We start from the raw sequence: 126,755 nt of genomic DNA on the forward strand, positions 1-126,755 counted from the left end.
CTTCTTCTTTTGTTCTGACAGGGTATTATTGGCCTGTTAAGTTATTAAAAGCAATAGTTAATTATTAAAAGCAAAAATTAACTAATTAATAGGTACCAAGTTACTAATTAACTAATTAATTGTTAATAAGTTACTAAGTGGGGGGGGCCTAATAGCTGTGGGGAAATGCTTGACTATCAAGCAAGAGGTTGCCAGTTCGAATCCCCGCTGGTACACCTCTATCGGGCAGCAGCGATAGAGGAAGATGCTGAAAAGCGTCATTTCATACTGTGCGGGAGAAGGCAATGGTCAACCCCTCCTGTATTCTACCAAAGACAGCCACGGGGCTCTGTGTGTACCAGGAGTCGACACTGACTCAACAACGTTACTAAGTGAGGGCAGAAGGAGGTTCCCAGTCCAACGTTTTGCCTTGCCTAGGCAGGGAACTGATAGGGAGAATCATCAGGTGGGTGATTGACCAACCAATGGATTATGCAAAAGCCAGATTAGTGTTTAAACAACATGTGTATGGTGTGGAATGGCAAACAGATCAAAATCAAGTACCTGGAAATGTTGTTTTGGGAAATCAAGTTACAAATTCGATTTGTAATTTGATTTGGAGGAAGAGCAGGATATGAATGTAAAAATTAAAAATTAAGGTGCCAAGCACCTTAATATAGCTGTGCCAAAAGATTGTAAGCCCAAATGTCCTAAGTGTTCTCATTACTTCACTGCAAATGCCACCCATCCGTAATGGGCTTCACCTATTAACGAGAGCACCAGGACCAAGGGCAGGGCTGGCGTTGTGCCCATCTGCCAGATTGCCCACCAGAGGCAATTCGCGAAAACTGCGAAGAGAATGGGTGAAAAATATTCAGTGCTTTATTTCATCTCGGCAGCAGGAATCCAATGGAAATAGACATCTGGCAGTACAAAAGTCTCACATACTTTCTCACACACACACACACACACACACCCGACAAGAGTAGCACAGATTGGCACAGTGCACACACGGACAGGAGCTGCCTTCCAGGGTGGCGGGTGGCGCTCGGTCAGCTGAGAAATGCCCCCCGGGAGAGGCGGACTGAAGAAGACACCCCGCAGCTCCCTGCCACTGGCCCCGGCCCCAGCCCTCTGATCCTGGGCGGCTGCTCCACACCGGTGGGCCGGACACAGGGCCGCTGCCCAGCAGGCCTCCCCCTTCCTGGGGAGTCCCCTGGAGCTCTGCCCGCCTCCCCTGCAGCCGAGAGCCCTGCTTGGGCCCAGCTCTCCGCCCAGCAGGCCTGCCTCTGGATTCTGCCCACCAGGCCTTGGGGACTCGGAGGGAGACCAACCCGGCCCACGAGGAGGCCTCCCTTGCTAGCCCGAAGACCGGGTGGGCCTCAGGCCGTGCAGGGGAGGGGAGCGGACACTCACCCCACACTTCCCACCCCCCCCGCCGAGAGAAAGGCTTGTGCTCCTTCCTTTCAGGGCCAGGGCCAGGGCCAGGGTGGGCGGGCCAGGGAAGCCCGTGGGCTTGGGCATGAACGGCCAGGGACTTGCTGCTGCCCCTCCTCCCTCCACTCCAGCCCCCCCCCAAGTCCCCCCCCCACCGGAGCTGAGCTCTAGAGGGTCAACTCAGAGGCTGCCTTCAGAACGCCCTCGTCCAGCCCAGCAAGCCTGCCGGCCTTCTCCACTGTCCGCCCTCCGCCCCCACCCCCAAGAATCCCGGAAACGGGGGCGGGGGGCCCTCAACGTCTCCAAGCAAGGAGCGCCAGCAGAGGGAAGCCCCTCCCTGAGGTCACCGGGAAGCCGCAGGAGCACCAAACCGGCCCAGACGCCGTTTCAGCTGCCAGCAGAGAAGCCCCCACCTGAGGGAGCCTCAGTGCAGATGCCGGGGGGGGGGGGCGGCAGAGGGGCAGTCCCGATTCAGGAGGGCACTCCCCTCCCCCCCCCGCCTTTGGCTCCTCTCGCATTCTGGCCCAACTGTCAAGCGCAGAGCAGGCTGCTTGGCTGGTGGGGGGATCCCACCGGAGGAGCCCCCTGCATGGGCTGCAGCTGCCCAGGGCGAGGAAGAGACCCCCTCCGCACCAGGCAGGGCTGATCCGGGACACTTGCTCGCCCTCACTGCGTAGGCCCCAGTGCAGAGGAGCCACGGGAAGCCTGGTCCCCTAAGCCCACCTTGTCAGCAAGGAGGACGATCCCGCCATCCTGACCCACACGCACGCAGTTGAGAAGCAGCATCCCGTGGGGCTTCTCCGCCCAAAGACCCAAGAGTCCCATTTGTCTGGAGAGAAGCCAGCCCTGTGCAGCCAGCTCCCCTGTGGCGGGCAGTCCCAAAGGCCTCCAGCGCCTGGCTGCTTCTCATCCGCCCTCCGCAGGCTTCCTTTGGCAGAGGCTCCAGGGCTGGCCGGAAAGATCAGCATCTCGCAGCAGGCTGGAGACCTTCCCAGGGAACCCGGAGGGGCTTCTCTCTCAGGGGGAGGTTGGCTGGCTGGCCGGCCAGGCCCCGGGGGGGGCTAGAAGCGCTTGTCCTCCGGGGGAGAGCTGACCACCAGCTCCTTGTTGCCAAAGTCCCACCAGGCCGTCATGTGGAAGGCCATGTTGGAGAAGACCACCAGGTACTCCAGGAAGGCAAAGGCCGTGTAAACTAGGAAGGGGAGAAACAAAACACCCCTACTTAAGAGACGTGAAAGCACGGCCAGGGACATGGGGAAGGCGCAGCTGGGCAGGGGGTCGGGACCCTGCCTCACAGGGCCCCACATTTTGTAGCCTGAAGACACAAGGAAAGCTCCCATCACGTGCAGGTCTGGGCCGGCTTTGCATCGCTCTGGTCTGGCCCCGGCAGCTGCTCAGCTCCACGTCTGGATTGGGAGGTCTCAGGAGGCCAGGGCTTCTCACACAGTTGGACTGCAACTCCCAGCACCCTCAGCCTCAATGGCCTTTGACCCCTGTGGCTGGGGCTGATGGGAATTGTAGTCCAGAGGCCTCTGGGACCCAAGCGTGAGAACCCCTGTGGCAGGCCCTGCCTGTCCCTTTTCAAGCCTCTTTCTTCAGCCTCCAGAGCGATGAACTTTCCTTTTTCTCAGCTAGAATGGAAATGTGATGGCAATGGGGGAACTCTACAGCCAATCCTGGGATTACAGAAGCATGGGAAATGGACAGCCCCAAGCACAGCGGACTATCAGCACCTTCCGGGGACACGGCAAGGTGTGGGGGCTGACGCTCCAGATGCGGTTCCCTGCTCTGAGCATGGCTGTCCCCGACTTCGTGACCTATGCAACCCCTCCAAATCCCACACCTCTGACATTCCGCCAAGCACTGCCTGTGCGCCTTCACTAGAAACCCGGCATTATTTTTAGAAAGGAAGGAAGCCAACCAGGCGGATTCTGTGTGAGGAACATGGCTTCCGTGTTCAGCTGGAGACCCGACTGACGTGCACCAGACTCTCTTGCAGGCCCCGCCAGCCGCCTGAGCGCCAGACCTAGCGCCTGAGAGAAGGTCTCGGTGGGGCCCCAGCACCCGGGGAGGGGGGGGGGCGATCTGGCCTAACGCTGCTGCCATGCCCAGGGCAACCCAGGCAGAGCCGAGTGTGCAGCCCCCTGGCCCCACCAGCCTGCTGCCAGGGATGGGGGTGCGGATCCCTGCAGACCTGGGCCCTGCGGCTCCCTCCCCCCCACCCCGCCCCCACCTCCTCAGCAGCTGCGCCGGCCACACAACACTCCGCAGAATCTCCGTCTGGGCCGCCTCTTTTCCAAAACCACGTTTCCGGCCCTTTGGGCTGTGGGGATGAGCTTGAACATGGTGCTGGCGGCGCTTGGGGTGACCCCTGGGCCCCCCTCATGGGCTGAGGGATGCTGGACTCATTACCCACAAGGAGGGAGACCTGCACATTCGTGCAGTGTTCCCATCTGAGTGCCTCCTGGGCCGAGATGGCACACCGCCGGGATTCATGTTCCCTCCGCCAGACAACCGGAAGCCTGCGAGAGCCATGCTCCTCCGGCCGGCAGCCTTCAGAGGGCTCCGCAGAGCTGGGTTCCCCCCTGCAGGGCGACCCTGGCTGGCAGCAACCAGAGGGACTCTCAGGGCAGATCCCCCCAGCAGGACTGGCCAAGGAGAGAGAGGGCCTCCCCCGCCAGGGCCTCTGCGGCACCACTGGGGCCTTTCCCCACCACAAGCCACGCCCAGAGCGGCAGGAGAGCCCTCTGCCCGTAGAACACGCCCAGGAGGCTCACAGCTCCTCCCTCCCGCCGCGCCAAGAAGGCGCGGGAAACACCCACATGGGAAACCAAGGAGTGGGCATGTAGTCGCTGGCCTCACACGGTCACTGTCGTCATTATTTGTATACATCCACCCCCACAAAAAGAGGGACCACGGAGAAGCCGAGGGGGGAGCCCAGGCCGCCTTACCTCCTGGCTCACAGTACCAGTTGTGGCGGAAGTAGAAGCCCACGGCCACCGAGAACACCAAGAGGTTGAAGAGGAAGAGCCAGAACTTCCACTTGTAGGACCGGCGCTCCTGCAAGACAAAAACGACGCGCTTGGAAGCACAACGGCCGGGGGCTGGCGGCTCTCTGCCCCCACCGCACTCCCGCCTGGGCTGGCCACGCCGCCCCCCTACAGATCCCACCGAGGCAGAGAGCCCAGGAGGTGCCCAGCAGGGCCGCTTTTCCTGCCCAAGAACACTTATGTAGAAGGAAGCTGTCTTCAACCAAAGCAGAAGCAAGCTGCAAGAAATCCGAGGGGGAAATACTTCCTATCTGTTACTGGCCTAGGTGAAGCAAATGAGAGACGTCAGCAAACATTACAGTGAAATAATCGGACATCAACGGAGAGCAAAATATGCTTGACTGCCAGTTTAAAATTAAAAGATGAGGTCTGATTAACATTGGGAAGTATAAGACTTCTTGTGGAGGAATTATTTTATTTTATTTTTTGTCTAAGCCCCTTTTAAAGCCATCCAAGCTGGTGACCACATCCCAAGGCAAACAATTCCATAGATTAATTATGCGCTGTGTGAAAGAAGACTTCCTTACTCAGCTGTTTTAAGACTATAAGGTTGCTCTGAGCTCCAGGGTGCTTTCCAGATGGCACGCGATCACAGTGTCGCAAGGGGTCCCTGAAGTGTGCTACCATATTGCCTGTGTTTTGACATCGCAGCCCCTGCATTGTAAGGGAGGTGCCATTCATATTTCCGATGCCTTCTTTCGGATTTTGTCTTTGCTACAACGCTGCAAGTCCATTGCAAAAAAATAGCTGTATTTGTCCGTTGTAGGAGGCATGCCCATTTACAATGGATCTCTAATGCAGTTTTAATTCGGCGCCAGAAAATTGCACCTCTTTTTGTGGTGTAAGGCTCGCAATCTGGAAAGCGCCCAGGAGAGGTGATACAAAGGTAAGGCAAAGTGTGCCATCAAGTCACTTTCAACACCTGGCGCCCACAGAGCCCTGTGGTTTTCTTTTGGTAGAATACAGGAGGGGTTGACCATGGCCTCCTCCCGCGCAGTTTGAGATGATGCCTTTCAGCATCTTCCTATATCGCTGCTGCTGCTATATCGCTGCTATAGTACCAGCCGGGATTTGAACTGGCAACCTTCTGCTTGTTAGTCAAGCATTTCCCCGCTGTGCCACTTAAGGTGACGATGCAATGGTACATCAACATAAAATTCCAGGAACAATCAGAAGACAGATTACCAGAGATGATGATCCCTAGAGTTTTATTAATCATGGGCCACCACACACACACACCCCTGATGTGAATTTAGCCCTTTTCTGGCCTCTGCTCAACACATTTTGAAAACACAAGGAAACAAAACGTCAGCAGCAGCTCCAAGGGACTGAAGAGTGAAAAGATAAGGCCACCTGGCTCAAAACCGTCCCCCAACCAGCCACTGAGGGATCCCCTCAAGAAGAAAAAGAGAAGGTACTGTACCTCAGGACTTACTGTGTGCTTCTTAGTCATTCGCCACAAGATGCAGGTCAACAACATGTGACTGAGGGCTGAAACAATGAAGAGGATGAACGCATTCTCATGGATCACTGCCGCAGACAGAGAGAAGAAAGAAAAGGTGGCGGCAATAAGTCGAGGCCAGAGATTTGTCAAGAACAAGTCATGCCAGGTTAACCTTATCCCCTTTTGATCAAGTTCCTAGTTTAGTAGATCATGGGGACGTCGTATTTGTCAAAGTCTGACTTGATAGCCTCGTTGACATGATGGTAACATGCCGGCTAGTGGATCCTACTCTTTGGTGCATTCACAGCTAGTTGAACAACTGCATCCAAAAAGTGCCAGTTAAGGTCTCCACGTCCCCCTGGAAGGAGGCATCGGATGGAGTGCCACAAGGAGGCTCTGTGCTGGGCCCTGGGCCGTTTTGTCCGGTCTCCCACTTGGCTGCAGCCGCTCCCTGCTCCCTGCCAGGCTCAGCAAGCGAGCCCAAGCCCACAGATACAAGCCACAGAGGGAAGCGGATGCAGCAGCAAGGACTGAGAAGGCATGCAACATGGCCAGGAGGCAAGGGACCAAGGGAGAGGCGCAGCCAGGCACCAGATGTGGGGAGGCCGGAACACTATTTAAGCACAAGTGTACCGAGGAGGAGGCGGCTAGCCAGAGCGCCTGCGGTCCCCAGGGAGGGAGCAGGCACCAGGGCATGAGGCAAGGACCAGGGTGAGGTAAACAGCTTCCGCTCTGAGGCACTTGGGGGCTGGATCCTCTCAGAGTCCTGGGCCCGGGCCTGCCCTTCATCCTTAATTTGGAAGAGGGGGGAGCAGGGAGGGGCTGCTTGTCAGATATACTGATGGCACAAAGCTGGAGGGGACAACACACTGAAAGACAGCATGACGATGTAGTCTGATCTCAGCCAATTTGAAGCCCAAGTCAAAACCAATGCAATGAAGTTCAGTTGCTCTAGGTCAGAAAAATCAATGCACGGGCATAGGCGATCTGGAGCAGTACCTGGGAAAGGGACCTAGGTGTGGTACATCTGGTGGTCACCTCCAGACTTGACTTCTGCAATGCACTCTATGTGGGGCTGCCTCTGTACGAAGGCTGGAAACTGCAATTGGTACAGAATGTGACGGCCAGGTTGGTCTCCGGGTCATCTAGGGGAGACCATATTACTCCTATACTAAAAGAGCTACACTGGCTACCAATAAGTTTCCAGGCAAAATACAAGGTGCTGATTATAACCGATGAAGCCCTAAACGGCTTGGGGCCTGGGTATTTAAGAGACCGTCTACTTCACTATGAGCCCCACAGCCCATTGAGATCATCCAGAGAGGTCTGTCTGCAGTTGCTACTGGCTCGTCTGACGGCTACTCAGGGATGGGCCTTCTCTGTTGCCACCCCAAGACTCTGGAATGCACCCCCTGCTGGAATAAGAACATAGGAAGGAACATAGGAAACTGCCCTATACTAAGTCAAACCATAGGTCCACCTAGCTCAGTATTGTCTACACAGGCTGGCAGCCTCCTCATCTCCGACAGCTTTTAAAAAATCTCAAAGGTGCATTTATTCACCCAAGCTTTCTAAGCAGAATTGTAGCTTTAAATTGTTTTCATGTTTTAATTTGTTTTAGGTTGTTGTAAACTGCCCCGAGACAAGAGACCCAAGTTTGGGGCAGTGCACAAATATAAAATATAATAAATAAGCTGGCCATGAGCCAGCACATCATCCACCTGCTAAGGAAGTCAGAGGGCCTTCATAGAAGCAGAGTGTCCAGCTCACGCGAACTCATCATCCCACTCTGTGCTGCCCTGGCCAGACCTCACGTGGCGGACCACGCCCAGTTCGGGGCCTTGCATTTTAAGCAGGAGGCTGACAAGTGGGGAGGGAATCAAAGGAGAGCAACGAAGATGGTGAGGAGTCCGGAAACCAAGTCCTGGGGAGAATGGCTGTGTTACTCGGTGCCAAAGATCTCTTTCTGTCTGACCAATCTGCCACCCTCAGAGAGACGAGGCCCAGGCCTGAAAGGACCTCGCCCCTGACACTATGCCAGAGCAGCATCAGGTCCGGGGACCTGGGTGACCGTTCATGCTCAGATTGCCTGTGTGTTCATTTTTGCCTTCGATTCAGGGACAGATGCTGCTTATACAGTAGGAACCCGTGCAGAGCTATCCCTGAAGAATGGCATGTTCCAGGAATACATTTATTTGCCCCTCTAACTTTTTTGCTGAGTGGCACTTTTCTGTTGGACAAGGGGTCATGTGGTGACTCTCTGCCACTCCCTGGAACGGAACAATGCAATTCAATTCGATCAAAGATCAGCACAGCACAAGAGAACAATGCAAGCGATGATCTTTATTACTATTACTGCATTGCTTCATAAGTAGTTTTGGCCCGGGGTGGGGGTGGGGGAGATCAGACCCCAAGCAAGGCCTAGAAGGGCATTTCCGCAGTGGGGCATTTCAGCAAGTCCCCCACCACCCACCACTTTCTTGTCTTTCTTTGTTATGTCTTAAACTTCTAATGCCTCCAAATTATTTCTCCATTTATTGGGAACCAGCTTCTAAGCTGACGCCCATGGGTGCTTCAATGTGCATCACAGGAACATAGAAGCTGCCATTTACTGAGTCAGACCCTGGGTCCATCTAGCTCAGTATTGTCTTCACAAACTGGCAGCAGCTTCTCCAAGGTTGCAGGCAGGAATCTCTCTCAGCCCTCTCTTGGAGATGCTGCCCGGGCGGGAACTGGGAACCTTCTGCTCTTCCTAGAGCGGCTCCATCCCCTAAGGGGGAATATCTTAGTGTTCACTATTCTAGTCTCCCATTCATATGCAACCAGGGCAGACCCTGCTTAGCTAAGGGGACAAGCCATGCTTGCTGCTCCCACCAGACCATCTTCCCCTCCTGTCGCCTCATGTTCTTCTTGTAGGCACTGTTTTCAAGACTCTTTTATACATGCTCTCAATGCTTTCTCTGAATTAAGTGTCTGCTTGTTTTTAAACAAGGTGGCGACTCTTGGCTAAGTAAACAACACAGCAGTTTCTTTGCTGGCTTTTAAGGTAATCCTCATTTCCACTGAAATGTCAGAGCTTTATTAGTAGAGGGCAGGAGTTAATGTAGGGAGGCAAATGGGTAGCAATCACATAGAAACACTATATTAGCCTCTATCTGTCTATATAATTAATTCCTGTAGAGGGGATGCGTGGGGATGTAGCAAGCTCCGCCCCTGCTGCAGGCACAACCAATGGCGGGCCCAGAGGGGGTGACACGTGCAAGGGTGGGAGGGAAGAACATGTGCCAGGAGGCGGTTGGGGCGGCAGGCAAATCCCTGCTGGGCTGAGGAGGAGGATGGCGAGGCAGAGGGAGGTGGCAGCGGGACGGCCTGGCCCTGGCCCCCTGGGGTGAGGTGGCGGGGGGGGCGGCTGGGCCCTACTAGAGGCGCAGAGGACCTGCATCCGATAGTTTATCATTATTACCAGCTGGCAAGTATTGCTCAGTACTGTCATTCAAGCATATCAAGAATTCATCTCTCCACTATTCAGGCACGATCTATTCTAGGGGTTTCATCTGCCATATGAAGATGTGCTTACGATGTCCTGCTTTCTTTCCTGAATTGCTCTGTTAGCTCTGAAAGTTCATTCAGGTTGCTCCCCTTTCAGTTTCAGTTACGTCTCTCTTATCCCATAACTCACGGCTTGTGAATGGTATCTACTGCTTCAGTAAGGTGCTCCCCTTTCGTTTCAGCTGAATCTCTGCGTGCCTGATGCATGAGTCTGTGTGCACTCCTTTCTGTTCAAGCAACTAGTCCCCACTTTTCATCCACTGCAGCAATTAAAGGACCGGATTTACAGGTTGAAGGAGCTGGGGATGTTTAGCCTGGAGAAGAGGAGACTGAGGGGAGACAGGAATGCCGCCTCCAATTCTCTGAAGAGGAGGAGGAGGAGGAGTGGATTCGCTCTTAGGCAGGACTAGGACCTAAGAGTTGAACTCACATGGAAGCAGATGGGGACTCGCCATTCGGAGAGCGTTCCTAACTGTGAGAGCAATGAGACTGTGGTGGGCTCTCCTTTAATAGTTTTCAAACAGAGGCTGCCTGGCCCCTTGTCAGGGATGCTGAAGCAGGAAAGGATGGACTAGAAGACCTCTTAAGGTCCCTTCCAACGCTATGATTTTATGAGGCAATCTGAATGCCAAACAAGCAAATGGCAACTGTGGTCAAGGATCTGACTGGTCAGAGGGGCAATAAACTCCATGCACCAAACCCCACATCAATGCAATGGCTGAGTTCCTTCATGTGAATGCGTCGAGATGAAGGCTGCAAATATCCACAGGCAAGTTCTCCTGCTCAAACCTCAAAGAAAGCAAAGGGAGCTGAGCAAGAGAAGCAGAGGAGTTCAGCAGCGCTCTCACTCAGTGGGGTAGGAGCCAGGGAAAACCAGGAGGAAGCTAGAAGAGCCTAGGAAAGAGATGACCAGAGAGCAGGGCCAAGGACTCTAACAGGAGAGCTGTGCTGCCTTCTGAACTGCTCCTAAAGCAGCAATAACCCCCACCTCCCAAAGAGCAGGAGGGCAGACGGCCCATCAGCAAGCAGCAGTACGGATGTGCATGAAACACGATTCAAGCTCCGAATCGCGGCACATTCCCTTAATAGGGAGGAGATCAGGTCCATCCTGGGAAATGCCCCACCAGCACGCAATCGTAGCTGGGGGGAGTGCCGCTGAACTTCCTGTAGTGGCAAGCAGGGGAGGAGCAGGAATGGACCTGCTCTCCTCCTTGTTAAAGATGAGGGGATCGTGCTGCGATTTGGAGCTCGAATCGTGCACATCCGTGTCATGCAGTATCAGAGGCTGTCAAAAGAGAAACTTACGGTAGTTTTCAGAGGAGGAGACGTAGGTGAGCAGCAGAAGGGCGACATTCTCCAGCAGGTTGAATGTGAAGGCCGCGTTGCACAGCTGGAGGTATCTGGGGTGTGTGCAGTGGCAGCTACGATAGTGGCTCCGGTAGACAAATGCTACCAGGAAGCGGGGGGCTGAGTGCACCCCAATGCAGAAACGCCACATGTAGCGCTCAGGAGTCTCCCCGCCAATGGCAGCACTGATGGAGGGGAGGTAGTTGGGGACCTGCCAGGGAAAACAAGAGCTCACTGGCGGTGTCCTCCACGATGGGGGAAGCCAGCCTTGGGGGACTGACCCCTGATGCAGGCACCTTCTTATGAGCTGTGCTTGCCAAGGGAACTTCTGTAGCTTGGCTCCTCAATCCCTTTGGCCTTCTGGTGCCCCAAAGGCCCTCCCACACAATGACCCGCTTGCCGGGAGGACAAGAGACCAACCAGGAGTCCACCTCAGGCAGAAGTTAAACAGCTGCTTCCTGTTCACTGCTGCTTTTTCACCCCCGGTGGACTGAACTTTACTAGTTCAGTCTTATTTATTAAGCATTCAGTATTTACTAACTTAATTACAGTACTGATATTCCGGTCAAGCGTTGCACCTGCTTAGCCACCCACTCCAAAGCTCCGAGGCAGGAGAATCCCTCCTCCAGGCCAACAAACACACGGAAAGACGACTGACGACTTACGCCACAGTGGGTAGCCGTGCTTTCATGGAAGTGGAAGAACAAGGACCAGATCACGCAGAAGAGGAACCCAAAGAGTGGGCAGCACACTGTCCCAACTGCCAGGGTGGTGAAACGGAGCCGGAAGAGAGTCCCGTCCCGGTCCAAAGGCATCGGCACCTGAAACATGCTGTGGAACCTGCAAGTGGCAAAAGACCGCACGTTGCTTTTAGGACGAACACTGGCCACCCAAGTTGGCTGTACATCGTGTGGGTTGGCTGGCTTCCTGTGACATCATGGACTCGCTTCCTTTCCAGAACAGTTTTCCAAAAGACGATTGTGTGTGTATAAAAAAGCATAAGGAAAGGTAATCAAGCAATGCTCAGTAGAAGTTGCTAAGCTTACCTGCTGCTCTTTTAACATTAAAAAGGATGGCAGCTTTCCTAAAAGATGGAAAGGTGGGACAAAAAGACAATAGATTCAAGCAGCATTTGTTGGTATATCTGTCATCAGCTTTTCAGTGAGGCTAGTCCTCAGTCAAGCACTTGCCTTCAGTTCCATGCAAGACAAAACTAGTTCCTTCGCCAATTAGGTCCTGCCAGGTGGACTATCCGTAAAAATATATGTCATAACTAGGCAGGTCAGAACAAGCAGCAGCTGGCAAAAACTCTCCTCTGCAGAAGACGTTAGCTCCACCTGCCATACAGGCTTTCAAAACACCTGCAGGCAGGACGGCAGCCTGGCCTCCCTCCGCCTCAGGCCTCTCTGACTCACAAGTGGCAGCGCCTCACAACAGCTTGGCCTGCTCCAGTGGGGCTCAGTCCGTGCATTTACTAGCCCTCCTCCAAGGGCAGCAAGAAGCTCTGAGGCCCCCGTAGGCAAGAACGGTGACTGGGGGTGGGGGGCGCGAGAAGGGCTCTCAGTGGATGTGGGGAGGAGTGTTTCCACAGCCAAGGCTGCATCACAGCAGCAGCAGCAGCACTAAAAATCATGGCACAAGGTGTGTTGCATGCCAGCCACCGTAACCCACATACACACTGGGAAGAAACTGTGACAAAACTGCCGGGCCAAGCAAACCCCCAAATCGTGGGCTTCAACACTGGATGTGAAGCCTACAATCCCATGCACCTTTACTCGAGAGTAAGTCCCTTTGCATTTTGTGGGCCTGGCTTCAGAGTCCAAGTGCTTAAGACTGTGTCACCAAGGCGAGCAGCCGGGCGCTTGGGACTGTGCCAGCAAGCTGCATGAGCTTCTCTTTCCCGCCCTCCCCCCAAGTACCCCCACACATTCTTGTCTGCCTCAGGGCACAGGCTTCTGCTCTCCCAGCCACCCTGCAGCCCCACTGCACTGCCCCAGTTCCGCCCCCTCCAGTCCTGACACTTCCCTGCTGCACCCTCACCCACCTGCTCTGAGTCCACTTCAAGCAGAGCATCTGTGCGTGTGCATCGTTTAAGCTTACTCTGGGGGCAGGACAGCCCAGTGAGAGGGGGGAAAACTATGCAAAACTAGGGTGTGGCCACACTTGGAGTACTGCGTACAATTCTGGTCACCACATCTAAAAAAGGACATTGTAGAACTTGAGAAGGTGCAGAAGAGGGCAACCCAGAGGATCAGGGGCCTAGAGCACCTTTCTTACGAGGCAAGACTACAACACCTGAGGCTTTTTAGTTAAGGAAAAAAGACAACTGCGGGGAGACATGAGGGAGGTCTATAAAATCATGCATGGGGTGGAGAAAGTGGATGGAGAGAAATTCTTCTCCCTCTCACATAACACTAGAACCAGGGGTCATCCCATGAAATGGATTGCCAGGAAATCTAGGACCAACAAATGGAAGTACTTTTTCACACAACGCAGAATCCACTTGTGGAATTCTCTGCCATGAGATGTGGGGACAGTGAACAACCTGGATGGCTTTAAGAGGGGTTTGGAGAACTTCATGGAGGAGAGGTCTATCAATGGCTACTAGTCAGAGGGCTATAGGCCACCTCCAGCCTCAGAGGCAGGAGGCCTCTGAGTACTATTTGCAGGGGAGTAACGGCCGGAGGGAGGGCATGCTTCTTTCAAATCCTGCCTGTAGGCTTCCAGCGGCATCTGGTGGGCCATGGTGCAAAACGGAATGCTGGCCTAGATGGGCCTCCTTGGGCCTGATCCAGCAGGGCTCTTCTTGTTGAAGGAAGGCCTCTGGGTCCCTCCCCAGCTCCTATTCATAGCAGAACACAGAGCCTGGGTCCATATCTCAGGGGTTCTCAGCCTTGGCCTCCTAGCTATTGTCCAGCCTTTGTGGCTGGGGATCATGGGAGTTGTGGTCCAGCAACCTCTGGAGACCCAAGTTGGGAAGCCCCTGTTCCAAACAGCCTGACACACCCCGGGAATCACCCGACATGCCTTCAGCCCCTGTGGTGGGGGGAGATGATGGGCCTTGTAGTCCAGCCACATGCCTGGGCGCCCGGGGGTGCAGCACCCCCTTCCCTTCCTAGCGCTGCTGCAAGGGAGGGGCACGCCTGCTTCCCCTTCATGCCAGGGTACTCTGGGCACTGGAGGAGGCTGGGCGGGCGAGCGAGCGAGTGGGGGTCTCTTGGCTGCCCCCCACCCCCTCCTCCGCTCCCAGGCTCGCCCTTGTGGGGCAATCAATGGGCGCGGGGGGGGGGCACGGAAGGAGCTGAGCTGGGGGGGAAGGGGGCTCGGCAATGGGGGGGCCAGCCAGGCTCTGCTGCACACGTGACTTTTGGGGAGGGGGAGGCCGCCTCCTCGGCTTCCAAAGGCTTCGGGGGAGACGAGGGGGGTGCCCGTGGGATGGGAGATCATCGGGGGGGGGTGCGCTTCGCTCACCTCCCCCCCCAGCCCCATCATGGATGGGGCACACTTCCAGAGGGCTGCCTGGGAAGAAGAAGAAGAAGAGGCGCCCCAGCCCTCGCCCCGCTCCCTTCTGGGGGGGGGGGGTGTCCCAGCAGTCGCCCCCCCCTTGGGCTGCCCGTGTGGGTTGGCGGGGGGGGGGCACCAGGGCTGCGACCCAGCGCCCACCCACCCCCACCTCGCCCTACCTGCAGCGCCCTCCTCCCTCCAGCCCGGCGCCGCCTCCCTTCTGCTCTCCAGGCCGGCCGGGGGGCTGCTGGTGGGGCTCGTCCTCCTCCTGCCCCGCCGCCGCTTCCCTCCTCCCTCCGCAGCTTCGCCCAGGCAGGCAGCAGCAGCAGGAGGAGGAGGAGGGAGGAGGAGGAGGAGGCGCCTCCTCCGCGAGAGGAGAGGCGGGAGGGGAGGGGGAGGGGGAAGCGGGGCTGGCGCGGTGGTGGTGGCGGCGGTGGCAGCGGCGCCCCGAGCCCCCCTCCCCCCTCTTGCCCTCCTGGCTCGTGGCCTTTGCTCGCCCCCCTCGCCCCTGGAGGCTGGCCGGCCTCTTCAGTCCTCCTCCTCCTCCTCCTCCGGCGCAGGGGCCCCCCCGCCGCGGCCCGCCCTCCCCTTCCAGGCCAGCCAGGGGCTGCACGCGCCCGCTCCGCTTTCCGGCATGCAGCTGGGGACCCTGGAAGGGGGCTGCGCCCAAGGCAGAGGGAGGGGCCCGGCCGCCGCCGCCGCCGCTGCTGCTGCAGGAGGATCATCAGGCCCAGGAGCAGGCCTGCCCCCCCCCCCCCCGGTGGCTCTCCGCCTGGCCGCGGAGGAGGAAGGCCCGGGAGGAGCCCGCAGAGGGAGGGACGCGCGCAGGAGCAGGAGAGGGGCGCCCTGCGCCTCCGCCGGGGACTCACTCGTTGTTGGGAGAAGGAAGGAGGCCCTCCAGAGCTTGTAAGCTGCGCCGCCCAAAGCCTGCAGCCTCCACAGCAGCTGCTGCTGCACTTGCGGGGATGCCTGGAGTCAGAGGGGCACCTGGGTGGTTTTCAGCCCGCTCCTAAAGGCCTTGGGGATGCACCCCCCCGCTGCAAGTTAAGCCTCACCTCCCTATTCTTATCCCACCTATTTCTTCCTCCCCCCCCCCACCACTCCAAAGCACCCTGCACAGGTCATAAGCATGCCCAGGACAGACTAAAGAGGATTTGGGGGCCCGGAGGGGGGGTCTGGAGGAGGCCCTGGACGTTGGCCCCCAAGTCCAGGGGTAAGAGCACCAGGGCATGGATGCTTACTAAGCACCCCCTTCGGTGCACCCATGAATGAGGACAAGAAAAGACAGGGGCCAACTCAAGACATCTTTCGTGTCTCTTTCATGTTTACAGTACTAACTAAATAAATAAATAGCTTTTACCATACAACACAGGACCGGAAGAACAATCAAGGTAAAGTTGTGCCATTGAGTCAGTGTCAACTCCTGGTGACCACCACAGAGCCCTGTGGTTGTCTTTGGTAGAATACAGGAGGGGTTTCCCATGGCCTCCTCCCGTGCAGTGTCTTTTAGCACCTTCCTATCTCGCTGCTGCCTGATATAGGTGTTTCCCATATTCTAGGAAGCATACCAGCTGGGATTCAAACCAGCAACTTCTTGCTCCCTAGGCAAGTCATTTCCCTGCTGCGCCATTAGGTGACTTTATATCACTGTAAAATGAAATAAGGGACCGGGTCTCACGATCAGTGAGACCCGGTTTGGGGCAGTGAGTGGGGAGGGAGCCCTGGGTGGCCAGATTGGCCGCCCACATGATTGCCAGCTCTATGGCGGAGCCGGTGGAGGCTGGGGGGAGTGGGGGCCAATTTGCCCCTGCAAGCTCCAGCATGCCCTGTGCAAGTGGCTTTTCGCGGCTACTCATGATCCAATAGCTTGGGTTTGCAGAGTGCTCGCTCTGCAAACCCGGGCTAAGGAGCGGGCTACTTGAGCGGGTTAACCACTCAAGAACCACCGGGCTTGCAGCCAAGGCTAGCCCAATTTTCTTCAATCGTGTGAATAGCCTCAAGATGTTTCAAGAAACAGGATTAATCCATGCACCCAAAAATTTTGGGTCAAAATTGGGGCAGGAAAACAAAAAGAAAGATGATGATAGTAAGAAAATGTGGAGAGACGGTAGGAACTGGGTACATTCAAATAACTAGATATGAACGCAACTCTTGATGGCTAGGGGAGGCGTTGGCAAGCCTAGAGGTTTGCCACTGGAGAAGGAAGGGTGGGGGAGACATTCTTGCTGGGCACTGGAGAGACATTTTTCTTGCTCTGCAGTGCCAAACTAGCCCTCTGCAAGTGGTGTAGACGAGAGCCGCAGAAGTGGCGAAGCCTTTTCAGCTCCAGGCAGAGAGTACACGGTGTCAGGGCTAGTGCAGGGCAGAAGCAGAGAGGTGAGCAGGCTCTTCAAGGCCCTGGAAGCTTGAAGGAGCCCTCACTTAGCCCAGGCAATGGGGACCTAGAATATAGTGTGACTACATGTGTGGTCACCATGGGGATATTTGTTTGGATCCTGTTGTTACCTCTTCGGGCAGACCATTCTAATAGGCCCCTCCCCTAAAATTAAAATTTAATTTTAAAGTGAAGCTTCTTGACTGCCTTCCTGCCTGGCATGGTAAAGGGTGGCACCAAAGCCACTATTTGGTTCTGAGAAGCAGTTGCCTGAGGAGAGCTCATATTTGTGAGGCCTTGTAGAAGTGAACATATCCCAAATGTGCACTGCTCACAAATTCTACCTTACAGATTCTTTGCATGTGCAAAGGCAGATTCTTGCATGTGTTGCTATAGCACTGATAGCAACTGAATATAGGACTAGATGGCATGATCCAGTCGGCTGTTCTGTTTTCTCAAAAGTAGTAAAACAGAATGAATAGGGTAAGATATAAACTACATATTGGTTCTGCATATAAGTGGTTGCTCAGTATGTGGATCCCATGTCAGTTTTAGAGTTCAAGTTCATGTTACCAGTAAAATGAGTGGAGAAGATGAAAAGCACCTTTCGCACTGAAAACACTACACAACTTCGTGTTTGAGTGATCTACATTCAAGCAGTGTCTCTTGATGTCTTTAGGACTATTTTATTAAAAACCAGCATTCTATGTGTACAGTCACTTACAATAAAAGGTTACAGCCAAATACTAGTTATAACAGTTGACAGGTTACCAGTTTACAGCTAAAGATATAAACAATATTTTGTATACAGCAGGGGTGTAGTGGGGGGTGGAGGGATACAGAGACGGAGCGCTGGTACTTTTCGGCTTCTCCGGCTGTTGGGGTGGGCATGGCCATGGGGGCTGTCCCGGAGAGCACCTTCTGCACTTCTCAATTGGCAACCATATCACGAGTATGCAGACTTTACCCCCGAGACAAGGCATGCACACACATACACACACCCAGCATTGACTGATTAAGTGTCATCAAGTTGGCATCGACTCTTAGCGACCACAGAGATAGATTATCTCCAGAATGATGTCTTCAACTTGGCCTTGAAGGTCTCTCAGTGGTGCATTCATGGCTGTCGCCATTGAGTCCATCCACCTTGCTGCTGGTCGTCCTCTTCTCTTTCCTTCAAAATTTCCCAGCATTATGGACTTCTCAAGGAGCTGGGTCTTGTGTCCAGCATAATGTGTCCAAAGTATGATCATTTGAGCCTGGTCATTTGTGCCTTGAGTGAAAATTCTGGATTGCTTTGTTCTAGGATCCATCTGTTTGTTTTCCTGGCTGTCCATGGTATCCTCCAAAGTCTTCTCCAGCACCACAACAGCATAGAATGAGTTAATTTTGCAAGCAGAAAAGAATAGACCCCAAATGTCCCATCAGAATCTTCAGGGAATGGGAGGTGGAAGCAAACTTTCCTCCCATCACTTAGACTTGCCCCTGAGGGCAGCTGCTGTGGCCCACTACTGCCAACACACTTCAGGGGGCTCAGATGGAGTCCTGCCTGGGGTCCTGTGGTGACACAGGTTGTGGTTCTTTGCCTGAGGACCCTGGGCTTCTGCTTTTCTTTGATGGCTGTCCAGGATTTCTATCCCGATTTTCAGTTTTTCTACTCCCAGGGAGTAGAAAAACATTATTAAGCAATAATGAAGAGTTGAAGCAGCCCCTAATAAATATTAAAACAGCAGAGATAATAAAACATGAGTCTAGCAACTGCAGAATGAACCAACTCTAGCTATATTGTAAATGGAATATTTATTATTTGTTGTTTTAATAGTGAACAATAATAATAATAATACAAACATTTATATACTGTTATTTGCTGCCCTTCAGTATCTATATTTTCAGGGCAACTTAAGACTAGAAGAAGAAGAAGAAAAGCTGTGGAATACACCACTGAGAGGAATACTTCATTGGGTTTTTATTGTTATATTTACTTCACTGTCAGAGGCCATCTCACTCAGGTTTTTTTTAAAATGAAATTAAATTAAGTTAAATTAAATTGCCACGCCTGAAGAAATTTTCTCTGCAACTCAAAAGCACGCACACAACTTTTTGTTATTTTGGCTCAGCGCAATACAGGCTCCTAACTGGAGGATCAGCCAGCTACTTCTAGAGAGCCAGAGTGGTGTAGTGGTTAGAGTGCCGGACTAAGCCCGGGGAGACCTGAGTTCAAATCCCCATTCAGCCATGATACTAGCTGGGTGACTCTGGGCAAGTCACTTCTCTCTCAGCCTAGCCTACTTCACAGGGTTGTTGTGATAGAGAAACTCAAGTATGTAGTACACCGTGCTGGGCTCCTTGGAGGAAGAGCGGGATAGAAATGTAAAAATAATACTAATAGGCCTTGCGTATTTCCTCGGAAGTAAATCCCATTGCTTTCAGTGGGACTGGCACCCAAGCACCCGCGGGATCGCGGCCTCTTCACTTTTAACCCCCAACCCAGAGGTGTTGGTTTTGCCACACCACTGGCGGTTGCCATACAAACGAAGCGCTTCCGGTGGATTTCCCGGTGCCCCGGATGTTGCGTTTTCCGGAGAAGGTCGAAGAGCGCGCCCTCCCGCGACCACACCCAGCAACAAGCCCTATATGCGCTCCTACCAATCACAAACCGAGAAGCGTTGACCTTTGTGCCTGACGTCAGAGGACGGGTGGCTGCGCGGACAGGAAGACCGCCTAGTTGGGGGCTGCGGACCAATAAAGCCCCCGAGAGTGCAGCAGGCAGCCAATGAGAGCCCTTGAGCGCCCTGACGCGTGGATGAGCGCCCGTGCGTGCCTGCGTCGAGTGTGCGTACGTGCGTGTGTGTGTATGACGCACTTTCCCTCCTCTCTCCGTTCCGACCTCTCGCGCGAGGCGACGAAGAAGGAGGCTGAGGCTGAGGCGGGCCTGGTGGAGTCGCGGCCGCTCTCGCCGCCGGCTTCCTCTGGTTGCGGGCGCGAGCGAGAGGGTGGTGGGGCCCGGTCCCCCCTCTCCTCCCCGCCAAGCCGTCGAGGCTCCGGGGCGGGCGGGCGGGCGGCCCTCCCTCGCCTGAAGGCCTCGGCTGGACTCGGAGGTGGGTGAGGCGTGGGCGGGGCTCCCGGGGGCTCATGGGAGGGGGAGGGGGAGAGGAGGGGTGCCGGAGCCCTTCCTTTCCGCCGCCGGGGCAGCGCCGACTGCTCGCTGGCGTGGCGCGAAATCTCATCGCTCTGCAAGAAGAAGAAGAAGTAGTACTCCGTCGCGCCTCAGGGGCTGTGTTCCTCGTCACGGGCCCCCCGAGGAGGTTGACCACAGTTCCCATCACCCCCTGCTGCAGTGGCCCTTGGCCATAGGGGCACGTGGAGACCCCTGGGACGGGGAATGCTGCCCCAGGGGCGCTGGGGCAGAGTCCTCGGCTCGCTCTTGCGTGCAGCACCCATCACAGGGGCGCCAGCCTGAGCTTGGATGGATTACCCTTCCCATCACCCGCAGCTGCAGTAAATTGCTACTGGGGTGTGTGTGTGTCTGTGTGAGAGAGAGAGATGAAAGTGGTAGCCGAGCAACAACGGGGGAGCCTCAGGGTGGCCAGTCGTGGCCTTGTGCTTTGTTGTAGGGTGGGTCTGTGGAGCAACTTCGCGGAGAGGGCATAAGGGAGAGTGGAAATCTAGGGCAGCCACGACAAGCGTGGTGGGGGGCGTGGAGAGAAGGAGGAGAGAGTGGCTGGCTGAGGGCATGTACTGTTTCTGCTCTTGTTTGGGGCACCTGCTCCATCTAGGTAAAAGGGTTGTTGCCTTTGTGCCAAGGCAATTGAAATGGTTTTAAACAGTACCAAAACAAACCATGAAGTAGCCTTTGGCAAGGTGGGGGAAGGGGCTGCCCCAAGAGTTCTCTCAGGAGAGGCTTCATTTTGCAGAGCAGCTGGTCTTGTATTCCGAACCTTGGAGGTTCCACTCTTCCATTGCCAGGGCTTTGGAGTAAGGGCCAAGGTTGCCCCCAGAGTACGTGAGGGCTGGTCATCCTCACTTCCAAAACTTGCTGAGTTCACTTAGAACAAATATGATTAGTATTTATGAGAGATTTAGGAGACTTTTGGAGAGAGAGCATAGATCAGTGGCAGAGCAGGTGCTTTGCACGCAGAAGGTTCTTGGTGCAATCCTTAGTATATACATCTTGTAGGGCTGAACCCACCACCACCACTACCCCAGATTGTGGTGTGCTGCTGCCATTCAGAATAGATAGCACTTTGGTAGATGGAGCAGTGTTCTTACTTGATACAAGACAGCTTTATCTAGAGAGGGAGTAAAGAATGTGGCAGTGTTCGGTCTTCAGAAATGCACACAAGGTGCTGGATGCAATATAGACACATTTGACCATTCAAGGGCCTTTAGTTCTGGGAGTTTGGCATGCACATACTAGTGAACTGAGAGGAGCATTGGGCTTGATTCTTGATTTTGAGTGGTGCATTAGATTCTAGTGGAGACCATCACATGTGGTAGATGTTTTATTTTTAGAGAAGAGGTGCTGCATGCCGGTTGGTTCTTTGGAACTGTGGAGTTCTCCTTGGTGGAAGCCTCTAAAAGGCTAGCAGACATTCCTTGGAGAACTGTAAGGACCCAAAAGAGAGAGGTGAGCCAGGTGACCTTTTCCTGTCACTTTATTCTGTTCTATGATCCTATAATTTTCTTGTGACCGAGGAAAGTGAGGATATGAATAGTTGTAGCCGTGCTGCTTTGAATATTGTGCTTGTGTACATTTAGAAGTAAAATACAGGGTGGGAAGCAACTGCATATTTCTGGAAGGTTGGTGTTATATACAGTATATCAGTGCATTTTCTGGAAGGGCAGAGACTACAAAACAATCATCAGTTGTGGTGTTGGGCATCTGGATAGTGGTGGAGGCTATGTGGAATGGTGTGATGGTGGGGATGGGAATACAGTAGGGATTTTGAAAACATGGAGAAAACTGTATTTAGGCTCAACTTCCCAGTGTGTGCCTTCCAAAATAGCACTGGAATGCAGCAGAGCTTTGTGCTCTTTAATTTGTGTGTTCTCATGGCTGCCCTGGGCAGAAATGGTTATATAACAAGGAGAACTAGCGCTTAATCTAGTCTGGCTCAAGAGGGCACTTTTTAAAATTTGAGCAATGTGCAGTTGCTGATTTGAATCTTCTAAACATTTTTCTGTGGCTAAGAGCTATTGACTCTTACCTGGTAACAAATGTGACAGGTAGACCTTATCTAGATATGTGGTGGCTGTGCCTGCCCAACTAGCTTTTGTTGCTTCTAGCCAAGCTTTGCTAGCAACAGTGAGTGAGCCAGCGTGGTGCAGTGGTTAGAGTGCTGGACTAGGACCAGGGAGACCTGAGTTCGAATCTCCATTCAGCCATGATGCTAGCTGGGTGACTCTGGGCCAGTCACTTCTCTCTCAGCCTAACCTACTTCACAGGGTTGTTGTGAGGAGAAACTCAAGTATGTAGTACACTGCTCTGGGCTCCTTGGAGGAAGAACGGGATATAAATGTAATAAATAAATAATGTACAAAGCAGCTGCACAGAATGGTATGGGCAGGATTTCTGATGGAGAGTTGTGAGCTCCTTTGGGAGAGGGAATAATTGTTTGGTTTATCTTGCTTTGAGAACTTGTTTTGTAGAAAAGTGGTATATAAATATAGCTAATATCATGTTTTTTGATTAACTGGTTTAGCAGTAGCCCATGTGGAAAGGGTCTCAGGGCCACAGTTAATTACAAGTGGGATGTGAGTCAGCAGCACACATTGTGCTGCAAAAAAAAAAAAAGGCTAATGTGAGTTCAGGCTGTATTGATAGAACCATAGATTCTAAGTCATGAGAAGTAATCATTCCACTTCATGCCACAATAATCAGACTTCATCTGGAGTCCTGGGCTCTGCTGCGCTTGAAGAAGAATGTAGACTAATTGGACTGGGTTCAGAGGAGGGCAGTGAGATCTTGTTTTCCAGATGCCTGTGAGGAAAAGGTGAAGGAACTGTGTATGCTTAGCCTGCAGAAGAGGAAACTGAGCGGGGATATGATAGCAATCTGCAAATACCTAAAATGCCGTTGCGTAGAAGAGGGCAAAGACTTGGACTGGATTTAAAGAACAACTTGGGAGGAGAGCTGGTCTTGGGGTAGCAAGCGTGCATTGTCCCCTTTACTAAGCAGAGCCCACCCTAGTTTGCATTTGAATGGGTTATTACTGTGTGAGCACTGTAAGATATTCCCTTTAGGGGATGGGGCCGCTCTGGGAAGATGAAGGTTCAAAGTTCCCTCCCTGGTAGCATCTCCAGGATAGGTCTGGGAGAGACTCCTGCCTACAACCTTGGAGAAGTTGTTGCCAGTCTGGGTAGAAAATACTGAGCTAGATGGAGCAATGGTCTTGGTAGAAGGCAGCTTCCTAGGTTCCTGTGTAACTGGATTTAATAGATTTAAGTTACAGGAGGACAGATTTTGAACAAATATTCAGAGCTGTTTGAAAATGGGTCTGATTTACCTGGTGGGGGTTGTGGGCTCTCCTTCTCAGGTGGCCATTAAGTAGAGGCTGCATAGCCATTTGTTGAGAATGTTCTAGTTCTGGGTATCCTGCATTAAAAAAACCAACATTAATTTGGATATACCATGTCATAGGGTAATGGGAATCCCGAGGGGGTGAATGTGGACTTTGTGGAGTAGCCTGGAACAAGAGAAAGGTGAGCGTTTGACTAAGTAGCATTTAGACCTTGTTAGACTTCTATATAAGATCTAGGAATGAAAACTGAGCTACTATAGTAATTTATTTTTATTGGTCTCTAAATGTCTCATGGAATCAAAGTGTTAATCTGTCTGTCATAGGAGATCAGGGAAGAACTTATAGGGCTTTCTGTGGGGAGGAAACTCAGAGCATTTCTTGCCTCTGGAGCCAGTACAGAAAAAGTCCTTCTCCTGGTAGAAGACAGCTGTGCTTCTCTAAAAGCTGATCCTCACAGTAGAGCTGAAGGGCGGGGGGCGGGCTTGTGTAGCAGAAGGTGAGGCGCTGACTACTTTGAGTTAGCAAAGTCACTTACACATGGTACTAGTATAGCTAATTATTTTAAATGGTTCATTGAAATGGCTGCTCTTCAGATGAGTAGCTGTGAGAGGTGGCATCTGCTCAGCTGCTCCTCCATCCATCCTCTGTCCATTTGTGCCAGTGTGATGCTGCAGCCTGATTTTCACACCTCCCTCAGCCCTCTCATGCCAGGACTGACAGCTGCCTCAGTGCCCAGCAGTGACTTGCCACACAAGGAAGTTCTGCAGCACTGTGCCAGACCATGCTCCTGTGAGTCTGTCCTCTAGCCTTGGGTGAGGAAACACAGCCAGACTCTTGATGTGAGTCCATGCACTGTCTTTCGCTCGGAGTGGAGATAAAGTCTGTTAAAAGTCTGTTGAACTGTACTGTGTTTTGGTGGGGGGGGAGGTGATTGTGTGCTGTGTTGGCTGCCAGTCTTGGCAGGTGCACTCTTTTGACCCACCAGAAAAGACCCTGTGCAGCATTGCCCAGCAGGAGTCAGAAAATGGAGGCTGGGGTGAGGCAGCCTGACTATGCAGGCTTCCTTGTCAGGCTGTTCTGAGGATGAAGAACCGTGAATCTAGAAATAGATACTGGTAGCTGAGGAGGCGGCTTATCAGTAAGGACATGCAGCATTTGACTCAAGAGTCTGCTGCTCTGCAAGTGATGTTCACGCTAGAAGTTACAGAAGAGACCCTAAGGTGAGATAAGAGCTTAGGGCATGATCTAGGAAAGGATTGCCCAGCATTCCTTTCTGGATTGCATAGAGAAGCCAAACACTTTTCTCATTATTTTAAAAGTATTTATCCAAACGACAAGGCTGATCCTTACCTTGATACTTGGGAAAGGAACAGTCAGTGGCACGTTACTTAAAAGAATGGTGAAGCAATGGGAAGGCAGTGAACAAAGAGGCATTTATTCTCTGTGGGGTAAGTGCTGCAAATTGGGCGGGGGGGGGGAACCACCTTGTTACTGATCTCAATGCCTGCCTACGTATATGTGGCATTTGTGTGCAACAACAGTGTTTCCTTTCCTAGAGATATGCTCCTCAGGGATCGGAGCTTGGCCACAGCTTCCCATGAAGCACATACTCGGTAGCAAAGCCAGATTTGGTGCTAAATAAAATGAATCACAGAAATACAATCTCAGTGTTTGGGTCTAGTTTTCACTGAGGTGGTATACCTGTGTTTGGCTGTATCACTTCAGATTGCTGGGAAAGGCCACATGTTCTCTGTACAAGCCAATTGCTGCCACACAGAAGACTAGATGTTTATCTCCCTGATGCCTGGTTTTTTTAATATGCTGGGGATTTCTTTTATATGCAGGAAAACTTAACATTGGGAGCTCCACCTGCCCCACAGTCTGAGGCAGCACAGTCCAGGCACAGATTTACCCACCTCTGTGAGACTCGGCCTTGTAGATGGAATTCTGGGCAACAGATGCTGGGGAAGAACAGGAGCTGGCTGTATTCAGCATCCCTGAGCAGCCGGGGGCATTTGTCTGGCCACCCTCAGAGGTGGACAGTCGTTAGTTGATAATGCTAACTTGCATGCTTTCTTTTATGTTTTTTCAGTACTGGCTGGCTAGTCCTCTCTTTTAGAGCTTAGGAACTGCCATGGGACCTGGTGTTAACAGGAAGGGTTGTTTTTAAAAAAATGAATTGAATAGAAATACATACCATCTTGCAGCATAAACTGGTGTGTGATGCTATGGTTCCACACAGTTTAGTCCAGCCTATACAACATAAAGCCTGAGGGCCAAACCAGGCCCGTGGAGACTGTTTTGCTGCCCCACAGGTAGGGATATTCTGCAGCAACATCATCTCAGAAAGGCAGACAGTTACTTTTGGGTCATGGGAGCATAGGAAGCTGTCGTACGCCGAGTCAGATGCTTGGTCCATCTAGTTCAATATTGTCTACACAGACTGGCAGCTCCAAGGTTGCAGACAGGAGATGCTGCCAGGGAGGGAACTTGGAACTTTCTGCATGCAAGCGCTCTTCCCAGAGTTTCCCCATCCACTTATGGGAAAATCTTTCAATGCTTACACATGTATTTATTTATTATTATTATTTTATTTATTCAGTTCCTATACCGCCCTTCAAAAAATGGCTCAGGGTGGTTTACACAGAGAGATAATGAATGAATGAATAAATAAATAAATAAATAAGATGGATCCCTGTCCCCAAAGGGCTCACAATCTAAAAAGAAACATAAGATAGACACCAGCAACAGTCACTGGAGGTACTATGCTGGGGGTGGATAGGGCCAGTTACTCTCCCCCTGCTAAATAAAGAAAATCACCACATTAATAGGTGCTTCTTTGGCAAGTTAGCATGTAATCTCTCATTGAAATGCAAACCAGGGCAGACCCTGCTTAGCATAGGGGGAAATTCATGCTTGCTGTCACAAGACCAGCTCTTCTCCAAGGGGGACACCCTCTGTTCTTTCCGAAACTGCCCTACAGCACCATCCTATGCACATTTACTTGGAAATGTTCCTGCAGTGAGGCTTACTCCCAACTAAACATGTCTAGGAGAGCAGCCTGAAAGCAGCAGCAATTTAGGGAGAGGACTTGGCATTTGTTTGGGGCTGGCATGCACTCCAGGGGCCCCACTGACTGAGCAGGGGCAGGACCTATTTCCTGACTATTAGCCTTCGTTAAATTTGTGAGTCTCTTGATGAGGTGAAAAGATCCGCAAGTAACTAACTGCTTTCATTACTGTTTTTAATAATTTTTAATGAAACAGTGCACTGGAAATGGCCCTCGGCCCCTGCACATGGCCAGTTCTAGCCCAGCGGGACAAGGGAGTTGTGCACCCCTGGCTTAGTTGATCTCTTAGATTGGAGACAGTGGTGGGTTGAATGGACTTGCGAGGCATTTCCTCAAGGAAGAGAACTTGTAGGATTGCTGTGCCTATGACATGCCCTCTCTTCAGATCTCATGTCCGTTTGTTGTCCAGTTTCCTGTTTTGATTGGATCATATACCACCACAGGAGCATCAGTCTGTGGCCAAGTTTATTTTGGAGTGCAGCTCAGGTCAGCAGCTCAAACTGGCTTAGTTGCATAACACTTCTCAAGCTTTTATAAATTGGGGTTAGACTCCTGAGTGAAGAATTCAGGTCCCTTCTTGCAGCACTTTCTTCATAAAGTATTTCTAAAGTGTCCAACATCTTGAAGAGTTTTCGGTATAGACATCGACTAGGCTGTTGTTCCAGCACTGGGGAAGCATCTTGCAGAACTCCATGGCTCACTGTGAATCAGAGATGTGGGGTTAAGAAGAATGTAGAATTGAAAAATTTTCTGGAAGTCTTCCCATGCAGTTTTTTCCTCATTTGCATTAAAATTCCTCCAGACTGCTATACAAACTTTGCTGATACCCTAAGTAGATAGTGGTCTTATTTGGCGTGATGTTGGATCTATATACTGTTTTTCATTTTCTTTTTAGAATCCCATCATATTAACTTCCCAAGCTGTACCTCAAGTAGTGGTGTGCATGGAACCGCACCTCCGCGGTCCGGCACTGGGGAGGGATGCTCTTTAAGGTTGGGGGAGAGTGTACTTACCCCTCGCGCCACTTTCCCCCCTCCAGCGCTCCTGGTTTTCAACACATTTGGGGAGGCAGGGTACCTCCCTGCCTCCCCTTCCCCTGTTCCTCGGCAAAAAGCTTCAAAAGTCTGTGTGTGTGCATGCCGCGCATCACGTCCGTGCATTGTGTGCATGTCTGACATATGCACGCACACGACACACGGATGTGACGCACACGCAGTCAGGCTTTTGAAGCTTTTTGCCGGGGGAAGGGGCGGCAGGGAGGTACCCTGTCTCCCCAAATGCGTTAAAAACCAGGAGCGCTGGAGGGGGAAAACCGGCGGGAGGGGTAAGTGCACCCTCCCTCGCCCTTAAAGGTCCACACACACACACACCAGCGTTGAAACACCAAACTGGCCCCAGGTCCAGACCGGTCCAGAGGCACTTAGAATGGGTTCCGGACCAGTCCGTGCACATCCCTAACCTCAAGTAACCAAGTAGTTGAACTGAACTATTTGGGGGGCAGGGGGAGAATCAATAAAGCACTTAATGTGCTTTAAATGTTGTATTGAAACAAATTCAAAGCTTTATGTAGAAAGCAATTTTATTGGAAATAAAACATATTTGTCCTCTCCCACACACCACCTAGGATAACCACTGAAAAACATTAAATTCAACTTTGAAGTTGTCAGGCATGCATGATATTACATGGGTATCCATTCATTGCTACTAATGATGTAGCATTACTAATAATGAATGATGTTACTAAGGTAATAATGAAGTAATGACATTTTAGAAATGGAAGCATTTCCCATAGAAACCGGAAATATGGGGGAAACATTTTGAATTTTCCATTTTGGGAATTTTCCCACAGAAAATTTTAAACTTCACATCTCTTCTGTAAAGCAAGGAACAAGGTTTTTCCTATATATTTCAAGACTGATTGCTACTCATGTGGGTCTCAAACTAGTGCTAGTACAAACTGTGGGCATCTGTCAGCTGTGGGCAAGGGAAGCAGCAAAGGTTCAGTGGCATCTTAGTGAAATATTAATCAAATGCCAGGCAGCTGTCTGTCTTTGGCAGTTTGTTTAATGAGTTCATTAACAACAAAGCTCTGATTCTTTAGCCTCAGTTCATCCTCTGGCAGTGTCTCATCCTTTCTCCTCCTTGGAGCCATTCAGATGCTGTTCAGGCCAGTGACCTTGGCTGTCCTTCTCTTCCCGTTTCTTGTTTTTGAAGAAGAAAAATAGGTTACCTTGTGAATCTGGCACTTCCTTAATACGTAAAAGCACCATGAAATGGTCACAATTCTGAAATATGTATGTTGTCATTTCCCTTATTTCTGTTTTGTTTTGCACAATTATATGGGCAGCAAAGAAAAACCGGCGGACTCGCAAACTCCTATACAAAGAATTGCATAGGTTATGTTATGCTTGCTTGACTTGTATCAGGTTGCCTTGGCAACCACCAGACAGAGAACTTCAGTTGATCTAATACTTGCATTACCTAGATACTGGTGGTCGTAGATGTGTGGAGAGTTTCTAATCCTACTGTAGGTCACAGATGTGTCAAAATGATGTGTTTCTGGCAGGCATTCAAAAGTTCTTGATCAGTGTAAACTTTCTACTCTCTTAGCCCCATTTATTTACGGCCATTGCAAAACCTGATTCTGCCAGAGATTCAGATTTGGCATTCTAGCTTTCTGTGATGGATATCTGAAGATAGATATCTGTAGGGCTTTCTCCCATGCAGCAACCTCGTGGATATTTCTCAAAACTGGATTAGACTAAGACTTTTATTTTCTCTGTTTAGGGTTTGAGAACCTAAAACCACCGCAAAATGTTTAACAAATCATTTGGCACGCCTTTTGGAGGCACCACAGGCGGCTTTGGGACAACTTCAACTTTTGGGCAGAGTAAGTACAATTTTTCTAATTGGGGAGAAGCTTGTGAATGATCTGTCAGTTTGGGCTTCAGTACTCTTCTTGTAAATGTTCATCTTGAAAATATAGACTGTCCTGAGTCTTGGTGTTGTTGGCCTAAAGATTCACTGGTTTGTCTGTCTGAGTGGCTTGGATTAGTCGCAAGGATGGCAGATGTTTGCAGTCCTGATGGTAGTGGCTTGCAGAACCTTGTGCTGCTCAGGATGTGTTCCACTTGCATGAAGATGGCTTAACATCCTGCATGTCAGCTGAGGCTGTAACATAGTGCATGGCCAACTCTTGCTAAGCAGTTTCAGGCCTCCGGTATGCTCAGGCCAAACAGTGTCATTGCTCAACTCCTCTTACTCCTTTGCAGATGCTGGCTTTGGGACTACAAGTGGAGGAGCATTTGGAACGTCTGCATTTGGATCAAATAACAACACAGGGGGCCTCTTTGGGAGTACGCAGGCCAAGCCAGGTACAGGTATTGTAGTTGCCTCTCCTTCCTTGACTAGCACTCTTTGACTGTGGTGCACTTTCTGGTGTTTAATCTGGCTGGGTATTTCTTTTTTTCAGGAGGCTTGTTTGGTGCAAGCACCTTTAGCCAGCCAGCCACGTCCTCCACGAGCACCGGCTTTGGGTTTGGAACATCAACAGGAACTTCTAGTGGCTTGTTTGGAACAGCGAGCACCGGCGGAGGTCTCTTCTCATCCCAGAACAATGCTTTTGCACAGAATAAACCTGCAGGGTTTGGCAGTGAGTATAGTCTCCTTTGGTTTGGAAAATACCATTGGAATAGTTCTTTGCATAAGACCGTTGCCTGGGTCTTGATGCTGAGCCAAATACTGCCATCTTGAGTATGGCATCTTTTCCTTTTCTGTTGACTTGGGGATGGATTCCAGGAGATGGTGGTTCAGACTGTCTGATTTCTGTCATGAGGGTGTTTCTCAGCAGAAGAATAGGAAGCGTTTTAGGAGCAGCTGTGGCTTTATTACTTTCCTAGGAGTATCTCTGTCCTGCTGACCTGCTCTTCCAAGGATCTCTTGTCTCCTGGTTTTTTCATTTTAAGTGTGTGGTCTGCTTAAGACTGTTATGTGTTGACAGAAGCAAATTAAACGGACTAGGAATCAAGGGTGCTGCTTCCCCATTGTTCAAGGATGACTAGATTGACTGGAACTGTAGCCCTTTCTTTAGGAAATGGGACATGTGATATCTACTAACTTGTTCTTGCCGCAGCAATATACTTAGAGTGGCCCACTGAGTCTGTTTTCACTTGTCTGACATTCTAAAGGCTTAAGGTAATCTGGGAAGTGGTATGTACATTGGTGGTACCAAGTTAGTAATTGAATAAGCTGGTATCTGAGACATAGATTTTTGCAGAAGCTGCCAGTACTTTGAAAGAATGAAGGTGCAAGCTGATTCCTCCTGGCCTACATCAACTTTGATTGATTGATTGAATTTATATACTGCCTAGTATAACAATCTCTAGGCGGTTTACAGAATTAAAACATACAACGCATTTAAAATTCATAAAAAGATAAAAATTATAGATAAAAACACATTAAAATTTTAAAATGCAACGTCAGTTGAAGGCCTGGGAAAACAGGTGCGTCTTCAGGGTCCTCCTAAAAGCAAACAGAGAAGGAGATGCTCTTATTTCAGTAGGGAGCACGTTCCAAAGCTCTGGGACAGCCACAGAAAAGGCCTGGTCCCAAGTTGCCACCAAATGCATTTGCGGCACCCATAGTCGGACCTCTCCAGATGGCCTTAATAGGTGACCGGGTTCACAACAGAGAAGGTGCTCTCTTAAATACCCTGAACCTAAGCCATTATGGGCCTTATAGGTAATAACTAGCCATTTGTATTTCATTCGGAAACCCGTCGGCAGCCAGTGCAGTTCTTTTAGAATTGGTGTTATATAGTCCCTTCGGGTAAACCCAGAGACCAGTTTGGCTGCTGCATTCTGTACCAGTTGTAGTTTCCAAACTACGTACAAAGGCAGCCCCACGTAGAGTGCATTACAGTAGTCAAGCCTAGAGGTCACCAGCATATGTACTACTGTTTTAAGGTCACTAATCTCCAAGAATGGATGTATCTGGCGTATTAGCCAAAGCTGATAAAAAGCACTCCTGGCCACAGCCTCAACCTGAGAGACCATGGAGAGTTTGGGATCCAGAAGCACTCCCAGGCTACAAACCTAGTCTTTTAGGGGGAGTGTAACCCCATCCGGAACTAGACAACTTTCAGATCAGTTTTCTCTCAGATGTGCATTGTGCTCCAAGATGGGGCCCAAACATTTGAGGGGTAGGGGAGTGTGTACACAATACCTGGACTTAGAGTGTGGGGTGGGGGCATATTTCAGGTCTACTGAGCCTAGAGAAATGATCATCCTTGGGCACTGCTCTAAGGTGTACTCTGCCCAGAGGCTCTAGCTTTAGGCGTGTTGAAATATCTTTAAGAAAACAATAGTTGGCATGAGTAGTGTGATCTATCTAAGGCTATCCTGAAACGTTGCCTCTGTCCTTTAAATATGTTGAATCTTTGACTCACGAGTGAGATACATCATGCCCTTGGGAGATGCATCCAGTTCACTCTGTGTCAACAGAACAGGGAGTTTCAGCAGGGGGAGGGAAAAGCAGGTTTCAGAAAGTAGGAGGATGTTAATAATGGATGGGGAGGCAGCCTGTCTTCGTACTTTTTGAGGTACAAAGATAAATTTAAAAAATGGCAAAGGTTCTTGTTACAGGGGATAGCACTAGAGCAAATGAGGTAGGGGTTCAAGGAAGATGTGCAGGCTAATGGAAATATATTGGTGTCCCTCTTTGCAAAGCCTTCACTGTAGATCTGTTAATGGAAAATGCTACGGCTCCCAGGGTGATTCCCATCATTGGACTTGAACAGGTAATAGGACATACTCATGGGTGCCAGAAAATATGTCAGGGTAACACCTCTCCTGCAGTCATTTCACTGGCTGCCTATTCGCTTCTGAGTTCAATTTAAGGTCCTGGTTTTGACCTTCAAAGCCTTGCAGAGTTTGGTGCCTGTCTACCTACAGACCCGCCTCTCCCATCCAGTTACATCCCGTCCAGTCGGATAATCTCAGATGGCCCTTTTGTTGGTCCCTGATTTCCGAGTGGTTCGGGGCACTAGGACCCTTGAAAGGGCCTTCTCGGTTGCTGCCCCACTTCTCTGGAACTCACTTCTCTGGAACTCTCTTCCACTTCAGATTCGTTTAGCCCCTTCCTTACTGATTTTTAAATCTCTATTGAAGACTTTTCTTTTTCACCAGGCTTTTGCCCTGTAGTTTACCTATTTGTTTTTTTTCTTTTTTGTTAGTTACTTTAGTTTTTTATTTAGAATCTAATTTTAATGTTGTCTTGCTTTGCATGTTTTTGTACACTGCCAAGAGTCTTCGGAGTGGGTGATATATTGAATGTTTCAAATAAATAATAGGAGCCTGAGCCACTTGCTGAAACTTTCTGCTTCCATTTGAGTTCTTACTCGGTTTTTTCTTTTTACAGACTTTGGGACAAGTACTAGCAGCGGTGGCCTGTTTGGGACCACCAACACCACCTCCAACCCATTTGGGGGGACTTCTGGATCCCTTTTTGGAACGGCTAGCTTTACCACCGTTCCGACTGGCACTACCATTAAATTCAACGTAAGTCCAATTTACTTCTAAAGACTAACTCCAGTCCTTATGCTGGACTGTGTTGTTCTTTAGTTTGGTGTTGCTGGACCTCTGATTCCAGGTGCAGGTACTTGGGGTGCACCTTTCAGTAAAAGGGTTTGAACAGAGCATGAGGGCAGGGGTTAGCCCCAAATGTCCATCGTTATTTTTATTGCAGCGTGTTAGCTTATCTGAATTATGACCTCTAATATGTCACAGCTTTGCCATAAGTAATGTTGCGTAAAGTCTCACGGTTGAAGGCAGATTGACAAGCGCAGACTAAATTTGTGTTTGAAAATGGTGAAAGAGAGCCTGAGCTCCTCTTACATGTGCAAGATCAAACAGTACTGAATTCAGATTCATTTTGTTGCTGCTTCGGCTTATGCTGCAAATGAAGAAAGGCTGAGGAGTGTGAAAATACTTGGTGGCTCTTGCTGTTCCACTTCTGACCATTCATAATGCTCTGTTAATTTAGGTCTAGAGGTGTATATGCAGGTAAACGAAACAGCAGAGTGGCGATTCCAGTTGTGAATAATGCAGACACAACCAACATTAGGGCCAACTTCTGTATGAGGAGAGGAGAGCTGGTCTAGAGGAGAGGAGAGCTGGTCTTGTGGTAGCAAGCATGACTCGTCCCCATAGCTAAGCAGGGTCTGCCCTGGTTGCATCTGAATGGGAGACTTGATGTGTGAGCACTGCAAGATATTCCCCTCAGGGGATGGAGCCGCTCTGGGAAGAGCAGAAGGTTTCAAGTTCCCTTCCTGGCAGCTTCTCCAAGATAGGGCTGGGAGAGATTCCTGCCTGCAACCTTGGAGAAGCCGCTGCCAGTCTGTGAAGACAATACTGAGCTACATAGACCAATGGTCTGACTTAGTGTATGGCAGTTTTCTATGTTCCTATGTTTAAGTGCAAAACAAAAGCACAAGGCATTTCTTGAGGGAACTCTTTTTTAGTGCGGAGGCCTTTTTAAGGAGATGATAGAATCCCTGCTCTTGAGAGTTCTGTAGCAGTTGATGGAGTAAAGATGTGGTGACAGTGAGAGTGACTTTGTGCCCTTCTGGGTGACTTTCCTGCTCAAGCACATTTTAAAGCAAACAGAGCAGCAGTGGGCACAGACCCAGAAAATGAGGGCTACCTTCCAGAGGGAGAAGGTCCCTCACAGCACAGCGAGCTTCGAGCAAGAGCCAAGGCAGGCCGTGGGCAAGAGCAGTAGCTGGCTTAGGACCAAGAAAGTGGGAAGATGTCTGTGTCTGCTGCAGATCAAGGCGAGCAAAGCTCTGCTGTTTGTGGGGAAGGTGGGATATGAGGGCAAAAGCATTCAGAGGCTTGTTCTAGGCATGCAGCAGACGAGTGGCTGGTGAGCTTCATAGCTGGACAGGAGTGTGAGAGCCTGGATATCTTTTGTCCAAGCCCAGTATGCTAGACACTGCATTAGGTCAGCTTTTCTGAAAATGCTTCTTGGCCCACTGAGCAATGGTTTGGGCACTCACAGGAGTGTTGCTGCTCTGTCCATTGAGGACTTTCAGCATCTGGGAAGCGGGAGTCAATCTACAGTAATCCTGACTGTCTCATTTTCTCTTTGCAGCCACCAACTGGCACAGACACTATGGTTAAATCTGGTGTCAGTACAAACATCAGCACGAAACATCAGTGTATTACTGCTATGAAAGAATATGAAAGTAAATCGCTGGAGGTCAGTCAGTCAAACGTCTGTCTGTAGTTGCTTGTTGTCCCTGCTTGTTGCCATTCACCAGCCCAGAATCCCAGGGCTCTCCTTTCCATCCATGCGGAGGTTGGCTTTTTTCAGAAGGAGAACTTGGCCGGCCTAGGAGGCACCTCTCATTTTGTAAGATTTGCCCAAAACTGGTTTTGCTCAGAAAGTCTGGAGAATGCTTCAGAGGTTTTACTGGAGCTAAAAGGAATGAGTCCCTTTGAGTAGGGACGGATGGGGAAAGCTGCTAAACTCGAAAATCAGATTAGAAATGCTTTCAGTGAGATACTGCAGAGGGCTCCCTGCATTGGAAAGAGGTGGAATGGAGGCGAGGCGCAAGGCTGTGTGTCTGTGCACGTAGACCCTTCCACATACAGCAGTCTTGGGCCACACAGTGGGTGGCTGTGTCACGTCCTGGTTGTCGGAGGGAAGGCGGTGGTGCCGAGATCTCTGGGACCCTGCTGATGTCTGCTCTGGGAAAGGGGCTCACTGTGGTGTTCTTGCTCTGTGAGAGCAGTGCTGAGCATCCAGGCAACTAGCTGCCTCCAAAAGCTTGTAATCCTTCCTTCTTATCTGTCTGTGTATCTGTCTATTTGACACATTTGTATACCACCTCAAATGCAAGTCTCGGGGGTGGGGGGTTACTACAAAACAATAAATACAATGAATAAAAAGGTTAAAACATTACAACAGCCTTAAAATTTAAAATGTTAAAACTATTAAAAACACAATTAAAACAATATCTAATTAAAAGCTTGGGTGAACAAATGCGTCTTGACTGCCTTTTAAAAAGTTGTAAGAGATGGGGAGGCTCTTATTTCAGCAGGGAGCGCATTCCAAGACCTTGGGGCAGCAACAGAGAAGGCCCGTCCCCAAGTAGCCACCAGATGAGCCAGAGGCAACTGCAGACGGACCTCTCCAGCTGATCTCAATGGGCGGTGGGGTTCATAGCGAAGAAGACGTTCTCTTAAATACCCAGAGCCCAGGCTGTTTAGGGCTTTATAGGTTATAACCCAAACCTTGTACTTTGTCCAGAAACGTATCGGCAGCCAGTGTAGCTCTTTTAAGATAGGAGTGATCTGGTCTCTCTGAGATGACCCAGAGACCAGCCTGGCTGCTGAATTCCTGACCAACTGCAGTTTCCGAACGACGTACAAAGGCAGCCCCACACAGGGCGCACTGCAGGGCTGTGGCTAAGAGGAAAAGTGGGTACCAAGTGCTGCACCCTGCGGCATCACAGTGACTGAGAACTGTTTCTTGTTCAGGAACTTCGTTTGGAAGACTATCAAGCAAACAGGAAAGGTCCCTCCAACCCTGTAGGAGCAGGAGCCACTCCCGGGCTCTTTGGATCGTCCACGGCTACGTCCAGTGCAGCCACGGGCCTCTTTGGATCGTCCACCACCAACACTGGTTTTTCATATGGACAGAATAAAACCGGCTTTGGAACTAGTAAGGGAGAGAGTGAGAGAGTGTGTGTTGAGGGGGCAGGGGGGGCGGCAGGAAGGTGGATGACGTGTGACGGTGCTCTTAACCATATCCACATGTTTAGTTGCTGGCTGCCTGATCTGTAAAATGCCCTCAAAACCTTTACACGCTTGAAAAATCCCATCCAGGCAGAGCAGCCTCCTTACCCGGCAAATGGGATACTTGCTGCAGATTCCAAGTCTTTGAAGGGTGCTGGGCAAATGGGACTGATTCTTGGAGCAGGAAGAGAGGAGCACCTGGGAGAGTCTGGGTGATGAGGAAGGGTTGTAGCTTAATGGCAGAGCATCTGTGGGCCAATCTCTGGTCGCATTTCCACGTTGGATTAAGAAAGTCTCCTACTGGAAGCCCCGAGGAGCTGCTGCCAGCCAGAGCAGACAGTACTACGCTAGTTGGACCCATGGTCTGACTCTAGAAAGCAGCAGTATCTATTCTTCCTAAGATGGTGTGAATCCCAGAAAGTAGTAAGACATCACACAGAATGATTTTACAAGAACATTGTTTGATTCTTTGCAGCTATAAAGTACTTTAGCTTGATACTCTGTTCCAGGAGATTCCCACTGTCTTCTGTCTCCAGATGTTGAACATTTGTGGACCCAGCGGCCTTTGGCCACTTTGACTGGGATGGGAGTTGTTGTGATTGTGGTTGTTTATTATTTATTCGATTTCTATACCACCCTTCCAAAAATGGCTCAGGGAAATACACAGAGAAATAATAAATAAATAAGATAGCTCCCTGTCCCCAAAGGGCTCACAGTTTAAAACGAAACATAAGACAGACACTAGCAACAGTCACTGGAAGTTCTGAGTTGGGGATGGATAGGGCCAGTTATTCTCCCCCTGCTAAATAAAGAGAATCATCACGTTTAAAAGGTGCCTCTTTGCCCAGGTAGCAGGTCCAACATCTGAGGACCCCAGGCTGGGAACTACTGCTTTATGCAGTTAGTCGGCATTATTCACTACTGATGGAATGGACCCTCTCTCACAGTCAGCTGCTTGAAGGTTTCCTGTGCCCACTCCCCTTTGCTGGCTCTCGTGCCTGGAACCCCTCTCCCTTCAAATCCACCCTTTTCAGCAGCGCCTTGGCCTCCTCCTTCGGTCCTCGTCTCCACTCAAAGCAGAGCCCAAGTACAACACAGAACTGCGTCTGCTCACCCTGGTCTTGTGCCCAATCCCCGCTCCCCCTTGTCTCTCCCACCATTGGCATTTAGCTCCTTGGGGTACAGTGCTTTTTCTTGAAGCCCTGTAATGGCCCTGTACATTAGTGGCATGATGTAAAGTAGTAAGCATTTGCTTCATCTCTCTGTGTTCCAGGTACAACAGGTTTTGGAACAGGAACTGGGGGCCTCTTTGGCCAGGCTCAGCCAACCACCAGCCTCTTCAACAAGCCGTTTGGCCAGGCCACCACTGCGCAGAACACGGGCTTTTCGTTTGGGAATACCAACACCCTTGGGCAGCCCAACACAAACACCATGGTACGTACTTATTTGCTACTTTTATTCGCATGCTGTTTTTAATGAAACATTCTGAAAATGGTTTACATAGAAAAAGAATAAGAAGCTGGTTCCTCCCCCCCCCCCCCCCCGCGGGCTCACCAGTTAAACAGTAAAAACCACAAAACACCAAAAAACAACCACCACTAAAAAGACGAACAGAAGCAGGAGAGCTGAGAAACCTGGTAGCCCCTAAGAAATAAAAGGTATTTAGTTTTTTAAAAGCAACCACAGATGTCAGAGCGAGCAATCCAGGGCCAGGGGCAACAACAGAGAAGGCCTTGCCCTATGTGCACAACAATCTAGCTTCTCTCAACATCAGCACATGGAGCAAAGGCCCCTCTGATGACCTTGTTGGGCAGACAGCCCCTCAGGTACCCAGGACCCAAACCTGGTAACGTATCTTCCTTGAATGTCCCCATATATTTGTAGGGTTTATTTGGAGCAACACAGCCCTCACAGACTGGAGGCCTTTTTGGGACAGCTGCCAATACGAACACTGCGACAGCATTTGGAACTGGGACGGGCCTCTTTGGACAAGCCAACACAGGATTTGGTGTTGGGGGCTCGGTATGTCATTTGGGATTAATGGTGTCTTAAGGATGTGAAAATTGCTTGGTAATCTTAGATTATCACACACTTGAAAGCTTATCTTGCTGGTGGTAATTGTAATACTACTTGTGGTTCGGAATGTCCAAGAGTTTGCTTTTGGATACCCCTTGGAAGGTTTTGCTTAAAAACAAAACAAACAAAGCCTAGCACATCTGTAAGTTGATAGGTGTCCACAATCCCTAGTGGGATTCAGATGTAACTATGAGCCCCAGCTTTTGTAGGCATTCATGTCAAGATTTAAACTCCTGCTCTTGAGCTGCTGTGTATCAGAACAGTTGCAGCAGGATCTGGGCAGATTCTTAAGGAGCTGAAATGTGTACCTTCAGATATCAATCAGCGAGTAACTGATTCAAGTACTTGGCTGTGTTCTGGGTGCTCTGATCAGTGTGTGACATTAATAGCAAATGTACAAGCTGTTAGTGAGTTGGGCTGTCAATATATTTCTCAGTAAACACACCAGTAAAACCCACACTTCGGATCCAAATTCACTACTGGGAAGGAGGCCTCATAGAGACTGCAGCTTCCCCCATAGTTTTTGCTGCAGAAATGACCTTTTCTCCGTTTCATTAGTATGATCCCCAATAAAGTTGAGTGTTTAAAAACTTGGTAACTGTTCTTGGCAGTGAAAAGGATTTGCAAGCTGCCAAAACGACAAATGCAGTTTTAGGTTGCATTGATAGAGCCATAGCTTCCAAATCAAGAGAAGTGAAAAGTAATACTTACACTTTATGCCATCCTTCTCAGACCTTCTCTGGAGTACTGTTTAGTTTTTGGTGCTGCACTTCCAAATTAGAATGGGCTCAACAGAAGGCAGCAAAGATAGTCAAGTAGCTGGAAAACAAGCCCGGTGACAAAAGAGTTGAAGGCACTGTGTGGTTCGCCTGGAGAAGGGAAGACAAGGGGGACGTGATAGCCCTTCTAAAATACCTGTGGGGCTGCCACGTAAGAGGGTGGAGTCTTGCTCTTTGCTTCTCCAGGGGACAAGATTAGATTTAATGGGCTTAACTGAAAGGATGGCAGATTTTGGTTGAACACTGGGAGAAGCTTTTCACCATTGCAAGCAGTTCAGCAACTAAGCCAGTTACCCAGGAGGTGGTGGAAGTGTGCTTTTTCTCTCTTGCTGGGATGCTCTAGGTCTGGTTTCCTGCATCACGTGGGGGCTGGGCTCAATGGCCTCTGGGGACCCTGCTAGTACTGCGATTCTGTGACACATCTAAGGTGTCTTCTCCTGGAGGCCAGAATGGCTCTGGGAGGTAATAGGAAAGGGTAGGACTCATGTATGCCCTTCACTGCCATATCTGGTTTTCCTGTGCCATGGCGATAAACATCTGTACTGTAGGAGACATATACATAAAATGTGTTTAAGATGTTGGTCTGCCCTTTCCAGAATTAATTGGCTGCTGAGAAAAATGCACAGCTTCCATTCATGGCTATGTGCATGTAATGTTCCAACATTTAAAAGTGTCTCTTCCTCTCTGCTTTTCAGTCTCTGTTTAGCAACAAGCCTGCTGGATTTGGAACCACAACCACCAGTGCACCTTCATTTGGGACAAATACAACTGGCCTTTTCGGTATTGAACCAAACTGTTTTGATTTTGGCACATTTTTAAAGGCATTTAAATCATCAGCATTACTCTGAATATATCACATAGCAGGGTATAGGCTAGATTACGGTAAAGGTTTGTTGATCTTAATGCCGTCAGGTAAACCATGCTACCTAGGGGCATCTGTGGAGGAGTTTTGTAAAGGAATCTCTCGCCCTGCCTGGCATGACGACAAATGGGCAAGCACCAGCATGCTCAGAAGCTGCACCCTGCCGATGATGGCACTGTTTGCAGAGACACATGCGGCAGCTATGGAGAGCGGGAGGGGAGTTTCTGAGCATGTCTGTTCAGGGGCAGCTCTTCAGAGCATGATCTCAGGGATGCTTTATAGCATTCTCCTCATAAAGAGGCTTGGTAGTCTCCCCATTCTGTGGCCTTTTTGTGCTGTTTAAAGACATTCTGTTGAGTAAAGCCTTTTGGTGTTTATCAGTGAAACTGACTTTCTCCTTTGAGTGAGTGGGTGTCTCCTTCCACTTGCTTCAAAGTTGTTGTTGCTTCAGGTTGTGCAAATGGCTGTGTGCCCCCTGCAGTGGGAGCAGCCTTCCCTGGCTCCAGGCCTGCCACCTTCAAGGCAACAGGTGAACATCACTTGTTACCCACATACTATCATGGTGCTGTTTTGTTTGTGATACTTGCTCCTGGTCAGAGATCTGAGCATGTTTTAGGAAGAGTTTGCAATTCAATTCCCACAGACCTGCCTGGGTTCTTCCTCTTAATGAACAGAGGTTCCTGCCTATGTTTCTTAACATTTTTCACAAGGGGCCTCCCTCAGCACAAGACTGAAGAAGCCTCCTGAAAGGCCCAAGTTGGTCTTTCAAAGTTGGTCTTTGAAAGTAGGCAACCATCCATAGCCCCTGAGAGCTAGAAGGCAGCTGAAACAGTGAAAGGTTCTTCGCTTTCCTTTTCCACCAGAGGACTTCTGCAGCTTCTCTTCCTTGCTAACAGAAGAGGAATTAGTGCATTTGTGGACAGCTGCCCATGTCATCTTAGAGAGGCCTGCTTCCCATTTGGGGGGCCCCATGTCTAGTCAATGGAAGAATTGTTTGTTAAATTCTCTTCTGTAGTGGCAGCAAACTCTGTTTTCAAGAAAACAGCTTTTCATAATTTAAAAAAGGCTCCGCAGAATATATTTGGCTGGAAACAGTAGATCATGCCACCGATGGCAAACTGATCATGTGCAGTACTTGTGTGCCTGAATGTCCATGTCAAGGAGCCCACTCATGGGTCTTCCCTTATAGGCTTTGGTGGAAACACTACTGGGAATAGCCTGTTTGGAAACAAGCCTGCAGCTGGGGCTCTGGGAACTGGACTTGGTACAGGATTTGGAACAGGTAAAGAGAGAGTCTTGAAACTGTTCCCTCATGATGGGCTCTTGGCCGGGATTTGGGGTTTGCCAAGCATCACAAGCCTATAGTGTATGGGGAGTTTATCAAGACTCTGTCCTCTACTATTCCCCCCCCCCCTTCCTAGATGATCCTTCCCACCCCACCACCAGTGTTCCCTCTAACAGGGATTCCCAGAGTTTGTGGAATATAACTCCCATAATGCCCAAAGGCGATTGCAGCTGAGGATACTGGGAGTTGTAGTGAGCACCATCTGGGAATCCCTGTGAGAGCAATAGTGCCCCCCACCCCCACAAATCAACTCCCTCCTCTCCAGCTGGCTTTTCCACCTTAGCTCTTCTACCTCAAATCCTACTTCCTTTTCCCTTTACCAGTCTTACTGCAGTTTTCTTTTAAATCTAAATTCTGTTCCATAAAAACAAAAAGTCTAGTTTGCCTTCATATTTAGCTATGTGTGATTTATTCCACTTGGGGAAATGGGACTCCCATGCTGTGAACTTCTTGTCACTGAGCACCCAAGAGGCTGTCAGCTGACACTCCAGCAAACTCCCGGCTTGTTGTAGGGAAGGGCCCAGTATGTTGTAACTAGCAGAGTGCTTCTTCTCCCCCTCCCCGCCCCATATCGACCCTTCTTTATGTATGAAATGCTGGCAGTGGGGTTTGTGGCTGAGGGAACGGCCAGCCGTCCTGATGTTTAGCGGTGAAATGTGCTCCTGGGCTGAATTCTGGAACACTGCTCCTCTTGCAAACAAGAACGGGCAAGGGTGAGCGAAGGGAGGTTTCTCTGGAGCATTCAGCATCTCTCCCCCTGAACTGTCTTGAGAGAGAACATGAATTCATTTGTTTCTCTGATTGCTCATGGCTACTTGCCACAAACTGATCTGTGTTTCTCTCTTTCTCTTCTTCTTGTAGCCCTTAATGCAGGGCAGACGTCCTTATTTGGAAGCACCCAGCCTAAACTTGGGGGTGCACTGGGGACAGGAGCATTTGGTGCCCCTGGATTTAATACCTCAACAGCCACCCTAGGCTTTGGAGCTCCCCAGCCTGCTGTGGGTAAGTGCGCAATTTACGGAAACAGAATCCTCTGAATTTCAAGGGAAACGAACCTTCCTGTTGGCAAGGAGGTTCACACGATCACGCCAGCTCACTTTGACTCCTCGCAGAGTGTGGGGCAAGGAAGCTCCAGGGTTCAGTGCCTGTCATGGCAGCCGGTTTAGAACGGTCATTGGGGGACCATGCTGGTCTGATCTTATACAAGGCCGTAATTTAAATAAGGAAGGGGAGTAGTCCTAATTAGCTGTCTGGTGGAATGGCCTTAGAGGGAGCTTCTGGTTTAACTTTAGAAAAGCATGAGGGCAACTGTAATGCCTCAGTGGCTCTGGGCTTGGTCAGGTAGATCCAGGTGCAAGGAACTGTGTGTGTGGCACACATCTTGTGACTCCCAGGCATTAAACTAAGCAGGCTTCCTTGCGTCGTCTTAGGAAGGCCAAGCTAGAGCATCTGCAGCTACCCTTGTGACGGGGTTTTGTCATGGGGTTGACTTCCCCACTTTGTTATAACTTGGCAGGGTAGAGAGTCTGATTTCACCTGAATATGTCAGAGCTGCTCTTCGTGCCTCATGAACTCTCTCACAGGATAGGAGGTGGCTCTGAGCTGTCCTAGTAAAGGGGAATTGAATGGGGAGGGAAATGGGTGCCGGTTGGTGGTGCCATTAGGGCAGTGTAGGTAGGAGCAGCATCCTGATTGGTGTTGGGAGAATTTGAGGGCAAAGGAGACCTGCTGTTGTTTCTGGTGCGTGTCTATGAAAGCAGAAAGGTGCTTCAAATAATTGACGTAATAATGGGCTTTGTGATCTCATTATATCCCCAAGTTTAGTATAACTTGCTCAAATAAATATACCCTGGGCCTCCATGCCCAGACCCCTGTTCACCTTCTTGGGGGATATTGGCTTGACTCTTCTTTTGCTTGCATGCAGCTCTGACGGACCCCACTGCTTCGGCAGCCCAGCAAGCCATTCTTCAGCAGCACCTCAATAGCCTGACTTATTCGCCCTTCGGGGATTCCCCTCTCTTCAGAAACCCCATGTCTGACCCAAAGAAGAAAGAGGAGGTGAGGACCAGCATGCTTTGAGTTTGTGCAAAAAGATTGCTTGTTGTCAGTAGGGAGCATTTCAAGAGGAAACTTTGGAGGGATGAAATACTTCGCCAGCTTTCTGGAAATGAAGGCATCCCTTTCTCTGAGAACCAAAGCTTCTGTTTTGGCTGGGAGCCTACCTTGTCCTAAGTAAGGTAGCCAAGGAGAACCTACTTGGTGGTAATGTAAAAAGGGTGCCTTTTTATAAGAACAGCCCTGCTGGATCAGGCCCAAGGCCCATCTAGTCCAACTTCCTGTTTCGCACAGTGGCCCACCAGATGCCACTGGAAGCCTACAGCAGGAGTTGGGGCGTGCCCTCTCTCCTGCTGTTAATCCCCTGCAACTTTCTTTGGAGCCTGGCTGGAGGCTATCCTGAATGTCTGTCTCCCTCCCTCCCACCCTGTCTTACTTAGTGTTCTACTGCAGAGAGGGTTGACAGCTGAGAGATCACCCGTCTTTTTCATATTGATCATCTGTAGGGCACTTTGGCATGTTTAAAGCACTTCATTTGCATCATCTTGGAACTCTTACAAAACTCCTGCAAAGTAGTACTGTCCTCACATTGCTGATGAGACTGAAGCTGAGAGAGCAGCTTGCCTATGGCCACTTTCTGAGTTCATGCTCTGTAGCCAAGTTGGACATGGCTCTCAGATGGTGGATGCAGGGCATGCAAAGAGAGAGCTGTTCTTAGTTGCTGTGTGGGCTGATTCAGGGCTGCTGCTTCTAAGAGGTTCTGTGGCCTCAAGGCCCCCAAGTAGTCATGCTGGCATTGCTGGTCTCCCTGGCTTCGCCTCTTTCAGTGTGGTTGACTTGGGGAGCTCTTTGCTGTCACATCCTTTGTGTGGAGCTGGCTTTAATACCAGTTTTGCAACCTGTTCTGTAAAAGCCAGACCACATGGAAGCATTAGGATGCACAGATGCTCCTGAATGTTGCTGAAGCCCTGATGGTGTATACCCAATAAAAATGTCACTGCACCCCTACATGTCTAGCATTTGGAAAGCTGAAAACATCTAAGATTCTGAGATCTCATGGAGCAGTGTGGGAATTTCAGTGGGATTTGGACCTTATCCTCTTCTTGTTTCTTGGCAGCAGTCAACTGAGTTCATGGTTCCAGTACCATAGGACACATTGTGTTCATGGTTCTGATGGCTGCTGCTGAAGCTGTGAGGGAGACCCCAAACCAGGGGTGCACAACCCAAATAACTCAGTGGGCCAGAACCATCCATGACTTAGTGTGTGGGGGCCAAGGTCAATGTTCAGCACATTAATGATTACATTAACATTAATTCTTAACTATAAAGGAAAGCATTGAAAATACTAATGAGCTGAATTATTGGTTACCCACAGCACGAGAGAAGAGGAGGCTGCTAGCAACCCTCCTTCCTGGGAGGAGAGCTGGTCTTGTGGTAGCAAGCATGACTTGTCTCCATAGCTATAGTATTGCTGTGAAGACAATACTGAGCTAGATAGACCAATGGTCTGACTCAGTATATGGCAGCTTCCTATGCTTCCTATGTTCCTGCTTTCGTGCACTTTCAAAGTTTGCAAAGGTTAATTTGGAAGGGGTCTCACCACCACCAGGGCCACAGGGTAAAATAGCATTTTGCACCTCACCTCGGTCACCACAAAACTTTGGACCACCCCTGGGGCCAGGAAAAAAGTCCCTGCGACCAGATCTGGCCCCCGGGTCTCATGTTGTGCAGGCCTGCCAAAAACCAATGGAGTGCTCAGCTGACATTGTGCTCATGGATCCCTGACATGCGACAGGAGAGCAATGAAGACCAGTCCTTAATCTGGTGGGATAAATGTCTCAGGTTTCCGCTTGTGTTTCTCTGATTTCAGAGACTGAAGCCCACCAATCCAGCAGCTCAGAAGGCATTGACCACGCCCACTCACTACAAGCTGACTCCTCGCCCTGCAACTAGAGTACGGCCCAAGGCTTTGCAGACCACAGGATCCTCAAAATCCCACCTCTTTGACGGCCTGGATGACGACGAGCCAGCCCTGTCCAACGGGGCGTTCATGCCCAAGTTAGTTTTCAGTCATTCCTCTCTCTGTGTGTGGCAGGGGATGAGCTGGGCTGGGCAAATATGCGGGTGTGAAAAACCGTGAAATATGTCACTCCAATGATCTTAGCCTACATTCCTTTTTGGTTTTAATGTAGAACAGTGACAAAAGCTTATTACTGCATTTGTGATTAGTTTTGGTGCCAACACACTTCAGTCAGCTTGGAGATTCCTTGTCCTAAAGGGTTCCATCAGTCTCTCGGGAGGCTTGTTGCATTTACATGCATCTGGAAAAGAACTGTGTAATGTACAGTGGTGAATAGTGCTGAAGCCATCACCTTTTCCAGACCTGGGATCCACCTTGAGCTCCATCCTGCAACATGGAACCCGCTTCTAGCTTGGACTGTAGATGCCTATCCTCTCTCTTTCTCTTTCCATCCCCCCCCCTTACAATTAATTGTCTCTGTGTGTGTTTATATATAATATAGATAGCTTACACATATGCGTCTCCACACACACACACAGCAAACTTACATTGGTTTTGTACCAGGTTAATGGTCCTGACTTCTCCCAGAGAATCCTGGGAATTGTAACTTGGTAGGGTGCTGAGAAGCCTATTGGAAATTCTGACTGCACTCCCCTCCTTGAAAGAACTGCAATTTTCAGGGTTTCATGGGAATCTGTCCAAGTCTGTTGTGAAGATGCGCCACCTCTCCCTCACTCCCCGCTTCTCTCAAAAAATTAAATTACAAAAGAAGTGTGGGTGGGGGGAGGGGGACACCTGGGGTGACCCTTGTTGGGTGAGGCTGCTACCTCACTGAAGGGCCAGCAAGTCAGAGCTGAATTGCTGAAGCTGTTCTGACTGCACCCAGGTGGCCCTGGGGCCTTAGTGTAAGGTCTTCGCTTGCCTTGGTCTCTTTCAGGAGGAGCATTAAGAAGCTAGTTCTGAAGAACCTCAACAGCAGCAATCTGTTCTCACCTCTCAGTGGCGAAGCTGATGACCTTGCTTCTCCATCAGAGTATCCAGAGAATGGAGAACGGTAGGTTGACCTGTGTCCAGAAAAAGCAGGCTCTTTGTTGGTGTCAGAGGTAGAGCCTAACTAGCCTTAAAGGAGCCACTCCAGTCCAGTTGCTGAACTTCACGAATATTCAGATCTCCTCAGTCAGAGCTGTGAAACCGGAAATGTGCCACACTTCATGTGGTGTGGAGCATGTGCAGGAGCAGGGAAGATAAGAGCCCTCCCCCCCGCCACACCCCATGTTTGTAAGTGGAGTACTTACCGTGGAAAGCAGGCCACTGTAAGGGTCTTGCCTTCTGTAACAGACACCTTGCTGGCAGCTGCTGGGCATCCGCCTCGAGCTGCTTCAGAGGATAAAATAAACAGGGCGGGGCTTCTGGGTGGGGGTGAGCTCTTTTGCAGCACATTGGTCCTGGCTGCCTGGAGGGAAATGTGCACTCGCTTCCTGGAGCCTGCCCTCAAATTCCCCACTGTGGTCAGGTTGAATCGTAGCTTTTGTGGGTTGACATCCTTTGCACAAAAAGGCAACCAAGGTTTCCTCAATTCTGCAACTTTTATAAACTATGCAGATTTGGCAAGTGTGCATACTTATTCTGTTTCTTCGCACTACAGGGAGGGAGGAACAAGGGACCCTGTGGGGCAGTGCTGCCTCTGTCCCTGGGAATGCTGCACAACCCCCACCCTGCCTGCTAAGATCTATCCTGTTGCCCAAGCACTTTCAGATCTATCTTTAGCAGCCTGAAGGGCCAGAGAAAAATACTTTTGATTATGGGGAGAAATAGGGTTGGCCCTGATTTCCACCCCTGCAGCTCTTCCGTACAGCATACAGAGAGGAGGGGTGTGTGTAAAAAAATATCCCTCCTGCATTGCATTGGTGAGGTGCGAACAAGCAGCTTCTTGGTCACATCACCCCACACACGAGCAGTCAGCATTAGAGGGTGCTTGTGTTCTAGAATGCCGAGGGTGTCTGCTACCACCATGGCTTTAGAGTTTTATTGCTGCCATCAGATAGACTTTTGGGCTTTTTCTGGCTGGGTCTACAGCCTACCAGACCTCTGTCTCCCCACCCCATGTCCCAACCTTTAGAGTGGTAAAGGTTTTAGGCATGGGGTGGAGAAAACAGAGAGAAACTACTATTTTAAAAAATAATAAACAAATTTTACTTTTAGAATTTACAAGAGGGAAAAGAATTTCCTTCTATCCACTTTCTGCATGGAGTGGAGAAAGTGGATAGAGAGAAATCCTTCTCCCTCTCGCATAACACTAGAACCAGGGGTCATCCCATGAAACTGATTGCTGGGAAATTTAAGACCAGCAAACAGAAGTATTTTTTCACACAACGCATAATCCACTTGTGGTATTCTCTGTCACAAGATGTGGTGACTGCCAACCACCTGGATGGCTTTAAGAGGGGTTTGGATAACTTCATGGAGGAGAGGTCTATCAATGGCTACTAGTTGGAGGGCTACAGGCCACCTCCAGTCTCAAAAGGCAGGATGCCTCTGGGTACCAGTTGCAGGGGAGTAACAGCAGGAGAGAGGACATGCCCTGAACTCCTGCTGTAGGCTTCCAGTGGCATCTGGTGGTCCACTATGTGAAACAGGATGCTAGACTAGATTGGCCTTGGGCCTGATCCAGCAGGGCTGTTCTTATGTTCTTAAAACAGTTCAGTTTTAATCAACAGTTTCATTGTAAAGTTCATTTCACTTCATTTTTCAAAAACATAACCAATAAAATCAAACCAGTACATTTCATCGCCCTCAAAAATGAAACTACTGAACAGAAGCCATTAACTTTTGGCCCCTGCCTAGCTTTTTTGATATAGCGAATTGCAAGGCAATTTACAGTATAAAATCCTACTTACAAAAAGAAAAAGGTTTAGGCCTCATTCCTCCGCAGAGGGCAATGGCTAGAGGGGCAGGAAGTTACTCCGCTAGGCTTAGAGCTCCTCTGTCTTATGCCCTTGGGAGGGAGGTTGCATCTCCAGACTGTTCCCTCTGCACTCCATGTGAGGTTCTTTGTGTTCCCCCAAGTTGTGTAAACCTAATTCATAGTCTGACTTGCAGCTTTTCCAGCTCACAAGAGTTGCCTGTTGCCCAGAAACCAAACTTCAGACTTCCCCATGTCGACCTAAGTTAATATTTAAAATAATAAATATTTTTTAAATTTTTAAATTGTTGTAATGTGTGTGTTCCCCCTCCCCCAATTTTTTTCTTAACGAATGTTTTACTTTGTTTTTATTCTGTCGTAAACCGCTCAGAGACATAAGTTTTGGGCGGTATAAAAATGTTTTAATAAATAAATAAGTGGTTTGGGATGTAAATTCCTCCCAAATGTCCTGGTGCTGTGTGTGCCAAAGAGCTGCTTTCTGGGAGCTCTCTTGACTGCTGATGAAACCCTTCTGAGTAGCTCCATGGTGTGACTTCTCTCCCTCAGCTTCAACTTCCTCTCCAGGTCGGTTGAGGAGAACCACAGACAGGACGGGGAGCAGGAGGAAGAAGACACCAGTCATCACGAAGTGACCGGCTTCTTTAGCAACCCCATTGCCAAGCAGACCCCAGAGAAAGCCATGCACAAGCACCACAACCATGTCGACAACACTATCATGGCCTTGAACGTGCGCCCTCCCCTGCGAAATGGGCTGGAAGGCAGCAGTGAGGAGGCCTCCTTCCACGAGGAATCCCTGCAGGATGACCATGAGGAGGAGACAGAGAGCATTCATCACATCCATCCAGCAGGTCAGGCATCTGTTCTTCCAGAAGGACTTTTCTGTCCCTGGTAACGTGGCTGGGTACAGACTTGAAAAGCTCAGAATGCATCCAGAGTGCGCACTGGATGCATGCACACACATGCATCCAGAGTGAGGCCTTCCTGATTCAACCAGAGCGGAAGCTAAAATTAATTGAGCGGACATCAAAAACCTTGTGAGCGCATGCACATGTGTATGCCTTAGAGGGAACACTGCTTATGGCTCTTTGGAAGCTGCCATATGCCGAGTCAGATCCTTGGTCTGTCTAGCTCAGCATTGTCTACACAGATTGAAGTGTCTTCTCCAAGATTACAGGCAGGAGTGTCCCAGCCCTACCTGGAGATGCTGCCATGGAGGGAATCTAGGCTCTTCTGCATGCAGACATTGTTTCACTGAGCGTTGGCCCTATCCCTGACGGGCTCACATGTAGTGGCCCATCCAAATGCAAACCAAGGCATCCCCTGATTAGCAAAGGGGACAACTCATGCTTGCTGCCACAAGCCCAGCTCTGCTCCCCAGGACTAGCAGAGCCTAGAACCTTCAAATTCTGCAGTACCTCATGTTGATTTGTGTCCTGGAATTCTGCCAGACTGGATTGGGCAGTTGTAGATGTCTGTGGTATTCCCTCCAAAGTATTATTGATTGTTGTTGTAGTAAATTGCCTTCCAGCCTCCTACCAGATCTGTTACCTTCAAGGCACTTGATCTTGCCCTTTCACGTGCTTTAGCATGCATGTGGAGATCGTGAAGGAAGTGTCCCAGGGTTCTCTGTCTTGTTCATTTGCCCTGGAACTGAATCTCTGCTGCTGTTACTGGAGTTGCTGAAAGGATGGTCTTCAACCAGGCTCTGGTTCTTTCAGGAATTGTTTCGACACGAGTGGGCTATTACACCATCCCATCCATGGAGGAGTTGGCCAGAATGACGACTGACAGAGGGGAGTGCTTGGTGACAGACTTCACCATCGGCCGTAAAGGTGAGCATTTGCACAAAGCTGCTGCACCTTCCCTGTGCAGCTCCTCCAAAGGTTTCTTCCTCCTCGAATGCAAAGGCATTGCCTGGCTTGCAGGAGCTGGATTTTGGCCCGTGGAACCTGTTCACAGCCCTGGGCATGTTCTTTTGTGCATTGTGCAGCACTCTGGAGGTGCTGGCTCCATTCCTGTGCCAGTTCTTGGTCACAGATATGCGTTTGGGCAACAAGAGTTGGCGCAAGTGGCCCGGCTTTCCTGTGTGTGCCACTCGCACATCCCTGTCCTGCCCTCCACACCACCTTCTCTTCTGTCTTCTACTTCCTACGCCTCCTTGTCAAGTGAGGAAGGCAGTCTGAAGAGAGTTCACTTCTCTGCTTCCAAAGCAGAAGGCGCAGAACTTGGTCGTCTTCTGAGATCAAGAGGCAAGGGATGGCCCCCTCCCACAGATCATTCCTGTCTCGAGCAGGAGAGCAGGGCTCTTAGCCTGCACAACTTAGGCTGCACAACTGAAGCTTTCATCTTCTTTACCTAGGCCCTTTATAATTGTGGTGCAGGCAAGCAGTGGTGCTCTTTGGACCAGACCACTGGTCTGAAGTCCGGTCCTTCGCCAGTGGAGGGAGGGGGCCTCCCGGTGTCCCCCGTGGTGGTGCCCTGCTGTGCTGCCACAACTGGCCATATGCACCATGGGGCCTCTGCCAGTCTTCCCTGGCCTCTCTTCCACACAGGAGGCCGCCATGTGCGTGGCAGGGCTTCCACCAGCCTTCCCTGACCAACCTCTCTTCCACACGGGAGGAGGGGAAGCGCCATTTGCGGGGCAAGACCCGCTGCAGTGAGGCCTCTCCTGACCTCTTTTCTGGGGGGGGGGGCACCATGTGTGCAGCAAGACTCGCAGTGGTGGTGCCTCCACCAGCCTTCCCTGATCTCTCTTCCGGGCAGGGCAGGGGCATGTGAGATGTCCCACCGTGGTGGTGAGGTGTGCACTGCACCACTGCAGCCAGTGGGCGGGCATACGGCCTGCCCAATCTTCTCTCTCCAAACCGGGACTTCTCCTGGCCCCAGATCCTAGGCAGCACGCAGTGGGGAAACAACAAGCAGCAGGCTGACCCCCTATGCAGCAGGGAGCAGGCAGGGAAGAGAGAGAAGAGGAAAGGAAGGCAAAGGAGCTCACCCAGTGAGCAGACAGGCTGAGCTGCCTCAGTTGCCCCATGCTCCTTAGGAAGGGCCTGCCGCTGGCAGTCCCCTTCCTCCTGCTGGCCTTGGCTGGAACACAGGCCGAAGCCAGGTGGGGGTGGGTGGGTGGGCTGCCCAAGCGACAGGGGTTCCCCTTCGGTCCTCCTGTTTCACTCCTTCCTCTCTTTCTGTGTTGTTTTCTCATGGCTGCAGCGCCAGCCAGCCCGCCCCCTTCCTCCCAAATGCACTTTCCTTCTCAAAGGCATTGGGAGTCAGAGTGTGAGTTTGACAAGGTGGGGATGTCAGCCTCAGGCAAAGTGTCTCTCTGTGGCTTGGGGCATGGTGGGAGAGTGAGCTGAAGGGGCTACGGGAAACTCCCCCTCAGCCTGACCTCCCAGCTTTTCACTCCCATAGCCTTTGATCCTTGGAGAGGAGGAAGTGTGTGCCTTTGGAGAAATGCAGGCAGCCACCTGAATTGGGGGCTAGCTAAAGTTTGTCTGTCAATTAATTGATAATCCTCTGCAATTAACTGGTGATGCCCACCTGTTGCTGCTTCTTCTGGAGTTAGTTGGCATGGCAAAGTTCCAGCAGCAGAAGCAGAATATGCAGTGGGGTTGGAGGAAGGGATTGGAGGGGTCGCAGCAGCTGCTGGTGCTGGAAGAGCAAACGGGATGGTTCTGGTCAGTTCTGCTTTAGCATCAGCCTTGGGTAGAAAAGAGACTGATGGGACCAAAAGCCCTCTTTCAGCTGCCTGGGTTGGGTTTGGCGTTTTTTCTTTGGAGGGGCATGGAGTTCCTGTGGTCATACTGTGTATGGATTTCCCAACCAGTCTCCTTCCCTCTGGGTAAATGTGCAGCAAAATGGCAAATCCGATTTAATTGAAGCAAATGCAGTGTGATGCACACTGCGGGGGAACATCTTCAATTCGCAAATACCCTGCTGAGACACACACTGGTGCTGCACTATTTTTGAGTAAGGAGAAGTGGTCACGGGGGGGGCAGTGTAGACGCAATTGGTCCCTAAAGGTGGTTCCAGTGTGAGTTCTCTCTCCTCTCAAGAGGAGAAGCGGAGGGAGAGAGCACAATACGCTGAGTGGCACAGGGCATGTGGAGTGTCTGTTGCTATACGCTGGATCCACAGATTGAGAAAGGGGAGGCTTGTTGTGGCCACCTGCCCTTTTTCTTAGCTTGGCTAAGAATGTGTTGTCATGATACATTAACTTGTTAGTGTGAGGAATGGATGACTGACTGGGTGGTAAAATGTGGGTCTTTTGTAGCATTGTAGCTGTTATACTGTAGAATGCTTTCCCACCCAGCCCCCAAGTTGCATTAAAAGGCAAAAAAACTCCCAGGGTCTCTGCCTTTCCCCCTGGCCCCAAAATTGCTTATTTTTTTACATCTTTACATTCTTGCAAATTCAGTTGCTTAAATATTGGATCCTTTAGAGACAGAGAGGGGAGCGAGTAAAGAAATATGTGGGATGGGAATGTGTTAAGGTGCATGCATGTTTGTTTTATACAGTATTACATTCTTGTGAGTTCAGTTGCTGTTTGTGCCCTCAAGAACTCACCTTTAGATTCACGTGTTAAAAATACTGTGTGTGTCATGGGGTGTGTGTGTGTGTGTGTGTGTGTGTGTGTGTGTGTGTGTGTGTGTGTGTGTGTGTAGAGAGAGGATGAGGTTCAATTTATGGGGGAGCGGGGTCGGCCTCCAAAAGTCCAGGCTCCAAAATTACCTAGGTGCACCACTGCAGGTGAGGTGTCCCAAAGAACCTCTTCAGTATTTCAAGGAGTTTTACTTGATTGCCATAGAAGCTGAAGCCTCCTGGCTTTTCCAGAGACCATTTTTGTTGTCTTTAGATGCAGACCCACCCAGAGTGTTGTGCTCCTCAGCCTACCAACCCTCTGAAATGTGATCTTCACTTATAACGAGGAGCCAAAGCACCGATGACCAAACTATGCACAGTATGCACACATCTCTGAGGAATCAGGGTGGGGAGATGAAATTCCCAAAGCCCCACTGGAAATCTGTTGAGCCACATGCAGAACCTCATTGGCATGGATTTACAGACACAAGTCTGGCTCATGCATTCAATAGAGCCTGTCCAGTTGCCTCTGGGAGCACACACAGCTGCTGCCTCCCCTCATGCTTGTGCTGCAGTTAAGCCCTAACCCTAACCCTTTCTCCCTGCTTGTTGCCACCTAGTGACCCAGATCTGGGGGTGCTCTTTCTAACTCACACACATGCCGCATGGGCCCTCCACACAGCACTTGCTGTAGCAGAAGCATTCCAGGCTAGGCTGATGCTGTGATGGCTGCCTTTTTGTCTCTCTAGGCTACGGCTCCATCTTCTTTGAAGGCGAAGTAAACCTGACTAACTTGAATCTGGATGAGATTGTGCACATCCGCAGGAAAGAAGTGATCGTCTACCCAGATGATGAACTGAAGCCACCCATTGGGGAAGGTTTGAACAGGTAATGCCAACTCTGACTGGAATGTTGGCTCATTTCCTGTGACCAGCAGGTAGGCACAACTGCTGTAAGTTCATCTGGAGGGGTCTATGTGTTTCAAGCTCCAGGCATTTGTGTTCTTAACAGGAGAGCTGAAGTTACTTTGGATGGAGTTTGGCCCACTGATAAAACCTCCCGTGGTTTGATAAAAAGCCCAGAACGGCTGGCAGAAATGAACTATGAAGGAAGGCTGGAGGCGGTGTCTCGGAAGCAAGGTGCCCAATTCAAGGAGTACCGCCCTGAAACGGGTTCGTGGATATTCAAGGTAACTAACACCAGCTTATTATCGTGAATAAATGAAACCAGCCTCTGTGCTGAAGCCCTGATCCCCTTCTTCATGATTGGTGGGGTCTTAAAGCACGCTCTGTCTAGATGGCATTAGTCTTTAGAAAACATAGAACATCTTTATTACTGGTTTTGCAAACTGCCATATCTTAACTGTTCTAGAGGCGCAGAAGAGAGCAACCCAGGTGATCAGGGGCCTGGAGCCCCTTCCTTATGAGGCAAGGCTCACAGCCTCTTGGGCTTTTTAGTTTGGAAAAGAGGCAACTACAGGGGAGACATGATAGAAGTGAATAAAATTATGCATGGAGTGCACAGAGTAATTCTCAAATGTGGACATGCACATGTTGGCCTACAACTCCCATCATCCTCAGCCACAATGGCCAAAGGCCAACAACGTCTGGGGACCCAAGTTTGAGAAGCCCTGCTCTAGATAAGTCTTTGGAACCTTTCTTCTGTGCAGGCAGCCAGAGTGGAACTTGCTAGGCAGAGTTTTGTGTTGACTGTTGCAAGCTTCTTTCTCCTAAACTGGTTTGAACCATCTCTGTCTTCTCTCCCTGGCCAGGTGGCTCATTTCTCAAAATATGGCTTGCAAGATTCTGACGAGGAAGAGGAGGAGCATTCATCAAAAGTAGATGCAAAGAAGTTAAAAACTGCTCAGGCACCCCCGCTGGGCCAGTCAGTGTCCCAACAAGTAGCTCTGAGTGGGAAACCAGCACTGCCCTCCAAGGTAGGCAAAAACTGGAGCCCTTTATGAAAGTAAAGGTTGAAATAAGTGGTTCCACAGCTGGGATTGTTGCCAGATCTGACCAGCTTAAGTGCAGTGTGTGTGTGTGTGTGTGTGTATGTATACTCGTACTCGCCTGCTTCCTGCCCCATGTAATTGTTCAAGCCATTTCCCACGGCTTCATGTCTGCCACCATTCAGCATTCACAACATGTCCTCTGAAGACATCTGTGTTAGTAGAAAGGGTTGTGTATCTTACCAACTTGAAGCGAAGTAAATGGGCCATTTAATCTAATTGGGTGTGCATTTAAGAAATCCCAAAGGTCCTCTTGCAAGGTCTTTCCTCTCCCAATGATATCCCGGCAAGAATAACCCCCCTGCCCCCAAGCCTGGTGGCAACTTGGGATCAAGCCACCTCTGTCGCTGCTCCTGGGCTCTGAAATGCACTCCCTGTGGATATCATCATTTTATTTATTTCTCTGGGTGGTTTACAACAAAGCAAAACCAGAAAAAGTTTAAAGATTAGTTAAAACAAAATAACAGGAAAAGTTAAAATATTACCAGAGTTAAAAAAATTCAAAACAACATTTTAAAACAGTGTTAAAATTTAAAACAATATTTAATTAAAAGCCTGGGTTGGCAGGTGCATTTTAAAGACTTTTAAAAAGCTGTCAGAGATGGGGAAGCTCTTATTTCAGCAGGGAGCGCGTTCCAAAATCTTGGGGTGGCAACAGAGAAGGCCCGTCCCTGAGTAGCCACCAGACAAGCCGGTGGCAACTGCAGACGGACCTGTCCTAATGATCACAATGGGCCATGGGGTTCATGATGTAGACATTCCCTTAAATGCACAGGGCCCAAGCTATTTAGGGCTTTATAGGTTATAACCAGCACCTTGTATTTTGCCCAGAAATTTATCAGCAGCCAATGTAGCTCTTTCAATACGGGAGTAACATGGTCTTTCCGAGATGACCCAGAGACTAACCTGGCAGCCACATTCTCAACCAATTGTAGTTTCCGGACTACACACAAGGGCAGCCTCACAGAGAGCGCATTACAGTAATCCAGTCTGGAGGTTACTAGCATATCTATCACTGTTCTGAGGTTATTTCAAGAAATGGATGCAGCTGGCGTATCAGCCGAAGCTGATAAAAGGCACCTCTGGCCACTGCCTCAACCTGGGACACCAGGGAGAGACCTGGATCCAGAAGCACCCCCAGACTGTGTACCTGTTGCTTCCAGGGAAGCAAGTGTAGCCCTCATCCAGAATTGGCAGATCAAACTTCTCTCCCAAGTTTCGACCCTGCACGATGAGTACCTCCGTCTTATCTGGATTCAGTCTCAGTTTGTTATCCATATTAGAGGCTTAAGAGTTTTAGCAGCCTTTAAAAGAACCGTAAAACATATTTTTTTTAGTCTGGCCTTTAGTGATTTAGTGAAATGATTTTAAACTGGTTTTAATTTTGTTTTAATGTGTGTATTTTATCTGTTTTTTGGTATTTGTGAACCGCCTCAAACCATCTGGGTGAGACGGTATAAAAATCTCTTCAGTCAAGAACTATATTGCTGCTCCTTATCACGTGCTGGCCAGCAAGTCCTCTGTCATGAGTCGTTATGGTCACTGTGCAACAAGTCTTTAGATCAGCAGAGGAAGCTTCAGCAGGAAACGGTCCTGTTCCTTGAGCCCTGAAGTGTCTCCACCCAGATGCTCTTTCTCTTGCCATTGCCTTTAGCAAAACCCAGGGAGTGGCCGCTTTCCTTGTGCAATAGATGTTGCATTCCATTTACGTTGTCAAAATTGCATCCCTCCAGATTTCCAAAATTTGCCTTGCTTGCCTGAAGTGTTGCTTTGAACTGCAGTTCAGTGGAGAGAGACATTCTGATGGTTTTGCAACTTTATTTATTTGATTGATTGATTGATTGATTGATTGATTGATTGATTTCTATACCGCCCTTCCAAAAATGGCTCATGGTGGTTCACACAGAGAAATAACAAATAAGATAAACACTATGTCAGCCTTTGCTCAGTCCTACACGCTTGTCAGCTTCTAACTTTGGGACGTTAGGCTGAATCCCAAAGTGGCGTGAGAGGCCTGGGCTCTGTGGATCTCTCTTAATTACACACCAACTCATTTGCTCTCTGCTCTGGGTATCTTTACTGCCTCCCTCTCTTGGTGTCTGCAGAGCCCAGATGTTGAACAGCTGGGGAAGGTGGCGGAGTTTGACAGTGACATGGCAGACATCACCCAGGACATCGCTCAGGATTCTGCAGTGGAAGAGAGCCTTGCAGAAGAGCAGGAGCCTGTGCCAGCGTCCACTCACATTGCATCCTCTCTGGACATCAACCCTCACACACTGCAGGTGAATCCCTCTCAGGTTCTGCTTTTGGAACTGGTTGGCTCCTTTTTGCGCTTGCCTGCCAATGCCCAGCATCTAGGCAAGCTCCTTTCACTTTGTACTCCTTGCTTTCTGAAACATGCTCTGCTTCAGCATATTGGGGGTTCCTTTTCAGGACCCCTTGGGATTTTATTCAGGAAAAAGAGAATGATATGAGTAGAAGCCACTTATTCTTGGTCATCTTGCTGCTGCTCTTGCAAGGTATATCGGAAGTGGCACACACTACAGTGAACATGTGCTATTTCCTTTATACTTGATGGGGTTGAGTTTGTGTTGGGGAATCTAAACCAAAGTATAGTCTCAGCAGTTAACTTCTGCTAACTAGCATGTCCAGGCCTTCCAGCATGTTGACTACTGGTTTCAATTGCTGTCTTTTTTGGTCTTCTGCTGGTGTTGTTTAAGCTTGTAATGTTCCTGCTGGATTTGTGTTTTCTAATGCCTGATTTAAGTGGTGGCTGTATATTATTCTAATTCTTGTTAGCTGTTCTGAGAACTTTCTGGCCGAAGAGTAGTGTAAAGATTGTGAAAATAAGTTACCACTGCTTTTCACATAACTGCTTCTTGATACTCCTTCTGGCAAGTCCTCCTGCAGTCCAAGAGATTGAAAAGCAGCCACTAGAGGGATGCTATGCTGGGGCTGGATAGAGATAGTTCTCAGTTGCTGCAATCAAGGCATCTCGATGGGTTATCCCTGTCACGTGCTCCTGGGCAGGACTATGCTAAATAGCTAAATAGAAGCCTTTAGAGCCCGACAGGGATGACCCTGCCCAATTCTTACAGTCCTGCGTTGCTCCTGGCAGGTCCTCTCTCTTTCTCTTCATTCTTGTACGTTTCTAAAACCTCTTTCAACCCATTTCTTCCTGTGCCTTTTTCTCAATTAGCAGGAATCACTTATTGTCCTGCTGTTCAGGAGCCCGCAAGGTGCAGTGTAGGACCAGTAGAGACCTGGGAGAGCACCTTCCTTATCAAGCAAGGCTACAACGCCCGGGGCTTTTTAGTTTAGAGAAAAGACAACTGAGGGGGAACAAGATAGAGGTCTATAAAATCATGCATGGTGGTGTGGAGAAAGTTGATTGAGACATTTTTCTCCCTCTCTCATAACACTAGAACCAGGGGTCATCCCATGAAATTGATTGCCAAGAAATTTAGGGCGGACAAAAGGAAGTATTTCTTCACACAACATATAATCAACCTATGGAATTCTCTACCACAAGATGTGGTGACAGCCACCAGCCTGCGTGGCTTTAAGAGGGGTTTAGATAAATTCATGGAGGAGAGGTCTATCAGTGGCTACTAGTCGGAGGGCTATAGGCCACATCCAGCCTCAGAGGCAAGATGCCCCTGCATTCCAGTTGCAGGCGAGCAACTGCAGGAGAGAGGGCATAACTTCAGCTCTAGCTTGTGCGCTTCCCAGAGGCATCTAGTGGGCCACTGTATGAAGCAGGATGCTGGACTAGATAGGCCTTGGGCCTGATCCAGTAGGGATGTTCTTAGAATCCCCAATCAGCCATGAAACTCAGTGGGTGACTCTGGGCCAGTCACTTCTCTGTCAGCCTAACCTGCTTCACAGGCTGATTGTGAGGATAAGCATAACAACACACACCACTCTGGGCTCCTTGGAGAAAGAGAAGGATATAAATGTAAAATAAATAAACTTGCTCTGTCCTTGTTTCCAGATAATGAAGGCTTCATTGCTTGTGGATGAAGAAGATCTGGACTTCATCCTAGATCACCGATTTGGCAAGCAGTTGCCACTGGTGGATACTTCCCAAGAAATTTGCTCTCCAAGACTGCCAATTGCTGCCTCAACACAGGAGAGGAAAAGCCGTCCCTCAGGTATGGTAAGAACCCTGGTGTTGGTGCCAAAGTCTAGATGGGAGCTGTGCTGAGGACAGATGTTTCTAGGACTCGGTCTGATGTCAGCACAGCACTGCACCAGAATCACGGCCCTGTTTCTCTTGGCTTGTTGGACCTCTTTGGCCTTGTCTGTTTTATAGGCTCTGGCTTTTCTAAGCTTCTGGAAAACAGTAGAAGGTCAGACATAGCTACTACATTAACAATATAATTGTTAGTATCTTGTATTTATATATGTGCCTATTAAAATTCTGATAAGAAATTATCATACTTTTATCCACATAAATACTTGAAAATTTCCAACGAAAGCTTTTTAATACATACAAGATTCCATAAAAGCGTAATACATAAAATAATAAACATCTTAAAAGTCTTGGTGTAAAAACTTTCAATGGCTAGTAAATAATAAATGTGGATCGTGATCCGTTGCATACATAAGGAATAGGGCTCTGAGCCTGTGCAAGGACCTCGCGGACAGATGGACTTGCTCCTTGAGCCACCTCCAACTGCCCTGCACCTGCTTCATGCTTCCGTTATTTTCAGCAGTTGGGGCATGCCTTGTTCAGTTTCTATTAGACTGTCTATACATCTACACCGTGTATTGTTAGCTTGACATGCAATACAACTAGTGTTGTTATTTGAATAAAAGTGATTGTTTATATCATAGTTCTATAGCCTACGTGTATAACCAAATGAAGTATTGATGTTGATAAGGGGAATTGCTCCCACTTCAAGGATTGTCAGCTAACCTAATAGAATGATTTACTTCTGGTTAAATAACTCTGTGTGTGTGTTTTTGAAAGAATGCATGAGTGAGCAAAATACATACCAGCCCCGAAGACAGAACAAATGTTGGGAAGAAATGCAGATGACCCCAAGAAGGACCAGAGAAGACCGGAATGAAATGCTGAAGGCAGCAGGAAAAGGAGTTGCTTGGCAGACAAGGACTAAGGTCGATCCTGGGATCAGACGGATGTAAACACAGAACATCAAACAGCTTCAAAGGACAGGCAACCCTTTTTAAAGCCAGGCATCTACAGATGCTTCCCCGGAGAAGCATTGAAGATCGTGGGGCCCACAGCTTCTTCCAACACCCCATTTTAAAGACTGATCACCTTTTAAATGGGGCTGGTGAGTATGTATGTGTGTATGTGTGTTTGAGTGAATGGACTATAGTTTAGCTGATGTTTAGGATGTAACAATAAACTGATGAACTAAATCCAGCTGGTGTCCAGGATCTGTTTTCTTTTGGGGACTTGTACTAGCCTCTCCGAAGCAATACTCCTAATTACAGGTGACCCCCTTAAATATTGGTCACAAGCTCCTCGGTGAATTAAAAAAATTGTTGGATATCTCGGTAAACAACTACTGAAAGGACTTGGATAAAGTTTAATAGTTTACGATCTTGGACTGCTTTACGGATAAGGACATTGCTTGGCGATTTAAACAAAAGCATAAAAACGTGTGTTTTCCCCCGGACTTGTCCAGTGGATACACAGCTCGGATTTGCTGACTAAAGACCAAAGGACTGTTTAACGACTATTCTACAGCTCAACAGACAGTATTTTTACAATGGCGTCTAAACCTCTTGCTAAAACAACTTCCAAATGCTACACGGAGTGCCAGGCGAAGCTACGACAACGGATAGCCATGATGCCTTCTTACTTTGCTTGGGGGAGCAACATAACCTGACAACCTGCAAGATATGCTGCTCCTTCTCAAAACAAACCCTTAAAAATCGTGTGTTGTGGCTACGCGCAGCTATATTTGATGAAGCACTACTACCACCGAGACCTTCGTACCCATCAACGTCGAGGTCGGTGTCGAGCACGGGAACGTGCATGGAACGTTCTTCAGTGGATCCTGCAATGTTGCAGTCAAAAGCCACCAAGGAGCAGGAATTCAAGCGTCTGAAAGTGGTAGAAAAGAAACACCACCGGTGCAAGAAACATAGACGCCTTTCATTAATGGATGAGGAGGGGGAAGACCCGCCTCCTAGGAAAAGGATTAAGAAAATGTGCTCTAGAAGCAGCACACCCTCTCTGACAGGTTTACAATCAGAGATTGAAGAGTGGGATTCCTCGGTACCGACTTGGGCATCAACTAGGACACCGTCGGCACCGACGATTACAACATCAACTAAGACAGCTTTGGCATTGACGGCTTCGGCACCGATCACTGCATCGACCAAGTCTCCTTTGGCATCAACGGCTACAGGATCAACATTGAAGGAAGTACTCCCCTCGGTATCGACAGCACTAGAGAGACAGAAGCCCATGGAGTTGACACCAGCTCAGATGCCTATTCAATTGCCGACAGCAACACTGCAGAGGGCTTACCAGCCAGAGGACTATATGGACTTTGGAGAGGGAGCAACTGGTGAAGAAGAGGTCACTTTAGACCCTAAAACGACAATGTCGCTATTTGTGATATTGGAGTCCGCTGACAGCACTCCATCGGGCTCAACATTTCAGGGATTCTCAAGGTCGAGCGTGATACAGAAGATGTAGCACTTTCGATACCAAAAACTCTTATCAGTGTCACCTACAACCTTCGGCATCGAACTCAATACGGTTAATGCCTACTATAACCAACCCAATAAGACTGATGTCTCTGTTGGGACAGTTGACTGATAGAGTGAGTGTGTCCAGACCATTGTCTTTGTTTGCATGACCAGCTGCTGCCTATACCCCTTGGAAGTCACTGTTGGAATATACAGGGCTTGGCTTGCACCAGTGCATTATTATTTATTATTTATTTATTCGATTTCTATACCGCCCTTCCAAAAATGGCTCAGGGCGGTTTACACAGAGAAATAATAAATAAATAAAATGGTTCCCTGTCCCCAAAGGGCTTGCAATCTAAAAGAAACATAAGATAGACACCAGCAACAGTCACTGGAGGTACTGTGCTGGGGGTGGATAGGGCCAGTTACTCTCCCCCTGCTAAATAAAGAGAATCACCATGTTAAATGGTGCCTCTTTGCCAAGTTAGCAAGGAATCTAGTCATATTACGTATAGTTGTGGCTTCAGACACACTTTGACTGCAGTTTACCCTGAAGATTATGCCAAATACAAGATCTGGAAGGTTCAGCAGGAGGCGTTACAAACTGTGTAGCAAGCGGCTTTGCTGGTGCTGCCGCCACCACCAAAGGAACCTGAAAGAATAGTCACAATGGCGTCTATGATGAGTCAAACTCAAATCCCGCCTTCGCAGCCAGAGGTGCCGGTGAGGCCTATACAACAAAAGGTACCAGTGAGACCCAGGAAAGTAACAAAGAAAAAGTCACTTCCAGATTTACCCGTGGAACCTGATGTTGAGGGGGACGCTGATCAATCCACCACCTACTCATCTGAAAGGGATGACAAAGGCACTATTGAGCCTGATCCTCCAGCAGAAGTACTACCTAAGACTTCTGTATCACCATCAGAAGAATTAAAGGCCTATCACACACAAATAAGAGAAATGGCTGAGGTCTTGGGGTTGGAATTGAAACAGCTTGAAGTGGATCTTAAGGATCCAGTCTATAATATGATGGCTAAAGCAAAGGTAGTGCACCCGGTGGCGCTTCCCATGCTGCCTGCAATTACAAAAGCAGCTCAGTTGGCCTGGGAAGTACTACAGACATCTACACCGACATCAAGGAAATTGGAAGGGTTGTACAGAATACAGGATAAGACAACACTTACCTGATGAGGCATCCTATACCAAACTCCTTGGTTGCTGAATGCGCTTTGTCTAAGGGTGGTCAGCGTCACACTACTCCTGAAAAAGGACGGAAAACTGATGTTTTAGGTCGTAAGATATATGCCATTTCCAGTTTGGCTATTAAAATAGCTAACTACTACGCATATTTGGCAAGATACAAGCATCATTTGTGGGACGTACTCCAAGACTCATCGTCAATGACACCGGAAGAGTTCCAAGATAAATTTGCACATACGTATGAAAAAACAACTGCTGTGACAAGACAGCTACTCAGTACGTTTACACATTTGGTGGAGATGGAATCACAGAGCGATGACCACAGCGGTAACCTTGTGCCATCATGCTTGGTTAAGATACACGAACTTGCACCAGGAAATTTTTTGCCTTTTGAAGTCTCTTCAAAATAGAGTAAGAGCATTAATAGAGTAGAGCATTTGCCTTATGATGGAAAAGAACTCTTTGCTGAGTCCACAGACACAACAATGGAGACTTGGAAGAGATCTAAGTACACTGCGAAGTCATTCATGGCTTCTATGAGTGCTACAGGGCCATCATCCTGTAATCGCTCTTTTGATAGACAACAACACTTGCCCACATACAGACAGGATAGAAGAAACTTCTATCTCTAAAGGCAGTACAAGCCTTTTCAACGAAATAAGCCCTTTGGACAACGACGGGACAAGGGACAAGACTCTAAACAGAGCAGAGAGCAGAGCAAGCAGACTCTTTGATGGCCAGATCCATCCACTGCAAACACAACTGGTAACACAAGCATCATCACCCAAGGCACACAACATCTGCCTTGCAATTGTCAGCAAATCCATCAAGCTGGCAAGTCATGCGCAAGTATGGCACAATATAACATCAGACCAGTGGGTTTTAAAGATTATAAGGTCTGGTTACGCAATAGAGTTCAAAGCTTTGCCTCAGTTTCAGGGGATGAAGTTTACCAGACCAACCCCAGTGCTGTTGTAGAAATACAAGTGTTACTAGAGAAATAGGCAGTTGTGCGAGTGCAGTGAGTGTACAGGATGTCGGGGTTTACTCCCGGTATTTCCAAATCCCCAAGAAGGATGGGGGTATAAGAGCCATTATGGACCTGAGAGAACTCAATCAGTTTGTAGAGACTCGCAAATTCAGAATGATTTTTCTTACAAGGAATTTTGCATCTTTTGGCCAGGGGAGAATGGGCAGCGACGCTGGACTTGAAGGACGCATATTTCCATGTGGGAATACGCGAAACACATTACAAGTATCTGAGTTCACAGAAAGTGATACAGCGTACCAATATGTGGTTTTGCCATTCGGTTTGTCCACAGCTCCACAAGTGTTTACAAAGGTCATGGCAGTGGTGGTGGCATAATTAAGAACGGAGGGAGTCTTGATCTTCGCCTCTTTAGATGACTGGCTCATGGTCAGAAACGACAAAGAAAGGTTACTTTCGCAAATCCTGTTTCTTCTACATCTCTTGGAAGGCTTGGGCATCATGGTGAACTGGAAGAAGTCAAACCTAACACCAGAAAGACAAATAAGCTACATAGGGGCGGAGCTAGATATGCAAGCAAAGAGAGCTTACTTGTCTCAAGACAGGTATCAGCAGATCAAGAACCTGATAAACCTGTTCACCAAGGTGCCTCGTCAACCTGCAAAGGTTATTCAGAGGCTGATGGGATTGATGGCATCCTGCAGCTCCACCATGTGCAACACCCACCTGCAAATAAGAACATTGCAGATGTGGTATCTGCGGAACTTTCGTCTCAACCAAGACAGTCAGCGAAAGATTCTCTCTCTGCCAAGAATGGTGCTAGTAGTGCTGAACTGGTGGATAGTGAGCACCCATTTACAGTCTGGGATGCCTTTCGAGCCCCAGACCCCCACACTCTGGGTGATGCCTCCCTCTGGGGATGGGGTGCGCATTGCGGATACCATCAAGTACAAGGCCAGTGGACAAGGCAGCAAAAGAAAAGGCATATAAACTGCCTCAAACTGCTGGCGGTGTTTGTGGCATTAAAGGCCTTCAGACCACTCTTACAAGGATATGTAGTACAAGTTCATTTGGACAATACAACAGCAATTGCTTATTTTTACAAGCAGGGAGGAACAGTGTCCCTCTCCCTCTGCTTGCTGAGCCAGCAGTTGTGGAACTGGTATGTAAATCAGGACATATTCCCAACTGTGATACACATAAAAGGAGAGAACAATGTGCAGGTGGATGAACTCAGTCGAACGCTTCTAAAGAACCAGTACTACAAGTGGGAATTGAACGGGACCTATTTGAAGGAGGTATTCGACAAGTGGGGCTGGCCAACGATAGACTTGTTTGCAACTGCTGCAGACAAAAGGTGTCGGATACTGCCCATGTGCAGGGCAAGGCAAGAACTCGTTGGACGATGCGTTCCAAACTCTTTGGACCAGGGGCCAATTTTATCTATTCCTGCTATTATTTTATCTATTCCACTGATAACGCGAGTCATATCTCAGATGCTCAGGGATGCCACGAAGGGAATACTGCTGACACCTTGGTGGCCCAGGCAGCTGTAGTTTGCTCCCTTGCTGAGACTCAAGCAAAAGATACCACAGGTTTCCAAATCGCCCGGATTTGCTAAGCCAAAATGATGGGATGATCCAACACCCACAAATAGAGGCATTAGTTAACAGCATGGTGAATCGGTTATTAGACAAGGTTCTGCTAAATAATAGAAGGCGCACTACGAGGCGCAACAATAGTAGCAAGTGGAAGAGATTCAAGCTAAACGGCAGGGTTTCTTCCCGAGAAAGGCTACGGTTAGGCAAATCCTCCTTTATATGACAACGCTTCTTTTATATGATGGCAGGCTTGGCAAACACATCTCTCAAGGTCCATTTGGCAGCTATATTGTCGGAGCACAAGGGATTGGATGGCTCAATGGTTTTTTCCCATCCAGTCTGTAAAAAAATTCCTGAAGCGTTTAAACAACTTGTACCCACCTATAGAAGAACCAATACAGCAATGGGATTTATCTTTGGTGCTGAAGACCCTAACAGAACAGCCTTTTACGCCATTGGTTGAGGTGAGGCCACATTGCGTATACTGACTTTGAAAACAGTATTTTTAGTGGTGACTACAACAGCCCGTAGGGTGACTGAACTAACAGCTCTATGAGTGGATCACCCTTATACTCAGTTTTTTCCTCAAAGTACTGATGCGACTGGGCCCACGCTTCCGGCCAAAGATATTAACAGAATTCCACATAAACAAAGATATAGTATTACCAACCTTCTTCCAAAATCCGGAATCACCGTTGGAAAAGGCCATGCACTCCTTGGATGTGCAGCGTTCGCTGCTGTATTACCTGGATGCAACAAAAGGCATACATAGGACAAATAAAATTTTTATGTTGTGTAAGAGGAGGTCCAAGGGAAAGCCAGTCTCAAAGCACAGGCTATCCCAATGGATTGTTAAGGTGATTAAGCTGGCGTACAAGACTAAAGGAAAGGAGGCTCCTATGGTCTTTAGAGCACATTCCACGAGGGTGTATGCGTCTTCGGCTGCGAATCTAGCAGGGATATCAATGGCAGAAATCTGCAAGGCAGCAACAGGTCTTCACACCAGCCATTCATAAAATATTATGGCATTGATTTGCGTCTGACAAGAGAGGCTACTTTTGAGAGGAGTGTTCTTAAGCAAGTTCTACCTTGATGTCTCGTTAACTGGACCCACCACCAGTACAAGAGCTGGCTAATCACCCATTCCTTATGAATGCAAAAGATCATGATCCAGATAACCAGGTTGCTCACCTGTAACATATTATCTGGAGGTGATCCGTTGTATTCATAAAACCCACCCGGACCTCCCCACTACGTTAATGAAAAAAGAAGAAGAAAAGAGAATATGTAGATCGTCAACGTCTGGTGGTCTGCAAGAAACTGAACAAGGCACGCCCCAACTTCCAAAAATAATGGAAGCACGAAACACATGCAGGGCAGTTGGACCGGTGCTTTTTAATTTATTCATAAATGATCTAGAAGCAGGGGTAAGTAGCGAGGTGGGCAGATTTGCAGATGATACCAAACTCTTTCGGATAGTGAAATCCAAAACTGATTGTGAGGAGCTCCAAAAGGATCTCTACAAACTGGGGGAGTGGGCGACAAACTGGCAAATGCGGTTCAGTGTTGCCAAGTGTCAAGTGATGCACATTGGGACGAAAAAACCCAACTTCAAGTATATGCTGATGGGATCTGAGCTGTCAGTGACTGACCAGGAGAGGGATCTTGGGGTCGTGGTGGACAGCTCGTTGAAAGTGTCAACTCAATGTGCGGCAGCTGTGAAAAAGGCCAATTCCATGCTATGGATCATTAGGAGGGGGGTTGAAAATAAAACGGCTAATATTATAATGCCCTTATACAAAACTATGGTGTGACCACACCTGGAGTACTGCGTACAATTCTGGTCACCACATCTTAAAAAGGACATTGTAGAACTAGAAAAGGTGAAGAAGAGGGCAACCAAGATGATCAGGGGCCTAGAGCACCTTTCTTATGAGGCAAGACTACAACACCTGGGGCTATTTAGTTTAGAAAAAAGACTGCGGGGAGACATGATAGACGTCTATAAAATCATGCATGGAGTGGAGAAAGTGGGGAGAGAGAAATTCTTCTCCCTCTCACACAACACTAGAACCAGGGATCATCCCATGAAATTGATTGCCAGGAAATCTAGGACCAACAAATGGAAGTACTTTTTCACACAACACATAATCCACTTGTGGAATTCTCTGCCACAAGGTGTGGTGACATCCAACAACCTGGATGGCTTTAAGAAGGGTTTAGATAACTTCATGGAGGAGAGGTCTATCAACGGCTACTAGTCAGAAGGCTATAGGCCACCTCCAGCCTCAAAGGCAGGATGCCACCAGTTGCAGGGGAGATACAGCAGGAGAGAGGGCATGCCCTTCCCTCTTGCCTGTGGGCTCCCCGGAGGCATCTGGTGGGCCACTGTGTGAAACAGGGTACTGGACTAGATGGGCCTCCTTGGGCCTGATCCAGCAGGGCTGTTCTTAAGTTCTTATGAGGAGCTAGTCAATCTGTCCGTGATGTCCCTGTGCAGGCACAGAACTTAAGTAAAAGTGCACAAACTTACCCTTCTAGCCCATGGAGGTTTTCATCATTTTTGAAAGTGTATATTTGTGGCCCACTTCCACATGAAACCACTTGCAGTGTATAAGTCTTAATGAGTGAGCCCACTATACACTGACAAGTGGCTCCATGATTTATTTAACTCTTATAATAAAAGTTTAATATTTTATAGAAGACACATGTAGACCGCCTATTTCTTTTTAAACACACACATATATAAATACAAGATACTAAGAACTCTATTGCTAACGTAATAGCTATTCCTGATCTTGCATAGTTCTACTTTGGATCAGTCTTATTCCCAGTTTGTTAAGGTATTCCATGGAAGCTTCTGCCTTAACAATTAATTTCTGAGGTGCCACCAGATTTTGTTGTGTGTGTTGCAACAGACAAATACAGCTGCTCTTCTGTAATCAGATTTAAATTTGAAACTTAGCAACTAGTTTCTTGCCAATCAAATTCTCCTGACAGTGTGACTCATTCCTTAAGTATGCACATGGGTGCTTTCTGCCACTAGCTGCTTTTATATGGAGATAAGCCCCATTTGAACATAACTGAAATGGCTCAGAAAGGCTGTGCTTTAAGATGAGACGGTGGTGGTGGTGGTGGTGGTGTTCAGTCAGCTGCTATTTCTAGACCAAATAGTTAGTGTGCTTTGAGAAATCATCTAGGCTGCCACAGACCACTACAGCCTATTCTGCCTCTGTCCTCTCAGTTGATAAAAACTCTAACCCTAACGAAGGCCTTTCCTTCCTCTCTCTCCCCCTTAGTTGGTGGGCTGCTGCGGCCGAGAGTCTCTAGTGGGTCTTTCCTCCTCCCTGCTGCTTCTCTCCAGGACCTCCGCAGCCCAAGGACTTCCTTGCAAGGTGGTGCTCCTTCTGCGCCTTCATGGTCTGCACGTTCCCCGCTGGCTTCTGTTTTCACAGTGCCCAGTTCAGCGCCTGACGTTCCACTGAAGACAGTGGGTATCCGCAGGCATCCTGGGCTGGTGCCTTTGGAAAAATCAGTCACCTATGGGAAAGGAAGGCTTCTGATGGATATGGCTCTCTTCATGGGGCGCTCCACCCGTGTTGGCTGGGGAGCCAACTGGATTCTTGTCCACAGCGGAGAGCAACTGAGCAGTGGGTTGAGTGATCCAGAAGATCTCTGCAATACGTCCATGGAGTATGGATTCTTGCCAGCACCCGTTGCTCCTAAACAGTGAGTCGAGAGTTCTCTGAACCGCTCTTCCTTGGAAAGGAATCTTTTCTCCAGGCTGTTTAGTGTTCCATTGGTTGATGGGCTGGGAGCTTGACTGGAGGAGGATGGTCTGTTGTACAGCTGATAGACCGGAGGGCTCTTGCAGCAGAAGCAGGATTAAATCCTCACTGGTGTTAGGAGGGTGGGAAGGAACAGGTGCCATTCCTGCTTAAGAACATAACATAAAAACAGCCCAGGTGGATCAGGCCCAAATCCTATCTAGTCCAGCATCCTGTTGCACACAGTGGCCCACCAGATGCCTCTGGAAAGCAACAGGCATGTCCTCTCTTGCTGTTGCTCCCCTGTAACTATTTAGAGGCATCTTGCCTCTGAGCCTGGAGGTGGCCTATAGCCACCAGACTAGTAGCCATTGATAGACCTGTCCTCCATGAATTGGTCCAAGCCCATCTTAAAGCCATCCAAGCTGGTGGCCATCACCACATCCCATGGCGGAAAATCCCGTAGATTAATCATGTGCTGTGTGGAAAAGTACTTCCTTTTGTTGGTCCTAAATTTCCTGGCCATTAGTTTCATAGGATGACCCCTGGCTCTAGTGTTGTGAGAGAGGGAGAAACATTTCTCTGTCCACTCTCTCTCTGCTTGATGCATAATTTTATATACCTCTATCATGTCTCCCTATAGCTGCCTCTTTTCCAAACAAAAAAGCTTATGGTCCACTGAGCACTCAGTCTGTCTCATTTGGAGGAACACCTTCTTAAAGATAGAGTGCCCCTCTTCCTTCCTGGCCGTTGACGGTGCCCTGTTTGAGCACACTTATTTACTGCAAACATTTTATCTCCACCTTTTTCTTGATGGGTCTACACGAAGTCCTCTCTTTCAATGGGGCTCTCCTCTCTCCAGCCTAAAAAGACCCAAGTAGCTCCTTGTTCCTCATAGGACTTGGTCTCCTGATCCCCACCATCTTCGTAGTTCTCTCTGGAATCCATGTAATCTTTTAAAAGAATTAAACCCCAATAATAAAAATGCAGTGCATTATGAAACATCTGCCAGTAGCCAAGGCAAGAATCGTCAATTCTCCAACTCAGGGAGCTCCCTTGGCGTAAAACCTAGGGAGTGATTGCCATGTGGCAGGAGCCTTTGGGTACATGTCAGAAGGAGCCGTTGTTTAGGCCCTGGATCTGGGTGGCTCTGCCACCTTTTATCCATAGAATCATGCATGAAATTTATTGCCAGCTTTGGAAAACATGTCCAGGCAATTGTCTCTATGTGGGGCTCGGTTTCCATCCAGAAGCAGACAGGAAAGGTGTTCCCCCAGGTGTTGTTGACTGGCATTCCCAGATGCACTGGCCTTTGGCTGGGGATTCTGGGAGTTGTAGTCAACCACATCTGGGAATCCCTGTTAGAGGGAACTGTGGATAGGAGTTCCAAATAGCAAGCGGGGAGATCTTGCCCTTGTCCCCCACTTCTCCTGTTGGCAGGGCAGCTGCTCATCTCCCATGTTTTGTGCCCCTAATGTCTGCACAGGCTCTCAGAGTCTCCCTTCAAGGTTCATGTAGAGAAGCTCAGCCTGGAAGGAAAGGCCAGTGGGAATCAGGACTCCTACCTCATTCCACTGGAGATCAAGTTGAAGCACAGCACTGTCCACATGGACGAACCCTGCCCTCTCATCACCCCCAACCCTGGGGTTGCTGCCATCCACGAATATGCCGGCTGGGCCACAGAGGTCTCGGGAGACCGAGAAGAAGAGAGAGGTGAGCATCAACTTTGCTTAAAGGGGCAGGGGACCATCTTGTGGGTATTACTAGTACTGACTTCCAGTCTGGTCTCCTGCCAGTGAGAAAAAGGATGCTCTCTTCTTGATGGCGTCTTGTATGTGAGCTTCCTGTGTCAGTGGTCAAAGTGTGTTGGGTGGGTTGGCACTGCTGTTTGTGGCCCTTAGGACCTCCTGCCTAAAGATAGGTCTCCAAAGACATCGGGGGCTGCTTTTCAGAAGCTTCATTAAAAGCCTCAAAACGGCAACATGTGAGCGAGGAACTGGGATTCTGAAATCTAACCTGCTGCAACAAATCTTGACCCTTGTGACTGCCGGGTGACTTAGTGGACTGAATGAGACCTTCTTGGGTGCATTTCTATATTCTTGGCTCCCGCTTATGAAGCGAGTAGTTTGCCACCCTAATTCTCAGCCTCTCAGGATCTTGTGTTTTGTGCTAGAGGAGTGTTGAATTCAGAACAGCAAATTGAAGTTTTAGGATGGTTCCCCCCTCCCTTTAAAATATTGATGGCCTTCTCCTCCAGCACACTGCTGCTCAGGGTGGCTTACAGTAAAAGGATATAAGCATAACATCCACAGAAAGAGACAATCTGCTCTGCAGATCCCCGTCCCCTTGAACACACTCCTGCTTTTCAGCATTGATTACACACTGACGCCTGTGAACATAGGGAGAATATCCCACTGTTTTCTTCTCTTCCGTGGGTAGTATCGCTATCCACTTTGTCGAGCAGATGTAACGCCTTGGTTTGATCAGATTCCTCTTTTCCTTTCTTCCCTGTATTCTTCTCTTTCTGTTTTATTGCCCATTCCTATCTTTGCCTTGAAGCCTTTAGTATAACTCCCCTGCCTCCATACCCTGCTGCAAATAAGCCCAGCGTCATGTAGTTCCCCTCTACACTGCCTGCCTTTCCTGTTTGGTCTCCTGTGTGTCTGGTTTTTATACTATGAACTGCTCAGAGCAGGCGCAAGTCTTCTGAGATGTGGTGGTAAAGTGCCACTTGCTGCGGCTTCTTGTTCTTCTGAAATTTGGCTTGCTGTCCGACCCAGCCCCTTTCAAACTGGATAAGGAGAAAGTGGTCTCTCCCAAGGAACCGAACGACAGCGTTTCTTTTTCTTGTTGCAGAAGCCTTTTAAAAAATTTTCTTTTTTTAGAGGGCCTGGAATTTTCTAGCGGGGCTGACCTGCTCTCCTGCCCTAAGAGGCTTCCCTGCTGGTTTTCTTACAGTGCCCTCCTTTGATCCACACTGGGTGAGTGCTCACGGGCACTGGGTCGCTCCCAAGTTCAGAGCCTGGTCATGACACTTGCTTTGGGGGACACAGCAGAGCATTCTGGGGAAGGCTTGACCTTCTGCTGTCACCAGTTATGCTGTGAGACTTCCAGAGTGGGTCACAAGCAGGGGACGAGTGCTCTGCAGAGCAAAAATAGGTGATTCTAGAACTGAGCGGTGGCAGAAGGTGCGGTGGCAGAATCGCCTTAGGAGTAGCTCGTCTGCTTGTGGCTGGGACCCTGTTGCAACATTGAGCTGGCCCAGGTCTGTGCCAACCTTGTATCGCTTTCTTTTCAGCTGCGGTGAAGGACTGGGCTCTGGTGTGGACTTTGTGTGAGGCACTCTGGGGCCACTTGAAAGAGCTGGAGGCCCGCCTGGATGAGCCCAGCGAGTACACCCTTGCTTTGGAGCGCCGGAAGGCTTTTTCCCGCTGGCTGTCGCAAACGGCGGCTGAGCGGATTGAGGAGGAGGTCTCTCTTAGCCAGCAGGACAATCCCACAGAGGCTGTCTTCAGCTACCTCACTGGGAAACGCATCAGTGAAGCTTGTCAGCTGGCTCAGCAGTCTGGTAAGTCGACGCCTCTTCATCTGAACCTGGGACGCCATAGGACTGGGTTGCTTTTGATGAGAGAGAAACGCAGTAGATGGAATCTCCCTCAGCTAGAGAGGAAGTGACAGAGCCTTCCTCCAGGCAAGAGAGTCCTGCCTTTGAGACCCCTGAATGGAGAAGTGGAGAGGCACAGCTTGAGGAAAGAAGCATTGTGGTGGGTTTTCCAGGGGAGTTCATCCTTGACGACTCCTGAGCCAGGGGCACCTGGGACTGCTCCTTGCTGGTGTCTTCTTGGCATAAGACACACCGCCTAGAGGAGATGCCTTCCTTGGTGCCTGGTTAACTTTTGTGCTTCCTCTTGTTAGGAAGGAGAGGCAGTGTTGTGTTACGGCAAGCTCTTCCTCTCTGCTTTAGCAGCTTCCAAGAAAAGAATCCAAGTAGAGCACAGTTGCCAAATAAAATCAGCTTCTTGAACTGCTAGATTAGCAGTCAGAAAAATCCTGCTTTAAAAGTGATTTCAGTGCTGGTAGCACTCCCAAGGAAATCTGCATCAGCTTAACACTCTCACTCTCTCGTACCTGGATTTAGCTGCCTTCCTCTGTCCCCCAGTTCATTGTGTTGCTTGCCCAGAAGAGAGCCTGACAAGATCAGATAATTGCAGAGGCCCTAAAGACATGCTAGCAGCACTGGGCTCTGGATTGCCGCTTCTACTAGTGGAGTGTGGCTGCCCCTAAGCAGCAGCCACACTGGTCCAAGTTGTGCCAGAATTCAGGAAGGTCAGCTCAGCGGGCTTTGTCTCTCAGGTTTGGGATGCTGATGTGCTGTGTTCTGCTGCTGCTTTTAGGGGATCATAGGCTGGCGTTGCTCCTCTCCCAGCTGGTAGGGAGCCAGGAGGTCCGTGAACTTCTTGCCATGCAGCTAGCAGACTGGCATCACCTCCAGGCAGATGGCTTCATCCAGGAGGAGAGACTTCGCATCTTTGCCCTGCTAGCTGGCAAGCCGGTGAGTCACCAAGTCTGTTCTTGACCATCTCTGCTCTCAGTTGTGTCACATCACGCCACAGGGCCCATGAGCCTCTTTATGTCTGCCTCTCTTGTGCCTTGGTGTTTACCAAGAAGGATCCTTGTTTTTCCCCACCACATGTACTCTGAGTTCCGGTTGTACTCAAGTCCCTGGTTTCGGCACCAGACCACCCTCCTGGAACAACTTCCTCTGGCCTCATGTGTCCACCTGTGCTTGACCCAAAGCAGCTGTCTCAACCCTTGCCTCTTTTTTGCAGGTGTGGCACTTGTCAGAGAGGAGAAGTGTCAACGTCTGTTCCCAGCTGGATTGGAAGCGCTCTGTGGGCATCCATCTCTGGTACCTGCTTCCCTCCACAGCCCCCCTTTCCAAGGCTCTCAGCATGTACGAAGCTGCATTCCAGGTAGGTAGCTGTTGCAGCCTTGCGGGTCGGAATGCTAGTCTGGAGCACATTGAGACTCTAGAGCTGGTGCAATCCTTCCTGATGGAAAGGGGTGGCGAGAAACTTAACTATGCACACCACTCTGGGCTCCTTGGAGGAAGAGCAGAATATAAATGTAAAAATAAATAGATAGATAGATGATAAACCATGGTATGCGGTGGTTTGGCCAAGTTGCATCCACTGCTGTTCTGCCCACAGAAGCTCTGCCAGCAGGCCACATTCAGTCAAGCACAGTGCAGTAGGCAGGAAGCATGTTTCCTATGCAACTCAGGGCATTTTCACAAGCAATGTTCAGCAGTGTGTGCATGTTTGTGTAAACAGAATGATGATAAAGACACAGTGGTCAGAAAAGATGCTTTGAGAATAGTACTACTCCACTCTCTGTATTGCATTAAGAGCATTCGGAAGTGACCCACAGGAAACAAAAAGGCGTCAGTGCTGCGTGGGAAAAGGTCCACAGGGTGCTCAAGCACTTGTGGCCCTGGGTGTGTTTCTGGCTGGTGGCTCACTGTTGCTTGGGATTTTCCTGATTCTGAACTGGAAAGCCCCCTGCCAGTAGCCCCCTTGTAGAGGAGGGAGCTCTTCTTGCCTGGGACTGTGTTTTCTTCTTGGTGCCCCCTCCTCCAGAACTCCTCGGAATGCGATAAGTATGCCTGTTCTCCGCTGCCTCCATATCTTGAAGGCTCAGGCTATGTGGTTGAAGATGGCGATTCACAGCACCCCCTGCGAGATGTCTGCTTTCACCTCTTAAAATTGTACAGTGACAGGTAAATTTGCTTATGCTGCAAATACCTTATTAGTGAAAAGGGGGCACTCACAGATAAAGTAATAATTTCCACAAATGCAAGGAACTTGTAATATATATCTTTTAAAAGATTCCCACAACCAGCCACGCAGCACGCTTCCCCTGATCCTGGCCTCCTCCTCCTCCTCCTCCCCCACCTCCAGTTCATGCAAACACCGGAGGGAGGGAGGGAGGGGGAACTGTGTTCTTCTCACCTAGCCGAAGCCTCAGGAGTCCCTGCAGTAAGGCAGTTGTACTGTAGTGCTCAGCTACTCAGACTCTACTGGGCAAAGTGAGCAAGAAGCCCCCCGCCCAGCCTCAAGTGCAGTAGCCTGGCACTGGGGGCTGCTCTTGCTCTCCCTTCCTCATGGCCTAGTCCCGATTTCAGGCCACAGTTCTTCCTGGCTTCTAAACACGCACCTCGTTCCAGAGCAGAACTGTGGCCCAGTGGTGTCTGAAACCTGGGGTTGTGTGAAGCGTCAGAGGCCAAATTGGGCCTAGTTCAGATTGGGTTGAGGTGACTCTGGCTGGGCTAAAATTGGGCCTGGTTCAGCTGAGCCTCGGAACCTAAACCCACTCTCACTCTGACCTGGTGCTTGCGTCAGGGATGTGCGAGCCAGACATTGAGCTGGCCTGGGTTGGGCGCTCCGAGGTTGGACTGGACTGCGCCCAGCTTGCGGGCCAGCTCGGGGTGGGGGTGGGGAGATACTTGTAAAGGAGAATCTGGCTAGGATTCCTTTAACATTTGGGGGAGGCTTTATTTACCTTTTTAGACTGAAGTGGTGGCAGCAGGGGGGGGGGGCGCTCCTCCTGCCAGCCTCCCAACTCACAGTCTGGGCCAGCTGAGTCCCAGTTCGGGCCTCTGTGCACACACCTGGCCAAAGCCGGCCCGGGCTGTCAGTTGGGAGGAGCCCCTCTGGCAGAGATGAGGCTTCGGTTTAAAAGGTGAATCAAGCCCCTCTCTCTCTCCCCCCCCCCGCCCTGCCCACTCATTCCAAGTTAGAGGAAGTCTCCCCTACGACGCGTTCTCTCTGTCTCAAACCTTTTCTCCTGCCAGCTGTGGCCACTTCACCTTAAAAAAGGCCACCTTAGGTTTTTCCTTCTCCTCGCACGTAGTCCAGGCAAATGTGCAGGGTTTTATACTATAGCGATTTCAGGGGTGGAACTCCACTGCCCCCTCCCAAAATTGCCGTGGCAAAACAGGGACTCCTCTGAGCACTGAGATGGGTTCTGCATTGTATTGTGCAGGGCCGTCCTGAAGTGCGTTCCTGAATGGTCTGGGGGGAGGGGCATGTATGTCCTGCTTGGCCCCTGAGCCTGGCCTCCCCGCCCCTGTGGGCCGCTGGCAGGCGGTGCTGTGAGCTGGAGCAGCGGCTCCCTCCAGGAGTGCAGCAGAGCCAGCCGCTTTGCCCCATGTCCTGACCAGTGTCGTTCTCCTTGCAGGTGTTACGAGCTCCAGGAACTGCTTGACCCCAGGAGCATAACGGCCGACCCCTTGGACTACCGCCTCAGCTGGCACCTGTGGGAAGTGCTGCGGGCCTTGAACTACACCCACCTGTCGGAGCGGGGCCAGGGCGTGCTGAATGCCAGCTATGCCTCCCAGCTGGAGAGCGAGGGGCTGTGGGAGTGGGCGGTCTTCGTCCTGCTGCACGTGCCCAGTGCCCAGTAAGTGCCAGGCGGTGGGGTGGCTGCGTTCTGCTTGGGCCAGCAGCTCAGGCACTGGGCTACTCCGCCCCAAAGACCACAGCAGAACAAGGAGGGGTCTCCCAGGGGACCACATGATTGCCTCTGAAAGGGGAGCATCCCCTCCAAAATGCAGACAAGCCCTGTTCCTCCCATGGAATAGCGTTGCTGTTCCTATGTTGTTAAGGGGCACCTGAGCACTCTTGCGTGTATGAGAGTTCTGCACTAGAAATCCCAATCCTGCAATGGATCAAAAGTAAAAAGCCTTTAGAGATAGCTGGAGGAGAGTACCCCCTTCGGATTTCTTCTATTGCCGCATTTCGGTTGAGAGCAGGGAAGGGGCGGTGGGGGGGGGGGACTTGAGCTTGCAGAAGAACCTGGCACAAAGGCATGGCTGTACCTGTGCGGTGGCCTCATCTAGCTCAGGACAGTTTGTTCTGACAGTCAGCAGCTCTCCAGAGCTGAAGCAGAGATTTGGTCTTTCTCAGCCTGGCTTCCTGAGGTCTTTAGCTGAAGATGCCAGCAAGTGCTGTGTCTGGGGCCTCCTTCGCGCAGAACATCTGCTCTGCCACTCTGCTGCAGCCCTTCTCTCAGTAGGGAGAAACCGGCGTGGGGTGTGTGTGTGTATGTGTTGCTGGGAGATGCTTTCTCTTTCTGAATGGTCTTGTAGGTTTAGGAGCTCCTGGGTTATTTTCCCTCAGCCATGAAGGCGAAAAACAGATTCCTTGTAAACAGCAAATGATGTGTGGCTAGCTAAATGGGGGGGGGGGGGCGGCAGGCGGCATGAAGAGCCCTCGAGATACACAACTGGGGTGTTGTGACAAGTAAACAAATGAGGCTTTCCCGCCCCATCTTCCCACTAGCACGCGTGAGAAGGCAGTACGCGAATTGTTGAACCGCCACTGCACGCTGGTGGAGACGCCGGAGTCCTGGGCCAAAGAGGCCTTCCTCACAGAGAGACTGTGTGTGCCACCAGAGTGGATCCATGAAGCCAAGGCGCTGAGGGCCAGGATGGAGGGAGACAAGCACAAGGAGGCCCTCTACCTGTTCAAGGCAGGGCACTGGAGTCCCTGCCACAGACTTGTCGTCCAGCACCTGGCTTCAGGTAAGGCCCGTCTGCTTGCTTCTCCGAAGGGATAGAGGCCCAAGGGGTGGTGTCTGGTTGCAGCTCAGTCCTCCCAGCAGAAGCTGCTGTGAATGGTGACTCGGAGGGGACCGTCTACCTGCAAAGCAAGGCCTTGTTGCTGGTCTGTGTGCAGTGAAAAACGTCCCGGGCATGTTGCACAAGGCCAGCCTTCCGTCTGCCCAGGGACGCTTCTCCTGCCTGCTCAGGCGTCCTTCCTTCAGGGCCCCCAGAACTGGCAACAGCCTCTCCTTGCCTTGCTGCCATCCCCATCTCCAGAGCGGTCCTTCCAGAGCTGGGGTTGGGCTGGTGGGGGGCTGCTCCTCCCTTCCGTCAGACACGCCCATGACGGCTGCTCGACGCTTCCCTTTCAGATGCCATTATTAACGAAAACTACACCTACTTGAAGGGGTATTTGGAAAACCTGTCTGCTCCAGAGCACAGCGCACTCATTCAGGACTGGGACACTGCTGGGCTGGTGTTCTTGGACTACATCCGGGTGGTGGAGATGCTTGACAAGATCCAGCAGGTGGGGCAGCCGAGAGTGTGTCTGTGGTTGACCAGCCTGCCCCATGGGGGAGGAGGGTCTTTCCCCCTCCTGGGGAACACTGTCTCACGGGGCTGATCTAGCATGTGGTGCGTCCTTCTTGGGACTGTACCTGGTGGGGCGGGGGTGGTCTGCCTGTGCCTCCAGGAAGGCATTCCCTGCACCTGGAAACCTAGCTTGCTGGGGAGACGGCAGAGCCAGACACTTCCTAGGCATGCTACTCCCCGCCACCCCCGCAAGCAGGAAGCGGTGATGTCTGGGGGGAGTCTCCTCCAGATGGCAGTGACCAGCGATGGCCCCCTCCATGGGGCTAGCTTCCTCCACACACCGTAAGGAGAGGGAGGAAGAGATCTCCTTTTTGGAGGCCGTTCTGTGCTGTGCTCCTCCTGCAGCCACGGAAAGCTGTTTGAATGCCCCAGCAGTGTTTTGGGGGCTGCCTCCTGAACTCTTGCCTACCCTGAGTGTGGAAAGGGAGTGCTCCAGTGCAGCTCCCTGGAGTGGTGTCATGGCTAACCACAGAGATACATGGCCGGACTTCTGTGCAGGGACTTCAGGTAGCCTTGATGTTGATAAAGGGCCTGTGGAAGTGATTTGTGAAAATCTGCTCCACACCTCAACACATGCCTGGAGATTTAGACTGCACAGCTTGCCCCTGGGTCTGGTTTGCCTTGGCAGCATCTGCTTCTATAGCAGCAGCCCAGCTCCTAATCAGATCTGCTCATGGTGGCCCTGGTCTGGATCCAGCAGACTGGCTGCTCTGATGGCTCGAGAGGCCTGCAGGGGACTCGTGGCCGCCGTCTTGCTCTTCTGCCTCAGCAGGCAACTTGAGAACTGCACACCACAAACTGCCCTTTTTTCCATCCTGGCTCAAACAGCACAGCCTGTCCTCCCCAGCGCGGAGAGCTAAAGAGGGGCCTGAGTCTAAGAAGGCAGCCAGCAGATGCTGCCGCAGTTGGGCTGGGAGAAAGTGGGGGGCGAGGCAGGGAGACAGAGGCCACTTTGGAGCCAGGTGTCCCTGGTGCCCTCGAGACGCTTTCCATGGAGAAGGCCGTGCCGTTGCTGGTCTGGAGTTCTCCTAGTGAGCCTCTCCTGCTCCCGGAGGGGTCCCTGTCTCCAGCGAGTGACGGCTTCCCCCTCTTCTCCTGGGTCTGCTTTCAGTTGGATTGCTCTGGGTACGAGCTGGAGGAGCTGCATACCAAAGTGACGTCGCTCTGCACCAGGGTGGAGCAAGTCCAGTGCCGCAACGCCAAGGACCGCTTGGCCCAGTCGGGTAAGTGGGGGGCACAGCCTCTCTCTTCCCCTCCTCACCTGGCAATAACTGGCCTGTAGGAAGCCCACCAATACAATGCAACGAGGGGTGGGTGGGGGCATGTCTTGTGTGGCTCCCTCCAAAGCGTGCTTGGAGCACACGGGCATACATGGCTGGCCTGCCTGCCTCTGGGAAGAGCAGGCGCCCCCATGCAGCCCCCCTGGAGTGGGGCTTGGGCCTGGGCTGCCTCCAGGTGGGGGCAGGGTGCTTGCTTCTGCAGCTGAGTTCTGGCCAGGCGCTGGGGTTCCCCCCAACCTGGAGAGGTGTGGGCATGAAGTACCCTGGGTCTAAGCCCATTATGAGAGACGAATTCAAGGAGTGCCTTTAGTGGCGACTGGCCATGATACTAGGATCTGGACCCCCCAGTATCGGGTTCAGGATCCCTGGGGGTGGGGGCTGGGGCCAACGGGGTCATCATTTTCCTGCACCGCTTATGAGCTTTCAGGGCAAGGGGGCTGACTCTTGCTGGAAGCCTGGTGGACCTTCTGTGGCCGATGTAGTAGAACGTCCTTTGGGTGGCACTGATGAGCGCCCAAGAGCACTCTCCGCAGTAGGCCATTTGTATGCTCAGTCTGTGCCTTGGTGCAGGGGTCGGGGGTGGGCAGGAGGCTCTCTGTGGCTTGACAGAACTGGCGCAGAAGGTGCTTGGGGCATCTTGCTGAAATAAGAACCCGAAAGGGTTCCTATCCAGCCCCAGCCCAGCATCCCTCCCTTCGGTGGCTGTTGCTGGTGTCTACCTTAAGGTGTGGTTTTTTTAAGATGGTGAGCCCTTTGGGGATAGGGAACCGTCTGGTTTATTTATTATGTTTCTATGTAAACTGCTTATAAGAACTCGAGTTGTGAAAAGTGGTATATGCATATTTGTACGAGTAAGCAGCCAGTCTTTTACGCAAGTGCATATTGGGTTGGGCTTGAAGTAGGCACGGGCTGCCTGTTGCCCCTGAGAACTGGGGATAGGGATGAGTCCTGTTTCCTCTGGTGGGTGACGCCAGGCTTTCTTGCTCGCTCTCCCCTTCCCAGAAATGGCCAAGCGCATTGCAAACCTCTTGCGTGTGGTGCTGAGCCTGCAGCACCCTCCGGACTCTGCCTCCAACTCCACCCCGGATGTGCAGAGGGTGCCCCTGCGCCTGCTCGCCCCCCACATTGGCCGGCTGCCCATGCCGGAGGACTACGCACTCGAGGAGCTCCGCAGCCTCACTCAGTCTTACCTGCGGGAACTGACAGTGGCGACCCAGTGAGGCCCATCGGTGCATCTGGATGGACCCGCCCTCTGCACCGTTCGTTTGACCCTTTTGGCCCTGGTTTTCAGGGTGAAGGCGCACCCGCTTTGCTGCACCCTCATGAGCAGCACAGAATTCTTCTTCTTCTTCTTCTTGTTCTTTTTAACCCTCGGATGCTGCATCGCTACCACCAGCTGGCTTGTAGCCACAGAGATGGATCCCAAAGACCTGGATCTGGTGTTGGGGCCCTGCCCCGCCCCACCCCTCTCCACTCCACAATGCACTCGGGTGTTAATAAAGCCTCTCAACTGCAGCAGAAGCCAGGTTGCCAGGCCTGTAGCAGGTAGGAGCCAGGGTGGTGGAGCCCCTTCCAGATAGGCCCCATGGATGGGAAAAGTCAGTGTTGCCATGTACTGTGGAATCTCCTTGTAAACGGAGGTGGGCCAGAGGGGCTGAGTTTGGGATGGGCTCACAGTGTGTGTCCTGTGCTGCTGCTGCTGGGGGTGGGGGGAGAAGGTCAACAGTGGGAGTCACCCTGTGCCTTCCAAGCTGGTTAAAGGTGTAGGGGGTATGGTTTGGTCATCGGAAGGGAAGGGGGTGATGTTTATGGGTGAAGGCACAGCACCTGCTACCCTCCATGCAGTGAGCTGGCCTTGTCCATGACATCAGTCTCCCATTCCTTAACCCAAGGGGGAATTGCTCAGTTGAGTCGGCATCCAGACATGCTCTTCAGAGTTGGCATGTTGCTTGGAGGTGAGCTGGACAGCACAAGGGGCCCCTCCAGGACTCGCAGTAATAGGCGGAAGGATTCTGCTCCTGATGCTTTGAAGCCCTCTCTCTTCTCCTGAGAGCTGCTGGCCTGGCTTTCAGAGGCCTTGGCCTTCTAAGCAGACCTGCTCTTGTGCAAGTGCAAGAGGGGTGGGGGTGGCACAGCCTCCCTTGAGACCTGGACTTTGCTAAAGCCAACCAGTGTAAGGCCGTGGGGTTAGCCTGGTGACGAGTCAGTTTGCCGAATAGCTTCATCGTATCACAGAGATGGACTTCCGGATGCGAGTCTGACAAGGAAATGGCCGAGAGCCTTCTGAATCCCTGGCTTGCCTGAACCTGAGGGAAAGGCAAGCTTTGGGGCGGGGGCTGCTACCCTGCTTCCTCCCACCCCGCCTGCGACTACTTGCGCAGACCTGGGGCTGCTGCCGGGGCATTTGCTCCTGGACTGTTGAAGGCAATGCGCGTGCGTGTGTGTGTTTGTGTCTGTTGGGGGTGCCAGCAAAGTGGTTACGCATGAAGATTGTGTAAAGGTTTTTATGAAAACTATAAATAAATGATCCAGATTATTTTCTTGTCTGTTTTTCTGGAAATACTTTCTAAGAAAAATAAAATGTTTATAGCATTTTCCTGATTGCCTCTTTTTTTCACCCCCTTTTGAAAATTGGCACAGGCTTTCTAGAATACTACCCCACCTCACCCCAACAGTGGATGCCAGGGACCTTGTTTCGAGTCAGTGGACAACTGAGTGTTTGGAGTACGATGTCTTTGCATAAGAGATGGAAGGCAGCACTGTGTGCTGGCGGGTAGGGTCCATATATGGCATGTATTTAACTGACATCCTGACCTTTCAAAGCTCGGGCAGCTGCTAATACGCCATCAGGTTTGAGAGCACAAGTAGAGGCCTACTGGACCAGCCAAAGATCCTTCCCGTTTAGTATCAAGTTTCCCATAATGGCCAACCAAATTCCTCCAAATGGGCACAAGCAGGAGATGGAGGTGTGCCCCCCACAGTGTGTTGTGTGCAGAATGAGTTGTGTTCTGGGCAGCAAGGCAGCGTGCGTGCACCATGTACATTCAGAGTGGGGCCTTCCTGATTCAACCTGAGCAGTCTGAAATTAATGAGTGGACATTAAAAAAACACGTGAGCAGGTGCACATGCATGTGCCTTAGAGGGTACCCTGGCCGCCTCCTGCTGTTGCTCCTGTTGTTGCAACTGGGAGTCAGAGCCTGGAGATCGCACGTAACCATCATTTGCACTCACCAGCAAAGGAAATTCAGTCATCCCAAAACCTTTGGTTTGAGATGAGTGTTAAGAGGCTTTACATTTTCACTCGTGCTCTTAAAAGAATGGAAGTTCTCTGCTCTCTGGGAAGAGAAGACATAGCTGAGAAGGTGAGCAAGCTTTTCTAAACATCTAGCCTTTTCCCCTTCAAACAAACAGGAAGAGGGGAGTTTTGCAGGGGCTGTTTCTCTTTAAGGGGTAGTTCTTAGTCTCTGTGTGTGTGTGTGTGTGTGTGTGTGTGTGTGTGTGTGTGTGTGTGTATTACTTGTTAGGGTTACTTGTTAGGGTTAAGATATCACAGGGCTAGGAGTTGATAGGGTTACCTAACTCCAGTGTTTACTTAGTGGTTGCCTGGAGGGGGTGGAGTCAGCTAGGGCTGGGAGAGGCCCCACATTCCTTTCCTTTGACTCACATCCTGTGTGTCAGTTGGAAGGCTACTCTGGGAAGAGCAGACACAGCTGAGAAGGTGAGCAAGCTTTTCTAAACATCTAGCCTTTCCCCCTTCAAACTAACAGGAAGAGGGGAGTTTTGCAGGGGCTGTTTCTCTTTAAGGGGTAGGTCTTAGTCTCTCTATCTCTGTGTGTTCGTTACTTTTTAGGGTTACTTGTTAGGGTTAATAGCAATAGCAATAGCACTTACATTTATATACCGCTCTATAGCTGAAGCTCTCTAAGCGGTTTACAATGATTTTAGCATATTGCCCCCAACATTCTGGGTACTCATTTTACCGACCTTGGAAGGATGGAAGGCTGAGTCAACCTTGAGCCCCTGGTCAGGATTGAACTTGTAACCTTCTGGTTACAGGGCGGCAGTTTTACCACTGCGCCACCAGGGGCTCTAAGATATCAGGGCTAGGAGTTGTTAGGGTTACCTAACTCCATCGTTTACTTAGTGGCTGCCTGGAGGGGGTGGAGTCAGCTAGGGCTGGGAGAGGCCCCACATTCTCAGAAATGCTACCTGTTCCACGCGCAAGTACAGTGAGACAGGCAGAGCTGAGTGGTTTCAATGCGTGGATGAGACGTTGGTGCCGGGAGGAGGGCTTTAGATTTGTTAGGCACTGGGACACATTTTGGAGCAAGCAAGGCCTGTACAAAAGGGACGGGCTGCACTTGAGCCAAGATGGAACCAGACTGCTGGCGCTTAAAATCAAAAAGGTTGCAGGGCAGCTTTTAAAATGACACCTGGGGAACAGCTGACGGGAGCTGGGCAGTATCCCCTTTGGCAAAAGCCATCCTTTAAAGTGTGAGGCTGCAAAGAATTCAGATAAAACGGAAGGGGACAGAGCAGAACCGCATAAAAAGCAGATGGGAGCCCGTGTCAGCAGGTCAAAGAGTCAAAAGAATAGCATACTTCGAGAGAGATCCAGCATCTAGGTGCTTATATGCCAATGCCAGAAGCCTCCGAGTCAAGATGGGTGAGCTGGAGTGCTTGGTGGCTAATGCAGAAATAGATATAGTGGGCATAACAGAAACATGGTGGAACAGTGAGAACCGGTGGGACACTGTTATCCCTGGGTATAAACTCTATAGAAAGGACAGGGAGGGGCACCTTGGAGGAGGGGTAGCACTGTATGTTAAAGAAGGGATAGAATCTAACAAGCTAGAAAACCTAAGTGGATTGGAGTCCTCCACAGAAACCCTGTAGGTGACTATGCAAGGCCGGAAAGGAATCGTGCTACTGGGGACGTGCTATCGCCCTCCGGATCAAAATGATGACAGTGACTGGGAGTTGCAGGAGGAAATCGGGGAGGCGTCAAGGAGAGGCAGGGCTGTTATTATGGGTGATTTCAACTACCCACACATAGACTGGGTAAATTCACGTTCAAGTCAGGACAAAGAGGTCAAATTTCTAGATACGCTAAATGACTGTGCCCTAGAACAGTTGGTCTTGGAACCAACCAGAGAGAAGGCGACCTTGGATCTAATTCTGAGTGACACCCAGGACCTGGTGCATGATGTCAGTGTCATCGACCCTTTAGGGAACAGTGACCACATTGTCATCAAATTCAGCATACATGAGGGGAGAGAATCACCAAGGTCGTCTAACATGGACATTTTGAATTTCAGAAGAGGAAACATCTCCAAAATGAGTATGGTGAAAAAAAAGCTGAAAGGGAAAATCAGGAGGGTCACTTCGCTCCAGAGTGCATGGAGTTTACTCAAAACCACAATACTAGAAGCCCAGTTAGTGGTACCTTTCCTCCTTTTGGGTATACAATCTAAGTCCAGGAGGATGCCAGCATGGCTAACGGGTACCGTCAAGGAAGCCATAAAAGGGAAGAAGACTTCCTTCTGAAATTGGAAGGCCTGTCCAAATGAAGAGAAAAGAAAGGAACACAAACTGACCATTAGAAAATGAGGGAGTGAAAGGGATTATTAAGGAGGATATGGAGGTTGCAGAGAAGCTGAATGAGTTCTTTGCGTCTGTCTTCACGGCAGGGGATACTGAGCATATACCTGTTCCTGAACCAGGCTTTTTAGGGATGGAGGCTAGAGAGCTGAGTCAGATAGAAGTGACAAGGGATGATGTGCTAAACTGTCTGGAAAAACTGAAAGCTAACAAATCACCAGGGCCGGATGGCATCCATCCAAGAGTCCTCAAAGAACTCAAATGTGAAATTGCCAACCTCCTTGCTAAAATATTTAACTTATCCCTGAAATCGGGCTCTGTACCAGAGGACTGGAGAGTAGCAAATGTAACACCGATTTTCAAAAAGGGATCCAGGGGCAATCCGGGAAATTACAGGCCAGTTAGCCTAACATCCGTTCCAGGCAAATTGATGGAAAGCATCTTCAAGGATAAAATTGTAAAGCACCTAGAAGAACAGGCTCTGCTGGGAGTGAGCGAGCATGGCTTCCGCAAAGGTCAATCTTGCCTCACCAACCTTTTGGACTTCTTTGAGAGTGTCAACGAGTGTGTGGATCAAGGTGATCCAGTTGACATACAGTAGTCTACCTGGACTTCCAAAAAGCTTTTGACAAAGTTCCTCATCAAAGACTCCTGAGGAAACTTAGCGGTCATGGGATAAGGGGACAAGAACATGTGTGGATTGCTAACTGGTTGAAAGAGAGGAAGCTGAAACACCCCAACTTCAAGTATACATTGATGGAATCTGATCTGTTGGTGACGGACCAGGAGAGGGATCTCGGGGCCGTGGTGGACAGCTTGTTGAAAGTGTTGACTCAATGTGCGGCAGCTGTTAAAAAGGCCAATTCCATGCTATTGTACAAAATGATGGTGCGACCACACTTGGAGTACTGCGTACAATTCTGGTCACAACATCTTTAAAAGGACATTGTTGATCTGGAGAAGGTGCATTAGAGGGCAACCAAGATGATCAGGGGCCTGGAGCACCTTTCTTATGAGGCAAGACTACAACACCTGGGCTTTTTAGTTTGGAAAAAAGATGACTGCAGGGACACATGATAGAGGTCTATGAAATCATGCATGGTGTGGAGAAAGTGGAGAGAGAGAAATTCTTTTCCCTCTCACACAACACTAGAACCAGGGGTCACTCCATGAAATTGATTGCCAGGAGGTCTAGGACCAACAAACGGAAGTACTTTTTCACACAACGCATGATCCACTTGTGGAACTCTCTGCCACAGGATGTGGTGACAGCCAACAACCTGGATGGCTTTAAGAGGGCTTTGGATGGCTTCATGGAGAAGGGGTCTATCAATGGCTACTAGTCGGAGGGCTGTGGGCTCCATCCTCAAAGGCAGGATGCCTCTGAGTACCAGTTGCAGGAGAGTAATGGCAAGAGAGATACACTACCAGGAATGTTTAATACACATACACCGATGATTAAAAATAACTCATGCTTTTACAAATTCTCTTGCCAGGAATTTCCCATAAACCACCTGCTTGATTTAATTTCCTTCCATTTGGTATCATCAGCAAAACTGTGTCAGACCTTACAGCAAGGAAATCCAGAAATCATTCCCACCCAGTGCCAACAAACTATGACTGTGTTGTAGACTGCCCTTGGAGGATCTACATGAGAGCCAAACTGTCTGTAAGTATGGAGGCTTCATGTCTTAAGTAGGGCCAAGTTAAGCTTCCATATTCACTGTTAGTGTGACTGTGATGTAGAACCTCCATGTTCAAGAGCAGTCTACACCAGAATGGTTTCTTGGTGCTGGGTGGGAATGGATTTTAGGGTTTCCTTGAGGTTCCTCCTTTGGAACTTCCTAGCAAGGGGTCCTTGGTCCCAATCCTATACATATTTACTCAGAAGGAAGCCCCAGAGAAATAAATGGGGTTCCCCCACTCAGAAGGGGCTGGGATGAGGGGGGGAAAGAACCTACTTTCTTGCCGAGGATCTTCCTATGTGTGTTTACTCAGAAGTCAGCTCCAGTGGAATCAATGGAAGTACTTTCTAGTAATTTCTTCCAAGCTTTTGCTGAGGGCCTCTGCTTCCTCCTTTTGGTGGGGGGTGAGAGAAAGGGGGCAGAAGGAGAAAACAAATGCCCATGAAAGTAAGCGGGGCGGGGTGGGGGTTACAGTTCACGTGCCAGAGTGCCTGCAGCGCAGACTGTCCTTATCAGGCACCTGTGTTCAGAACCCGGAAGTCACTCGCTAGAAATTGCCAGGGCTTGCCCCTCCCAACTCTGGCTTCAGAATTCCCAGTGGGCAGACTCAGTTGTGCTCTTAGCTGACTTTCCCTTAGTTATTTTCTCTGTTATGGGGTCTTTGAACAGCAATTACTGAAAAATCACCAGATGGATGTTTTTCAAACCAGCAAAAGGCATCAGTCCCATATTTGGGGGGAGTGCTTAAAATACATCCAGCATTTAACAATATACATTATCTGTGGTGAAAAAAGGTTGCCAAAACGTTGAAACCTCTTTTTAAGCATTAAAAACTTAAACGGCTGTATTTCAGCTACTTTGCAACAGATTTGGAGGGGTGGTGTATCTTGCCCCCTAGTCGATGGGTTTGTGATTTCAGAGGGATTGGGTGGACGCTTTTGACCTTATAAACAATTGAATGTTGAGGGCTTATAATAGTGGAGTGTTGAAAATCCTCCTCATCTTAACTATACAGTCACGACTGGGCCAGTATGATAACCGCGTGCACTGCTTTGGATTTTGCTTGGAGAAAGCGCAGTCGAAATGTAGTAAATAAAACAAATACATAAATCACTCACTGCTGCTTTTATTTATTTATTATTTAACATATTTGTATACTGCCCAAAACACAAGTCTCTGGGCAGTTTACAACAAAACTATAAAAACAACAAATAAAAAGGTTAGCACATTACAACAATTTAAAATTTAATATGTTAAAAGTATTAAAAACACAAAACAGTATCTAATTAAAAGCCTGTGTGAACAAATGCCTCTTGCCTGCCCTTTAAAAAGTTGTAAGAGATGGGGAGGCTCTTACTTCAGCAGGAAGTGTGTATCGGGCCTGGGGAGGAGAAGGCCTGTCCCTGAGTAGGCACCGGACAAGCTGGTGGCAACTGCAGACAGATCTCTCCCGCTGATCTCAGTGGGCGGTGGGGCCCTCAGCAAAGAAGACGTTCTCTTTTGCCAAGATGCTTCTGTAGGAGAGTCCAGCCAGACCCCCGAGGGAAGGTCCAGAGAGTCCCCTGGCTGAGTTTTCCCAGAAAGTGGCTGCGGCATTTATTCGAAGCTTCCCCCTCACCCAACTGCAAATAGAAGAAGAGTCCTGCTGGATCAGGCGGAAAGCTGATTTCCCACGGTGGCCCACCAGATGCCTCTGGGGAGCTCACCGGCAAGAGGGCTGCGTACGCCCTCCCTCCTGCGGCTGCTGTTGCTCCCTTGCAACTGGTATTTACGGGCATCTTGCCGCTGAGGCTGGAGGTGGCCTATAGCCACCAGACGAGTAGCCATGGATAGCCCTGTCCTCCATGCATTTGTCTAAGCCCCCTTGAAAGCCATCCCAGCTAGTAGCCGCCATCACCACATCCCGTGGCAAAGAGTTCCATTGATTAATTATGTGCTATGTGGAAAAAAACAAGCAGCCCCAGCCCCTGGAGGGGTGCTTTGATGGGGTTGGAGAAGGCCGGTTGCTCTCCTGCTGCACAAGAAGGTGGCCATTCAAAGTGGCCCAGCTAAATAGCCCCGTACAAGGAGGAAGGTGCCTCTGTGCGCAGTCGGCGGGGACCGGGCGTCAGTCAGTTGATGCTTCAGTTTCCCACGTTGGGTGAGCAGCAGCAGCAGCAGCCGCAGCCTCCTCCGCAGCCGAGTCCTCCTCCTGCTCCTCGGCGCACTGTTTTTCTTTCCTACTTAAAAAACAAAAGAGGGGTGGGGGTGGGGGGGACACACACGCCAGTTGAGCCCCGGTCTCTTGCACAAGGGCCTTTCGCCCCGCGGGCGGGCCTCCTCCTCGGCTCTTCGCGGTGTCTTCATTCTACTCGACGGGAGGAGCGTCCCGATCTCCCAGCAGAAGCCCGGCAGGGCTGCGCGGAAGGGGGGAGCCGCCGCCGCCTCCTCCCCTCCCCCGGCACGGCCGCAGCCCCGTCGGGAGTCGCCTCCTGTCCGCTCTGCTCCTCGCTAGCTGCCCCCCCCGCCCGCTCCCCCCCACAGGCGAGGCGAGGCGAGGCGAATCGGCCAGTGGCTGCTGCCCAAGAGGCGAGGCGGCTGCGTTACCGCGCGTGGCTCCACGCCCCACCGGAGGAGAGCTGCAGCAGGGATCGCGCCCGCGGCTGGCCAAGCACGGCCGGCAGGTCGCCTCCTTGTGTTGGCCTGGCTAGCAGCGCCCGCAGAGGGCGAAGATGATGATGCCCGGCAACTCGGGATAACGGGACGCGCCTCTCGCTCGCTCCCCGCGGCCGGCTGCTTGCAGGCTCGAGCCCCGCACGCCGCCGCCGCCGCCTCCCTGCCGGGCCGAGGGCGAAGATGCTGCCCCCGCCCTGCCCGCGCGCCTGCCTGCTTCCTGGCGCGGGACTGGCGCTGCTGCTGCTCGTGGGGCTGGTGCCGCTGCTGCCAGGTAAGCCTGCCTTCCGTGGCAGTCCCGCGTCCCGCCCGGGCCGGCTGCCGCTCCTCTGGGCTTGCTGCCCCCCAGAGCCGGGCATTCCTGAGACGGCGGCTCGCGGCGGTGCTGTGGGCTGCCGGCAGCTCAGCAGAGGGACGTGATGATGGACGGGGAGGAGGGCGCCTCTCTGCAGCCCCTGGCCTGCCTCCTGCTGCGGCGCTGCTGGGCTGGGCCGGGCCACCCTCCGCCTGGCAAGCCTGGGCTCCAAGGGCTCCTCCGTCCGCGGCAGATGCGAAGGTTTCTTGTTTGACCTCCTCCTACCGGGGAGAGCAGGTGGAATTCTCCCCCCCGCCCCTCATCCCTCGGCTGCGTTTCCTTTGGGGGTTCGTTTGATACTTTAAAGGGGGGGCGGCGGGCAGAGGGGGTGTCTCCAGGGTTCCTCCGCAGAAACGGGGCTTCGGCGCTGGCGTTTTGGAATGGCCCGGAATGGCCATCAGCTAAAGTGCAATTCAATCGCCTGTGCCAGGAAGCGCAGCCTCCCTTTGGAAATGCACCTGGTGAGTAATTGCAAGTGGTGTGTCTTGATCTGTAAGCGAACCTTGCAAGATGTCAATAGAAGCGCCTGCCCGTGAAACGGGACACCCGTCATTAAACTTTCAAACCCAGGAAAGGATGGCTCCTGCTGCTGCAGCACCCGCTGCCAGTCGGGCGCTTCAGCTGAGCAGGAGACCTGCACACAAAGGAAAGAGCCGCCCCGGCGGGGGGCTCCAGCTAAGAGGTCTTCCAGCCTGACCTCTGCCACCGACTTGGGGTGGAGCCTTGGGCAAGACATTCGCTCTCGGCCTCAGGTCCCCATTTGTAACCAGTAGCGGTTCATCCTGATGCACCAGAAGGCGCAAGTTGCTCCTCTCTCTCCTGTCCCATTCAAGAGCCATGCTGCCTGCAGGCTGGCCATTCATCAGGTAGAGCTGCACAGGAGAGAGAGGAGGCAGCTGCGCCTCCTTCAGCACCCCCTTGGCTCATTGGGATGAGAATGCTGCTACTCTCTGGAACATGGATAGAGGCATGTCCTGTTGCTACCCAGGGGATGCAAAGGCTTGTTCTGCTGCCTTGCGGGAGGCAGTTTGCCTTCTGGGTCCTGAAGCATCACCTGCTGACAGACCCCCAAACGCACCAGAGTGACTCTGGGCTGAGACGGCTCCATCCTCACCTGGCTTTGGTGACTCCTCATTGCAACGCCTAACTGGGGTCTCTGGACAGGCAGTACTGATGCCCATCCATTGTAAGGCTGCCGTGGGGTCCCCGGGGGTGAGGCGGGGGAGGCTATTAAACCTGCCTTAGTCTGTAGTGAGGATGGTGATTCCTGGGGAGGGCGCCTCACCTCACTGGCTGCTCTCGAGGTCCTTCAGGGAAGACAAGACCAGCTGCCCAGGGGGTGTCCAGGGCAGAAGCACCCCGATGTCCCTCAGCAAGAGCTCCCCCACTCCTTTCTGAGTGGGGTGTGCTTGCCATCCACCTCGTCATGCCACGCAGTGTGGCCCTTCCCGTGGCGCTGCCTCATGGGCTCAGAGGTTTGGGCGTAGCGTGGCTGCTCTCTCTCAGGGGAGGGGAGGGGGAGGGGCGGCACCCACCACATCTCCTCCCTCTCCCGGCTTAGCCGTTGAGGTTTTGGAGGCTATTTCCCAGTGCAGACCAGGTTGGAATGTGGTCAACAGAGACCTGCATTTCTAGTGTGTCCTGTTCCAAAATGGAAAAGGTGGTGATAGACTGAAGGACGTAGCGTTGCCAGGTCCAGGTGCTCCAAAAAGTCGATATCCATCACCACAACAGTGGAAATAAGGATGCTTTTCATACACCCCAAAAGTCTCCACTCTGCATAACATTTGCATATGCTGATTGGTATTAGGTATGCGTATTTTGATAACACCTGTATCCTTTGAGAATCAATGCCTCTCCCCACTGTGACTGTGAGGCTGCTGACCAGGTGAGCTGTCTGCCTGCTGTCTAGGTGCGGAGTCCTCAAGGCCCCCCCTGCTGCTGCACCGGAAACTGGGCTCCTGGGGAGGTGCGCCACACACCCTCACGGCCCTCCGCCCTCCTCCCCACGGCGGCCCCCCAGCCTGCTCTCCCCAGCCAGGCCGGCAGCTCCACCTCTTGGCATGCTGGGTGGCGGTGCAGGCAGACTCTCCCACGCGCTCGCTGTGCTCTGCGACTGCAAACATTTAGAGACCCTTTTCGAGAGAAAGTTTCCAAGTGAAACTACACTGACACAAAACCATCTCGGGTAGTGAGATCCAAAAGAGCATGTGAGGAGCTCCAAAAGTACCTCTCCAAACTGGGGGAGCGGGCGACAAGATGGCAAATGCGGTTCACTGTTCGCAAGTGTGAAGTGGGAGAGGAGAGCTGGTCTGGTGGTAGCAAGCATGACTTGTCCCCATAGCTAAGCAGGGTCTGCCCTGGTTGCATAGGAAAGGGAGACTAGAAGTGTAAGCACTGGAAGAGATTCCCCCCTCAGGGGATGAAGCCGCTCCCTGGGAAGAGCAGAAGGTTTCAAGTTCCCTCCCTGGCAGCATCTCCAAGAAAGGGCTGAGAGAGATTCCTGCCTGCAACCTTGGAGAAGCCGCTGCCAGTCTGTGAAGACAATACTGAGCTGGATAGACCAAGGGTCTGACTCAGTATATGGCAGTTTCCTATGTTCCTAAGTGATGCACATTGGGTCAGGAAAACCCCAACTTCACCTATACACTGATGGGATCTGAGCTGTTGGTGACTGACCAGGAGGCCGGATTCAGATGTACAGGATAACCGCAGTTATAGATGGCCAGTGTTGTGACTGCAGTGTATCCAGAGGCATGAAATTGCCACTACAGGCTGAAAGCGGACTCTGTTTTGCCTCGCCAAACTCCAAACTCGGAACCTTCCCTCTTCTCCAAGCTTCGTCGCCAACAGCTGCCGTTTTGCTGCCAGACCATTCCACCCAACTGCTGACTCAACGGCTGTAACTGTGGTTTCGCATCCATTTCCAGACCCCAGTCATAGAGGCGGCAGCGCAGACCTGCCCGAGGACGTGGCTGCTCCGTGCTTTTGGCACTTCTCGCCGGCAGCCTCCTGGACAACAGGCCAGCCCCTCCTGTCGGCCCTGCAGCTATGGAGTTGCCAGGCGACAGGGAGGCCGCCAAGCCCCATCCAGGACTGTCGAGCTGCCCAGCCCCTCGGGGGCACCCCTGATCCCCACTCTGTCCCTTGCTCTCCCCACCTGGCAAGTGGTAGGGCCGGGGCACCCGACGACAGGCCCGGCCCTCCGTGCTTTGCTCCCTGAGGAGGGAGCAACAGTCCTGTGTGTTCACAAGCACAAACTCTCCCAGCGGGCAGCACAAGCAGGGCACCCGCAAGCAGGGGAGCTGGAGCGGCTGAGATCTGTTTTTTACCCGGCAAGGATAGGGAAGGGGGGCCCAGCCCCTTCCCTGGGTGGGGATATATTCACTCCCTAAGTCTAGCTCATGAGAAGAACTGTCTGCAGGCACGAATTGCCAGTTTACCAGATGCTACTCTAGTTGCACGAGGCGGTACTAGAGTGGCAGACCAAGGGGAGCAAGGATGCTCTAATGCAGGAAAGTGCCCGGAGATGGAGATCTAAATATGCGGCAGGCTGGGCTGGCCCCAGGGCAGTGGGGGGGGGGCGTGCTATTGGCAGGGTTTGAAAGGTAGCCCCCCCCCCCGCACAGGGATTCCTTAGCAGCCAAGTTCTATTATTATTTTCACATACAGGTTGGGGAAGGGGCCCCCAGCCCTTTCCCCCTGAGGGGGATTCATGCTCTCCAGCCTTACTCATGATCAAGGCTGGTCAGCAGGGTCAGTGTTGGGTCAACTGAGAGCCTTTTTCAAGGATCCAGGGCTCATTGGCCAGCCATGAGAGGGAAAGGCCATTCACTTGTGTCTGGATGGGTGGCGTTGCCGGGATCACCCCGCACGACATCTTCCCAGGTTATGGTGGGACAGACACACATGCCCCTAACATCCTTTGCCCTCCGCCATCTGCATATCCCATACTAGCAAATGTGGGTTTTGCCTGCCCTCCCTCACTGAAAGCGGGATTCCATCCCCTCTGGGCCTCCAAGCCCCCCACCCCATGAATTCAAGTTTGGATGGTGCTTTCGGGGTGAGTGTCTACCTGGGGGCGCGGGGTGGCGGGGAGAATGGTGCCATGGCTGGCAAAAGCAGTGCTGGCATCGCAGGGCATTTAAAGGGCTGTAAATGCCCTTTCCCTGCTGAGGGCAGGTGGAGCACTCCGAAAATGCATGATCACACTAGTACCGAACTAGGTGTATCAAGGGTCTGACTCGGGTAAAACAGCTTCCTAAGTAACCCGATGCTGCTGCCGCCTCCTTGCTCTTGGCAGGTACATAGTTAGGGGGCCATAGCTCTGCGGCCATGCCTCTGCTTGGCATGCAGTAGGGCTTGGGTTCAAGTGCCTCCACTTAAGAAGCTCTCATGCCGCTAGGGCTGGGGTAGACTTCTGAGACCCTGAAAAACTGCTGCTAGTCGGTACTGGGCTAGCTGGACCAGTGCTCTGACTCAGCATAAGCCGGGCCGGCTTCCCATGTTCCCCAGCAAAAGGCTTAGCAGTGGGACAGACATGGCTCCCTATCCCAAAAGGGGCTCACAGCCTTAGAAGAGAGAGAGAGACAGACAAGGAGGGTGGCAGTGGCAGCCACTGATGGGAGAGATGGTGCTCTGGGCTAAAAGGTGGCTGCAGCTCTCCCTCTGCTCCCTAGAAGAGGGCACCAGCGCCCTAAGTGACAGCTCTTAACATCTCCCTGCGGCAGTTGCTTTGTAGAGAGAGAGAGAGAGGAAAGCACTCTTCCCACAAGAACATAAGGACAGCCCTGCTGGATCAGGCCCATGAATGTCCATCTCATCCAGCATCCTGTTTGGCACAGTGGCCCACCAGATGCCACTGGAAGCCACAGGCAGGAGTTGAGCGCATGCCCTCTCTCTTGCTCTTACTCCCCTGCAACTGGTACTCAGAGGCATCCTGTCTTTGAGGCTGGAGGTGGCCTATAGCCCTCCGAATAGTAGCCGATGATAGACCTCTCCTCCATGAAGTTCTCCAAACCCCTCTTAAAGCCATCCAGGTTGTTGGCTGTCACCACATCTCATGGCAGAGAATTCCACAAGTGGATTATGTGTTGTGTGAAAAAGTACTTCCATTTGTTGGTCCTAGATTTCCTGGCAATCAATTTAATGGGATGACCCCTGGTTCTAGTGTTATGTGAGAGGGAGAAGATTTTCTCTCTCCCCACTTTCTCCACACCATGCATGATTTTATACAGTAGACCTCTATTATCATGTCTCCCCACAGTAGTCTTTTTTTCTAAACTAAAAAGCCCCAGGTTTTGTAGCCTTGCCTCATAAGAAAGGTGCTCTAGGCCCCTGATCATCTTGGTTGCCCTCTTCTGCACCTTTTCCAGTTCTACAATGTCCTTTTTTTAGATGTGGTGACCAGAATTGTATGCAGTACAGGTGTGGCTGCACCATCATTTTGTATAAGGGTATTATAATGTTAGCCGTTTTATTTTCAATCCCCTCCCTAATGATCCCTAGCAAGGAATTGGCAGTTTTCACAGCTGCCGCACATTCAGTCGACACTTTCAACAAGCTGTCCACCACGACCCCAAGATCCCTCTCCTGGTCAGTCACCGACAGCTCAGATCCCATCAGTGTATACTTGAAGTTGGGTTTTTTTGTCCCAATGTGCATTGCTTGACACTTGCCAACACTGAACCACATTTGCCACTTTGTCGCCCACTCCTCCAGTTTGTAGAGATCCTTTTGGAGCTCCTCACAATCAGTTTTGGATTTCACAATTTTATCCTTGAGGATGCTTTCCATCAATTTGCCTGGTATGGACGTTAAGTTAACCGGCCTGTAATTTCCTGGATCGCCCCTGGATTCCTTTTTGAAAATTGGTGTTACATTTGCTACTTTCCAGTCCTCTGGTACAGAGCCCGATTTCAGGGATAAGTTATATATTTTCACAATTTCACATTTGAGTTCTTTGAGGACTGTTGGATGGATGCCATCCGACTCTGGTGATTTGTTACACAATAACATAAGAACAGCCCTGCTGGGTCAGGCCCAAGGCCCATCTAGTCCAGTATCCTGTTTTGCACAGTGGCCCCCCAGATGCCGCTGGTTTTCAGTTTTCAGTTTTTCCAGACAGTTTACAACATCATCTCTTGTCACTTCTATCTGACTCAGTTCTTTAGCCTCCATCCCTGAAAAGCCTGGTTCAGCAACTGGCATATGCTCAGTATCCTCTGCCATGAAGACAGATGCAAAGAATTCATTTAGCTTCTCTGCAACCTCCATATCCTCTTAATAATCCCTTTCACTCCCTCATTGTCTGATCATCCAAATGCCTCCCTGGCAGGTTTCCTGCATTTGATGTATTTAAAGAAGTTTTTGTTATTCCCCTTGATGCTTTTAGCTAAATGTTCCTCAAACTCACTTTTTGCCTCCCTTATTGTCACCTTGCATTTCTTTTGGCAGAGTTTGTGTTCCTTCCTGTTCTCTTCATGTGGACAGGCCTCCCAATTTCGGAAGGAAGTCTTCTTCCCTTTTATGGCTTCCATGGTCAGAGATACTCCTTTTGAGGCCACCTGTTACGGCTTCATGTACATTGCTCAGGAGAAGTGGCAGGGCCAAAGGGCTGATGGTGCTCAGTGGGCCCGGCTAGCAAAGGAGGCTGAAAGAGGCCGGCAGGGAGCCTTTGCGCCCCCCCCCATTGTTGTCACAGTTCTCTGTCCTCTTTGATGAGCCCTGACTCTGAGGGCTGCCCCAGTCTTGCTGGAAAGAAGAGGAGGTGCCTCTCTTTTTTGCACAGCAGCTGAGCCATGTCCAGGGGTCGCCCAGCCCAGGGTCTTGTGGGGGCTGAGTCAAGGTGCCACTCAGGTGGCCCTGCTGTTGCTGCTGGGGGCCATGCATGCCCCCCTCCAAGCACACGCAACGCCATTACAAGCTTTGAAAGTGGTGCAGGGTGCAGGGCAGGCTGGCCCACAGCAGCCTCTTCTGCTGCTCCTCACAAGCATTGCAAGGTGTGGGAGGAGAAGAGGGCAGCCTCCCCCCCCCCTCTCTCTCTCTCAAGCTTATGTGGGGCCGATCAGCCCTCCGTAACCTGCCGCCTGAGGAGACTGTCTCACCTCTTCTCATGAAAGGACCATCCTGGCCATGTCCTTGGCATAATAGCTGGAAGTGTCAGTGTGTGGGGGGGGGGAGGGGGGATGCCACCACCCTGCACATGTCTACCAAGTCTCTCGGAGACTCACAAATGCCTTTCAGGGTTTTTTTTTATCTAACTAAACCCTCTACAGGCCGCTTTCCCACAAACCCCACACAGCTTGCAAAGGACAACTTGCCACTTGCCACTGCCAAAAAAGGAGCACAGCTGGGGAAGGGGGGGCCCTGCTGGCCTGGGGGGGCTCCCGCTGCCCCCGGCTCCAGCTTCTTTGCCTCCCTCTTTCCAGGCTGCCTGGGGGCTCAAGGCAAGTTTGCCTACAAGCTACTCAATGACTTGTTTGCCAACTACTCCAATGCACTGCGGCCAGCAGAAGACACGGACCGAGTCCTCAACGTCACGCTCCAGGTCACCCTTTCCCAGATCATCGACATGGTAAGATGTTTTGCACCTGAAAGCCACTTGGGCAGTCGCTGTGGCTTGGAGCCTTTGCAACTGAAGGGGCCCAGTGATGGCTGGCGGGATTCCATATGATCCAAGGGTTGGCCCCACTGCCAGGGGTCCCCGGTGCTCCTCTCAGATCATGCACTGAGAGGGAATGCTTTGGGGCTGTCCAGCAGGGATACGGCCCATTTCCCTGTCTAGGGCAGTGCCATGTTTGTGCATTTGTGCCTTTTACTAGCTCCATCCATCCAGCTGCACCCTTTCCAGGAGAAGTTGGATCTAGCCTTAGCAATCCATGCTCTGGACACCTCCAGGTTGACTACTGTCATACACTTCACATGGGGCTGCCCTTGAGCACAGTCCCGGAACTTCAGCTGGTTCAGAACTGTGGCCAGAAAACTGTAAAAGGTCAGGAATAGCTATTCTGTTGACAATACAATTCTTACTTAGTATCCTAGAGAGAGTGGTGGTGGTGGGGAGATAATTAAATGTATGTATATTACAATTATGAGAAGAATGATTAATACTTTATCCACATAAATACTTCAGAGTTTCCAACAAAAACTTTTTATTACATAAATGTTTTCATGAAAGCTTGTTAACATGTAAAACAACATTAAATATCCTAAAAGTCTTGATGGCATAAAAGCATTCAAAGGCTAGTAAACAACTACTACTCTCATAACTGCCCTCAGTATTAAAAATCCTCAAATATGTCTTGACTATGTCCTGGATTATTTTGATTCCTAGTAGAAGGAATCAATGCATTTGGTCTTCCTCAGATGCATTTGGTCTTCCTCAGTGACTTTTTCCATATAGCATTTACAGGAGCACAAAATAACTACAATTTCTGTCAAGAAAATAGCCCTAACTGGCTGGGGACCAGGGTCTCTCATAAGAACAGCCCTGCTGCAGGATCAGGCCCAAGGAGGCCCATCTAGTCCAGCATCCTGTTTCCCACAGTGGCCCACCAGATGCCTCTGGGGAGCCCACAGGCAAGAGGTGTGTGCATGCCCTCTCTCCTGCTGCTGCTGCTGCTCCCCTGCAATTGGGATTCAGAGGCATTGTGCCTCTGAGGCTGGAGATGGCGAACAGCCACCAGACTAGTAGCCATTGATAGACCTGTCCTCCATGAATCTGTCCAAGCCCCTTTTAGTGCCATCCAAGCTGGCAGCCATCACAGCATCCCATGGCAGAGAATTCCCTAGGTTAATTATCTGCTGTGTGAAAAAGTACTTTCTCTTATCGGTCCTAAATTTCCCGACCTTCAGTTTCATGGGATGACTCCTGGTTCTTCTAGTGCTGTGAGAGAGGGAGAAAAATTTCTCTCTGTCCACTCTCAGAAGATGTCTCCTTCCATATGAGCCTGCCCAGGAATTCTGCTCTGTGAGAGAGGCCCTTCTCACTGCCTCCCTGCCATTCAAGGCTCAAGGGACAGGGCCTTTTGGGTGGTGGTGCCCAAGCTATGGAGCAGTCTCTCAAGGGAGGCTCTCCTACTTGTAGGCAGGGGACAAAGACTCCCTTACTCCACCACACATGTTTAAGTAAGGGGGGGCCTTAGGGGGCTGTTTTTCATTACCTACTGTCTGTTTTGAGGTGTTATTTTTCTGTAAGCCACCCTGGATGTATGATATAGGAAGACAGGGTATATTACAACAATAAATAAATGAATGTATTATTACTTGTTTAAAATATTTATATTCTGCCTCTTAAAATGGATTTTTGAGGCAGCTAACAATTAAAAAAAATTCACAACAGTGTTTTACAAAATATGACATTAGCACCATCAGCAGCACCAAGAGACCCCCTGATTTTGTTCTAAAAGACTGCAGGGGTGGAGCCTGGCAAACAAGTACAAGAGGAAGGACATTTCGGAGGCAAGGAGCCATGACTGAGAAGGCCCTGCTTGTGGCCACCCATTAAGCTTCAGGAGGAAGAAACTCTTTGACCAGGGACTTGAGAGGATCTTTTCTCCTCTGGCCTGGCTCCAGTTCTCCTTCTCAAAATATAATCTGCAGGGGGTCATATATTTGCCATAATCCTGCCCCACTGAGTTGACCTCACATGATTTTCTGTGTCCAAAAAGAAAAAAGAAAACAAGATATTGTTACGACCATGCAAAGTCAGAAGTTGACCTCTTCTCCAGGCATTTCTAAAAAGCCAGTAGCTAAAAATGCTTCCTCCTGCTTGAGTGGAAGCTGAGAAAAGGAGGTGGAGAGTTTGGATGTGGCAGCAAAAGAGGCAGTTTTGTAAAGAGCTGGTCAGAAGGAGCCCTGGGGGGCATATTCAGGTGGTGAGGTGAGGGGGGCTGAGGCATTCCAGCCTAGCAGGGCCCGGGGAGGTTCATTTCAGGGCGCCGCCAACACGCCGGGGGCCAAACTCCAAGGCAAGAGCCTTCTCTGTGGTTGCCCCCGGGACTGTGGAAGGCACTTCCTGCTGAGACTAGAGCTGCTCCATCCCAGTTAGCTTTTAGGAAACATCTAAAGACACATCTCTTCAGCCAAACATTTTAGTTAGTTGGTGTTTTATGCATATTTTAATCTGGTTTTATAACTGTTAAAATTCTTGGTTTATTTTATTATTGGTTTGTTTTATGCTGTAAACCACCTAGAGACTTTGGTAGTGGGCAGTATATAAAATTGTTAAATAAATAATAGCACCATTTGGGTGTTCGTTGCTTCCCTGTACTCAGATGTGTATTTTTTGTAAATACTGCAAAAATAGTTGATACTGCAGAAACACCAGAAGTCTCTAGTCGTCTCTGCACCCAAGTCTAGTAGTCCTTGGAACTCCCCACCACTTGGGGAAGTGTGGAAGAGCTGCTGTACTCCACCCCTCAGTCAGCTGCAACTTGTACCTGCAACAAGCAGACAGTCCACTCTGCCCACTTTCTTACCAGCTGCTCCTCTGAGTCATTTTTCTCTTGTGTTCCAGGATGAGAGGAACCAAATCTTGACAGCTTACCTGTGGATCCGGCAGGTGTGGATAGATGCATACCTGAACTGGGACAAGGAGGTTTATGATGGCATCGACACGATCCGGATCCCGAGTAGCTATGTCTGGAGGCCCGACATTGTCCTTTATAACAAGTGGGTTTCGTTTCGTTGAGGGAGGGCTCTGCTTGCTGCCTCACAGGGTCTGAGTTCCCAGAGAGCTCATGCAGCCTTGGGGGAAAAAATTGGCTGAACCTTCCCATGCATGGTCTGTCAGTGTTATTAGCCATGCAAGCTAAATGGAACCTCCAGGTCCAGAGGCAGTATACCACTGGAATGGCAGTTTCTGAGGGGCAAGCTATGGGGGCTGGCTGTGGCCTCCATGCCCTGTTTGGCCTCTGCGGCAAGAAGAGTGCCAGACTAGACGGACCCTTCTTCTAGCAGGACTCTTCTTGTGGAAAAGTAAAGTAAAGTGTGCCTTCAAGTCGATTTCGACTTCTGGCGCCCACAGAGCCCTGTGGTTTTCTTCTGGTAGGAGGGGTTGACCATGGCCTTCTCCTGTGCTGTATGAGATGATGCCTTTCAGCATCTTCCTAGATTGCTGCTGCCCGATATAGTACCAGCGGGGATTCGAACTGGCAACCTTCTGCTTGTTAGTCAAGCATTTCCCTGCTGCGCCACTTAAGGTGATGTTCTTGTGGTAGCAAACATGAATTGTCCCCTTTGCTAAGTAGGATCTGCCCTGGTTTGCATTTGGATGAGAGTCCACATGCGTGAGCACTGAAAGATATTCCCCTTAGGGGATGGGGCCGCTCTGGGAAGAGCACCTGCATGCTACCATGCAGAAGGTTCCAAGGTCCCTCTGAGGCTTCTCCAGATAGTTACCCCTGCTAATGGAGCAAAGAGGCATCTTTTAAAGTGGTGATTCTCTTACATTTAGCAGGGGGAGAGCAACTGGCCCTATCCAACCTCAGCATAGCATCCCTCCAGTGGCTGTTGTTGGTGTCTACCTTATGTTTCTTTTTAGACTGTGAGCCCTTTGGGGACAAGAAGCCACCTTTATTTATTTATTAGTAATTTTTGTATGTAAACCACTTTGGAAACTTTTTTTGAAAAGCAGTATATAAATAGTAGGAGTATATAAATAGTAACAGTAGATCGGGATGAGAGAGACTCCTGCCTGCAACCTTGGAGAAGCCACTGCCAGTCTGTGCAGACAATACTGAGCTAGGTGGACGAATGGCCTGACTCGGTAGAAGGCTGCTTCCTAGGTTCCTCTTCTGTGTATACTGCTGTCCTCTGGTAATATCCTTCCAGGGCAATTTGCAGTTAACAAGAGCACTACAAATCATTAAACCTCATATAAGGAAAGCAGCATGAATGACTTGGAACAGCAAAAACAGTAAAAGGGCACAAACAGCACAGGAGCAGAATTAGAACAAAATTCAGGTGATGCTTTTTCCCCTTTTTAAAAAATCCCTGGGAAAACCAAATGGTCTTTGCCTGTCACTGCAAGGGCATTGGGCTTGGTGCCTCATGAGCTCCTTGGGAAAAGAGTCCTAGAGATGGGGCTCTGCCACCCTCTTCCTAAGAACAGAAGAACAGCCCTGCTAGATCAGGCCCAAGAAGGCCTATCCAGGGCAGAATCCTGTTTCCCACAGTGGCCCACCAGATGCTTCCGGGGAGCCCCCAGGCAAGAGGTCTGTGCATGCCCTCTCTCCTGCTGCTGTTGCTCCTCTGCAACTAGTATTGAGAGGCCCCTTGCCTCTGAGGCTGGAGATGGCGAACAGCCACCAGACTAGTAGCCCTTGATAGACTTGTCCTCCCTGAATTTGTCTAATCCCCTTTTAAAGCCATCCAAGCTGGTCTGGTGGCCATCACCGCATCCCGTGGCAGAGAGTCTAATTGTGTGCTGTGTGGATAAGTCCTTCTTGTCCTGTGCATGCACATTTATGGTAAGGAATGCTCTCGCTCGGTCCTGTGCATGCACACTGATGGTGAGCCATGTTGGCAGTCAGGCAGACTGGCGCATCCGCAGCAGGACACTGCAGCCCCCACGGAAGCTGTTGGGCCCACCTGCAGGCCGTTGGAGCCATGCTCTCCTCCTACAGCCCCATCTCTGCCTTCTTTGGAATATAGGACCATCAGAAGCTGCCTTCTACCGAGTCAGACCCTTGGTCTACTTAGCCCAGTATTGTCTACACAGACTGGCAGCGGCTTCTCTGAGGCTGCAGGCAGGAATCTTTCTCTCAGCCCTATCTTGGAGATGCTGCCAGGGAGGGAACTGGGAACCTTCTGCATGCAAGCAGGCAGGTGCTCTTCCGCTGAACTACAGCCCCATCCCCCGAGGAGAATAGCTTATAGTGCTCACATCTAGTCTCCCATTCAAATGCAGATCAGGACAGACCCTGCTTAGCAAAGGGGACAATTCATGCTTGCTGCCACAAGACCAGCTCTCCCGGTGCAAAAGGGCCCTCCTCTCCTCTCCTCTCCGCTCCAGCCCAGCCCTTTCCTCTCCTTGCTTCCCTAGTGCTGATGACCAGTTCACGGGCTCCATGGAGACCAACGTAGTGATCCGCTATGATGGCCAAATCATGTGGGACTCCCCGGCCATCACCAAGAGCTCCTGCAAGGTGGATGTGTCCTATTTCCCCTTCGACGGCCAGCAGTGCCGCCTGACCTTCGGCTCCTGGACTTACAACGGCAACCAGATCGACATCCTCAACAGCATGGACACAGGCGACCTCACGGATTTCGTGGAGAATGTGGAGTGGGAGGTTCTGGGCATGCCAGCCAAGAGGAACGTCATTACCTATGGCTGCTGCTCGGATCCATACCCAGACATCACCTACACGCTGCACCTCAAGAGACGAGCCTCTTTCTACATCTTCAACCTCCTTCTCCCCTGCATCATGATCTCCTTCCTCGCCCCACTGGGCTTCTATCTTCCAGCTGACTCTGGAGAGAAGGTCTCCCTGGGAGTAACAGTGCTTCTGGCACTCACCGTCTTCCAGCTGCTGGTGGCTGAGAGCATGCCTCCCTCGGAGAATGTGCCGCTCATTGGTAAGTCGTCCCTAGAGGAATGCAAGGTTTGCCCTTCTGGACCTGACCCAAGGGGCCCCGGGGCCAGCCCAGGAGGCCCGCCCTCCCTCCCTCCACGGTCAGGGAGTGCATGAGCTGGGCAGTGTGAAGAGGGGGGTGTTCACAGTGTCCTGTAAACAGAGGCTCACTGCCTGTGAACTCACAAGCTCCGGTTTGAGCTGTTGGGGCCAATAAGCCTTTGACACCCAAATTCAGGGGTGGCTCCCCCATGAGGAAAGGTGAGGTGATGGCCTCAGGAGGCAAGTGCACCACAGGGTGCCAAGTGTGCTGGGGGGGGGGCGACAAGGGAGCTCGTTGCCGCTCGCCTTGAGTGGCTGCATTCCATGCAACACTCCAAACTGAAGCAGAGATACCAGCTGGGGCCATATATCCTGGGAGTTGGGAAGAACACTCTATGTCCAAAGTCCCTCCTTGGTTGGGACTGCATGAACCCAAGTCCCTCCCTGGGTCTCCTTACGCAGAACGCTGGAGAGACTCTTATACTGGCGTGTGCAGTCCCCACTTCCTCAAGCAGTGAGAAGGTCCAGGGCTGTCCAGGTTGGACTTCCTTGGATGAAGAGATGACTGGAGGCTCATCGTTTCTTTGTCCTCTTTGGTTTCTTGACAAATAAATCGGTTGAGCGCCAGTTTGAGGAGAGCAGCAGTGCACCCCTATGCATCAGCCACAGATCCCGCCAGGTTCCCCAAGAATAGTCCTGCTGCTGCTGCTGCTGCTGCTGCTGCTGCTGCTACTGCTGCACCCCAAGGTGTGCCAGCTCTCCACGGCCCCACCCGGCCTCTCCCAAACTGACTCTCCCCGGCTCACCCTGAGCAACTTGCCAACCTGCCCCGAGCTGCCCTTTTTGTCGAACATGTACCTCTCCTGCTTAGCTCAGCGACCTCCCTTTCTCAGAAGAGACTTCTCCTCACCTTAGTCTTTGTTGCAAGCTGGGTTTGCACTCATTAAATGCAACCAATATTTATATACTGCTTTTCAACAAGAATTCTTAAAGCGGTTTACATAGATACAAATAAACAGAATAAAATGGCTCCCTCTCCCCAAAGGGCTCACAATCTAAAAAGGAACATAGGATAGACACCAGCAACAGCCACTGGAGGGATGCTGTGCTGGGGATGGATAGGGCCAGTTGCTCCCCCCCCCGGTCAATAAAAGAGAATCACCACTTGCAGAGGTGCCTCTTTGCTCAGTTAGGGGTCATCAAAGGTCCAAGCAGGTGTATATAACAAAAGTCTTTTATTGGCAAAGACAGCTTCAACATCCACAGGGAGTTACTCACACATGCCTAAATGTTGCGGGGTATCTGAAGAGTGAATCTGCTTCGCAGCAGATTCGCAAGATGTTTAATATGGGGGATTGAATTGACAGTTCACATAGTGTTGGCTCCTCTCTGCAATCCCTGGCAGATCTTTTACCTGTGCGTTCCCACCAGCTTACTCTGGGTTTTTCTTCCAAACAATCACAAATCACATCAGAGAGGAGGAGAGCAAGAGAGCTTTTGTTGTTGTTGTTATTTTGACAGCTAAGAATGGAAGACTGGCATGATGAGTTGCCAAGCAGGCAGATTAAACAGCAGAACGCTTCACCTGACCCTGTCGAATCTGACCGAAATCTTTGCTGATTTTTATAATGAACTTGCCTTTGTGGGTGAATGTCTTCATCACCTCATGTTCCCCCCACCACACATACACACCCCAGACCATCTAAGAGGCAGGGAAGTTTCAGGTGAAGCAGCTCAGACAAAAAGGTCTCAGGTTACATCAAGCTGTAGCCTCCATTCTGCATATCTCAAGCCTATGTTAAGACCCACATTTTGCAGTTTGTGCTTGCATTTAACTCAGGACTTTCTCCCTCCCCCTCCCCTTCTGGACTCCCTCCACAGAATTTCACCAATCTGCTAACCTCCCACCCCTCCTGGGCTTGTAATTGCAAATCACTTGGAGCAGACCATACCAAACACAGCTGTCAAACACCTGTTCACTGAGTTTTGAAAAACACCGTGGCCACTCCACACATCAAAGGAGAAACGGCGGGGCATAGCAGAAGCCTCGGGTCCCCAACCCCACCCCAAGCCGCTGAAACTCGAGGATTTTTTAAAGCCAGACATACTTTGGGCTACGCCAGAATACACAGCCTTGATTCGGGTGGGGGGAGAGAGTCCTGTCTGTAGTGGTCCCGGATAGTCCAAAGGGACTTCGGGGTAAATGTAGCTAATATGTGGACTCCTCCACTCCATGCCGCAGGAGATTCGAACGAAAAGCCCTGTGTATGTAAAGCCTCCTGGAGACCCCTCCTGCTCCTGCTCCCTCCCATAATAACAAACACTTCCCAGTAGCTGTTCCCTCCATCTGTCTCTTCCCCCTGAGTTGCCGTGTTATTGTTCCCGGCTGCTGCCTCACCTCTCCTACTTAGTTCCACGTACATCAACACAGTCTTGATGGCTCCAGGCTACCACCAGACTCAGAGGCAGGATGCCTCCGAATCCCAGTCGCAGGGGGCAGGGGCAGGAGAGGGGCTTGCCTTCATCTCCTGGTGGTGTGGCTTCCCAGAGGCCTCTGGAAGCTTGTCACATGGGGCTTTTGAAGCCCTTTAGCTCACATCTTCTCCAGAATGGAGGGGGTGCCTTCACATACTGACTAGATTTACCCCCATGTCCTTGCAAGTTATCAGGGAGCAGTTCACACACAATTTGGGTTTTTCACTGCACGTTGGAGTGTAGCCCAATTTATATCTGGGGCAAAAAATCCACTATTTGCAGCGGTTTTGGGGGACAACTTCAAGTTTGCAGTCATAAAGCTTCCCCGTAAACTCACGGTAAAACCTGCTGTGCATAAAAGTCCCTGGTGGGCCACTGTGGGAAATGGGATTCTGAACTGGAAAGATCTTTTGGCTGATCCAGCAGGGCTGTTCTTATCTGTTCCCAAACTCTAATGAGCAAACCCTTCCCACAGTCTCATTCCGGAAATAGTTGAGAGTGAGATCTCTCAACTCTTAGCTCCTCGTGCGGGACACCTTCTGGGGTATAAGCCCGTGATCTGGCTGACAAAGAGGTGGCCAGTTGCCTGCTTCAGAACCTCAGTCTCATCACAAGATTGTCTGGAGCACGTTGGGGATGTGCTGCTGAGTAACTAAAAAAATACACGCAGGGTGTTCACTCGAGAGATGCCGTCTTAAAGAAGAGCCACTCTGATGATAGCAACCCCGTGACAAATAGGATCTAGTAAACCCAAATCCTTGCATGCATGATATGCAGATACAAAGAGGAAAGCCCCTGGCATTGCAATATTGGGTAAGCTGGGGCAAAGCCATCAGTCTATATATCTGGCATCAGGGGCATAACTACAAGAGGGCCAGGGGAGACACTTGTCTGGGGGCCCACTGCCTTGGCCCCCTCCAGAGGCAAGTCACATGACTGACTCCCCCAGCCATGCACCCGCCCAGGCTCCCTTCAGTTGTATTCATCCTCCGAAATTGATGAGAGTGTTAAGACCTGGAGCTACCAGAACAGCAGGTCTTTCTCTAGGACCATGAAATGACTTGCATCGTCCACAATTTACAAAACCTTTTGAAAAATAATTTAGGATGATGTTCTATTGTGGCACATAGGTGATAGATAGATAGATAGATAGATAGAGAGATAGAGATAGAGATAGATATAGGTATAGGTATAGGTATAGGTATAGGTATAGGTATAGGTATAGGTATAGGTATAGGTATAGGTATAGGTATAGGTATAGGTATAGATAAAAATTTTACTGTGCTTTTTGTGACCACTATTCAGCCTCATTTAAGATTTCTTTACTTCCTGAGCTGAGCTTCAGTGGGGGGCGGGGGGTGCATTTTAAAATCTTGTCTCTGGGCCCCCTCCAACCTTGCTACGCCCCTGTCTGGCATCCATCCAGGAAGCCCCAAAAGTGGGCTGGCTTTTTTGTGTTTGTTTGTTTGCGGGGGGGGCAGGGGTGGAGGGAGGACAGCCCTATTAGAAAAGGAAGGAAATAACCGAGAAGGTCCCAGAGGGGCTTCTCCTCTCCCTCCAGTCCATCCAGATGTTTCCCTGTGGAGGGGCTGAGCGGGGAGGGCGGCACTGTGCTTCTTGCGCACCTCTGTTGCTTCTCGGGGCAGTCTGGGGTGTGTGTTTGTGCGCCTGGGACCAGCTTTGCCAGAAGGGAGGGGCCAGGGAGAATCTGATGGCCGACAGTGGTGGTGCTCTTCTTTCCCCAGGGAAGTACTACATTGCCACCATGACCATGATCACGGCCTCTACAGCCTTGACCATCTTCATCATGAACATCCACCACTGTGGGCCTGGGGCCAAGCCGGTACCCAAGTGGGCCAAGAAGTTCATCCTCCAGTACATGGCCCGCATCTTCTTCGTCTACGAGGTGGGGGAGAGCTGCAAGAGCCCCAGGCAGGAACCAAACCCCATCCCCAGGGTTCGGGTGGTGAACGGTGGGGCTGCCAACGAGGAACCCAGAGGCCAGGCCAGGGTCTGCAGGGATGTCTCTTCACCAGGGGACGGGCCACCCCCTCGGTCTCCATCACAGGGGCACAGCAGCCCCTCTGAACAGCCGGACTGGAGCGGGAAATACGTGGACCTGGAGTTTGGCGGTGAGGAGGGGGAGGGCCTGGAGCAGCCCGCCTGTGCCAAGAGACGGTGTCTGTGCCACCACAACAGCATCCTCAGGAACGTGGAGTATATTGCCAACTGCTTCCGCGACCAGAAGGCAGCCTCGAAACGGACTGGGGAGTGGAAGAAAGTGGCCAAGGTGATGGATCGCTTCTTCATGTGGGTCTTCTTCGCCATGGTCTTCATCATGAGCGTGCTGATTGTTGGCAAGGCCATCTGAAGGTGACCTGGAGAGGAATGAGGCAGCGCAGCTGACTGCCCCACAGGCCAAGGGTGTGTGTGTGTGTGTGTGTGTGTGTGTGTGTGTGTGTGTGTGAGAGAGAGAGAGAGAGAGAGAGAGAGAGAGAGAGAGAGAGCGCCACCTCCCTTCTTGAGTACCACCTGAGGCCATCTTGGAGTTTGTCCTGTTGCAAGAGAGTCCATCAGGGTGGGCCAGTTGCACAAGCAGTTCTAGCTGATGGCTGGGCTGGCACATGTTTAGGGGCACCTCGAGTGGTCCGAGAAGGGAGCCCCCGCACTAACAAGCCTGTGGCATGCTGCTGCGGTGGAAGCTGCAGCTGCTACTGAGTGCATTTCTTCTAGCTCACTAGAGATGTTGCCTTTGACAGTTCCACTTTGACAGTTCTTTGACAGCTCCCTCCCACACCTGGGCACCCTCTCCCCTTTTCCACAAGGGGTAGTGTGTGTGGGCCATGCTCTGAGTGTTCTGAGCACTGCCCTTGCACAAGCACAGAGTTCAATATCTGCCACTATATTCAGCATCCTGCAAATCTCACTTGTCAGTAACCCTCACCCCATTCAAAACCAGACAAACCAACCCCAAGTTTCTAGTGCTTATGGAGACAAGCTTGAAAATGTGTGACTGGTGGCTGGCAAGCCTCAACAGGGGTGTGTGTGTGTGTGTGTGTGTGTGTGTGTGTGTGTGTGTGTGTGTGTGAAGCAAAACATCCAGAGGTCAAAAGGGATGGTGCTTTGGTCTTCTTCATGGCTTTCTCTGTGGCTAGCAGAAAATAAATTATGCAAACGCAGCAGCTCTGCCCAAATCGCTTTGCTTGTGCATTATTTGCATAATGCATGCATATTGCTGCTGTGGGCTTGACTTGGCAATGAACCTGACTCCCTTTTTACGATTTGGTACACAGCATAGAACTCATTTGCCCCTTGGGCTAGTTCGGCCTACTACTTCGCATGGAGAAGCTAAACCTGTTGCACTTCAGACTGCAGCTGTGATCACCTGTGACGGGATGCTTCTCCGCAGATAGTCAGCTAGCATGTCAGGAGGAGGTTCGGCCGGGACCCCTTCCCCGACTCGCGAGTTTTCTATAGCGTTATTTCTCACCAGAGGGTATTTCTCCAATGCTGTACTGGAGCACCATGTGTCAAACGGGGCCAGAAGTCCTTCCCCAGCTGTGTCACTCAGTCCTGCAGGCGGCTGCTCACTGAGCGAGTGGTGTTCATCTGGAGAGGAGTGTGGTGGTTCCAGGATCAAACCCCGCTCTGCTCTATCCATGCACCGCCAGCCGGCTGCGGGGGTGAGTGACGGGACGGGGCGGGACTCCTGGCCCCGTCTGACGGGCTGCAGATGAGTCAGGTGCTGGGAAATGACATTGGAAGAGGGGCTTGTTCTGTGGAGGGGTTTTGTGGTGGTGGTTCTTGTTTGAGGGACTGTTTCTCCATGGGAGCCCCAGGCTGAAGGGGGGCAGCCCACGCACGGGAAGGGAAAGAGGCCTTGGAGGGCAGAACAGGAAGAACCACAAGGGCGTGTTGCTGAAAGGGGCCGTAGGTGGCTGCCCTCATGGATGTGCTGGCAGGCGGGCTGGGCAGCGGCTCATTGCTGGCTCCGTCTGCAGGCCTGATTCCTACACTCCCCTTGATGTGATCCAAGGAGCCCTGTTTACACATGATGCTCAACACATCATATGCATGCCACAGAGGTCTCCCTCCACCTGGTTCAGCAGCAGGGGGCTTGAGGACTCCGCACCTAGACAGCCGGCTGAGCAGACCTACAGCTCACCTGGTCAGCAGCGCCACAGCAGTGAGCTGAGTTTATTCTCAAATTCTCTAATTTTAATCAATAAGGAATATATACTGATAAACATATGCAAATTGTATGCAAAGTGGAGACTTTTTGTGTGAAAAGCATTTCCACTTTTTTGGTGATGGATCTCTCCTGGTGGGTTTTACCACACACACACACACACACACACACACACACACACAGTCCTCTGTACGGCTGTTGACAATACCGAGCTAGACAGAGCAAGCCTGCTTTCCCCAAGCCTGAGTCGCTTTTCAGGAGTCTTTTTCAGCAGGCGTCTCTCCCAGTCCTCTCTTGGAGATGCTGCCAGGGAGGGACCTTGGAACCTTCTGTTCTTCCCAGAGCAGCTCCATCCCCTGCAGGGATTCTCTTCCAGTGCTCACACATGTTGTCTCCCACTTAAATGCAAACCAGGGCAGGGACTGCTTAGCAAAGGGGGTGATTCTTGCTGGCGAGCACCAGACCACCTGCTCACAGTTGCCAAACAAGGTGGTGCTAAGAAGCCCTTTTCCTTCTTAGGAGAGCTGGTCTGGTGGGAGCAAGCATGACTTGTCCCCCTAGCTAAGCAGGGTCCACCCTGGTTACTTATGAAAGGGAGACTACAAGTGTGAGCACTGCAAGATATTCCCCTCAGGGGATGGAGCCGCTCTGGGAAGAGCAGAAGATTCCAAGTTCCCTCCCTGGCAGCATCTCCAAGAGAGGGCTGAGAGAGACTCCTGCCTGCAACCTCGGAGAAGCTGTTGCCAGTCTGTGAAGACAATACTGAGCTAGATAGACCAAGGGTCTGACTCGGTATATGGCAGCTTCCTATGTTGTCATTGTCGCTCCCTGGGTCTGTTGGCCTTGGAAGTTGTGCTTTGCAATCCTGGCCCATCTGCTTCCCTGCCTTTCTGTCCCCAGCGGCTTCTTCTGCTCGGCTGCCTCGCCAGTCAGTAATCGCAGGTGACAGGATAGTTCTCAAGGACCTTGGAAGGCAGAGTGGGGTGCCCAGAGTGGAGCTCCCAGCAGAGTGCACAGAAGGGCGGATGGGGGCTGGCCAGATCCTGGGCCTCAGCACCAGCCCCACTGCTCCCGCCCCTCACAGGCTGTGTGCAGTCCTGGCTGGGGGGGGGGACCTGGCCAGGTGAGTGGGGCATCGTGGTGCTGTCAGCCCCTCAACTCTCCTCCCGCTTTGGGAAGGATGCTGAGAGCAAGCAGCTGGCCACAAGCACAAGGGCCGAGTGGGAGGCCATTGCACAACGTCACTTCTGCTGGGGTGAAAAGTGGCGCACTGGAGCGACGGGGTAGCCAAAGGCCAGTTCATAGAGACCAGGCGGCATATGAGATCTCCCCAGGGAGAAGCCAGCTCTGTCGTGCTTGACTCTGGCTGTAGGAGTCTATTCACAACCAGAGACCTGTGAGGCACCAAATAATGAGGATGCCTCATTCTGTGGTCCAGGGGGGGACCGTTCTCCCAGCAAATCTGGCTTTGCAGAGCCATGAACAGTAGCAGTTGGTCCTAAGGAGCCAGGGGAACAGAGGGAGCTGCCATATACTGAGTCAGACCCTTGGTCTATCTAGCTCGGTATTGTCAACACAGACTGGCAGCGGCTTCTCCAAGGTGGCAGGCAGGAATCTCTCTCTGCCCTCTCTTGGAGATGCTGCCAGGGAGGGAACTTGGAACCTTCTGCTCTTCCCAGGGTGTCCCCATCTTCTCAGGGGAATATCTTGCAGTGCTCACACATGTAGTCATGTGCAACCAGGACAGAGTCTTTTAAGCAAAGGAAAGGGGACAAGTCATGCTTGCTACCACAAGACCAGCTCTCCTCTCAATGAGGCAGCTCTGGTTGCTCCTCTCTCTCTCCTGCCCCACTCAAGAGCCATGCTGTGTGCAGGCTGGGTATTTATCCGGTCACCTTCAGGCAGCTCAGCTCTCAGGTGGGGTGGGAAAGAGAGGAGCAACCTTTCGTGCACACAGAGACACACACACACCAGCTCCTTAGGACCAATTGTTCCTGGTCCAGAGATGTGAAGGCAGAGAGGCACTTTTGAACACCCAGTGGGGGTTTCTCTGCAGGCCCTGGAATGCATGCTTGCAAACTTTGGTGTGTGGTCACAACTCTGCAGCTTTCTAGAGCCAGCCCTGCAGGGAAGGCCCATCTCTCTCTGCAGGGGATTCCATTCGACTGGGCTGATTCATGCACAGTCTGGGGGTGGTGCTTCCATTTCTGCCCCACAGCACACGTCACGTTTTCATCCTCTTGGACAGGGGCATCAATTATTCAGAGTGACCTGTGGGGAGGAGGAAAGCGCAGCCTGCTGGAAACAGCCTCACTGGGTCTGACGCAGAGCTGAGGATGACAGGAACAGAGTGGAGAAGGGCGAGGGGAGGGGGAACCGACTCAAAAACGTGGTGGAAAAGGACACGGCTGGTGTCAAAGAGTGAGCAGGAACAGGGGCAGCAGAAGCAGTTGGAGGGAGATGGTGTCACCTCACATCGCTCAACAGATTGCGCTCAATAGTACTGGACACTGTTCAGTGTTGGGTTCCTGGAAATGCACATCTCTGCCCTCAGACGTTAGAAGGAGAGAGGGACAGAATAACCTTGAAATGCTTCAAGACCAATGCTTCCAGGGTGTGAAATCCTTGACCAAAGAGGCCCACTTAACTGCCTCAAGAGAGCAGAGCTAGAACACGTGTGTCTGCACGCGCGCGTGCACCTGCAAGAAGATCAGTCCACCTATTGATTTTTAATTATTTTTAAATATATATATTAAAAATCAACGGATGGACTGATCTCCTTGCAGGTGTGCACACTCAATGCTACCATTATGTGTTCTACTGCCTCATGAATTTTTGGAATTTTCTGCACAGAAATTTTGGAATTATCATCATCATCATCATCATCATCATCATCATCATCATCATCAAGTTTCCCATTGAACCTGATGGGGGAAATTATACAATTTAAGTCAAATTTGGGCATGGCTCCCCCTAGAGGCAATCAGTGTTCACTGCACACCTCTGCCCCTGCCTCAAGCCTGTTATGCTGAATGGATTGGACAGCACCCTTTTGTTCTGTACTTCCTCTGAACAGACACTCCCGCACCTACACCCTTTCCCAGCTTCGGCCCCTTGGACCACCTTTGTCAAAATGAAAACTAAAACCTTGGGGATTTGACAGAAAGTGCCCCAGTCTGCTGATCATGGAAACAGGAGTGCTCACACTTGGGGAATTTGCCTCTTCAGACAAATGCACTAAGCGAAAAGAGAGCCAATGGAAAGATGTGCCAGAGACATGCCAAGGACAGGACCTTCCGACACGCTTCGCCCACTGTACATGCTCACAGCAGACTTGTTTGAAAAGTTTAAATGCAGAAAAACTGATGTTCTTTATTGAGTTATGGAAGAACAGCAATCATGGTACAATAGACGTTTGTTTGTTTGTTTGATTGATTGATTGATCGATCATATTTCTATGCCGCCTAATATAGAAATCTCCAGGTGGTATACAAGTTAAAACATAATATAAAACAATATAAAACAGTTAAAAAATCATAAAACAGATAAACAGTCTCATTAAGTTAAGACAGTATTAAAATTAAAATTTCAGTTAAAAGCCTGGGAAAACAGATACATCTTGAGGTTCTTCCTAAAAGCAAACAGAGAAGGAGATGCTCTTATTTCAGCAGGAAGCATATTCCAGAGCCCGGTAAGAAGCCACAGAAAAGACCCAGTCCTAAGTCGCCACCAAACGAGAACTTAAGAAAATAAGAACAGCCCTGCTGGATCAGGCCCAAGACCAATCTAGTCCAAGATCCTGTTTCACACAGTGGCCCACCAGATGCCTCTGGAGAGCCAACATGCCCTCTCTCCTGCTCTTGCTCCCCTGCAACTAGTATTGAGAGGCATCATGCCTCTGAGATGGAAGGTTGCCTAAAGCCTCCGGACTAGTAGCCATTGACAGACCCATGAATTTGTCTAAGCCCCTTTTAAAGTCATCCAAGCTGGTGGTCATCACCACATCCCATGGCAAGGAATTCCATAGATTAATTATGTGCTGCATGGAAAAGTACTTCCTCTTGTCGGTCCTAAATTTCCCAACCTTCAGTTTCAGGGGGTGACCCCTGGTTCTAGTGTTGTGAGAGAGGGAGAAAAATTTCTCTCCATCTACCCTCTCCACTCCATGCATAATTTTATATACCTCAATCATGTCTCCTCATAGTCGCCTCTTTCTCAAGGTAAAGAGCCCCAGATGCTGTAGCCTATCCTCATAAGGAAGGTGCTTCATGCCCCCCCCCCCCGACCATTTTGGTCGCCCTCTTCTGCACCTTTTCCAGTTCTACAATGTCTTAAGATACGGTGACCTAAGCTGTACACCATACTCCAGATGTGGTCACACCATAGATTTGTATAAGGCATTATAATATTAACATTTTTACTTTCAATCCCCCTCCTAATGATCCCTAGCATGGAATTAGCCTTTTCCACACCTGCCGTGCACTGAGTCGACACTTTCAATGAGCTGTCAATAGAGGTGCACTTTGCCACAGACCTTGAGGATTTGGTCCGTGGCCTCCTGTCTCCGGGGGGCCTCCAAATGTTCAGGGGGGCCTCCCCAGAGCCCCACCACTGCCCCATGCCTGCTGCCCTGCCACGCAAGTTAAATCTTTTTAAAACTTTTTTTGACTGCTGCTGTGTGGCGGAGATGGTAGCAGAGATGGGGCAGTCAGTGGGGTGCGGGTTTCCCTTTTTGTTTAATATGGAAGAGCATTTAAGCATGCAAGCCCCTACCTGAACCCTACCTGAAATGAGACAATCCTAGCATTGTTGATGCTTAAACTTAGGCATCCAGATGTTGTTAGACTAGGACTCCCCATCATCACCAGACACAATGGCCATTGGCCATTGGGGTGTGGAATGATGGGAATTGTGGTCCAGCAACCTCTGGAGACCCAAGTTTGATCACTCCTGCTTTAGATGTATGTATATCATGGCCCTCAAGTGAAAATAAAGCAGAATAACTTTATCAAAGAAATAATGGATAACATTGGGCAGCAAAACAAGGCATTAGAATGCGAGGGGATAGAGTGGATGATGCCACTTCAGATGAGAGACATCCCTTCTGAACTGCCACAGTGAGTTATGAGCAGGTCAGGTTTGAGGGCACCCTGGGCAAATTGGCCATCACTGACCTCCCCTGTGTCAGTGGCAAGCATCTTCCCCATGTGGACCCTGGCGGGCTTATGGGATCCTGAGTGGATCCAAGGGTCACCATGTTCCTGTCAGCAGTGCCAGCCCTGCGGGGACTGGCCCACCCTGCATGGTGAGCTGCCTCTGATCTCCTCACGATGCCTGTGGCACAAAGCTGTCTCAGAACAAGGGCATTGTGGGGAATTAACCTGACAGCAGCACACAGGCCCCGAAGGGAGAGCTCTGGAAACTGAGTCCCAAGGGGAACTGCTGAAGGAGCTGGGTACGTGTCGCCTGGAAAAGAGGAAGGGGAGAGAGGGTGGCTATCTTCAATACCTGGAGGGTTGTCCCGTAGGAACAGATTCACTCTTTGTTGCTCCTGAGCAGGGGCGGCGCTATAATTGGGCAGACGGGTCCAAAGAACCTGAGCGAGGCCCCCAGCGCCCGGGAGCCTTCTCGCTCCCGCCCCCCCTCCCCCCTCTGGCTAGTCAGGGCCCCTCCTTCCGCGGCTGCCACCAGCTGCTTCCGACACGTGCCCAGCTCTGAGACCCCTCCTCCTTCATTGGCCAGGGCCTTGCTGGAGGACGCCCATGTGCCCTCTTTCCTCTTGGCGGCTGGAAGCAGCATGGGCCTTGGGCTTGAGCCAGGCGGTGGGACATGGCTGGTGGGGGCACTGGCCAGATGGGCAGGCGGGTGGCCAGCTGGAGGGGGGGAGGGGGGGTGTTTGTGCTCTCACGGGGAGGCGGCTGCTGCTGCTGCTGTTGCGAGGAGGGAGGCTACCCCTCTTTACTATGGGGACACAGGCCCACTGCTCTTGAGGGCAGAACTAGGACCAATGGGCCAAAGTTTTTATTATTTATTTTATTTTAACATATTTTAATACCACCAAAACTCACATCTCTGGGCGGTTGACAACAAGCAAACAAACGATAGTTAAAACATAAGTTAAAATAAATGATAACAGGAAACGTAAAACAGTAGTTAAAATAGAATAAATTACATAGTAAAAGCCAAAACATCACAACAATTTAAATTTTAGAACAACATTTTAAAACGATGTTAAAACAATCTTTAATTAAAAGCCTGGGTGAACAGGTGTGTTTAAAAAGACTTTTTAAAAGTTGTCAGAGGTGAGGAGGCTCTTATTTCAGCAGAGAGCCCATTCCAAAGCATCAGTGGCGAAGGCCCATCCCTGAGTAGCCAACAGATGAGCCGGTGGCAACTGCTGTAGGACCTCTCTGGATGCTCTCAATGGACCATGGGGTTCATAATGAAGAGGACATTCTCTTAAATACCCAGGGCCCAAGCCATTTAGGGCTTTATAGGTTATAACAAGCACCTTGTATTTTGCCTGGAAACTATTGGCAGCCAGTATAGCTCCTTCAGTACGGGAGTAATACGGTCTCTCCGAGATGACCCAGAGACCAGCCTGGCTGCCGCATTCTGGACCAGCTGTAGTTTCCGGACTACGTACAAGGGCAGCCCCACATAGAGCACATTACAGTAATCCAGGCTGGAGGTCACCAGCAGATGTACCACTGTTCTGAGGTCGTTCACCTCAAGAAACGGACGCAGATGGTGTATCAGCTGAAGCCGATAGAAGGCACTTCTGGCCAGTGCCTCAACCTGGGACACCATGAAGAGGCTTGGATCCAGAAGCACTCTCAGACTGCATACCTGTTCCTTCCAGGGGAGAGTGTGACCCAGTCCAGAACAGGCAGATCAAATTCATTGCCTGAGTTTCGACCCCTCACAAAAAGTACCTCCGTCTTATCTGTATTCAGTTTCAGTTTGTTATCCCTCATCCAGGCCATTACCACCTCCAGGCAGGCATTTAGGGAGGTTATGCCTTCTCCTGATGATGTTGACATGGAGAAGTAGATTTGGGTGTCATCAGCATACTGATAGCACCCTGCACCAAATCCCCTAATGATCTCTCCCAGAGGTTTCATGTAGATGTTAAACAACATCGGAGACGATATGGAGCCCTGAGGCATATCATAGAATAGTTCAGATTTTGAAGAACAACAGTCTCCAAGAGACACCATCTGGAATCTGCCTGTGAGGTAGGAGTGGAACCACTGCAAAGCAGTGCCTCCCACCCCCAACCCCCTCAGACGCTCCAGAAGGCTACTATGGTCGATAGTACTGAAGGCCACCGAGAGTTCTGAAAGAGAAGTCACACTTCTTCTGTCAATTCCCAATTGGACGCTTGTGCAGTGGTGGACTCCCCTTTACTGGAGGTTTTCAAACAGAGCCTGGACGACAATCTGTCAGGGATGCTGAAGTAGTTTCCTGGAGAATGCTGAAGCACTGCACTGGCGGGGGGTGGACTAGAAGACCTCCCAGGTCCCTTCCAACCCTAACATTCTGTGATTCTTTTACTCCTTTCCTCACATTTCTTGCAGAGCTTGCGAGGAGCACAAGGAGGCAGCTTCTGGCAACCTTCCCTCCTCCTCACCTGTACCACTTTCAAAGCTAGCCGGGGTCAGTTCTGAAAGGGGGCCAGGCCCAACCAGGGTTTGTGGGGCAAGGCAACATTTGACACCACAACATGCCTTGGGCTGCCCCTCAAACCAAGCCAGTGGATTCCGTGCATTAGTTCTGCATCTCGGTGGGTGGGGGGGGAGGGGCAGGGATTCTTTCTTGGCAATTTATTTCATGGATGATCTTGAGTTCAAGGAAACATGCACACACATGTGCATGTTAAAGCCTATAGCTGAATCTCATATGAATTCATTTATACTGAACATGTTCCAACCCTGTGATGATTTTATGGCCCTTCCATACATTATTATAGGAGCACAAGAATAATCTCTGCTTTTTTCTGCTAATGTGTGAAAAGGAAGAGAAGGGTGGGTGAACAGCTTTGCTTAGGAAAATAGGAAGCTGCCTTCTACTGAGTCAGACCCTTGGTTCATCTAGCTCCATATGGTCTACTCTGACTGGCAGCAGCTCTCCACGGTTCTAGGCAGGAGACTCTCCCAGCCCTACCTTGAGGTGCTGCCGCCTGGGATCTCTCTTCTGCATGCCAAGCAGGCGCTCTTCCACTGAGCTGCAGCCCCTAGTAGAGTTTTCAGTGCAGCACCCCAACATAACTCCCATTTCCCCCCATGGAAGTTGTGGGCTAGCTGCTTTGGTGATTTCCTGTCTAATTTGGCAAATCTCTAATCATTGGCAAATTGCATCCTTGATGCTAAACTTGTAGGGTTATCTTGAGTGAGAGAGAAAACTGGCTTAGTTCAAATGCTAAAGGTATAGTTCAGAATTTACAGGTTTAATTTTGTTTCTGAACATCCATTAATGGGAATTCTGTTGCGGGAGTTCTGTGTGGACATTGAAAGCATACATTCTTAGGTTATGGCACCCTCTGGAGGCGGCAGAGAGGTGGTTTCAGGTGCTGCACTCAGTTCCGACTGTGTAGAGTCTGTGCTCTGATAAATAAAATAAAATAAAAGTAAAATAAAATAAAGATTCTGTACTAAGATAATGTCAGCTCTGCACCAAATTCAGTGGCCTATACTGGTCATGCAAATTAAACAGATTTAATTCATCTGTTCATCTGTAGGAAGGGAAAAGGAACTATGCAGGACTGATTTATTTATTTAACATATTTTTATACCGCCCAAAACTTACATCTCTGGGCAGTTTACAAAATAAAAACAGAAAGTAAAACATTAGTTAAAACAAAAACAAAAAGTTTAAAACATTACAGCAATTTTAAAAAATTAAAACAATATTTTAAAACAGCATTAAAACCATTAAAATAATATTAATTAAAAGCCTGGGTGAACAGATGCAGCCTTAAAGACTTTAAAAGCTGTCAGAGATGGGAAGGCTCTTATTTCACTAGGAAGCACATTCCAAAACCTCGGGGCAGCAACGGAGAAGGCCCGTCCCTGAGTAGACGAGCTGGTGGCAAATGCAGACGGACCTCTCCGGATGATCTCTGTGGGCGGTGGGGTTAATAACAAAGAAGGCGTTCTCTTAAATACCTTGGGCCTGAGCTGTTAAGGGCTTTTGAGGTAATAACCAGCACATTGTATTTTGCCCGGAAACCTGTTGGCAGCCAGCGTAGTTCTTTCAAAACAGGAGTGATATGCTTTCTTCGGGACAACCCTGAGACCAACCTGGCAGCAGCATTCTGCACCAATTGCAGCTTCCGGATTACGTACAAAGGCAGCCCCACATAGAGTGCACTGCTTTTTATCAGCTTGCTATGGTTCTAGGTGGGTAGAAGGAACAGGTTTGCAGTTTGGGAGTACTTCTGGACCCAACTCTTTATCTGATATCTCAGGTGGAGGCGGTGGCCAGGAATCCTACATTATGGCTCCCTACAATGAGCACCTCTGTCTTATCTGGATTCAGTCTCAGTTTGTTATCCCTTATCCAGCCCATTACCACCTCCAGGCAGGCATTTAGAGAAGTTATGCCATCTCCTGATGAAGCTGACATGGAGAAATAGATGTCCATTCCCATAGAGCAGGGCTGCTCAACTTCGGCCCTCCTGCAAATGTTGGCCTACAACTCCCATAATCCCTGGCTATTGGCCACTATGGCTGGGGATTGTGGGAGTTGTAGTCCAAAAACACCTGGGGGGCCCAAGTTGAGCAGGCCTGCCATAGAGCAAAGTTTGCATTGGCCAGGGGGCAGGGGAGGGGAAGTTGGTGGTGCTCTCTACCCGGGACTCCCCTTGATGTCTCTTTGGGAACATCACCCATTGCAGAAGGCAGCCACCCACTTCTGGGGAGGAGAGGCCCTGAAGAGCTCAATGACCAAACAGGCACATATGGGAGAAGGAGGGGGCCCTCTTACTCACTTCTTGAGTGGTGGGGTGGAATTGGGGAAGGCGGGCAGTGTTCCCTCTAAGGCATGCGCACATGCGCACACACTCAAGTTTTTTTAATGTCTGCTCAGCTAATTTTGGCTCCCGCTCAGGCTGGATCAGGAAGGTCCCACACTGAATGCACATGGGGGGCACACACGGCCTTGATATTACTGCCGCCCAGAGCAAAACTCCTTCCGCACACAAATGGAAAAATTTAGAGGGAACACTGAAGGCCCAGATGTGGGGGGGGGGGGGTGAGCTGCCGCCCAGGTCCTTTGAAGCCTCTGCAAAGCGGCTCATGAAGCGACGCCCCATCCGTGCCACTTCCCCCGTGAGAACAGAACAAGCCCCGCAGTGGCTCAGAGGCCTGAGAAGCTGCAGTTCACACGAAGCGGGCTAAGCGTCTGGGCCTCATCAAGGAACACTTGGCCGCCACTGCTGCCGCCTCCCTAGCGGAGAGTTCGGCTTCCTCCCCATCCGGCCCAGCGAAGTGTCGGTCGGAAGCTTGAGGACTCTCCCCGCAAAGGGGGCTTGCAGTGTGCCTCCTCCCCCACCCTTGAGGAGCCTGCCTCGGAAATACAGGGACAAGGACGACTAGCGGGGCTTGGGCCTACGCCCCTAAGGCCATGGCCACCCTGGACTCTACAGCTGAGCACAGGTCGTCTCGCTCCCCTTCTGAGGGCAGCAAATCATGTCTCCGGCTCTTCCGCAGGCTCCCCTTCCGCTGGCTGCTCTTCCTCAGCACAGGCCGGCTTCTCCTCCGCCGCCGCCTCCAGCTTGCCTCCGGGGCACCCCTGCAGGACCGGCGGCCCGTCTCCCTCAGGGGTGAGGCCATCCTGGTGCACCACGGCCTCCACGGGGGACCCCTGGCCGGAGCTGCCCGAGTCGTGGTCGTAGCTCTGGAAGCTGTTGCGCACCTTCATGATGTACTTGCGCAGCACGCTGGCCCCGTCCAGGGGGTTGGCTGCCGCCCCGTTGGCGGCCACGGTGTGGCGAAGGTGCTTCATCTCGGAGTGGAGGCGCAGCACCGACTTGTTCAGCTCGGTCAGGCGGTTCCCCAGGTCTGTGGGCAAAGACAAGCCCAGGGGCTCAAGCCCAGCCCCCTGCCGCTGCTGGGGGACCCACGCAGGACCCCCACCTCCTCTGGGCTCGCGGCCTGCCCCGCCCTCACAGCCTCCGCCGGCCTAGACGGTGTCCGTCTCAGACTGCGCAGTCCGTCCGGGGAGGGTCCACGTGCCCTTCTGGACAGAGGCCTAGTCCTCACTGGGGGGGGGGCTGTACAGAATGGAGCTGGGGGGCAGGGGGCTCCCCCATGAAAAAAAAACCACACACACACACCCCGGCAGCTAGGAAGCCAGCATGGCCAGACAGAAGGCCGGATGACGAGAACCTTTGTCCCAGCCAGGCTCACTTTCTAAGGGCAGCAGGGGATGTTTCCCCCTGAAGCGGGATTCCGTCCCGGGAGCTGCTGCCCCCTCCTGCCACCCAAAGGCAGGCAGAGGAGTCACGTCCCAGGGCCTGCCTGGACCAGCCGGGAGCCAGGAGAAGACCGACCGGGGAGGAGGGAGGGAGGGAGGGAGTCCCCAGCACGGGCTCCAGGAGGAGATCTAAGGGGGGTTCAAAAAGCAGCCTGACAGATCCAAGAGCGTAACAGAAGGAAAGCAAAAGAGATGTCAATAGGAACTACGTGGAAAACAGAGTCGTCGTCATCATCTAAACAGGATAATATAGATACATCATGCAAGGCAAATTTGCGGGCAAGACCCAAAATAGATCCGACCACGAAGAAGTGAAGGTGCAACCAGCCCATTGAACGCAGGTCTTCTCCTGCGGTCCCCTATGAGGAGGATTTACTCCACAACACTGCAGTTCTGAAGAAGGTCTTACTGATGTGTCTTTGTCTGCGAGGGGGCAGCCCTGGCTGGGAATGAGAGCCGGCCACCAGTTCCCAAGTCCCCCAGCAGGATCTCAGCAGGGCCCCGCTCCCAGCCCAGGCGTGGCTCACCTTTCCTCCTGCTCTCCTCGAACTCCCGCCTGGCCGTGTCGATGTACCGCTGCACTAAAGCCTTCAGCACCTGGCGCCGGTAGGAGACGCGGCTTTCCTCACGCAGCCCGCCGTCCTCCACGGAGGGATTCGACTGGGAGGGCAGAAGAGCAGCAAGTCAGGTGCCTGGCCGCAGGGCCCAGCTCACAAATGAGAGAGGGGTGGTGACGGGTGTTGGAAGTTAAAGGACTTTGCGCTGTCTCTTGTCTCAGACAGTGGAGGACAGACTAGTGAGTCAGAGGGCTAGAGGGTCAAGACATTGGTCATCCCTTCTCTACTGCTCTGACACTATCCCTTTGGATATGTAGATTGCTAATCTCAGGGATTAACTTCCTTCCTCTCCCTCTCTTCCCTACCTGCCCTTCTACCTTGCAGCATGGCAAGCTCCTCTCCCTGCCCCATGTGTGCAGAGAAGATGCAGAATCCATCTGCATCCAGCTAGCTAGCTAGATTAGAGATCCTAACTCCTCACTTTCCTGTCTAGAATGGAGTTCTCTAATAAATACCACATATATTGATTTGAAACTATGAATTGGCTCCAAGTTCCTTTACTCTCCGCATACATGCATGCCTAACTAAATTCCGCTGTGTTGTGCCTCTGTGCACTCTGCTATAATGAGAAAGGGATTATCTCACCACAGAGAATTTCCAACAATGGGGCCCAGCCCCCAGGCCTGCTGGGAGGTGGTGTGTCAGAGCCCCAACACCGCAGGCAGAAGCTGGGGCTAAGTGCTGGCAAACCTCGGCTCAGAGCAAGTCTGGGCGCTTAGTACTGCCTGACACAGGGGCTTTTCTAATGAGTAGGAGCAAGAGGTTTGTAAAAATGGTGGGGCATTGCTGTAGGTGCTGGTGGTGCTGCTTTTTAAGGTGGGGCAAGAAAGAGATGACTCGGGCACTGTCCAATAGGTGCTTCGGACACTTGTGCAGCTGCATGCCACACATTGCTCCCAGCAGCAAAGAGAGTGTACAGGGCATGTTCCCTCGCAGCAGTGCACGAAGCATTGGCATCTCCCTGGCAGCATCTCCAAGAAAGGGCTGAGAGAGATTCCTGCCTGCAACCTTGGAGAAGCCGCTGCCAGTCTTGGTAGACAATACTGGAATTCAAAAGACAATACAAAAAGCATTTACTAACTGACTAGCAATGAGTTTCGCCTTCCTCTATCAGTAGGCAGGTCCTTGGCTGCGAGAGTGTTAATCTCTGCAGCTTCTCCCATGGAACACCCATTTGCAGATGAAAAGGCGAGAACACTGGCCAGGCCTTTGTCCTCTAGCTTTAAAGCCAGGAGGGAGGGGGTGAGCTGGGCTCAGGCGACAGTGGGTCTCACACCTGTCAGTGGTTCAAAGAGGATGCTAATTTCCTCCCCTCTGGGTGGTGAGATGCAAAGTGGCCCCTTTATCTAGGGAACTGGTGAAGGGAGGGTCTGTTAGACATTGTGGAGTGAAGCTCTTGATTCAAGCTGGTGGAGGTCTGCCTTTGTCACAGACTTAGGTGGCAGCTTCCTATGTTTATTTTGATTTATATACCACCCTTCCAAGAATGGCTCAAGGTGGTTTGCATCAACATAAAAACAATTAAAATCAATTAACAATTAAAATCACTACAGCAAAGTTCAGATATGGAAGATCAAGCATGTGACCAGCAATGTGTTGGTCCCGAGACCACTTGGGATAGGCCCATAGTTGTCATGGCCGCTATGAACTCCTGAGTCGACCCGGACAAATTGGTCTCAAAGTGGATATTGAAGTCCCCCAGCACCACAAGCCTGGGAGACTCCAACGTCAAGCCTGAGACCAAGTCCGTCAGCTCAGTGAGGGACTCTGTCGGGCAGCAGGGCAATCGTTACACCAACAGGAGTCCCAGTCTATCCCTGATCCCCAAAGCTAGGTACACACATTCAATATGGTCAGACACTTCGACGGGGATCCTGGCAAGGGGGATATTGTTCTTATAGACCACAGCCACTCCACCTCCCCACCCACGGTCCCTCACCCGCTCCTCAAGAGTACCCCGGAGGGAGAAGCTGGGACCAGACTGGGCCACCAGCCTCCCCCAACCAAGTCTCTGTAATACATGCCAGATCGGCCCCTTCATCCAGAATCAGATCATGGATGGTTTCAGGTTTATTCTGGACCGGCCTGGCATTACAGAGGAGCAAGATGATGCTCCGTGGGTGGTTGGCATTGCTTCCCAACGTCAAAGAGCTGGCAGGACAGCCAGAAGGGGAAAGAGCAATTAAGTTTCCGATTTGCCTTCCTCTACAACAGCCTGCTGACCTGTCAATGTTACTTCTTCTATTCCCCACCACCACTGGAATAGCTGCCCCACACTCAGTGGATACACCCCCTGTCTCCCCATCTCCAGACACACCCAGACACATTAAAACTCAACTCACCCAGGATTTCAAACAGAAGCCGAATTAAAATAGCCACCTACCTTCACACACCACGAGGGCTCCTGGGCCAAACAGCCCGGCCCTCGCCCTTGTGATCCCTCTGACACAGGTAGCGTCACTGGTGGAGCCTGACCGCCGGCGGCCTCTGTGTGGCAGCAGCCTCGCTGACCCCGCCCCCCACATCTGACATCAGACGCGGGGGGCGTGGCCTTGAGGCTCCGTTGGGGAGTTGGCGTTTAAGGCGCTGCGCGGCCCCTTCAGGAGCTACTTAGGCTGGCGCTCCATTCGCAGTGCAGCCAGGAGCAGCTCTTCCCTGGCAGGGTCAAACGCAGCGCCAGCCTTAGTTTAGCTCCCGAAGGGGCCACGCGGCCGTCAAGCTGACATCAGACGCGGGGGGCATGTCGGGGCCACAAGCCGCGGCCCCTGATTGGGTACAGCCCGGGTTCTTTGAACCCGTTGGCCCAATGGTGGCTCCGCCCCTAAGCAGCGTTCCTATAAAGGCCCAGAGCTGGGCAGATGGGACCCCAGGAGCTGCTGAGCCACCCTCCCCTGGCCCCAGTCCTGCACACACTCCCCACAGATGTTACCCAGAGGCAGCAGAAGCAGGCAGGTAGTAGCAGAAGGAGCCAACCGCACTCCCACCCCGAGTAGCACGGAAGGGGAAGCAGATGGGCTCTTCCTCTCCTCTGCCGGGCTCCTAGGAGACTGAATGTTCCTCTTTTCGTAAGCATCCTTTTCCCAGCCCTTAACAAGGACAGAGTCCATGCAGTGCAGCCAGGTTGTTAAATGCCAATGACACAGACCTGATCAGCCACGAGGGGGAAACTTACAATGGTAGGAAGTGGGGGATAGTTCTGCTGCCGCTTGGGCTTGTAACAGCACAGGAAACGGAAGATGCCCCTGCAGGATGCGGAAGGAGAAAAGGGAGTCAGCAGGGAGGCCTGGAACGAGACGGAAGTGCTCTCTGAGGAGCGAGGGAGAGGATGGCCGCCTTCGGGCATAACGGGAAATGGGACCGCGGTTTGCCCCCATGCCCCCCCCCCCCGTGCCGTGCTCCCAGGCAATCCGATCTGGAGGCTAGGGGTGAGGGACTGGCTGTGCGGGCTTCCTTCGTCTGATGGACAGTTGCGGCAGCCAGCCAGAGACAGAGAGAAGGAGAAGCTGCCACCCTCCACTCTGGTTAGAAACAGTGGCAGCCTTCGGAAGCTACGATACCACTTTCTAACCAGAGTTATCCCCTGCAAAACCAAAGAGCAACCAAGGGTGACAATCCAGGTTTGCAATTTGAAACCTCAGGTTGCTTTTTGGACAGAACCAAGATTTTAATTAATTAATTAATTATTAGAAACACTTGATATACCGCCCACTCCAAAGACTCTGGGCAGTGTACAAAAACATGGTACACCATGGTACAGAGTTCCCAAATGCTCAAACTTCTGTCATGGTTGTCTGAGGTTTGGTGTGATGTCCAAAGGTGGCGAGAGAAAGAGAGAGAGAGAGAGAGAGAGAGAGAGAGAGAGAGGATAATAATCTTTTAAAACTCCAGATAGCCTATTTCCAAAATACGAGGCAGCAGCTGTTTTTTGTTGGTTTTACTTCCTTTATCAAAGCATCACTTTGTGTGTATTGAAACTGTCTCACATTTTTTCAGCGGATGGTCCATTTACATCAAACCACTAAACTCCACGTTGAGATTCTACAGACTGCAGGAGCACCTTTAATGTGCACCCTTCTCCCTGCCTCCCCCACGCCACCCCCTGTCCTTTAACTTATCATCTGGCTTGATTAAGATTAAGGACTCAAAAGCTTGCTGTTCAATGCTTGGGACTTTGTGGCTGGTCCTCATAAGAGTATTGCCCTGCTTTGAACTGAGGGTAACGAAGACATCTCCTTTATCACTGAAGGTCAAAAAACAGGCTTGGGGAGCAGGTCTAACCTGAGTGGTTGTTGTTATTGCGGGCAACCATGAGCACGAATGAGGTGTCACGATGGGAATCTCCCTGACAATCAAAGGTAGGGCCATATCTTTCTTACTTTTGTCCATGACCCCAGATCTAGGACACCCCAACAATAAAGGATGAGACGTGATGCGAATAAAACAGGCCCCAGGCCCCATATGACCCCATGCACCTAGGACCCTCCCCCCCCCCCAGTTCAGGTTGCCTGAGCCATCACCTGAGCCAACGCCAAACAAATCAAAGGAGGCCCCTTTAAGATGCAGAACCTTCCCTAGGGAAGGGGGAGCCATTTCCCTCTGCAGGGAAACAGAGAGAGAGAAACAGAGTTTTCCCTGAGAACGAGCAGCCTG

At 50.7% G+C, this 126,755-nt stretch overlaps 4 protein-coding genes across 16 annotated transcripts in view; 2 read left to right on the top strand and 2 right to left on the bottom strand.

Annotated features, from left to right (window-relative positions):
* Positions 1-843: 843 nt before the first annotated feature.
* On the bottom strand, positions 844-15,326 carry PGAP2 (post-GPI attachment to proteins 2). 8 transcript variants are annotated; one of them, XM_053309752.1, is made up of 7 exons: positions 14,490-14,598; positions 11,853-11,890; positions 11,472-11,646; positions 10,765-11,017; positions 5,890-5,996; positions 4,368-4,476; positions 844-2,608 (listed from the first exon to the last, which is right to left on the bottom strand). In XM_053309752.1, the coding sequence occupies exons 3-7, from the start codon at positions 11,634-11,636 to the stop codon at positions 2,478-2,480; spliced, it is 765 nt and encodes a 254-aa protein (XP_053165727.1). In that variant the 5' UTR covers positions 11,637-11,646; positions 11,853-11,890; positions 14,490-14,598; the 3' UTR covers positions 844-2,477. The 8 variants fall into 8 exon arrangements, with proteins under 8 accessions (XP_053165727.1, XP_053165726.1, XP_053165723.1 ...); XM_053309751.1 differs by lacking the exon at positions 14,490-14,598 and adding an exon at positions 12,851-14,466; XM_053309748.1 differs by lacking the exon at positions 14,490-14,598 and adding an exon at positions 11,997-14,466.
* Positions 15,327-19,536: 4,210 nt separating this feature from the next.
* Positions 19,537-82,026, top strand: NUP98 (nucleoporin 98 and 96 precursor). Of its 5 annotated transcripts, none has more exons than XM_053308869.1 (33): positions 19,537-19,782; positions 29,063-29,165; positions 29,548-29,655; positions 29,748-29,927; positions 32,693-32,832; positions 34,427-34,534; positions 35,818-36,001; positions 37,349-37,509; positions 37,960-38,097; positions 39,626-39,710; positions 40,982-41,074; positions 41,999-42,139; positions 43,062-43,195; positions 45,063-45,250; positions 46,150-46,266; positions 48,682-48,983; positions 49,854-49,967; positions 53,466-53,604; positions 53,728-53,905; positions 54,488-54,652; positions 56,830-57,006; positions 58,719-58,878; positions 68,491-68,920; positions 70,445-70,671; positions 72,257-72,526; positions 73,353-73,510; positions 73,788-73,931; positions 74,598-74,737; positions 76,198-76,419; positions 77,301-77,542; positions 77,935-78,089; positions 79,266-79,377; positions 80,437-82,026. In XM_053308869.1, the coding sequence occupies exons 2-33, from the start codon at positions 29,090-29,092 to the stop codon at positions 80,652-80,654; spliced, it is 5,406 nt and encodes a 1,801-aa protein (XP_053164844.1). In that variant the 5' UTR covers positions 19,537-19,782; positions 29,063-29,089; the 3' UTR covers positions 80,655-82,026. The 5 variants fall into 5 exon arrangements, with proteins under 5 accessions (XP_053164844.1, XP_053164847.1, XP_053164849.1 ...); XM_053308872.1 differs by having other exon boundaries at positions 29,548-29,649; XM_053308871.1 differs by lacking the exon at positions 19,537-19,782 and adding an exon at positions 20,180-20,198.
* Positions 82,027-89,293: 7,267 nt separating this feature from the next.
* CHRNA10 (cholinergic receptor nicotinic alpha 10 subunit) lies at positions 89,294-108,509 on the top strand. 2 transcript variants are annotated; one of them, XM_053310163.1, is made up of 5 exons: positions 89,294-89,646; positions 97,158-97,303; positions 100,247-100,401; positions 102,776-103,308; positions 107,567-108,509. In XM_053310163.1, the coding sequence occupies exons 1-5, from the start codon at positions 89,556-89,558 to the stop codon at positions 108,190-108,192; spliced, it is 1,551 nt and encodes a 516-aa protein (XP_053166138.1). In that variant the 5' UTR covers positions 89,294-89,555; the 3' UTR covers positions 108,193-108,509. The 2 variants fall into 2 exon arrangements, with proteins under 2 accessions (XP_053166138.1, XP_053166139.1); XM_053310164.1 differs by lacking the exons at positions 89,294-89,646; positions 97,158-97,303 and adding an exon at positions 97,615-97,720.
* A 10,260-nt stretch (positions 108,510-118,769) lies between these two features.
* Positions 118,770-126,755, bottom strand: part of LOC128349550 (short transient receptor potential channel 2-like) — a 24,680-nt gene continuing 16,694 nt past the window's right edge. The window contains exons 13-15 of the mRNA XM_053306001.1: positions 125,278-125,347; positions 122,016-122,148; positions 118,770-121,073 (exon numbers count right to left, since the gene is read on the bottom strand). Of these exons, the coding sequence (XP_053161976.1) occupies positions 120,700-121,073; positions 122,016-122,148; positions 125,278-125,347 (577 nt within the window). The 3' untranslated portion in view covers positions 118,770-120,699. The remainder of the gene's footprint in view (positions 121,074-122,015; positions 122,149-125,277; positions 125,348-126,755) is intronic.

The sequence above is a fragment of the Hemicordylus capensis genome, chromosome 3 (assembly GCF_027244095.1).
Source record: "Hemicordylus capensis ecotype Gifberg chromosome 3, rHemCap1.1.pri, whole genome shotgun sequence".
NCBI classification, from domain to species: domain Eukaryota; kingdom Metazoa; phylum Chordata; class Lepidosauria; order Squamata; family Cordylidae; genus Hemicordylus; species Hemicordylus capensis.

Bases quoted from the DNA above. Each gene is read 5' to 3' on its own strand.
- PGAP2 (XM_053309750.1), bottom strand. From the start codon at position 11,636: ATGTTTCAGGTGCCGATGCCTTTGGACCGGGACGGGACTCTCTTCCGG. The intron at 5,997-10,764 runs GTAAGTTTCTCT...TGTCTGCGGCAG, and splicing joins CTCCTCCTCTGAAAACTACC to TGATCCATGAGAATGCGTTC. The intron at 4,477-5,889 runs GTACAGTACCTT...TTTGTCTTGCAG, and splicing joins AGCACACAGTAAGTCCTGAG to GAGCGCCGGTCCTACAAGTG.
- NUP98 (XM_053308869.1), top strand. From the start codon at position 29,090: ATGTTTAACAAATCATTTGGCACGCCTTTTGGAGGCACCACAGGCGGC. The intron at 32,833-34,426 runs GTAAGTCCAATT...TTCTCTTTGCAG, and splicing joins GCACTACCATTAAATTCAAC to CCACCAACTGGCACAGACAC. The intron at 38,098-39,625 runs GTATGTCATTTG...TCTGCTTTTCAG, and splicing joins GATTTGGTGTTGGGGGCTCG to TCTCTGTTTAGCAACAAGCC.
- CHRNA10 (XM_053310163.1), top strand. From the start codon at position 89,556: ATGCTGCCCCCGCCCTGCCCGCGCGCCTGCCTGCTTCCTGGCGCGGGA. The intron at 89,647-97,157 runs GTAAGCCTGCCT...CCCTCTTTCCAG, and splicing joins GCTGGTGCCGCTGCTGCCAG to GCTGCCTGGGGGCTCAAGGC. The intron at 97,304-100,246 runs GTAAGATGTTTT...CTTGTGTTCCAG, and splicing joins TTTCCCAGATCATCGACATG to GATGAGAGGAACCAAATCTT.